Below are 118,514 nucleotides of genomic sequence, written 5' to 3' on the forward strand. Positions count from 1 at the left end.
AATTGTTTAAACCCAGGAGGTGGAGGTTGCTGTGAGCCGAGATCGCACCACTGCACTGCAGCCTGGGCAACAGAGTGAGACTCCATCTCAAAAAAAAAAAAAAAGTAACCTTGGCAGTGCAGTATGCACCGACTGTCATTGATTTGTTCACCATAGGAATAAGAGGTTACAGTAGCCAATGGTCAAAAGGATGCAAACCATAACCAAAGATCTCCGCAATCTCACGGTTGCTTGTGTGAGTCAGAGAGGGAGCCCTTGGAATTTTAATTGGGCAAATGACACCAGAGGATTTTCATCTATTGCATCATTCCGTTTTTAATCTGAGCACATTAGCGTCTACATTCCAGGCCTAAGGTGACTAAACCAGGAAGTTTAATGATTATAGAGATCACATGCATTTGGAGTCATCTAGCTCAGCCCCTTCACTTTCTAGAATCAAGACAAAATAATTAGGTTATTTTACCATTCCTCATCTGATTACTCCAATTCAAGTCTTGGGATTTTTCACCCTTACTAAAGCTCTATTGGTTATTCAAGGATATCTAGGTTTGAATCTTATAAGTAGTTGGATTTTGCTTAAGAACACCCATTTGAGGGCTGACACTGACAAGTGACATTTTAGTTGAAGTGCATCACCCATCTGGCCCAAATCTTCCATGTAAGAAGGGAAACTCTCCCATCTCTAGACACATCTCTATTTCATAGAGCTCCACTTTAATCTACACGGTCCGTTTTGGCAAGGCCCAAAGATAATACATTTTCCTTTAAGTAATGAGGATGGTGGGAGGACTAGAAGTCCAGTAAAATTTACCTATTTATTTAGCAAACACTTCCCAATGGGGTTTACTAGATGTCTTGAGATATTGATTCCACAGTAACTATCATTCTCCCTATTTTACACATGGAGAAACCGAGGCACAGAGCCCAGCTGGGACATGGTGAAATCGAGATTTGAACGCAGGCAGTCTAGCTCCAGAGTTCTTGCTTGCCCGCTGTGCTACACTGGCTAGGCTGGAAACAAGGCACGGGCAGACATGGGGTCTACGCTGGAAAACTGGCCCTAAGCTCTGGCTAACACAGTGGAAAGTGCACAGGACCTGGGGTCCCACTTTGGCTTTTTTTAAACTGCAGGTAAAGGTCTAAGTCTATATTCATATCTGTAAAAACTTCATAGCTACGTCAGTGGTCAAAATGAGAAAGAAAGCAAATTATCACCCAAGGAAAGGCATGTGGTCTACAGTGGGCACACTGAAAGTGTAGCAGGACGAGCCGCAGACAAAACTCCTCAGACACCGGATTAAAGAAGGAAGAGGTTTTTTATTCGGCCGGGAGCGTCGGCAGACTCACGTCTTAAGAGCCGAGCTCCCCGAGAAAGAAATATTTGACCTTTTTAAAGGCTTACAACTTTAAGGGGTCCACGTGAAAGGGTCGTGATAAATCAAGCAAGCGTGGGAAACGTGACTGGGGGCTACATGCATCAGTTAACAGAACACAAAGTTTTACAATGCTTTTTTCATACAGTGTCTGGAATTTACAGATAACACAAGTAGTTTAGGCCAGGGGTTGATATTATTATTACTTTGTTTAACTCCTAGGACTGGGTGGTGGTGCCAAGGTTGTCTGGCTATTTATCTTACTTTTGTTTCTCTCTCTCTTTCTCCTGTCTTTGAACTAGGCAAGGTGTGGGGAGGAGGGCAGCAGGAGTAGTAGTGGTCTCCTCCCTTAAAAGCATCTCCTGAAGCTCAGCCTTTCCCTGGCTAGGGACCCCTCTTCAGCTCATCCCACTTGGTCTCTTGGGATAAGAAAATATATGCAGACCTTCTAGTCCACTCAGTAAGGCATGATCGTAAACCATCAGAAGGTACCTGTTCTGTATACTGGAATTGAACAGTTGGGAATTTTATGGAAATTCTATTCCTGTTACTAAAGAAAACAGTTCTTAATTCTGCCCTGTATTCTTTTTAATAGTAAGGCCAAAGTTAAGTTGTCATAACATAAATCAATCTGACCTGCTGGTACTCCACTTGCTGCAAAAGAATCAGAAACTATGTGAGAGAGAGCGAACTTCCATAATAAGAAAACCAATGTAGAAACTTCCAAACGCTGCCAGTGGTTACAGTTACAATGGTGTCTCTTTGGGAGCAGCCACAAATGAAACAGAAATGCTAACCTCAGCAAGTTTCAAAAGAATGCTACTAATCATTTTACAGGTTTATTCCAAACCGAAGACAGGGAATGCTCAGGAAGAAATTCCGATACAATTTCTAAATCATAACTGTACATTAAGGGTCATATTTGCAAAACACGTATCAAGGAAAGAAAAGCCGAACAAGAAAATGCAGTTCATATGACTTTTAACATTTTTCAGCATATTTACAACCGCAATTGCACAAAATAACTAACTTTTCAAAGCAAACGAGACTTCTGGTTTAGCATGGCATTAACCTACAAGGACAAAGACAAAGGAAACAGTGACCGATAAGAGATCTTAACATAATTCTGGAAGACAGGAAGCTCACGGAAGTAATCGCTTAGTAGAAGAAACACTGAAACCTGAGTGCCCGCAGAGAGTGACTTGGCTGAGAAGGGAGCTGTGACATTTGTAAAACTCTAAAAATGCTCAGGAATCAGAGGCCCGGGGGCAAGACATAGAGTCCAAAACAGGAGACTGGTTAAAAAGCTATATAAAAAAGCTTGACCAGGCACGGTGGCTCATCCCTGTAATCCCAGCATTTTGGGAGGCCAAGGCGGGTGGATCATTTGGGGTCAGGAGTTCGAGACCAGCCTGGCAAACATGGTGAAACCCCCATCCCTACTAAAAATACAAAAAAAATTAGCCAGGCATGGTGGTGGACGCCTCTAATCCCAGCTACCCAGGAGACTGAAGCACAAGAATAGCTTGAACCTGGGGGGCGGATTTTGCAATGAGCTGAGACTGCACCACTGCACTCAGGCTTGGGCGATGGACCCAGACTCCAACTCAGGGGGGAAAGAAAATAAACCCAAACCCACAGGTGTGGAAAAGGGAAAGCTACAGAGACAGTAAACAGATCGGTAGTGGCCAGGGATTCGGAAAGGTGGGGGATGCTGAATAAGTGAAACACAAGGACATTCTTAGGGCAGTGAAACTATTCTGATGACACTGTAATGGCACATACATGACACACTTTCAAAATCCATAGAATGTGACAGCACAAAGAATGAACTTTAATGTACATACTTTCAAAAAAACATTTAGGAGGTCAGCGATGCAACACAGACTGTGACATGAGAGTCTAACTGTGTTGCAAATGTGTGAAATAGCCTCACTGAAGGGGAAGGGGAGGGAAAATATGCTGACCTAAGAAACTTTGGAAATTAATAGAGTAAGACTACAATTAAAAGGAAATGTATGTAGCACTGTATTCTGATTGATAAAGTTGCTTCCTGCAAGAGCACCCTTTACAATTCTGAAACCACTACACCAGAATGCTGGAATTGAACAATTAAGTACATGGATGGTGGATGGCGAGAGGGAGGTTTCTTGCTGTTGGAGTAAGAGGCTTCAAACAGGGGAGAAGGCTAGAATGATCCATGTCACTGGATTAGAATTGAGGACATCAGTATAAACTCATGTTTAGCTCGATATAGACATAGATGGCTATACATATATGCTTATATAAAGGTTTAAAGACATGTGCGTATAGTTTAGTATACACATGCATATGTCCTTGCTTTGTCAGCTGAGAAACCCTAGAAGCAATGACACCCAGTAGCAACAAGCACACCTAGTGCCCAGATCAAAGAACCAGGTCTATACAAGATGGTCCTGGTGCATCTTGTAGTGCCAGAAAGGAAGCAAGTAATCAACAAAACAAAAACTAAATGGTACGGATGCGTCAAAGGAACCCAGGAGCCAACTGAAAGTGAAAGTGTTCCAATAACCAAAGCTAGGAAACATTGATAGGAGTGTTAAAAAAAAGAAACAAGAAAAAATTGAGCAAGATAAAGTATGATTGGATTGTAACCCAAAGTCTACATTTCCATTAGCCTATACTGATACAAACAAATAATTGCATAAATATATAAGTAAGGGAGGAAGGACCAATCTCCCATGCAGAAGAATGTACACAGATACTCCACCCTCAAAGAGGTGGAGCACGGTGTACACAGTGACTCTTTCCAGAGAGTTCAGTATGGAAAATGAGAAAAGGGTAACATGACAGTGAAGAAAGCTGACACGTCTTCAGGCACGTGATGAAGGTCAACCTCAGCAGGGTGAAGTCATGTTAACAGTATAGATCCGTGGTATGAGGTGGTAAGACTGGCACCTTACCTCTGGGTTCTTTCTCCCAAAACCCAAACCCTACTCTGATCATAAGAAAAACATCAGACAAATCCCAACTGAGGAATAGTCTATAGAATACATGACTAGTACTCAAAGCTGTTGAGATGATCAACAGCAAGTCTGAGAAACTGTCACAGCCAAGAGGAGCCTAAGGAGACGACTGAATGTCATGTGGTGTCTTGGATGGGATCCAAAAGAGCAGGAGGCCACTGGGTAAAAACTAAGGGGATCTAAACAACCTGTGGCCTTTAGTTAATAATAATGTATCAGTCTTGGTTCATTAATGATAACAAATGTACCACACTAATGTAAGATGTTAATGGGGGAAATGTAAGATGTTAATGGGAGAAATGTGTTGGGTATATGGGAATTCTTTGTATTATCTTTGCATTTTTTCTGCAAATCTAAAACTATCCTTTTTTTTTTTAAGTTTATGTTTAAAACACCCTACAGGCCAGGTGTGGTGGCTCACGCCTGTAATCCCAGCACTTTGGGAGGCTGAGGTGGGTGGACCTCCTGAGGTCAGAAGTTCAAGACCAGCCTGGCTAACATGGCAAAACTCCGTCTCTACTAAAAATACAAAATTAGCCGGCTGTCGTGGTGGGCACCTGTAGTCCCAGCTATTCTGGAGGCTGAAGCAGGAGAATTGCTTGAACCCAGGAGGCAGAGGTTGCAGTGAGCTGAGATCGCACCATTGCACTCCAGCCTGGGCAACAAGAGCAAAACTCCATCTCAAAAACAAAAACAGACAAACAAAAACCTTACAGATACTGCCAGGCATGGTGGCTCACACTAGCACTTTGGGATCACCTGAGGTCAGCCTGGCCAACATGGTGAGACCCAGTCTCTACTAAAAATACAAAATTAGCTGGGTGTGGTGGTGCATGCTTGTAATCCCAGCTACTCAGGAGGCAGAGGCAGGAGAATTGCTTGAACTTGGGAAGCAGAGGTTGTTTTCTTTTTGTTTGTTTGTATATTTGTTTGTTTTTTGAGACAGAGTCCCACTCTGTCACCCAGGCTGGAGTGCAGTGGCGTGATCTTGGCTCACTGCAACCTCTGCCTCCCGGGTTCAGGGGATTCTCCTGCCTCAGCCTCCCGAGCAGATGGGACTACAGGCATGCACCACCACGCCCAGCTAATTTTTGTATTTTTAGTAGAGACTGGGTTTCACCATATTGGCCAGGCTGGTCTTGAACTCCTGACCTCATGATCCACTCCCCACTGCCCGCCTTGGCCTCCCAAAGTGCTGGGATTACAGGCGTGAGCCACCACACCTAGCCTTGGGAGGCAGAGGTTGTAGTGACCCGAATTCATGCCACAGCACTCCAGCCTGAGCGACAGAATGAGACTCTGATTCAAAAAAAAAAAAAAGTAAAATAAACCTTACAGATACTGACATTTGGGGAATCATTTAAAAAGCCAGCTTATCATCCAATCAACCTGCATAAAAACTGAAAAAGCATTAGGCCTATAAACAGAGCTCTGCATTAGCTTATTTCTTTTAAACATAGACACAGGCAAGGATCGCTAGACACATGAGACAAGTTTCCAACAATAAAGGTAGAAACCAAACCAAGCTAGGAAAAAGAAAAAGAATTAGAATAATGTAAGAAACAGAAAAAAATTTAAAAATTACTTTATCTAGAGATACTATAGGTGGAGGTTTATCTTTTTTTTTTTTTTTTTTTTTTTGAGACGGAGTCTCTCTGTCGCCCAGGCTGGAGTGCAGTGGCCGGATCTCAGCTCACTGCAAACCCCGCCTCCCGAGTTTACGCCATTCTCCTGCCTCAGCTTCCTGAATAGCTGGGACTACAGGTGCCCGCCACCTCGCCCGGCTAGTTTTTTGTATTTTTTAGTAGAGACGGAGTTTCACTGTGTTAGCCAGGATGGTCTCGATCTCCTGACCTCATGATCCGCCCGTCTTGGCCTCCCAAAGTGCTGGGATTACAGGCTTGAGCCACCGCACCCGGCCTATTTTTTTTTTTGAGACAGGGTCTGGTACTGTTGCCCGGGTTGGAGTATAGTGGTACCTTCTCAGCTCACTGCAACCTCTGCCTCCTGGGCTCAAGTGATCCTCCCACCTTAGCCTCTCGGGTAGCTGGGACTACAGGCACACACCAACATGCCTGGCTAATTTTTGCTTTTTTTGTAGAGACAGTGTTTTGCCATGTTGCCCAGGCTGGTCTTGAACTTCTGAGCTCAAACGATCTGTCTGCCTTGGCCTCCCAAAGTGTTGGGATTACAGGCGTGAGCCACTGCACCCAGCCAGGTTTATGTATTTTAAAGTTTTGAAACAGGGGAGGGAAATCTCAGCATGATTCCCTTATCCATTTGCCTGTCCCTTAGCAAACCTCTACTTTTCATTACATCCTAATAGGTTTGAGTTAGACACACACAGAATGGCTGCATCATAATTACAGACTCAGTTTTGAGTCATAAGAGACTCTGATTTGTGATAATAGTTTTATATATTTGTGATTTACAGTCACTTTTCAAGAGTTTCATTTTGCAGATTTATACTCTTCCACATATATAACATACAAAAGATTACAAGTCACTGGATATTATTCTCAGTCATTTTCTAACCACATTTTATTAGATTACCAGGTCTGTATAGTGATAGTCTCTAAGCCTTAGTCCACATCCCATGTTTAAGTTCAGTGGAATCCATAATAATCCAAGGAGGGCTCTCAGGCAAGTACTTCAAAATCACGTGAGAAGATTGCAAGGATAGGAAAGGGCTTTCAGAAAAAGCAACATGACCATCGTGAAATGGAAATGAACGCCGGAATTTAGCTGGCCCTGAAGCCCACAAAGAAAGATAAGTGACATGTCAAGCTTGTTGCAGAGAAGGAAGACGAGGCTGCTTTCTTGGCGACAGTTTTAGGTACACTGAAGAGAACTCTCCAGGGCCGCTCCAGTTGTGCTTTTCCTGTTTTGCTTCCCATGCTGCCATCTTTTCTTTAGTCTCTTCTAACCACAGTGCCCTCCTTTCCCTCCAAGGGAAGGAGGCCTGAAAGGGCGAACTATCACTATTTATAAATGCTCGTTAGCTAAATGTTCAAGCAACCCTTCCCTTATAGCACCTCCCACCTCCACCTCTCTTATTTGAGGCTTTAACTTATTTACTTACTTATTTAGAGACAGAGTCTCAGCTCTGTTGTCCAGGCTGGAATGCAGTGGCATGATCACTGCTCACTGCAGCTTCCACCCCAGCCTCCCAAGTAGCTGTACTACTGGTGAACGCCACCACACCTGGCTAATTTTTAAAAATTTTTGTAGAGATGGGGTCTCACTGTGTTGCCCAAACTGGTCTCAAACTCCTGGCCTCAAGCGATCTTCCTGCCTTGTTCTCCCAAAGTGCTGGATTACAGGCATGAGCCACTGCGCCCAGCCGCTTCCTTATTGAACATATTCAGGACTTTTCACTTGCTTTAGTTTTTAAGTGTCTTGTCTAAGTCTTTTCTCTGACTTACCAACTCTGGCCCCCAAACTAGAGAAAACAGGAGAGTTAACAGCACTGTAAGTGATGTACCCCATTACTTAAATACAATGGGACCAAATCCACTATTTGGTTCAGTTCATAGATATTTCTTGTAACCATCTAGACAAGGATTATGTCTGCTATGGTGTAAGTCACAGGGGTAAGCAAATTTTAGAAGCTGCAGTTGCCTCGTTGCAGAATATCAAGAGATAAGCCCTTCCAGGCATTTCACTAGTTTATACATAAGCAAGGCGGATATAGAGTGAGTGCCACCCACTTAGCCTTTATTTCCATGAAGGCAAAGGTCAGAATGAAGATTGTCATCTCAGTTAAATGTCACCGCTAAACTACCAAAGAAAAAAGCAGAGAGGAGGCCGGGCGCAGTGGCTCAAGCCTGTAATCCCAGCACTTTGGGAGGCCGAGACGGGCGGATCACAAGGTCAGGAGATCGAGACCATCCTGGCGAACACAGTGAAACCCCGTCTCTACTAAAAATACAAAAAACTAGCCGGGCGAGGTGGCGGGCGCCTGTAGTCCCAGCTATTCGGGAGGCTGAGGCAGGAGAATGGCGGGAACCCGGGAGGCGGAGCTTGCAGTGAGCTGAGATCCGGCCACTGCACTCCAGCCTGGGCAACAGAGCAAGACTCCGCCTCAAAAAAAAAAAAAGAAAAAGAAAAAAGCAGAGAGGTTGCAAATCTGGCTGCGTTCCCTCACCCAATTTGAATCAAATCATATTTAATCCCTACTGTAATGTCAGCCTCAATTCAATAGTTGCTCAAGAAATTAGTTCAGTTGTCAGAATAATCTGAGAGCTCAATTCACAGCCCAGACTGGACCCAAACCTTTATGTAATAAAATGCTTCCTGTGTGCCAGGCCCTGTGCTAAATGGCACATGATCACATTTAACCTCCAAAACAACTCTAAGTGAGCGTACTGACCATTTTCTTCAAATGTGAGATCAAGCCCAGAGATGGCAAGGCTACTAAGCTGTGAGTGATAAGAAAAGGAACCACATCTGTCTAATTCCAAAGCTTCCACCTTTAAACCCCTTTTAGCTAGGTTTCTGAACAGGGTTGAAAACTTCGTTGGACAAGCATAGGCCACTATGCATCAGACTGGCCTTTGGACAAGGGAAGACCACCCTACCTAAAACAGCCCATCCCTGCCACCCAGCATCACTCTTTACTTATTCTACTTCTTTCTAGCAGTCTTCTCTAAAATACACCCATTCATCTCACAAAGACTGATTTTGCTTCTGCTGTATTCCAGACACTGTGGATGTAGCAGTGAAATAGACTACAATCTCTGTCCTCACTGGCCTGACATGATTTGTTAACCTGTTCCTGTCTCTCCTACCAAAATATGAGATCCATGAGGGTAGAACATTGCCAGTCTTGCTTACTGCATATTTCCAGCACCTAAATAGCCTCTGGTATATGGGTACAATAGACAGCAATGTTTGTCAAAGAATTCCATCCACAACATCCTCAGCATGGCATAGGAAGCTGGTCAAACGATTCACCAAAACGATTTTATTCCCATGCAGAGTTCCCTTATGGTGCACTGTCTCAGTACTATTCTACAAATGGCCATTATATAAAGATTTAAATTAAACCTCTATGATATCCTAGTATTTTCTAAATGCTGAAAAAAAAAAACCAAAATAGTTTAGCCAAGAGTGATTTTTCTGTGCAAAAAAAAAACCACACACACACACATACACCCCCCCTCACACCAAAAAACTCCCAGTACCAGATAGCCACAATACTAGAGCAGGGAGTAAATGCATATGAGGAAAAAGGATTCAAAATAGATTTTTATTTGCAAAATTAAATTTAAAAAAAGAAAAAAACAAACAAACAAAAAAAACAGGAACAGAAAACTAGTCCGAATCAGGTTCCTTCTTCTTTCTTCTTGTCCCTTTTGGATGAGTCCCAGACTCTGTTCTTTCTTTGCTGCGTTCAGTCTGTTGTGTCATCCACTCTTTTTCTAGCTGTTTCAGCATGTCTGGAGTGAGGAGTCCTTGCTGCACCAATCTGGAAGCAAGGGACAGCTCTCCTGCATTAGGGCTGGGTGGCTCAGTCGCTTTACTCCCTAGAGCTTTGGTGCCGCGTGTCCTTCTAGCTTGGCTCTTTAAGGTTCCTGACAATCGTGACTGGCTCACTGATGGAAAGCCCTCCAAATTCAACAGCTTATGCGTCTCAGACACTTTAATCAATTTAGTGATATTGTGCACACCAGCTTGGATAATACCATCTAGTTCCTTCTGGAGATCTCGAATAAGGCTGCCATCTGGAAACATATCCATAAATCGGTAGCTGGGAAAAAGACACATTAGCATTATGGCAACAGCTCTTATCGCAGTCACTGGACTACTCTCAATGGCACACCTACATCTTGACATTGATTAATTCTAAATGTTCTTTTTGCAAACTCTCTTCAGTGCCTTTGCTCAACCTTTATTTCTGTCCCCACACATCCGAGGAATATGTCATCCTGAGGGAGGGTCAGCACTATACCTTGATAGACTCTGTCCCTAGAGAGGGACATGCCCCTCCTTTAAGAATCACTGGCCTAGAACAGGACTTCTCAAATGATAATGGACAAGTGAATCACCCACGGATCTTGTTAAAATGCAGAATCTGATCAAGTCAGGGATGGGCCTGACACTCTTTAGTTCTAACAAGCTCCCAGGTGATACCAGTGCTTTTGGTCCAAGGACCATCCTTTGACCAGAAAGAGTCCAGTGGACCTTCCTTCTCACCCAGCCATCTTAACTAGAATTGCAGTAACTCAAGTCATTTTTGGAACGGGTATAAACCATTCCATCAGTTGAACTGCCTTTATGGACAACAGACATAATATAGAGCATCTTGCAAATATGTCCATAATTTGAAATAGAAAAACAAATTCATAAAACCTTTAATTTGTCCTACTAGAAAAATGAGAGCACATAAAGGAAAAATGTTGGTACCTTAGCCACAGGTAAAGATCCAAGACATCGTGGACAGCTTCAAGATCCATGAGGTCTTTAATATTCTTAGGTGGAAGTAAAGGCCATTTGATGTATCGGCGTAACCATGCAAAGGTCAGGGGCTCATTCCTGCTATACTGCCTGGCAAACTGAGAAAGAAAGAGGAAAAGAGTTTCATAGAAGTGTCAGAATTCCCTTAAGTCTACAATTAGAAAGAGAAAAAATAAGGAAGCAAAACAAAAACATTAATTGTGGTTGTATTTCAATAGACAGGTGGTTTCTTTTCTCCTTTGTACTTTTCTCCTTTTTGAAGAACATTTAATACTTTATAAGGCCAGGTACAGTGGCTCAAGTCTATAATCCCAGCACTCTGGGAGGCTGAAGCAGGTAGATCACCTGAGCCCAGGAGTTCGAGACCAGCTGGGGCAACATGGAGAAACCCCATCTCTATAAAAAACACAAAGAATTAGCTGGGCATGGAGGCGTGTGCCTGTGATTCCATCTACTCCTCAGGAAGCTGAGGTGGAGGATTACTGAGCCCAGGGAGGTCAAGGCTGCAGTGAGCCATGATCATGCCACTGCCCTCCAGCAGAGTGAGACCATCTGGAGAAAGAAAAAAAAAAAAAAAAGATGATTTCCTTCTTTTTCTAAAACCAGGGTAATAATATGTGCAGCAGAAGTTCAAGGGCTACTCTGGGCACACAACCTATAGAGTATCCCTGCTCCACAAGGAGCAGTTTAAAAAAAAAAAAAAGAAGCTGTAGAAGGACTAACTTTCCAGGGCCTAAGTCTGTTAACTCTTATTTAGGAATATGTGATGTTCTAAGCTATGGACAGACAGTACCTGAAGACTCCTACTTCTATCTCATTATGACTTAATTTTTTTTTTTTTTTTTTTGAGATGGAGTCTCGCTCTGTCGCCCGGGCTGGAGTGCAGTGGCCGGATCTCAGCTCACTGCAAGCTCCGCCTCCCGGGTTTACGCCATTCTCCTGCCTCAGCCTCCCGAGTAGCTGGGACTACAGGCGCGCGCCACCTCGCCCAGCTAGTTTTTTGTATTTTTTAGTAGAGACGGGGTTTCACCGTGTTAGCCAGGATGGTCTCGATCTCCTGACCTCGTGATCTGCCCGTCTCGGCCTCCCAAAGTGCTGGGATTACAGGCTTGAGCCACTGCGCCCAGCCTCTATCTTATTATGTAATAGTCCTATAACCTCAAATACGAGCTTAAGTTTATCTTGTTAATGTTCTCCCTTATTATATAGAATCCCTCTGAGGTGGCCTGGTGCAAGGCTGGTCGGAAGTCAGTCTTGGCTCTGCCTCCTGCGAGCTGTGTAGCTTTGGCCAAGTCACCACTCTGTGCTTCAGCTTCCTCATTGGTAACATGAGACACCACAGCCCTGTCTTGAACCACAAGACACTGCTGGGGAATGTGCTTTGCAAACCATGTTGCATTCCAGACATTAGGCAATATTATACATCACCTGTACTACAGAAGATAGACATATAACCACACAGTAAGACCCCTCAAGCAAGAGTTTACATAAAATCTTCAGCTTCAAGATTCAAGCTGATTTCAAACGATTCATTTCCTAATTAGGGGAAATTATCTCTAAATGCTTAACCTAAACAAGGTCAATACTTCAGCGAGGAAGAGTAGTTTTAGATCAACTGTGGTTAAATAATGCCACAATTTTGTTAAATTCAGTCTGGTCCACTCTGCTAAGTTTAATAAATGCCAAGTAGGATAGCCATAAAAGACAGAAATGTGACCACACTACCTGCCAGGCAGGACAGGCCAAGCATGAGTTCTCAAGTTATCTTATAAAGGCAGTAGCTCTATTTCTTTTTGGCCACAGACAACTAATGGAAGACCAATACATAAAAGAGCTAAGTAAGGAGCTATGCAGAGAAGGCAGGGAGAGATGCCCGCCCATCCATCCATCCATCCATCCATCCATCCATCCATCCATCCAGCAGCTGGCCCTAAAGGAGCTCCATGGAGCACAGCTTCCAAATCACAGTCCTAAGGGGCATGGTAAATCATCAATGTGATTGAGCTCTTTCATAGTTCAGTAATGACAAAGATCAAGAAAAAAGGAAAAGCCTCTAGATTTCATATTCTAATTTTCAAACAGAAAACACATGGAGCGGCCAGGCAAGGAGGCTCACGCCTATAATCCTAGCACTTTGGGAGGCCAAGGTGGGTGGATCACTTGAGGTCAGGAGTTCGAGACCAGCCTGGCCAACATGGTGAAACCCCATCTCTACTAAAAATACAAAAAATAAGCCAGGCATGGTGGCGGGCGCCTGTAATCCCAACTACTTGGGAGGCTGAGACAGGAGAATCACTTGAACCTGGGAGGCGGAGGTTGCAGTGAGCCAAGTTCATGCCACTGCACTCCAGCTGGGGCAACAGAACGAGACTTCATCTCAAAAAGAAAACACACAGTGCATCATGGCGCACACCTGTAGTCCTAGCTATTCAGGAGGCTGAGGTGGAAGGATCGCCTGAGCCCAGGAGTTTGGGGTTACAGTGAGCCATGACTGTGCCACTGCACCGCAGCTTGGGCAACATAGCGAGACCTTAAGAAAACAAGCAACTGTTGACCTGCACGTTCCAGAGACTCCCTACACTTTAGTAAAGAGCTTCTATTCACTAGAATAGCTCTTTAAAGGATGGTGTGAATGGGGCCAAGGCCATGGGACTGAGTTCCACTCAGGTCAGTTTACAGTAGTTTAAGACTGTTCCATAAACTTCAACCTTATGCTAGCTAAGTTTTTCACAAATGCCAGCTCTAAGAAACATATTTTCTAGGTAAACATCTGGACATGGAAGGTCTCTAACACATATTGTTAAGAGAAAAAGAAAAGGCAAATTGTGAGTAATTCATTAAGGTAACGTTGATGGGGCTGGGCACAATGGCTCATGCCTGTAATCCTAGCACTTTGGGAGGCTGAGGCGGGTGGACTGCTTGAGCTCAGGAGTTTGTGACCAGCCTGGGGAACATGGCAAAACCCCGCCTCTACAAAATATACAAAAATTGGCCAGGCATGGCATGTGCCTGTAAGCCCAGGTACTCAGGAGGCTGAGGCACAAGAATCACTTGAATCCAGGAGGCAGAGGTTGCAGTGAGCTGAGATGGCACCACTGTACTCCAGCCTGAGCGACAGAGTGAGACTCTGTCTCAAAAAACAAAAGATAATTTTTTACGGGGAAATGTACCCTCACAAATCTAGTGTTTCCATATGAACATGCATGTAGGCAAACACAATGAAAAACAGTCTGCAAAGACACACACAAACTTACACAAGTAGTTATTTCAGAGGACTAAGATTGGGAGGGAGACACATTTAAGCTATCTGTAATGTTTTCATTTTGTATAAAGAGAATGTATGTATTATTTATGTAATTTTTTTTTTTAAAGGATGGAGTCTTGCTATGTTGCTGGAGATGTTCTCGAACTCTTAGGCTTAAGCAATCCTTCCTGCCTTGCCCTCCCAAAGTGCTGGGATTACAGGCATAAGCCACAGCACTGGACTATTTACGTTATTTAAAAAATAAGTTTAGAGGTAGAATTGATTAGAATATAGCTCGTATGCAGAATGCTCAGGCCTACAGAGGAAATGGCAATGAACCTCAGTGAGTCAGGACAAGATTCAGAGAAGGGGAGGCCTTTGGGTTTAGTGGGGTGGGGAAAGCATGCAAAGCAGAGGAAATAGGGCGGGCAAAGTCCCAGAGAGGTGAGAGAACAGCAAGTCGGGGCAGGAAGTTCAGTGTCCACTGTCCTTCCTGGCCCCCAGGAATCCTGTGATTCTCAGAAGTCAGAGATTTACATCCCTACCCAAATGAGTAAAAAGGGGCTAGAACCCTGGCATGGTGCTCACACAAGACAGTAACCCCTGGCTCAGTGCTTTACACTTAAGAAAACTCAACACTATTGCTACTATTGCTACTATTAATCCCTATTTAAGTTTTTACAAAGTCTCTCATATTACAGAGTACTCTTCTAATTGTTTTATTTTGAATAACAAAGTACTGTTTGGGGAAACTGTATGAACCTGAAGGAACTCAAAATATCTTAAAGATAAAGGCTTACCTGTAACAGTGAAGAGCACACAAAAGGCTGCTTCTTGTTGATAGGGGCCGTGCAGAAAATATACCTCACTCGCAGACTTAACGGAATATGCTGGATCAACTCTGCAGAAAATTTAAAATCATCCATATTGCAGACAAAATACTGCCCATCAACTTGTGAAAAGTCTACAAAAATATCCTGGGGAAAAAAGACATGAAATTACTAGACTGCCTAAGTCAATTAAAATGAACAATGAATAACACTCAAGCCTATAAAAGGCAATCTCGGCCGGGCGCGGTGGCTCAAGCTTGTAATCCCAGCACTTTGGGAGGCCGAGACGGGCGGATCATGAGGTCAGGAGATCGAGACCATCCTGGCTAATACGGTGAAACCCCGTCTCTACTAAAAAATACAAAAAACTAGCCGGGCGACGAGGCGGGCGCCTGTAGTCCCAGCTACTCGGGAGGCTGAGGCAGGAGAATGGCGTGAACCCGGGAGGCGGAGCTTGCAGTGAGCTGAGAGCCGGCCACTGCACTCCAGCCTGGGCGGCAGAGCAAGACTCCGTCTCAAAAAAAAAAAAAAAAAAAAAAAAAAAAAGGCAATCTCTTTAATCCAGAACAAACTTCCATAAAGGCTTGCTTTCATCACTGCCTCATATCCTTCCCCACCTGAAACACTGAGAGGAAATTCCTCAGGACTAAAGTCCCAAAAGATTTTGAGAAAAAGTTTTCGCTTGTAAAATAAATTTTATAAATAGCAACCTCTCAAAGGCAGACTATCCATTCATGCTCATGAGGTTAAACAGTAATCACTTGACATATCGACATTTTTAGAAGCGATTCGAAAGGGAGTTTCCACTTACAATGAGATTGGAAAGTGTTGTATCAGGGAGATGGTAGGCAAACATTTCAATCTGCTCAGCAGTTGGATGAAGACCAGCTGCCTTTTAGTAAAAGAAAAAACAATCATAAGCTGATTTTTTTTTAAAAAAAAACGACAAATTTTCTTAAGTTATTGCATGATAAAGTCCTATTCAGGCTAAGCTCTCACCAAATAAATACATTCAAGCTAAACTGTCACCAAATGAAGTAAATGCCAAGAGTTTGAGTAAAAGAAAATACATCATTTTACCATTTATTATTAGAAAAGCTGATGAGATGATTTAGTAAAAATGAAAGATTATGGCTACTGAGAAATTATCTTTTGCTTATATTTTACTCATATTTCTAAAACCTAAGATGATCTGACAGCATATAAAAAATGATTTTATGGGCCGGGCGCAGTGGCTCACGCCTGTAATCCCAGCACTTTGGGAGGCCGAGGTGGGCAGATCACGAGGTCAGGAGATCGAGACCATCCTGCCCAACATGGTGAAACCCCGTCTCTACTAAAAATGCAAAAATTAGCTGGGCGTGGTGGCGGGTGCCTGTAATCCCACCTACTCTAGAGGCTGAGGCACGAGAATCGCTTGAACCCAGCAGGTGGCGCTTGCAGTGAGCCGAGATCGCGCCACTGCACTCCAGCCTGGCGACAGAGCAAGACTCCGTCTCAAAAAGAAAAAAAAAAAAAAAAAAAAGATTTTATGGCCAGGTGCTGTGGCTCATGCCTGTAATCCCAACACTTTGGGAGGCCAAGGTGGGAGGATCACTTGAGGACAGTAGTTCAAGATCAGCCTGGGCAACATAAGGAGATCCCATCTCTACAAAATTTATTTTAAAAATTAACCAAGCATGGTGGTGAGCACCTAAAGTCCCAGCTGCTCAAGAGGCTGAGGTGTGAGGATCTCCTGAGCTCAGGAGATTGAGGTTACAGTGGGCTGTGATCATGCCACCACACTGAAGCCTGAGTAACAGAGTGAAACACTATCTCAAAAAACAAAAGGAAAGAAAAATCTGTTTTCCAGGGTAAAACCGTTTTCCATGTCTCAATTCTCCTCACTGAATTAAAATGAGTAAGAAAAACCCACTCACTTTAACCAAGGCCATAAAACTAACATACATACACACATCTAGAAAGACATGAGAGCATTTCTGAACTGGAAGTGAGTTCTCTTCACTGCACATTACAGTGCTTAGACACGGCCACAGGTAAGTATAAGGAATGGAGTATGAAACAGAGAGAGAGAAAGTGAATGAAAAAGACAAAGAGGAAAAGAGGCAAGAGAGATTAGTCATGAGGGAAGAAGAGTTCAAGACATGAGGTGCCCAGGAGGGAAGCAGGGAGGTCATGGGAGCCACCCACGAACCTAACTGTACTGCTAAGAAGTTACAGAAATGATTGTAGCACAGCCTTCCCCTGGAAGCTTCTCCCTGCATGATCTCATGTCTATATTCCCCTTCATCTAGTGTCACGGACAAATGAGATAAGCCATGTAAGTGAATTTTCCAGGCAACTTTAAATTTTAACTATTAATAGAAAGTTTGTTTCAAACAGGTACAATTCTAACTCATTAACTAATATTAACCAAAATTTAACCTTCTCCTCACTGGATGAAGTTGTATTGTTTAGGGCTGTTTTTGCCCCATACTCAAGGGTTTCGTCTATACTCAGGCTTTTGGTCATTTTTCAGTCCACTAATGTAGCTCTGTGTGCTCAGTTGAAGCAACTGCTTTCCTCCCTGTTCCTTCCCGCTGCTAGATTCCAGAAAGAACTAAAGGCAAATCAGGCTCGCTAAACTTTGTCAATCTGGACCTTTACTTGCATACCATTCTCTGATCAAAGGATCTCCATGGCTCTCCAAAGCAATAAAGTAGGGCTTTTTTAAATGCAGTTTTCATGGCACAAAACTTTCTTTCACTTATGTCTGTATCCAGAAATGTGTCTGAGGCGAGAGTCTGGATGGTGGGTGAGGGAAAGAATGACTGTCCTCCACAGAGAAGTAGTAATTAACATGTTACACCTTACCGTTATAGGATCCACAGGCCTCTTCAAAATTTCCTTTAATAAACTGAGATCTTCGTGATTCATTGTTGTAACCTCTCCTTCTTTAAACTGCGAGCTGAATCTGCCAGCTCTGCCAGCAATCTGCAGGGCTTGAGAAGTTGTGATTGGTTCTAGTTCCTTCTCTCCCTTTTCATTGATACTGGGCTTTATAAGGGAGTAAAAAATAATTCTCCTTATGCTCCTGAAACAGAAATAAAAGTGATCCTGCAGACTGTATGAAAAACTCTCCAATACTTGGGTCATTGCATAATGCTCACTTCAATACTAGCTTAGTCCTCTTGCAACCTTGACTGCCACTTAAAAAATTAAGGAACGTCTGGCACAGTGGCTCACACCCATAATCCCAGCACTTTGGGAGGCTGGAGCAGGAGGATTGTTTTGAGGCGAGGAGTTCAAAACCAGCCTAGGCAACAGAGCAAGACCCAAGTCTCTACAAAAAATTAAAAACATCAGCTGGGTACGTTGGCGTGTGCCTGTAGCTCTAGTACTTGGGTGGCTGAGGCAGGAGGACTGCTTGAGCCCAGGAGTTTGAAGCTGCAGTGAGCCATGATCATACCACTGTACTCCAGCATGGGGCACAGAGTGAGATTGTCTCAAAAATAAATAAATACATAAATAAATATTTAGGCTTAACATTGTTATCATTTAGAGATAATAACTAGCCCCACATGCATACTAGGCACTCGGACACCTGACTGAAAAACTGAAAATAAAGTGACATAGTACGATACGTTAGCAGTAGTGGAGGGCAGCACTCAAACATCCTGGTGTGGGCCGAGTGTAGTGGCTCATGCTTGCAATCCTAGCACTTTGGGAGGCTGAGGTGAGAAGATCACTGGAGGCCAGGAGTTAGAGACTAGCTTGGGCAACAGGGTAAGACCTTGTCACCACCCAAAAAAATAAAAAATTAACCAGGCTTTGTGGTGTGTGCCTGTGGTCCTGGCTACTCCGGAGGTTGAGGCAGGAGGATCACTAGGGCCCAGGAGTTCAAGACTGCACTGAGCTACAATTGGATCACTGCACTCCAGCGTGGGTAACAGAGCAAGACCCTGTCCCTAAAAAAAGTCCTGGTGCTATTTAACATTTTATTTTTATTCCCCTCAATAGGTGTAGGCAAGATAAATCTCAAATCTAGCCTATAATATTTATTCTCCCAAATCAAAGTGTTTGGTCATTAATGCCAATTAGAAAATTGAAAAACAAAAAACCACCATTCAACTCAATGAATATTCATGTTTATTAAAAACAAATTACTTACAAATTAAGTCCCATGCCAATTGCATCTGTAGCAACCAAGATTTTGCATGGGTCATTGGGATCATTAAACTTTTTTGCTTGAGCAAGTTTGGTCCCTAAAACAAGAACAATTTATGTTAAATCAGTGTTCTCAGTCTTTTATTACATCGAGCTAAGTACATCTTGGAAACCCTCACTCCTGTTCTTCCCATTTTTAATGATAAAACCTTTACTGTTTCAAACTTTATTTCTTTATATCCTCAAGGAGCCACTTATCCTTTACATCCATTCCTTCAAATACTCCGTCATATAGCAACACAATCCCCCACCACACTAGACTTACTCCTGAAGACACAGATTTCAGGACTACAACTTAAAAGGACATGGTCAAGTCCAGATTTCAATGACACTTCTGTAAGAAAATATTAATAAACTCAACATTTAAGATACGGTCTAATAATAGCAGCAACTAACAAGAACGATAATGAAAATACTTCTATTTCCACTAAATGAAACAGAAAACTATTTATTTTATATGATGTTTAACAAATTACCAATACATCAAGCAGCTTAATTCAATATTGTTTACTATGTTTTTTATACGTATCTCAACATAAATTGCAAAGATAGGAGATAGGAGATTTCATATCTTGTCATGATGAAAGTCAATAATTACCAGGTGGGAGACTGCCATATATAACAGCTGATTCCAATCCCCGAATTTCAATCTGCCGACTCACAGAATAAATATCATTCTTGCTAAAACAGACAATGCAGTCCCCAGGCCGAAGGTTATCTAAAGATTCTAGTGCATGGTCCAGCACGGAAATGGGGGTAAGCCTCTTATACTCTCGAACCTACAATAAAGACATGAAATGGCAAAGTGACACACCCAACTCAACTTCTTGTGACTAGTGATTAGGTAAAAAGCTTGCAATGCAGTTAAGCTAAATTGTGATAAGTACCAATTTTTTCAAAAGAAAACACAGAAAAACATTTATTTTGTTATAATTATAAGCGTTACCATCACTTCTCATTGGCATCTCTAAAGTAGTAAGATGAAACACAGTGTTTCATATATTTTCAAAGCTTTTTCTCATATGCTTCATTTTCATGGCAATGTGTTAAGTTCAGAAAGGTTATTAACTGCTATTTCCATTTTATAAAACAGTAAAACTGAGCCCAATAAAAATTAACATCTGAGGCACATTTTGAAAGTCTAACCTGTGACTTGTCTAAAGAATGCAAAGCTCGGGCCGGGCGCGGTGGCTCAAGCCTGTAATCCCAGCACTTTGGGAGGCCGAGACGGGCGGATCACGAGGTCAGGAGATCGAGACCATCCTGGCTAACACGGTGAAACCCCGTCTCTACTAAAAAATACAAAAAACTAGGCGGGCGAGGTGGCGGGCGCCTGTAGTCCCAGCTACTCGGGAGGCTGAGGCAGGAGAATGGCGTAAACCCGGGAGGCGGAGCTTGCAGTGAGCTGAGATCGGCCACTGCACTCCAGCCTGGGCGGCAGAGTGAGACTCCGTCTCAAAAAAAAAAAAAAAAAAAAAAGAATGCAAAACTCACTCTGGGAGGCCGAGACGCGCAGATCATAAGGTCAGGAGATCGAGATCATCCCGGCCAACACAGTGAAACCCCGGCTCTATTAAAAATACAGAAAAATTAGCCGGGCATAGTGGCAGGTACCTGTAGTGCCAGCTACTCAAGAGGCTGAGGGAGGAGGATGGCATGAACCCGGGAGGCAAAGCTTACAGTGAGCCGAGATGGCGCCACTGCACTCCAGCCTGGGCAACTGAGTGAAACTCCGTCTCAAAAAAAAAAAAAAAAAAAAAAAAGAAAGAATGCAAAGCTAAGAATGGCAAAACACAGAATGGACTCCAAAATTTCTTCTACTACATTCCACTATCTCTCCTTGAACACTGAGCGCAAAACTAAAATAACAGGCGAATTCAAAACTATTTCCTTGGTTTATGCTTATAATCCCAGCACTTTGGGAGGCCAAGGTAGGAGAACTGCTTGAGCACTGGAGTTCGAGACCAGCCTTGATAATATAGTGAGATGCCCTCCACACAAAAAAATAAAAAATTAGACGGGCATGGTGGCAAACAAACACCTGTAGTCCCAGCTATTTGGAAGGCTGAAGTGGGAGGATCACTTGAGTCCAGGAGGCTGAGGCTGCAGCGAGTTGTGACTGCACCACAGCACTCCACCCTGGGTAACAGAGTGAGACCTTGTTTCAAATAATAATAATAATAATAATAATAATAATAATACTTCATTTTGTCATAGAACTCTGGTAAAGAAAAAGAGAAGTAGAATTAAAAGGAAACCAGTTACTTCCAACTCTAAGAATCTGAAAAAGGAATATAAACTGTGTCTGGCAATTAGATGTGTATCAAAGGCCCCAATATCTGACATACAAGACTTTCAAAACGACAAACTTGCTGGGTCTCAAACTTCTAAGAGTACTGATTTATTTAATTTGAAGAGATCTACTCAAGCCCCACAAGGTTTTGTCAAGAAGTGAAGAATTTCCTGTATTCTTGGAAGACTTAGGGTATGATGATGTCAGAACTTCAGATAATGAGGTTCAATCAAATATATACGATCTAGTTGATCACAAGAAAATGAAGCTTTCTTTTTTAGTTAAGTTCTGATGTTGGCATTATCTACGGCCTCTGAAGCCACTGCCTAGGTACTCTGGACTATTTGATATGCCACCTGGAGACCAAAGCATCTAATCGAATACCTCCACTTCCTCCCCCGTTGTGTACATAAGCTCCGTCACCAGGTCAATAGCAGCAGGTTCTCCACACAAATGAACTTCTTCAGCACAGAGTCCTGTCAATGCAAAACTGGGTTTCTTAATTTTAAAGATGTATAATTAAATATGCAACATTTGACATAGCTAAAGTACTTTACATTGGCTTACATATTGCTTTACAATCTTACGAAGTATTTTCAAAAATATTATCTCTGATGCAAACCTCGAAATAACCACCCACTTCTAGTGGGCCAAGATTATCCAATTTTTATTAATCTCAGGCCTTTTAAATTGCTTTGGCCAAGGTTTCAACTCTAGCAGAGTGAAACCAGCCAAGATTACAAGCTGGCATTTGGATGCTTAGTACTGAACATGGGTCCTATACTTGTGTTTTTCAAATTAGGATCCATGGAATTGCTGAGGTACCTCAGAGGCTGGGGGTTGGAGGGCAGAAGAAACTCCAAGCTCCTTATCCCTGAGCAGATACACTTCCATCTACTTTACATAACAGGCTTCAATGTATACTTTTTTTTTTTTTTTTTTTTTTTTTGAGACGGAGTCTTGCTCTGCCACCCAGGCTGGAGTGCAGTGGCCGGATCTCAGCTCACTGCAAGCTCCGCCTCCCGGGTTTACGCCATTCTCCTGCCTCAGCCTCCCGAGTAGCTGGGACTACAGGCGCCCGCCTCGTCGCCCGGCTAGTTTTTTGTATTTTTAAGTAGAGACAGGGTTTCACCGTATTAGCCAGGATGGTCTCGATCTCCTGACCTCGTGATCCGCCTGTCTCGGCCTCCCAAAGTGCTGGGATTACAGGCTTGAGCCACCGCGCCCGGCCCCAATGTATACTCTTTGTTTAAAAAAAGAGTTCAGCTTTTTTTTTTTTTTTTTTTTTTCATGAGACAGAGTCTTGCTTTGTCACCTAGGCTGGAGTGCAGTGGTATGATCTCGGTTCACCGTGGTTCACTGCAACATCTCCTTTCCAGGCTCAAGTGATTCTTGTGTCTCAGCCTCTGCAGTAGCCGGGATTACAGGCATGCGCCACCATGGCTGGCTAATTTTTATATTTTTAGTATAGATGTGGTTTCGCCATGTTGGCCAAGCTGGTCTTGAATTCCTTGCCTCAAGCAATCCGCCCACCTCGGCCTCCCAAAGTGCTGGGATTACAGACCTGAGCCACTGCACCCAGCCAAGTTCAGCTATTTGTTTTTAAATTTGAAAACACCTGCCCTAAAACATGATCAAAAATTCACTCCAACATCAAGTAGTAGAAATGTTCATTTATGTCTATGGACCCCAAGAACTCCACTTACAGGAGCCTATTCTATTTTTTTTTTTTTTTTTTTTTTTTTTTTTTTTTTTTTTTTTTTTTGAGAAGGAGTCTCGCTCTGTCACCCAGGCTGGAGTGCAGTGGCCAGATCTCAGCTCACTGCAAACTCCGCCTCCCGGGTTTACGCCATTCTCCTGCCTCAGCCTCCCGAGTAGCTGGGACTATAGGCGCCCGCCACCTCGCCCGGCTAGTTTTTTGTATTTTTTTAGTAGAGACGGGGTTTCACCGTGTTAGCCAGGATGGTCTCGATCTCCTGACCTCGTGATCCGCCCGCCTCGGCCTCCCAAAGTGCTGGGATTACAGGCTTGAGCCACCGCGCCCGGCCGAGCCTATTCTAAAGAAATATTTTTTAAAAAAGAAAATAACCTGGGTGAAGTGGCTCATGCCTATAATCCCAGCATCTGGGGAGGCTGTGGGAAGAGTGCTTGAGCCCAGGAGTTCAAGACCAGCCTGGGAAACATAGGGAGACTCTGTCTTTACAAAAATTTTAAAAATTAACCAGGGGCACGCTGGCAAACAGCTGTCGTTGCAGCTATTCGGGAGACTGAGTTGGGAGGACTGCTGGAGCCCAGGAGGTCAAGGTTGCAGTAAGCCACAACTGTGCCACCACACTCCAACCTGGGCATCAGAGCAAGACCCTGTCTCAAAAAATAAAAAGCTTTGGCCACAAAGATTTTTACTGCAGCCTTATTAGTAATAGGGAAAAAAAGGTTCAACTCTATGGAGCAAATTATGGTATTGCCCTTCAACAGAGATATGTGATCATATTAATATGTAATATGAAAAATATCACATGAAAAACCAAACTGAAAAAAAGCAAGATACAAAATTAGATGTTCTCAAAACACCATATGCACATACAAAAAAAAAAAAAAAAAAAAAAAAGACTAGCATAAAACACACCAAAACATAAATTGTAGTTGTGTAAATATGAGATTTTAACATTTTAACTTTAATTACATGGTTATGCTAGTTTTAGCACAGGAAAAAATGGATTTCCCATTATTAAAATAATATTTAGAAAATAAAAACTCATACTTAGTTGACTTTTTTGTGTCAAAAGAAAGGTTCTAAGTGACTCTATTTGGTAATGGCAAGCAGATAAAAATGCATCTCAGTGCAGATGTCATGAAGTTCAGGTTTTATAGCATTACCACCACCAACCTAGGAGTGCTCTGGTCCAAGCCCATCCTCTGGCTGGATCTCTAATCATTTGAATTTCATCAATTACAGCCACTTCGTCTGAAAATTAAAAAGTTAATGTGAGCAATAACATCCACTAAAATAGCATTATAAACAAATTCCAATACCAAAATTCAAGCATCACCATCACCACCACCACCATCACCACCACTTACTGGGTTCTTTGTTCTAAGTGTTTTGGCAGGTTTGTTCTAAGTGTTTTACCTCCTCTTAAGTACCCCCTGCTTAATCCTCACAACAAATCTATGAGGTTAAGTATTAGCACTATCTCCATTTGACAGAAAAGTCAGAGGCCCAGAGAAATTAAGTTACTTGCCTTAAGTTATACAGTACGTAAGTACAGAGATGAAATTCAAACCCAGGCCATCTAGCTCCAACGTCTATACTCTTTTTTTTTTCTTTTTAATTTAGATACAGGGTCTCACTGTTGCTCAGGATGGCCTTGAACTCCTGGGTTGAAAGTGATCTTCCTAACAGTGCCTCACTCTGTCACACAGGCTGAGTCCAGTGGCACAATCATGGCTCACTGTAACTTCGAACTCCTAGGTTCAAGCAATCCTCCTGCCTCAGCTTCCAAGAAGCTGGGACTAGAGGCACGCAGCACCATGACCAGCTAATTTTAAAAACATTTTCTTGGGAGGCCGAGGCAGGCGAATCACAAGGTCAGGAGATTGAGACCATCCTGGCCAACATGGTGAAACCCTGTCTCTACTAAAGATACAAAAATTAGCCGGGCGTGGTAGTGTGCGCCTGTAGTCCCAGCTACTCTGGAGGCTGAAGCAGGAGAATCACTTGAACCCGGGAGGCGGAGGCTGCAGTGAGCCACGACTGCACTATTGCATTCCAGCCTGGGCAACAGAGCAAGACTCTGGCTCAAAAAAAAAATTTTTTTTTTCTTTAGAGATGGGGGTCTTGCTATGTTGTTCAGGCTGGCCTTGAGCTCCTGGCCTCAAGCGATCCTCCCATCTCAATCTCTTAAGTAGCCAGAATTCACAGGCACAAGTCACCACACCCAGCTCCAAGTCTATATTCTTATATACTCTACCACACTGCCTCCCAAACTGAGCAGTTCCACTTGTCCTACTTTTTGCAATCTAAGAGACAGCCTGAGGAATTTGCCTGATGAGAGCTATCACATCTAGACAGAAGTAAAAGAAGAAGGCAAGCTGCAGAACAAGGAGGTGACAGCCCTTCATTTACTAATGAAGCATCTCTACAACAGGAAACCAGGCAGCTCTCAGGAGCAGAAAGTAAAGCAGAAGGAATAATTCCTTGGGCCTCAGCTATGCTTATTCTTAGGGGTTTTAAATCTATCACTATGGCAAAGAGTAGTGTCTCATCTTATTTTCTAAAGCTAAAATGCTTCCAAATATATGATTCCAATCTCTGTAATTCATATATTATATTTTTACTTTCTTCTCCAAATACCACAGAATTGAAAAGAGAACATTTAAAAATACAATTAATATACTTACAATGACACTTAGAAATGTAAAGAAAGCTAATTCTATATTGAAAAATCGTCAGATTAAAAATTACTTATTGAGGCTGGACATGATGGCTCATGTCTGTAATCCCAGCACTTTGGGAGGCTGAGGCGAGGTGGATTGCTTGAGCCTGGGAGTTCAAGGCCAGCCTGGGCAACGAAGTGAGACCTCTTCTCTACAAAAAAAAAATGTTTTAATGAGGCGGGAGAATTGTTTGAGCCCAGGAGATGGCGACTGCAATGAGCCGTGATCGTGCCACTGCACTCACACCTGGATGACAGGAGTGAGACCCTGTCTCAAAAAAAAAAAAAAAAGTACTCAGTGATCTGGATATGTACAAACAAGACTAGAAGAGAGGACATAGAGAAGAAATTCTGATTTATAAACTTCTGTGCTATTGTACAATATATTACTTTATAATGTATTGGTTTTTTAAAAACTATTCATCTCACAAAGTTGATTATTAAAATGAAAAAAGCAAGCAACAAAATAGTAAAGCACCTTCCTATTTGTTTAATATATACACCCACCATGCACACATAACTATATGCATACACAACATGAACACAAATATTGACAAAGTCTGGAAAATATATACCAGAGGGTTATTTAACACTTGTTGATTCCAGACAGATGGGATTGGGAAATTATGTATGTTTGTTTTCTTCTCTTTGCTTGCTTACATTTTTATATTTTCAGTAACGAAGACATGATTGCTTACATAATAAGGAAAAAGTTAATTTTCACTTAAATGTTAAGGCCAGGCGCGATGGGTTATACCTGTAATCCCACTGCTCTGGGAGGCCTAGGTGGGAGGAACACACGAGGCCAGGAGTTACAGACCAGTCTGGGCAACACAGCAACAACCCATCTCCACAAAAAATTTATTAATAAAAAATTAGCTGGGTGTAGTGGCTCACACCTGTAGTTGTAGCTACTCAGGAGGCTAAGGCAAAAGGATTGCTTGAGCCCAGGAGGTCCAGGCTGCAGTAAGCCATGACTGCGCCATTGCACTTCAGCCTGGGTGACACAGTGAGACCCTGACTCAAAAACAAAACAAAACAACTTTAAATAGAAGCTCACTGTGGCGGTGCACATTAACAGGAAAACATTTTAAACAACCTAAATATCCTTTAACAAATGGGTAACAAATAATTTCAGTCCTAAGATGGAATTCTATAAGACAGTTTAAATGAAGTAACTACAAATATGTAGCTATAGATACTTCAACAAGACTAGATAGATCTAAACACATTTGTGGAGTAAACAAGCAAGTGGTAGAACAATAACATAATAATCACATAAATGTTTTAAAAACACAACAATCTAGAATACTGATAAGTAATACATATCAGTGACATAATATACATCCTGAAAAGAGACAGGAAAACTATACACACCAAATATCTGTTAACAGTTAGAACAAAAGAGGAGAGAGGAATTAAACTGGAGAGTGGTATAAAGGAAATTTCAACTACACTTATTAACATTTTAGCTCTTTTCAGAGAAAAAGGGCAAGAACGTCAGGTGCAAGCATTTGTCAGTGGTGGTAGGATCGCACGTTTGTCATACTTATTCTCTTCTTTTTCTAGATTTTTAAATTTTTTCTTCACACAAAAAAATCGTATTCCACATGTTCAAGTATATTTTAAAATTAAAAACACCACGGCCAGGCGCAGTGGCTCACGCCTATAATCCCAGTACTTTGGGAGGCCAAGGTGGGCAGATCACCTGAGGTCGGGAGTTTGAGACCAGCCTGACCAACACGCAGAAACCCTGTCTCTAGCAAAAATACGAAAATTAGCCGGGCGTGGTGGTAGGTGCCTATAATCCCAACTACTTGGGAGGCTGAGGCAGGAGAATTGTTTGAACTGGGGAGGCAGAGGTTGCAGTGAGCTGAGATAGTACCATTGCACTCCAGCCCGGGTGACAGAGCAAGACTCTGTCTCAAAAAAAAAAAAAAAATTAAAAATACCAAACCAGTTTCTTAAACGGCATATACATACAAGGAGTTGTAACACTGCACATCTCAACTGTACAAGAAACATGTGAAGACTGTTTCCCATCTGGCTGAACTGTCACACGCTCTTCACCTGTCACCAAGTCACATGGCACACCCTAGAAAGACAGAAAAAAACCTAGAATTATTGAAAATAATGGCAAAAATACGTTTTGGATATTTAACAGTGTGTTCTCTCTACTACCACCAAATTAATTTGTTTCACAGTTAAAACAAAATGTTCCCATGGCCGGACACGGTGGCTCATGACTGTAATCCCAGCACTTTGGGAGGCTGAGGTAGGCGGATCACAAGGTCAAGAGATCGAGACCATCGTGGCCAACATGATGAAATCCCGTGTCTACTAAAAATACAAAAATTAGCTGGGAGTGGTGGTGTGCATCTGTAGTCCCAGCTACTCAGGAGGCTCAGGCAGGAGAATCACTTGAACCAGCAGATGGCGGTTGCAGTGAGCTGAGATCATGCCACTGCACTCCAGCCTGGAGACAGAGCAAGACTGTCTCAAAAAAAAAAAAAATCCCAATGCTTTTTTCCCTTTTATAAAAAACAAAGTAAAATAAGAGCCACTCTCTTACACAACCTGGGGAAACTTGGAAACATCTCAAATCAGCTAAATCCTCAGGTAACAAAAGCATGAGACGCTGCAGCAGTTTCACATTTTAACTTTGTACATCTCTGAACTATCTGACTTCATTAAAATGAACTGTTTCTATATTCGAGAAAAACATTATAAATACAATTTAAGAATGTAAAGAAAGGCTGGAAGCGGTGGGTCACACCTGTAATCCCAGCACTTTGGGAGGCCGAGGCAGGCAGATCACGAGGTTGGGAGATCAAGACCATCCTGGCTAACACAGTGAAACCTCGTCTCCACTAAAAATACAAAAAATTAGCTGGGCATGGTGGCAGGCACCCGTAGTCCCAGCTACTCAGGAGGCTGAGGCAGGAGAATGGCCTAAACCGGGGAGGTGGAGTTTGCAGTGAGCCGAGATCACACCACTGCACTCCAGACTCCGCCTTAAAAAAAAAAAAAAAAAAAAGAATGTAAAGACCTCCTATTATAATTCCCTGAGAGGGACCAATATTAATGCTATATCAGGGTGATCAATCATTCTGGTTTGTCTAGGACTATTGGGTCCCCCAGAATGGAGGACTCTTGGTGCTAAATCTGGAGAAGTCTAGGCAAACTGGGATGGCTGGTCATCATAATGGCCTGAATCTAATCATGGGGAAACATCAGACACATCCAAACTGAGGGACAGTTCACAACACAACTGACCTGTAGTCTTCCAAAATGTACAAGTTATGAAAGACAAAGGAAGACTGAGGAACTGTCCAAGATTAACGGAAACTAGAGATGTGACAACTAAATACAGTGTGAGACCCTGAAAAGAACCCCGGAAGGGTGGAGGATGGGGTATAATGGTCAACTGATAAAATTTGAATATGGACTGTGTATTAAGGAAGAGTAATCTATCAATATTAAATGCCCTGCCTCAGACAAATATCCTGTGTAAAAGTCTGTTCTCAGGAAACATATACTCAAGTATTTACAGATAAAGAGGCATTATGTATGTAAATTATCCAAACTGTTCAGAAAAAAAAAAGAGGATGCAAATTACCTACCAAAACTGGTTAAACTCACATTATAAAGTCATAATAAAACAATGAACCAAAATGTAGCCCATTTAGTGAAAATGATGCCTCAGACCATAGGGCTTCAGTCCTTTCAGTTTTGAAAAGGTGGCTTCAGTCTTTATCATTAGTTTTAGCTGATAGCACCAGAGGTCTAATCTATAAAAGATAAATTAAATATCATAGAGTAGTGCTTAACTCTGAGCGGGCAAAGGACTACAGAGTTTTGACTATAGCAACAATATTTTATTTCTTAGAAAAGTGAGTGAAGCAAGTATGACAAAATGTTAAGATATGATGAGGTGGTGTAATAGGTTCAAGCTTATTTGTATGTTACTTTCTGCATTTCTCTACATATGTAAAATGTTCTTTAATATTGTATTTCATTCATTGTACTGGGCACATGTTTTCACATTTTTGTATCTCTGAAATCAAGGTGCATCTTTAGAATTGATAGCATGTCAGAGTCAGTTGGTAGCGTCTTTTTCTTTCTTAACTGTATATAAAATAATGGTACATCTTACAATTGACAGCCTCTTAGATACAATGAAATATGGTAATTTCTTGTTAACAGTAAATTACTACGAACATCTTTTCTCACTCCCACCAAAAAAGAAAATTAAGAAAAAAATGAGCAAATATTTGGTAATATACTGACAGCAGCATTACTCTTTTCGAAGATCTCATGTGCCAGTAATTTTAGAGGGCCACAATACACTCCAGACTTTGCTGAGAAGTATTTCTGGATTGCGTGATAAGTCTTTCCACTGTTTGTGGGGCCTGAATGAAATATTATCTTCCGCTGCACGGCTCTAGCATCTGGGTACCTAAAACATGAGTAAGTAAACAGCTTAATCCATTAACCTCAAAATCCATCCTGGCAAAGATATCAAATGAAACAAATGCCAAATGAAATATACTCTTAATATTCACAAGATCAAGTCTTTGAAAAACTAAACAATGGGTTTCATATGCACATTAAAATAATGACTTGTTTCCAAGAATGGTATTTACTAACTAGAGGACAGAAAAACCCAAATGCAAATTAATGTCTTGGATATTTTTCCCATTGAAAAATTGAAAAAGAGAAAAAAAAATCTCTTTTTCTCGGCGGTTACTAAAAATAAATTTAAACTGCTATCAGTTCCATACTATGTTCACATCATTCCTACAGCTCTAAACACATGACTCTAAAAGCAAACATTCCTAGGCCCCTGAATTCCAGCATACACAAATATAATAATGGAGTCTTCTACTTCTGGCCATAGTGGAATAACTGGCACTAGACTTGCCCTCCCACTAAAAACAAGTACAGGCGGAGCATGGTGGCTCATGTCTGTAATCCTAGCACTTTGGGAGGCCAAAGTGGGAGGATCACCTGAGGTCAGGAGATCAAGACGAGCACGGCCAACATGGTGAGACCCCATATCTACTAAAAACACAAAAATTAGCCAGGTGTGGTAGCACACGTCTGTAATCCCAGCTACTCAGGAGGCTGAGGCAGCAGAATCACTTGAACCCGGGAGGTGGACGTTGCAGTGAGCCGAGAACACACCACTGCACTCCAGCCTGGGTGACAGAGTAAGACTCTGTCTCAAATACAAAAAACAAAAAACAAAAAAACCCAAAACAACAAGTACATATATGTATGTTGTGCCTCATATGTTGCAAAGAACTAAGGTAAGTATAGCCTACTAGATGTGGGCAATATCCAGCCTAGATGATTGGAAAGATACCAATTTAAGTAAACTTGGTAAAATCCAAGTCTTTTTTTTTTTTTTTCCAGAAACAACTACATTTTCTCATCTATAGGTAACCAGGGGCAACACAGTTCCATTCTAGAGGGAAACAAAAGGGAGAGCCCCACAAAACTTTGGGGGCAAGGGAGAGACTCATCTCACACTTCTTTTGGAGGTCAGGGTTTGTATATCGTAATTCAAGTTAGAATAAGTGAATTAAACAGAATTTGATGGAATGTGAGTAAACCTAGAACAGCATTGAAGCATTGAAGCATTACACAACCTGAAGACTGAGAAGGATATATTATCTGAAGGATCTTTTTATTTCCCCAAGGTCTTTCGCACTGGAGACAGCATAAAAGAGTGAACAAGTGTTGGGATGAGAGAAGATGACATCAATGTGTGAGTTCAGTATAACTGGGGATAAACTGGAAGTACCTGTGATTTTATACTCATCTTTTTTTTTTTTTTTTTTTTTTTGAGACGGAGTCTCGCTCTGTCTCCCCGGCTGAGTGCAGTGGCCGGATCTCAGCTCACTGCAAGCTCCGCCTCCCGGGTTTACGCCATTCTCCTGCCTCAGCCTCCCGAGTAGCTGGGACTACAGGCGCCCGCCACCTCGCCCGGCTAGTTTTTTGTATTTTTTAGTAGAGACGGGGTTTCACCGGGTTAGCCAGGATGGTCTTGATCTCCTGACCTCGTGATCCGCCCGTCTCGGCCTCCCAAAGTGCTGGGATTACAGGCTTGAGCCACCGCGCCCGGCCTTTATACTCATCTTATTACCTGCCAGGGCTCATCTAGTCATGACAATGTTTGCCTTGAATGGAGGTGAAAGCCTTTCTTTGTTGAATCAAATACTACTACACTATTACACTTCCACACTATTTATTTGGGAATGGGCTGGGAGTGACAGTAGCCTAGTAGTTCAGCTACCTGATTACGGCCCCATTCTTTTAGAAGCACACTTCTGCCAAGGAGTGGTTTGTACTGCTGTGTTTGGTACATTTAGTCTTTTTTCTGCTACAAGTTTTCCTTACCTGTCCTTTAGTGTAGATTTTATTCATCACAGGACAGAATAATCAAGGACAACCAAAATCCTTTTGTTAATTTCAGTACCTCACCTATCAACATTTCTGAGCTATCATTCAATGTTCCTCCGCGTCATGGAGTGAAATTCTTGTTTTATGGGAATTGGGAGTGTGGGAATGTGATAACCTAAACAACCTTTGCTCTGAAATTCCATTTTTCCCTCTTTCCTTGAATTGTGTTGACCTACAGAGATAAATTTCCTTTGTATTTTTTTAAAGAAAATATTAAAAATCAATGGTCTCAAAAAAAAAAGTACAAAGCAGGGCAAAATACATGCAGTAAATGTGTGGGGACACAGGACATAGGCAGTGCAGGACTGCAATTCTTGAAAGAAAAGAACACTTGGGATGAGCTGTACCCCACCCCAGTAAGGCATAGGGAGGTGGAACCCAAGCAGAATATGACAGGCTCACTGAAGCAAGCAGCAGAGATCAAGTTCGGAGCAGCCAAAATGTGAAGAACAGAGTGTGGAAGAGAAGGGTGCATAGAAGGAGAGCCCAGAAGTCTGTGTGGGGGTTCCCTGTGAGTTACTGGCCAAGGGCTGGGCTAACCATGTACAAGGTAAGAATCGGCAGGGTCTAGGAATGAGCAGCCTACCAAGGGTTTGAGTGGAAAGTTTCAAAGATGTCTCAAGTGCTAGGTGATGTTGCAGTTCCAACCATGGTGGAAATAACTCATTAACACCCAGGCACTCAGCTAAAACATCAGGAAGGCCACAGCTTAGACTTAAGGACAACATCGTTAAGTCATGGCTATTCTAGATCTGCCCTAAAAAAACCTAAAACCACACTCCATGTGCATCAAGGTGAGATACCAGTTAATTGCCTAACAGAGTTAATTGCCTCTTTTTATTTTAGGAAAACAACCTAATCCAGACTCCTTATAATTTATTATCTAGAATACAATAAAAAAAATAATGACCAATAATCCAAGATTAGAAACTGAAAATTTCAAATCCACAAAAGGAGAAACTAACCAGTTAGGTGGTATTCTTAAGTCACTGATTTTACGTAGATCATCCTTACAGTCCAACACAGGAAATATTTGTTTGGCATGTCTCAAGAAAAATGGAAATAAATCATCCACATGAGCTGGAAAATAAAACACTGTATTAGCATGTGCAATCTACATAAAATTCGTAACTAAATTTAGTGAAATCTTTTTTCTTAGTAAGCTAAGGTGCGGGGGCATTGCCAGGATAAAAAGAAAAGTCCTCTCAGGGCGCAGTAGCTCACGTCAACAATCCCAGCACTTTGGAAAGCCAACCTGGAAGGATGGCTTGAGCCTAGGAGGTTGAGGCTACACAGTGAGCTGAGACTGAGCCACTGCACTCCAGCCTGGGTGACAGAGCGAGACCCCGTCTCAAAAAAAAAGGAAAAAAAAAGAAAACAAAAGTAGAAAAGTCCTGAAGTTACGGGCTTTATCCTTTTCTGGGATCCTGTTTTGTCTTACTTTTTCCTTTTAATTTCATTTATATTTTCAGGAAAACAGGAAATTGGCTAGCAACCACCATGTTCTACTCCTTTAGTACAAACAGGCAAAGATTAGCATTGGCAAAAGTTAAATTAAAAATAAAGAACCTAGACATGTACATTACAGAGATGAAGGTGCAAACATTTTTTAAACTTCGAAAACCACAGACAGGCAAAACGTGTTTGTTCCTCAGCAAGAATTCTCCACGTCTTAGTGTCTCTGAGAGGAGGCTGGGGCATGTCCCATTCTGTGTTGTATCCTCAGTGCTGGGCACATGATACAGGTCTAAGAGTCAAATACATAACCAAAGCCAAACTGCCTGTGGGAATAAAACGATGATATTCTGATTTTTTTTTTCTTTTATAGTAAGAACTTTGTCCTGATATGAGGAATAAGGAAGCCAGCGGCAGAAACAGACGGAATCTGCTATGCATTAATTCTAACTTGTGTAAGAGCTTTATTTCACTGGGCCCCAGTTCTCCTCCAATCTAAGACATATGGGTGATGTAATAACTAGCTCAGGGACCCAATATAAAAGCAAACAATCTAGAAGTCATCCTGTCAAAGCACTGAATTATTTACAGAGGATGTTACCAGACCCATTCTAAACCAAATAAGCCCTTCTAGAGAAATGAACATGAAGTATGAGAAGAAATAGAAGGTATGTTCAATAGGATTTTAAAAAGTCTCTAAACACTTGCCTGCACCGAAGCAAATATCATTCAAAACAATGTGAATGTCCACATCCAGGGAATGAGACTGCATAATATAATTTCTAAAGCTTATGAAAGCTTGGTGGAAGAGACGAGCTGTAGAAACACAAAATGAAAAGATCTAAGGCTTAGTTCTCATTTTAAAAAGCACACAGAAACACCACACCAAACTCATCAAAGAGTCTTTTTTTTTCTTTTTTTGTTTGGTAGTACAGATGGTTTATTACGATCTGGGCTAAAACTGAAGTCCTAGCACAGCATGAAGGAAGGCCACACCTGCAGCTCCTCTGCTGTGCAGTATGGCTCATCAGGTGAGCCTTGCTAGTCTCCCACCCAGCCAGAAGCAAAGGGCAGGGACGTGTCTCTAGACGACAACTATGTACTTATTTCCAGGTCACACAAGGGGTCGCACAATCCTGACCAAGCTGTACTGTAAGAGGTAATAAAATATCTCTGTGAAGATGTTTTGGGCCTTACCATCAAGTCCATAATCAGCACCCAGTTTCTGAACTTCTTTCCTCTTGTAAAACTTGTCTAAGACCTTCTTTACTTCATCTAGAAGAGAGATGTCAAAATTTAACATGTTTCCTTATCTTAGATAAATGCTGAAAAAAAGGCAAAAGAAACTTGAAGCAGTAACACTAAAGGCAGCAGTTTAATGAGTGTGGCAAGAACCAGAAGGTTTCAGTTGATCCTTCTTTATGAATTGATATGCGATGGGAGTGTTAAGAAAGATGATCCAGTCAAACAATGCAACACCCTGTTATACCTCAGAGGAATGAGCAATGCACTCTGGGATCAGAGGCAGGTCATTTATACGTAGAGAGCCACAGCATTATTCACTTATAACTATTCTGCACATCCAAACAGCGAGCAGCTAAAACATCCAGAAAGACGACCAATACAGCAAGGACCAGATCCTCATGCTTAAGGAAGCCAGGTTGATCTTAAGTTTGAGGATGATGATTTCAGGAACAAAAGATTACACTTGTTTTGTGCTACATGGCAAAACTAAAGTCAGTGGGAGCAGATTTCAGTGGAATTTATACAAGAACTTCGTAACAATTAGAACAGTGAAACGTGAGAGCTTCTTGACAATTGAATTACTCAAGCAAGGGTTAGATGACTGTCAGGGTGACAGCAGAGAAATGTCTATGCTATTGGAAGATAACATGCCACTATGAATCAATAATCTTACAGGTAAAAATATTTTAAACTAATCAAGCTGAGATTGTATTATGGTTGTATATGTTAAAATACTACAGCATTATTCAATAAACATTTTACTGACTCAGCCACACACTATGTATTTCTAGGAGGAGAAGCCACAATGAGGACATAGCTTTTACCCATGAAATTCAGAAAGGCCAAGTGGCCTGTATTTTTACCTTCCACAAATGTGCCAACCACATTTTCACACAGTCCAATACACACAACACTCATTGAAGAAATCAAGCCTGAACAAAGCTTCCCACTAACAAAACTTTGACAGAATGAGGAAATTTCAGAATCACTGGTTTAGCCACTAGATCTGCCCACAATTAACTATGAGATACACATACACACACAGAGCATGTGTGTGTGTGTGTGTGTGTGTGTGTGTGTGTGTGTGTGTGTATTTATATTTCAGACCACAGGCAGATTTCTGGGTCTCTGTTACTTTGTGCTGAGTAGAACAACAGTTTCTTTTTCTTTTTCGAAGATGGAGTTTCACTCTTGTTGCCCAGGCTGGAGTGCAATGGCACGATCTCGGCTCACCGCACCCTCCACCCCCTGGGCTCAAGAGATTCTCCTGCCTCAGCCTCCCAAGTAGCTGGGATTACAGGCATGCATCACCATGCACCATGCCCAAATAATTTTGTATTTTTAGTAGGGACAGGGTTTCTCCATGTTGGTCAGGCTGGTCTCAAACTCCTGACCTCAGGTGATCTACCAGCCTCAGTCTCCCAAAGTGCTGGGATTACAGGCTTGAGGTACTGCGCCTGGCCAACAATTTCTTAGTATCAAGGGTAGAAAAATCAATGACAAATAAAAGATTGGAAAAAAGCAAGTGCAATTGCTTGGGAAAATTCTGCTGACCTATAAACTTGATACAAACTAAAGACAGATCACATTTATTTAGAATTAATCTATTTTCTGTGACTAATACTACCATGTTATATAAGATTCATGCTGTTTTACTCAAATTAAAATGCTTCCAAAATGTGAAATTTCTCATTATGTAAAGTAAAAGAAACCAGTTACAAAAGACCATATACTATATGATGCTATTAATACGAAATATACACAACAGGCAAATCAACAGACAGAATGTAGATTAGTGGTTATCTGGGGCTAAAAAAAAAAGATACTGGGTACTGGGGGACTAGAGTGACCTGCTAATAGATATCAGGCTTCTTTTCAGGGTGATAAAAACGTTCTAAAATGAAATTATGGTGATGACTGCACAATCCTGCAAATATACTACCAATGAATTATACACTTTTTTTTTTTTTTTTTGAGACGGAGTCTCGCTCTGTCGCCTGGGCTGGAGTGCAGTGGCCGGATCTCGGCTCACTGCAAGCTCCACCTCCCGGGTTCACGCCATTCTCCTGCCTCAGCCTCCCGAGTAGCTGGGACTACAGGCGCCTGCCACCTCGCCCAGCTAGTTTTTTGTATTTTTTTTTTAGTAGAGATGGGGTTTCACCGGGTTAGCCAGGATGGTCTCGATCTCCTGACCTTGTGATCCTCCCGTCTCAGCCTCCCAAAGTGCTGGGATTACAGGCTTGAGCCACCGCGCCCGGCCGAATTATACACTTTTAAAGGGTGAGCTTTCTGGTATGTAAATTAAAATTGTATCTTTCTTTTTTTATTTGAGACAGGGTCTCACTCTTGTCACCCAGGCTGGTGTGTGGTGGTGCAATCTCAGCTCACTGCAACCTCTACTACTACCCAGGCTCAAGCCACCTTCCCACCTCAGCCTCCCAAGTAGCTGGAACTACAGGCGCACACCATCATGCCTGGCTAACTTCTGTATTTTTGTAGAGATGGAGTTTCGCCATGTTTAACTCCTGGGCTCAAGCAATCCACCCTCCTGGGCCTCCCAAAGTGCTGGGATTGCAGGCATGAGACACTGCGCCCAGCCTAGTCTTTTTAAAAGAACATTCTGACTGCAGGTAGAGAATAGAATGGAGGGATCAAAGGCATATGAGGAGACACATAAGGGGCTATATGTGCAGTCCAGTCAAAAGATGGAAGTTGGCAATTTAGACTAAGCTGGTTGCAGTGGAGAATGAGGGAAATGAATGAATTCAATATTTATGAGGTAGAATCAACAAGACTCATCAACTGGGCTTTATCTGATTGTTAGATGTAGGGGTGAGGGATGGAAGAACAAAGACTACCAGGTTTGACCTCAGCACCTGGAGAAGCAGGCTGGAAGGAGGAGCAGGTCTACCAGGAGGAAGGTAAGTTGTCTTGACATGCTAAGGTGAGGTGTGTGTAAGAAAGACAAGTGGAGACACCTGGTAGGCAGCGAGATCTATACGTCCAGGGTGAAGGAGAGAGGTCCAGGGTAGAGACAAAGATCTGAAAGGAATACTGCATTAGTGAGGGAGAGAGCGAGAATGAGACACCCCATAGAGAACACGGAATAAAACAGCAACGTGACGCAGGACAAAGCCTTTAAGTACCTCAACTTTTTGGGCTATGAGTAGGCAAAAGAGATTGAGAAGTGACAGCTTCTTGTCCCGATTGCTAAGCTAAAATGGAAATCTGACACCTTAATCACATGGCTATATCAGAGTGTAGTAATTCATCATCTTCTGTAGCCCCTCCTGCCATGCTGAAAAATCATTCTAGTAAATTCAACATCTGGACCAATCCCAGTCAAAGGAGATGAAAAATCACCTGGCACACAGACCCAATGAAGTAGCTAAGGATTCTCCACCAGAAGAAAATCTAGTGCTGACAAACTTATGTCTTTATTCCATCTTCTTACAGGAAGCAGCAAAGACATTTACATTTTCAGGTAAATTAGAATAGCTGCAGAAAATAAGAATTTATCAATATTTGAATACAATAAGGCAAATTATCTCATCCAAATTACCTTATGCCTTCAAATAATATAAAACAAATGGAAAATTGTTCTTTAATGGGTAAACTATTGTTTGAGTTTCAACTCTGCAAGATGAAAAAGTTCTCATCTATTTCTCAACAGTGTCAATATACTTAACACACTAGTGACCTGTGTGCTTAAAAATATTTAAGACTGGCTGGGTGCAGTAGCTCAGGTCTGTAATCTCAGTGCTTTGGGAGGCCATGGCAGGAGGATCCCTGGAGCTCAGGAGTCTGAGACCAGCCTGGGCAACATAGCAAGACCCCATCTCTACAAAAAATTTAAAAATTGTCCAGGCATGATGGTGCATGCCTGTAATCCTAGCTACTTAGAAGGCTGAGCCAGAAGGATTGCTTGAGCCTGGGAGTTGGAGGTTACAGTGAGCCATGATCATACCACTACACTCCAGCTTGGGTACAGGGCAAGACCCTGTCTCTAAAAAAACAAAGTAAAGAAAAAAAACTAAAAAAAAGTTTAAAAGAGTAAATTTTATGTATTTTTACAATTTAAAAATAAAGAAATAATAGTATAATTACATTATTAAAATAATACACTCTCTGCTATGGTTTGAATGTCTTCTCCAAGACTTATACTGAAATTTAATTGCTATTTTAACAGTTGAGAGGTGGAACCTTTAAGAGGTGATTAAGACAATAAGAGTATGCCCTTGTGAGTGGATTAATGCCATTATCACAGAAGTCAGTCAGTTGTTGCAGGAGTGGGCTCCTGGAAAAGAAGGGTAAGTTCAGCCCGCTTTCTCTGTCTCACAGGCTCACTTGCCCTTCCACCTTCCACCATGCGATGATGCAGCCAAAGGCCCTCATCAGATCCTGGCCTCCAGAACCATGAGTTAAATACACCTCTATTGCTTATAAATTACTCAGTCTCAGGTATTCTGTTTTAACAGCAGGAAACAAAGACAGTCTCCCAACTCCAAGTAAAGTGAAAGGCCTTGCTTAACAATGACTTGGAAGAACAGGTCAAAGAACAACATATACTGTGAGTTCCATCACATGTTTAGTGAAAGTACTGTACTTCTGCTCTGAAAAACATGTTGTAGTCTATATTTTAGATTTACAATAGGAGACACCAATGTCGCCTGTTGAAGTGAGACATTTCTCCTCCTATTCCTGGAGGCAATTCCTGGATAGCATTTCCTCAACCTCCCAGTTTCATTTGGTCAGAGGAAACTCCCTTACCTCCCTAATCATCCCGAAACTCACCTTGAAAACATTCACATGCCTCTCTGTCAACGAATCCATCCAAACTTAAGTTTTGCTGAGCAAAGCCCGCTGCCACTCACTGATGCTACCCTCTTCTTTTCTCTCTGGAGCCGGGGATACCCTACCTTGTTCTATCTTGTCATGTTCTACCTTGTATTACAGTTCACTTTCCATACACGTGTCATTCCCCACGAAACCGTTACGTTTCTTAAGAGGGGATTGGGATCTGAGTCTGGTTCCTCTTGGCAACCACCACACAGCCTAACAGCGCGGTATGAGTCGGCGCCTCCTCAATGGCAAAGAATCCTAAAAGAAGTCTCCGCTGGCTTTTCATTGCCACATCCCATTCCCCTTCTGGGGGCGGGAGAGAAACAAAGACGAATGCAAGAAAGAGCGGGCGTCCAAATAACAACTCAAAAAAAGTCAAATCGTCCCAACACATGAGTGTTTAAACCATTCAGAGAGCAGGTCAGTAAAAGGGAAAAGGCCACTTCTGGGACGAGGCGTTAAGAATTAATTAGACACAGTCCTAAGCTGTTTAAGTGGCTCACACACCAGCGAAGGAGGCAGACATTGAGAAGCACGATGACAACACTCGATGGGACCTCGGATCCCCAGGGGAAGGGGGTGCACCTTCCTCCCAACCAGTCTCGGCCCGACACACACCACTCCCTGCCGCCCTCAGTAGTTCCCGCACTCACTCTTGTCCAGAGGCCGGGTTAGCTCGGCCCCGACGTCGCCATCGGCGCTGGGGCCCTGAGGTTTCACAGTCAGGGGCACGAACAAGGACGTGTTCGGGATTTTGGAGCCACCTGAAGCAGAGGAGGACGCGGTGGCAAGGACAGAAACTTGCCCCAGAAGGCCGGGAAAGGGCCCAAAGTGGGGGCGAAGGGCAGAGCAGATGGCTGCCCGGTGGCCAGCCTGGCGCCCTGCTGGGAGCCGAGCCCACAATAGGGCACACCGGGAGAAGGACATCGAGGCCGCAAGTTCTACAGGGGCCGGCAGCAGCCGCGGACTCGGCTGCGGACAGTGACGCACACCTCCAGCGCCTGCTGTCCAGAAAGACCCACACCGAGCAGGTAAGCTGCCCGGGAAAACGCCTGACCGTTAAGGAAAAAGCCGTGCTGTAACGGTGTTCTTTCAGGGAAGAAGAAGCTTCGCAGAGAAAACCGCTAGACATAATTCTCGTTCTGTTTCTCTGTTTTGTTGGTGATTGGGACCAGCTTTCCCTAAAGAAGGGAAAATAATCAGGCATCTTTGGGATATCATAGATGAGCGGAGAGGGCCTGCTAGTCGTGTCGCGTGATGCAAACTAGTCCTTTGGTAAGCCAGTGTCTAGAAGCACGTGGGTGAGCAGTGAGAGAATGGATGGTGGAGCGGCAACTGCGAATGATCAGGCTACGAGTGTGTCTTGCGGACTCAAACACTAAATAGCATTTCCCAAAAGTTTCTTGCATTGTTAACCGTCCTTTCCTGATATGATAACGTTAGCGATAATAACTTGATATGCCCCTCAGAAGCGTTGCTAAGAAATAGTGTTGCACTATTAAACCCCTTGTATTACGTAAGTACTTTTGCTTTAATGTGAGCAGTTTGTGTACATCATCCTAGCAGCTGTGTCACAACCACATGGCAAAAATACGTGCTGTGTACCCCAGCCATAGTTTAGTTCCATTGCATTTGTTGAATACCGTGTCCTCACGTGAGGCTGCAACATGTTAGATTCAACAAGTTTAAGCTGGGCGTGGTGGCTTACGCCTGTAATCCCAGCATTTAGGGAGGGCGAGGCCGGTGGATCATCTGAGGTCAGGAGTTCGAGACCAGCCTGGCAAACGTGATGAAATCCCGTCTCTACTAAAAATACAAAAATCAGCCGGGCGTGGTGGTGCACGCCTGTAATCCCAGCTACTAGGGAGACTGAGGCAGGAGAATCGTCTGAACCTGGGTGCTACAGGTTGCAGTGAGCCGAGATTGGACCACTGCTCTCCAGCCTGGGCAACAAAGTGAGACTCCGTCTAAAAAAAAAAAAATTCCGAAGTTTGGCATCTTCACATCTCTTTATACTTAAATCATTAAGATCTTACAACTTGAAGGAACGTGTTATGTAATATACAATACTGTATGTCTAATAGGATTCCAGTGACAATTTGCCACCTGTCTTTGATTCACAAAATAATTTTTAAACATCAGGGATACAAGGAGACAAGCACTATGTTATTCCTTTTAATCTTTTCATATGCTTGACAACCATTTAGAGGTATTATTGTCACCAGGTTAAGTAACTTTCCCCACTAAGTGGTAGATTCAGATACTAATCTAAATCTTTTTTTTTCTTCTTTTTAAGACAGAGTCTCACTCTGTTGCCCAGGCTGAAGTGCAGTGGCGCAATCATAGCTCACTGCAACCTCCACTTCCCAGGCTCAAGCAATTCTCATGCCTCAGCCTCCCGAGTAGCTGGGACTACAGGTAGGCCTGTACCACAATACCTGGCTAATTTTTATATTCTCTTTAGTTTCACCGTGTTGGCCAGGCTGGTCTCAGAACTTCTGGCCTCAAGTGATCCACCGGCCTTGGCCTCCCAAAGTGCTGGGACTACAGGTGTGAGCCACCATGCCCAGCCAGTCTTTCTGGTTTCAAAGCAAATAGGTGGGCTTTTTGGACAGGAGCAGCATATTGGGTCAGAATCAACAATTGTACTAGTCTTTTTTTTTTTTTTGAAAGGGTGATCCTGAACTCCTGGGCTCAAGCAATCCTGCGTCAGCCTCCTGAGTAGCTGAACTACAGGTGCATGCCATAGCACCTGGCAGTTACTAGTCTTACAGATCTAGCCCAACCCTAGTATAGTTTTACAGAAAAAAAAAAAAAAAAAATTCTGAAAACTATTTTAACTGTAATTTTGTTTGCACTTCCTTGCAGGTAGAAAGTGCAATCTGAATTTTATGATAGCACATACAGGCTTTCCTTTTCAGCCATTCATTAAGTTCTACTATAAACATTGTAATGGGAAAATTCAATATAAAATTTTGCTTTTACAAAAAAAGAGATGTCATATCTAGACTGGTCATGTCATATTTATAGCAGTAAGTGTAATTGGCACCTAACACATATTAGAGCCTCTATAAATATTTTATTTTGCTTGTTGAATGGATTAATGCAACAACTGTGTAACTGATATCCTCCTATACTTTGCCATAGCACCATAATGATCTTTTGAAAACACAAATCTTATAAGTTACTCCTGCTTAGAGTCCTTTAGTGATTCTGCATAAATGTTCAGATAAAGCCCATATTCCATCGTATGGCATCCAGGTTCTGTCCTAAATTGGTTCGCCCTATATGCCTCTTCCAGCTTTATTTCTACTCCCCACACCTACCATTCTATTCATGGTAGAACTGTACACCAGTTATATCATCGTTTCTCACCTCTGTATCTGTGAACACACTGGGTGCTTCTCTTACACATCATAGGTTCCAGTAGAGGCACTATCATACAATGAAAACTATCGTAATTGCGTCTCTGGGTCAGTGGTTCTTAAACATTAGAGTGCATCGGAATCATCAGAAAAGAATCATTAAAAACAAGATTGTTGGGCCCCATCCCTGAAGTTTCTGATTCAGTAGATCTGGAGTGGGATCTGAGAGTTTACATTTCTAAAACATTTCAGATGATGCAACTCTGCTGGTCTGAGACCACACTTTTGAGAACCACTGCTCTGATTAAAGTTCCTGCAGGATAGGGCCAAGATAACACTTAGTCCATTTTGCATTGCTATAGCAGAACACCACAGACTGACTAATTTGTAAATAAAATGAATTTATTTCTTACAGTTCTGGAGGCTAGGAAGTCCAGGATCAAGAGGCTGGCATCAGGTGATGGCCCTCTTGACATAACATGGTAGAAGGCATCACATGACCAGAGAGCAAGACGTTGTGTGTCAACTCAGGTTTCTCTTATGAAGCCACCAGTCGTTTCATGGGGGACCCACACTAAGAACTTTTATCTAATCCTAATTACCTCCCAAAGGCCTCACCTCTAATCAACCTATGAATTTGAGGATTAAGTTCCCAACACAAAAAACTTAGGGGACACATTCAAACCATAGCAAGCACTAACTGGTAGTCTGTAAATATGCTAAATCCATGCATAAATATAGAAATAAATAGAAGGGGAAAGGAAGTGGGAGAAGATCACCTACGTGGTAGAAATAAAACAAGTTAATTTCTTCTTCACCTTTGCTTTTGCTATTAAGAAAACCTGGTGTAGGTTTCACAAAAGCACATCCTGTAGATTACTGTCTCATACCTTGTCTACCAAATTCTGTAATTTGAAGTTTCTAGTATTTTTCTGACATTAAGTTTATCATGATTTAGACACTGAACTACTGCTTATCCTAAGTGAACTTTTAAGATTTACTCTTGGCCAGGCACGGCTGCTCATGCCTGTAATCCCAGCACTTTGGGAGGCCAAGGCAGGCGGATCACGATGTGTCCGGAGTTTGTTCCTTCCGGTGGGTTCGTGGTCTCGCTGACTTCAAGAATGAAGCTGCAGACCTTCGCAGTGAGTGTTGCAGCTCTCAAAGGTGGCATGGATCCAAAGAGTGAACAGCAGCAAGATTTATTGTGAAGAGTGAAAGAACAAAGCTTCCACAGCATGGAAGGGGACCCAAGCGGGTCACTGCTGCTGGTTGGGGGCTGGCGGCCGACTTTTATTCCCTTATTTGTCCCCACCCATGTCCTGCTGATTGGTCTATTTTACAGAGCACTGACTGGTCCATTTTACAAATCTCTAGCTAGCCACAGAGAGCTGATTGGTGCATTTTTACAGAGTGCTGATTGGTGCATTTTACAAACCTCTAGCTAGCTAGAGCGCTGATTGGTGTGTTTCACAATCCTATCTACAGAGTATTGGTGTATTTTACAATCCTCTTGTAAGATAGAGAAGTTCTTCAAGTCCCCACCGGACCCAGAAGTACAGCTGGCTTCACCTCTCCACTTGGTCAGGAGATTGAGACCATTCTGGCTAACGTGGTGAAACCACATCTCTACTAAAAATACAAAAAATTAGCCAGGCCTGGTGGCATGTGCCTGTAGTCCCAGCTACTTGTGAGGCTGAGGCAGGAGAATCGTTTGAACCCGGGAGGTAGAGGTTGCAGTAAGCCGAGATTGCACCACTGCATTCCAGCCTGGGCGACAGAGCACGACTGCATCTCAATTAAAAAAAAAAAGAAAAGAAAAGAAAGAAAGATTTACTCTTAGAATCATGAAATGTTAGAGCTGGAAGGGATGGGGCACCTGTTGGATGCACATGTCTTGCTTTCTCTCTGGGGCATAACAACAGACCTGGAAAACCTTTGCTTTATTCTAATACAGAGCTGCATAACAGTTCTAATCCATAATTGTGTTATATTTTAGACCTATTTTTTTTATTTTTTCTTTTTTTTTTTTTTTTGAGACGGAGTCTTGCTTTGTCGCCCAGGCTGGAGTGCAGTGGCCAGATCTCAGCTCACTGCAAGCTCCGCCTCCCGGATTTACGCCATTCTCCTGTCTCAGCCTCCCGAGTAGCTGGGACTACAGGCGCCCGCCATCTCACCCGGCTAGTTTTTTGTGTTTTTTAGTAGAGACTGGGTTTCACCTTGTAGGCCAGGATGGTCTCAATCTGCTGACCTCGTGATCCACCCGTCTCGGCCTCCCAAAGACCTATTTTTTTTCTAAATGAGAGCACCTTTAATTTTATAATCACTTATTTTTGAAATCCCTTAGCTGTCTAAAAGCCTGGGCTCTCAAAAGAGCTAAAAAAATCCCCTTCCTGGGAGCAACCAGGAAAGACTGACTTATATCCTGAGACAATAAATGGCTACCACCCGTGAACAGACATTGTAACAAAATTTTATCTTCCATCTGTTTGCATAAGAGCTCATTTTATCTTTTCTAAGTCATTTGTTTTCCCATAAGTACTCTTACTCCCCACCACTTCCCCTATGTTTTGGGTTTTTTTTTTTTTCATAGATACAGGGTCTGTTTATGTTGCCCAGGCTGGTCTCAAACTCTTGGGCTCAAGCAATCTTCTGGCCCTGGCCTCTCAAAGAGTTAGGCTTCTGGCCATGTCTCTTGTCTATTTAATTTGCAGGCCCCCAAGAACTCATCCTAAGAAGGTAAAAGTTCTTCTTCCTCAGCAATATCAAAACAATGAGAAAATTCTTCGTTAAAGAAATAAAATTTTTAAGGGTTTAGATCAGTGGTTCTCAACTCTGGGTAGATTTCTCTTTTGAGACATGGTGTCTGCCACCCAGGCTAGAGTGCAGTGGCATGATCACCTCAGTGTAATTTCAAATTCCTGTGCTCAAGGTGTGTACGGAGTTGGTTCCTTCCAGTGGGTTTGCGGTCTCACTGACTTAAAAGAACAAAGCCGCGGATCTTTGCGGTGAGTGTTACAGCTCTTAAAGGTGGCACGGGGCCGGGAGCAATGGCTCAAGCCTGTAATCCCGGCACTTTGGGAGGCCGAGACGGGCGGATCACGAGGTCGGGAGATCGAGACCATCCTGGCTAACATGGTGAAACCCCGTCTCTACTAAAAAACACAAAAAACTAGCCGGGCGCGGTGGCGGGCGCCTGTAGTTCCAGCTACTCGGGAGGCTGAGGTAGGAGAATGGCGTAAACCCGGGAGGCGGAGCTTGCAGTGAGCTGAGATCCGGCCACTGCACTCCAGCCTGGGCGACAGAGCGAGACTCTGTCTCAAAAAAAAATAATAATAAAATAAAATTAAATTAAATTAAAAGTGGCACGGACCCAAAGAGTGAGCAGCAGCAAGATACATCGTGAATGCGAAAGAACAGAGCTCCAAAGTATGGAAAGGGACCTGGACCGGTTGCCGCTGCTGGCTGGGGGGTGGCCAGCTTTTATTCCCTTATTTGTCCCCGCCCACATTCTGCTGTCCATTTTGCAGAGCACTGCTTGGTTCACTTTACAAACCTCTAGCTAGCCAGAGTGCTGTTTGGTGGGTTTTTGTTTTTTTTTTTTTGAGACGGAGTTTCGCTGGTTGCTCAGGCTGGAGTGCATTGGTGCGATCTGGGCTCACTGCAGCCTCCGCCTCGGGTTCAAGCGATTCTCCTGCCTCAGAGTAGCTGGGATTACAGGCATGTGCCACCACGCCGACCTAATTTTGTATTTTTAGTAGAGATAGGGGTTTCTCCATGTTGGTCAGGCGGGTCTCAAACTCCCGATCTCAGATGATCCGCCCACCTCAGCCTCCCAAAGTGCTGGGATTACAGGCGTGAGCCACTGCACCCAGCCTGATTGGTGCGTTTTCACAAGCACTCATTGGCGCATTTTACAAACCTCCAGCTAGCCACAGAGCACTGATTTGTGCGTTTTATAATCCTAGCTACAGTGTTGATTGGTGCATTCTACAATCCTCTTGTAAGACAGAAAAGTTCTCCCAGTCCCCACACGACCCAGAAGTTCAGCTGGCTTCACCTCTCAAAGGGATCTTCCTGTCTCAGCTTCCTGGGTAGCTAGCTGGGAATACAGGTGCATACCACCATGCCCAGCTCATTTTTAATTTTTTTGTAGAGATAGGGTCTCACTGCTTTGGCCAGGCTGGTCTCGAATTCCTGGCTTCAGGTGATCCTTTTGCCTCAGACTCCTGAAGTGGCTGGGATTACAGGTATTTTTTTGAGGTTGTTTTGTTTTGAATGCTTATGGCCCAGTCTCTGAGATTCTTGTTTCATTGGTCAGAGTAGGACCCGGGCCTGGTTATTTTTAAAAGCTTCTAAGGTGATTCTAATATGCAGCCAGGGTTGTGAACCAGTGGATTAGACATTGTAACTCTTCACTAAAGACACAAATTTCTTTTTCAGTTTATCATCTAATTAACTGGCTGACTTTTGACTGAAATCACCAAATACTAAATTTGAATTTTTATTTTTCAAATTGGTTATGCTACAAAAAGTCTTGAGCAAAATGGATAGGCATCCTGTATATGACAGTTTTAAACCGGCCTATTAAAATCATTACATAGCTATTTAAAATTGAAACCAGTAACATTTATAAAAATTCATTATCACAATTACAGCTTCCTAAACTATTGAACAATCCTATCCTTAACAATAAATCTAACAATGAGACTTGAGAATAGAGCTATATTAATGATTCAAACAGCAAACTCAGTTTCTGTTTCAAATTCTTTATTATACATCATGGTTGCACAATTTGAGGCTGGTTAAATATAATTGGTTTTCAAAATCTTTTTGAATATTTTCTACATTACTACATGCAAATGACCATGAAAATATTTGGCATTTTAAAATTTTGAAACTCTGAATAGGCACTTACATGAAGGAAAACATTACCATTCATAGATATCCACATGTAGAACAGATGCTCCAGCACATGGTACATGGACCCTTTTGCCAGTAAAGCTGGTTACTGACCATTTAATCAAAGTGCCATAGCAGTAAAACAGGTTTAAAGAAATGTAATTTGGGTTATTTAGCTTACTCATAAAGTAAGGTTAACTGACAAGACTTGCACTGAAGTGCATTAAAAAATAGTGGTACAAAAACCAATGAACCGTAAGTGAAAGTAGTTGCCATACAGCAGGTTTCATTTTGGTTCCTACACTCCACATTTAGTGTATTTGCGATCAGACCCCATGCACATGAATGGATGACTGCAATCTTCTTTTTTAGAGACTTTAAACAAATGACTTGAATTTAGTGTTAAAAAATTAAGAGACGGGATGAAGTTTCAATGTGAGTTTAGCCAAAGTTCGAGTTTAATAAACATGAAATTACCCAGATCTAGATAACTACATGCTTCACAGGTCCTCCTCAGTCCCCCATCCCAAAATTTTCCCCTGAAGAGAGAATGAATTTATGAAGAAAATGATATTTGCATACACATGGCAAAAAGATTCCTTAAATTGAAATATATAAATATGTTTCAAAGTATTTATGGAAAAAAGTTTTAACAAATCTAAAATGCCAACCTAAGACAACTCCACATTGCAGAAAACACACAGCGGTACTACTGGAAAATAGCAAAACTGTTACTTAATATGGCCAAAAAAAAGGCCATAATGACCTGCCACATAATCCCTTGGGGAAAGAAATCTAATATTCATAGCACAGAAGACCTCAAAGAGGATAAAATTCTGGAAGCCATGGAATGGTACTCAGAAGTGCCTGCGGTGAAGCACTCCATATGCTTTTCTCAAACACATATGTAAAAACAAATGTAGTTCTCAAAAATATTGAGATGCCATGTTTTAAACCTTTGCAGGACACAAGGGGCCACTCAGGTTTTCTAATTTTATTTGAACACAAAATATTTAATTCTTTGCATGTAGAGAATAAGAGGTAATCATTAGCCTGAAAAGAGAGAAGGATTTAAAATCAACATTATGCAGAAAGAAAGCAAAATTACAAGTAACAGCCTACTCACATGAAAAATTTTCATGTTTACGCTGATGCATATCTGAATGCTTATCATCAAAGTAGGAGGTTTAAAAAAAAAAAAGGCAGCTTAAGAAAGTTCCAGTGTTTCGAAGAAAGCACTTTTAAAAATGTATATACATGAAAAGAACATTTCATTATATCATAAATGCAGCACTGTAAGATAAAGGAAGACTAATATATATGGAGTTTTGGCTTTTTTCCGCCCCCTCTGGCTGCAACCATCTTTAACCTGCTGAACTTAATCTCAAGGGTTACAGGAGTTTTTTGCTTTTTTTCTCCTGTTCAGTTCACATTTCAGGCTGTTCAGCAGATGCCTGTGATTCTGGAGATTCAAATCGCTGGTGAAAGTTTGTTCTCTGTTTCCTCAGTTTTTCAGGAGCTTTTCTCCATAAAATTATCTCCTAGTAAACAAATGCAATATATTAACAAATAATGTGTGATATGATGCCTTATCTCTATGATGCCTTAAATTTTCACCATGGAAATCATAATTGCCACTTCAATTTTAACCATAATAAAATTAAATTCTTCCCTACAAAAGCCCTCCTCTTTTCTAACTGATCCACTTTCTTCCAGCTCTAATTTGACTGCCCCTTCTACCTCCAGTGCCCCTATCACCAGCACCCATGCATTCCACCACCACCAATTCAATCTGGCAAGAAGTCCTATTGTTACTTTAAATAATTCCCCAAATCCATCCTTTGGTTTCTGTTCCACTGCCCTCATCAAAGTTCAAGTTCTTGTCACTAGATATTAAAACAGCTTCCTCAGAGGCAAGAGAGGCAGAGCCCTTTCTATCTAATCCTTTATTATCACTACCAGGTTAATCCTGTAGCACACTGCTTGGATTGCCCTTTAGTAGTTCTCAGTGCCTCCAGGATAAATCTCCAAACAGGTATTCATGCCCCTCTATAACCTTTATCCAATTTACCAACATTGCTCTCTTCCCTCCCTAGACCCTCTTCCCCCATCGGCCAAACTGAGTTACTCTCAGCCTTCAATGCAATCCAAATAAACTCGCCCTACATCTTCCCCAGTCTTGAAATCCCTAACCAATCCATCCTGAGAACTTCCCTCTTCTAAATTCCTAAAATTATCTGCTTCATGAAGTCATTATAGGCTGGGTTGGTTTGTTTGTTTTCTCCCCCAACATCAGAATTTAAACATCCAAATGAGTGCACATGGGAAATAACACACTACCTCCAATAGTGCCATGATACGAAATTGATTTTGAAATTGTAAAAATCATGTAATTTATTTTGAAGTTATAAATTACCTATGTTTAATTATACAGCATTAGGATGGCAATACTGGAATAGGTTTTCACTCTTCTAAATTACTGTCAAACTATAATTTAAGTATTCTGTTTATATTATTTTTCTTTTTCCCAGACATCTACAATGTGAGAACATGGAGGACAGATCACGTTTATAAAAGGTAGTTTTTGTATTTTTCACAGTACTTAGCAGAGAATAATTTCTAACTTAGCTTTGAACTCTCAACTGACATTCAACTACGTATTTATTAATCTGATTCAGAATACAAAAGACCATTCTAATTACTACCTTCATTCAAAATTCACCAAAAACTTTTAAGTGATTTTCAAATGAGAACAAGTTTGTAATGAACACTTTATATTAAAAAAAGTATCAGAGGTGGCCAGGCACAGTGGCTTATGCCTGTAATCCCAGCATTCTGGGAGGCTGAGGCGGGCGGATCACCTGAGGTCAGGAATTCAAGACCAGCCTGGTCAACATGGTGATACCCTGTCTCTACTAAAAATAGAAAAATTAGCCGGGCATGGTGGTGCATGTCTGTAATCCCAGCTACTCGGGAGGCTGAGGCAGGAGAATTGCTTGAACCTGGGAAGTGAAGGTTGCAGTGAGCCAAGATCGCACCACTGCACTCCAGCCTGGGCAACAGAGTAAGACTCCATCTCCAAAAAAAAAAAAGAAAGAAAAAAAGTAATAGAGGCTGGGCATAGTGGCTCATGCCTGTAATCCCGCACTTTGGGAGGCCAAGGCAGGTGGATCACTTTAAGCCAGGAGTTTGAGACCAGTCTGGCCAACATGGCAAAACCCTGTCTCTACGAAAAAGAAAATATAAAAATTAGACTGGTGTAGTGGCACACACCTGTAATCCCAGCTACTTGGGAGGCTGAAGTACGAGAATCGCTTGAACCTGGAAGGCGGAGGTTGCAGTGAGCTGAGATCACACCACTGCACTCCAGCCTGGGCAGCAGAGCAAGGCTCTGTCGCAAAAAAAAAAAAAAAAGAAAAAAGAAAAAAAAAGTATTAGAATTCAGTCATCTCATGGACATTTATAACAGAATTGTTTAAAAAGGAATAAATCAGCAGGGCACAGTGGTACATGCCTGTGCCTCCTGAGTAGCTGGAATTGGAGGATTGCTTGGAAGATCCCCATCTCAAAAAATAAAAATAGTAATAATAATAATGATGTATATTTGTTGATAAGAGAAAGATATTCAAGACACTACTAAGTAAAAATGCAAATTAAAGAATACAGTTGGGTGCGGAGGCTCATGCCTATAATCCCAGCACTTTGGAAGGCCAAGGCAGGAGGATTGCTTAAGCCCAAGAGTTCAAGACCAGCTTGGGCAACATAGTGAGACTCCATCTCTACAAAAAAATTAAAAACAGTAAGAAAAAAAGCAGTATCCATAATATGATCTAAACACACATACATTAGTCTCAATGGTGGTGGAAATTCTGCTGACCTTTACTTCATTCTTTGTTCTTTATTGCCTTATTTTTTTTTTTTTTTTTTGAGACGGAGTCTCGCTCTGTCGCCCAGGCTGGAGTGCCATGGCCAGATCTCAGCTCACTGCTAGCTCCGCCTCCTGGGTTTACGCCATTCTCCTGCCTCAGCCTCCCGAGTAGCTGGGACTACAGGTGCCCGCCACCACGCCCAGCTAGTTTTTTTGTATTTTTTTTCAGTAGAGACGGGATTTCACCATGTTAGCCAGGATGGTCTCGATCTCCTGACCTCGTGATCCACCCGTCTCGGCCTCCCAAAGTGCTGGGATTACAGGCTTGAGCCACCACGCCTGGCCGCCTTATTTTTTTTCTAAATAAGCAGCAGGTATTGTTTTTATTAAAAAACAAAAGCAAAAGAACTTGTAAGAGAAAACTAAAAGCCCTGAAAAATTATAGCTCATTCTGGAGTACTGAAGAATGATTGGGGAGGGATCTATCATAGGATTCTATTCTCCTCTACTTCTTTATCTGTCATACCCACCGTGTTTTCATTTACTTAGAAACTCCCACTCACTCAGTACAATTAAGCTTAGAAGAGCGCTTTTGAGGTATTTTTAGATCTGCCGCAGAACATAATACCAGCCTAAGTGACACCATACCTGCTGTTTGAAGTACCTCCGGTCTTCCTCATCAACAAGCACTAAATTCAAAAAGTACCTTACTGAAAATTTTTTGTTCACATCTCTCATTGTTGGAGTTGGATCATATCCTGCTAAAAATAGTCTTATTGGAATGGATTCACCTGAAAGAAAAGGAATTTCCACTTAATTCTAAAGATGATTAAATATAGTCACATAACAGGTAGAACTAAGCACTATAGAGTTGACAGTAATGCTTCACATCCTCACAAGATGCAAAAATAACAAAGACCAGGGTTTCTCTCCTCAGCAGTACTGATATTTTGGGCTGAATAATTCTTTGTTGTGGGGAGGGTCCTATCCTTTGTAGGATGTTTAGCAGCAACCCTGGCCTCTACCCACTAGATACCAGTAGTACTCTCCAAATGTAACAGCCAAAAAATATCTCTAGACAACACCAAACATTCATTCTGGAGTGAAGTTGCCCCTAGACGAGAACTACTGTTCCAGAGTCAGAATACCTGGCTTCAAATCTCAACCACTCATTGGTTGTGTGACTTTGGACAAATCACTTACTCATTGTTTAAGTTCTTCATCTGTGAAATGGGGAATAACAATAGTATTCACAAGGAATGTGTAAGGACTATATGGGTTAATATACCTAAAGAACTCAAATAGTGCCAACAGATAAGTGCTCTATAAGTTGTTTTGTTATCTTCTTTCATGAAGTTTACCATAATTTCTAATCATGTGTATAAATTCTTGAATACTTGTTACTCATACATTCAAAGCTAAAAACGGACAGAATGACATCCTTTTATTACCAAAAAGACTGTTACTCAGATTCTCATTGCTTCTGTTTTCCTAAGGGTAATTATTTGCATATTCCTTTTTTTTTTATTTTTTTGAGATGGGAGTCTTGCTCTGTCGCCCAGGCTGGAGTGCAATGGCGCAATCTCGGCTCAGTGCAACCTCCACCTCCTGGGTTCATCCAATTCTCCTGCCTCAGCCTCCCGAGTAGCTGGAATTACAGGCGCCTGCCACCATGCCTAATTTTTTTTGTATTTTTAGTAGAGATGGGGTTTCACCATGTTGGCCAGGCTCACTGGTCTCGAACTCCTGACCTCAGGTGATCCACCCACCTTGCCCTCCCAAAGTGCTGGGATTACAGGAGTGAACCACCACGCCCAGCTTTCTTTTTTTCTTTTTTTTTTTTGAGGCAGGATCTCCCTCTGTCAAGATGGCAGCGGTGCCATATTGGCTCACTGCAACCTTGCCTCCTGAGCTCAAGTGAACTTCCCACCTCAGCCTCCCAAGTAGCTGGGACCACAGGTGCGTGCCACCATGCCTGGCTAAGTTTTGTATTTTTTTATAGAAATGGGGTTTTGCCATGTTGCCCAGACTGGTCTCCAACTCCTGGGCTCAAGCAATACACCCACTTTGGCCTCCCAAAGTGGTGGGATTACAGGCGTGAGCCACCGTGCCCGGCCCTTGAATTTTTTTTTTTGAAATGGCGTGTCACTCTGTCTCCCAGGCTTGAGCGCAGTGGCATGATCTCAGCTCACTGCAACCTCCACCTCCTGGTTCAAGCGATTCTTCTGCCTCAGCCTCCCAAGTGGCTGCGATGACAGGCATGCACCATCACACCCAGCTAATTTATATATTTTTTGGTAGAGACAGGATTTTGCCATGTTGGCCAGGCTGGTCTTGAACTCCTGACCTCAAGCGATCCGCCCACCTCAGCCTCCCAAAGTGTTGGGATTACAGGCGTGAGCCACTGCACCTGGCCTGAATATTTTTTACGTAATAATTTTCTCAGGCATACCAATTTGCTGAAAGATATAAAACTCGCCATTTTACATAAAAACTGTTGGCTGCTGGAATTTTACAAAGTAATGTTGCATAATACAAGAGTACACATATAAGGGACCCAACCACCTAGCTCAAAGAGTTTTAGAGCACCTGACACTACATTGCCTCATCTACACTTGGCACTTAATAAATGGTACTGACCTTGTGATGTAAGTACAAACAGTGAAGAAAACCCAGACATAAATTTAAAATAATAAATACTGGCTTCATTGTCTCAGATACTGAAGATTATCTAGTAATGGAACTGCTTATTTTCTTGAGGGCTATAATGACTCCAAAAACCCACAGGAATTAAAGGTCAGCCATATTCCATTTTGTGGTCAGCAGGAGAAAAAAAGATTTATAAAGATGAACTATTGTATAATAAAAGACAATGAAAATATTACAAATTCAAAACTAGAGAATAGATACATATAACTATCTCTACTAAATCCTAAATTGAAACTGAAAAATCAAACCTTATTTCAGACTAGGAAGTATAATTACAGTCTTCTTTGAAGCTATACAAAGATGACCTTAAAAGCTATCATTATAAGAATGGTTTTAAGAATTCAAAGATACTTTCACACTAAATAAACACAAACAAAACTGCCATGAACACTGCTGTTTGCACTACATAAAAGAAGTAACTGAAAAGTGTGTTACCTTTTACTGGTGCACCATCCATTATTTCATATTTGGCGATTGTTTCTGTTTCTGTTGTGGTACTGGGTCCTAGTGCAATAATGTAAATAATATTAATTTAAATATTCCAGAATATAATTACTAGCCTTATGCCTTCTTATTTTTCCACTACATTATTCTTTTTAGAGATGGTGTCTCACTGTGTCACCCAAGCTAGAGTGCAGTGGTGCAATCATGGCTCGCCGCAGCCTCAACTTCCTGGGCTTAAGCAATCCTTCTGCCTCAGCCTCCCAAGTAGCTGAGATTACAGGTGTGTACCATCATGCCTGGTTTTTTTTTTTTCAATTTTTGTAGAGATGGGTTCTCAATATATTGCCCAGGCTGCTCTCAAACTCCTGAACTCAAGCAATCCTCCCACCTAACCCTCCCAAGTAGCTGGGACTACAATCGTGCACTATCATGCCCGGCTAATTTTTGCATTTTTTGGGATAGAGATAGGGTTTCACCATGATGCCCAGGCTGGTCTCGAATTCTTTGGGTTCAAGTGATCTGCCCGCCTCAGCCTCCCAAAGTAGTGGGATTACAGGTGAGCGACTGCACCTGGCCAACAATTTCTTTTTAAACAACAAAGGAGAATTTGAAGTGATTTTAAAATCACTTAAATTTACTAGCAAGTAGAAACATGGAGATTAAGAAATCACATATGGGGGTACATGTTCTCAGGACCTCTTCAGATCATGCCTTGGGTAAGAATTGTATTTAAAAATAAAATAATATTAATAAATCCACAGATGTTTTAAATTATGAATACTGACTATAAATTCTTATAAAGTGTTGCCTAGAATTATTTTCAGCAAAAAAACCAACAATGTTAAAGGACAAAGTAAGTTTATATATTAAAATTAAAAAGCAGGGATGAACCAATAAATGCTATCGGGACAACTGGTCAGCCATCTGGAAAAACGTAAAGGTGATACATACCTCACCTCTTATATCACAACACATTTCAAATGAATTAAAATTTTAAAAATGAAACAAAATCCCTAAACCACAATGTATTACTTCAGTAGAATCAAGCACAGAAAATTATTTTTAGAACTTCAATGTGAAAAAGACCTTTCTAACCATGGCATAAAACCCAGAGGCCATAAAATGAAAAATTGATAAATCTGACTACATAAACATCAATAACTTCTACATGGCATAAACCACCACAAACAAGACAAGCAAGGGAAATTTTTGCTACCCTTAATATTAGAAAAAGGAATTCAGGGCACAATGGCTCACACCTGTAAACCCAGCAATTTGGGATGCCGAGGCAGGAGGATCGCTGAGTCCAGGAGTCTGAAACCAGCCTGGGCAACAGAGTGACACCTTGTCTCTACAAAAAATAAAAAATTAGCTGGGTGTGGTGGCATATGCCTGTGGTCCCAGCTACCCACAATGCTGAGGTTGGAGGACTGCTCAAGTCTAGGAGTTCAAGGCTGCAGTGAGCTGTAACTGTACCACTGCACTCCAGCCTGGGCGCCAGTGTGAGACCCTGTCTCAAAAAGAAGGGTGGAGGGGGATTGATTTCTCTAATATATAGTTTCTACAAATAAGTAAGAAAAAGAATATAATAATCCAATAGATAATGGGGCAAAGAATATGAACGGCTTACAGAAAATAAAAATTGTTTTTATTCATATGAAGAGATGTTCATCCTCAATAAGAAAACTGAAAATTAAAACTACAATGGAATATATTAATTAGCTTGACTGTAATAATCATTTCATAATGTAAACATTCCATCATACACCTTGAATATATAAAATTTTTATTTGCCAAGTATACCCCAATAAAGCAGTGAGGGAAAAAGAATCCATAAGAAAAATCCCAAAACTACAATGGAGTATCTCCCCCCTTACCCATCAAACTGGCTAAAAGTTTTTACAGCATTGTGCTCATGAGAATATGGGGGAAAAAGAGGCACTCTCCTACATTCACTGCTGATAGCAATGCAAACTAGTATAATCCCTAAAGAAGACTTACTGATAACATGCATCAAAATTATAAATGGCCAGGTGCTATGGCTTATGCCTGTAATCATTTAACACTTTGGGAGGCAGAGGTGGGAGGACAGTTTGAGCCTAGGAGTTCGAGACCAGCCTTGGCAACATAGTGAGACCCTGTTTGCCACAAAAAGGGTGGAAGAATTATAAATAAATATACTGTTTAACCCGTGAATTCCACTTCTAAGATTTTATCTTGCACACATGTCTGCACACGTGCAAAATGACATTATTTGTAATAGCAAAAGACTGGAAACAACCTGTATGTCCACAAACAGCAGACTGGTTCAATTCTAGTGTATCAATAAAACGGAAAACTATTAAAGAAATAAAGTATTCTACACATTGGTATGGAAAGTTCTCTAAGATGCACTACTAAGTGGCAGAGCAAAGTATGCATTATATACCACCATTTAAGTAAAAAAGGGTTTGTGTTATATATAGGTACTTGCCTGTATACATAATAACTAATTGGAAAGTTTTGGTTTTTGTTCTTTTTTGGAATGGTCTCACTCTATTGCCTAGGCTGAAGTGCAGTGGTTATTCACAGGCACAATCCCACTACTGATCAGCACAGGAGTTTTGACCTGCTCCACTGAGGATTTTTAAACTTATAATAAACATATTACCTATGAGTAGCTAGAGTACAGAAATAAGATACTTTTTACTGTATACTCTTTTACATTTTATTTTTGAACCATGTGAATTTATTACCTATTCAAAAATTAACTTTTTATAAAAAATAAATTCCGGACATCAAAAATTAATTTAAAAAAAGCATTAAATAATTTACTGCCAGTAATATTAACTAGCAAAATTAGTACTCAATGTGGATATCAAATTAATTATGTTTAAACAATATTTTAAGATTTTAAAAATGTCAACTAAAATAATTTTAATTTATATACTCTTTTCAACTTACCAATTCCTGTGATCTCTTTTTTGATCAGCTGTAACTCCATATGTTGTATTTTTATTCTTACTAATAAGAAGTAAATTTTTCCAACAATCACATCCTTTAAATGATACCTATTGGGGAAGAACATCTCACTAAATATCAGTTTAAAAACAAGCAAAAAGAGTGAACTATGTCCTAAAAGACTTTGATAGACATTTTTAGTATAATTATTTAAGAATACCATTTTGAGGCCGGGCGCGGTGGCTCAAGCCTGTAATCCCAGCACTTTGGGAGGCCGAGACAGGCCGATCACGAGGTCAGGAGTTCGAGACTATCCTGGCTAACACGGTGAAACCCCGTCTCTACTAAAAAATACAAAAAAAGCTAACCGGGCGAGGTGGCTGGTGCCTGTAGTCCCAGCTACTCGGGAGGCTGAGGCAGGAGAATGGCGTAAACCCGGGAGGCGGAGCTTGCCGTGAGCTGAGATCCGGCCACTGCACTCCAGCCTGGGCGACAGAGCGCGACTCCGTCTCAAAAAAAAAAAAAAAAAAAAGAATACCATTTTGAGGCTGGGCACAGTGGCTTTACAAGAGGTGCTGAAGACCACCCTCATCCATGATGGCCTAGCATGTGGAGTTTGCAAAGCTGCCAAAGCCTTAGACAGGCACAAAGCTCATTTTTGCGTGCTTGCATCTAATTGTGATGAGCCCATGTATGTTAAGTTGGTGGAGGCCCTTTGTGCTGAACCCCAGTTGATGACAAGAAACTGGGGAATGTGTAAGCCTCTATAAAACTGACAGACAGGGGAAACCCCGTAAAGTGGTCGGCTGCAATTGTGCAGTAGTTAAGAACTACGGCAAGGAATCTCAGGCCTGTATGTCATCAAAGAATACTTCAAATGAATAAATAAAACTTTGGCTCACCAGAAAAAAAAAAAAAAAAAACCTTTCTGATTATTCATATTGTTTAGTGTTCTTTTTTTGAAAAAAGTATTCATCGTTTCACTATGCAAATAAGGAATCAAACTTCTACTACCTCAGAGAGAATAATTACCCTGGGTAACTGTTCCGGCTGGGCTCAGTGGCTCATACCTGTAATCCCAGCACTTTGGGCCTCTTGAACCCAGTCTAGGCAACACAGTGAGATGTAATCTCTTCTAAAAATTAGCTGGGTGGTGCAAAATTAGTGGCACATGCCTGTGATCCAAGGTACCCAGGAGGCTGAGGTGAGATGATAATTTGAGCCTGGGAGATTGTGGCTGCAGTGACCCATGATTATGCCACTAAACTCCAGCCTGGGTGACAGAGCCAGACTCTTTCTCAAAACAAACACACACAAAAAAATGCTTGAAATATTTGGCATATGAAGATATTTTCAAAATTAAAAGACACAGAGTTTGGTGTCATTATTACTCAAGTTCTACAAGAGTGCAGCTAACATAAATCATCTGCCCACAAAGACAAAGTAAAAGAGACTACCTACATGGGTTGAGTCTGCTGTTATTATATCTAATAACCAAAGGTCGCTCCCACATACCTTGTAATGATGTGGTAATAAACTCAGGAATCCCTATAATATCCAGAGGACTTTTTAGCCTCCTCCCAGGTTTGGCTCTCAAAATTGTATCTGAAGAGTTGATTAATATAATTATGTCAGGCCGGGCACGCCTGTAATCCCAGCACTTTGGGAGGCCAAGGTGGGCAGATCACCTGAGGTCAGGAGTTCAAAACCAGCCTGGCCAACATGGTGAAACCCCATCTCTACTAAAACTACAAAAATTAGCCGGGTGTGGTGGCACATGCCTGTCACCCCAGCTACTCGGGAGGCTGAGACAGGAGAATCGCTTGAACTCAGGAGGTAGAGGTTGCAGTGAGCTGAGATCGTGCCACTGCACTCTAGACTGGATGACAGAGATTCCGACTATAAAAAAATAAAATAAAATATGCTGGATGCAGTGGCTCACGCCTATAATCCCAGCACTTTGGGAGGCCAAGGCGGGTGGATCACGAGGCCAGGAATTTGAGACCAGCCTGACCAACATGGTGAAACCCCGTCTCTACTAAAAATACAAAAATTAGCCAGGCATGGTGGCGGGCACCTGTAATCCCAGCTACTCAGGAGGCTGAGGCAGGAGAATCCCTTGGAACCAGGAGGCAGAGGATGCAGTGAATCGAGATCACGCCATTGCACTACAGCCTGGGCAACAGAGCAAAACTCAAACAAACAACTCTGTGTGTGTGTGTGTGTGTGTGTGTGTGTGTGTGTAAAATTATGTCAGTCTGAAGGCAAGCTTCAGTGGTAAGTTTCAGGTCCTAAACTATTTGATAATTTCATCAACAATATAATTTTAAGATTCTGAAGGCCATATGTATTACATTTTCAATGATATAAACCTGGGAGTGACAACCAATAAAAATAAAGTAACAAAAGACTGGGGTAGGAAGGGGATAATACAGGGTACATCCATTTCTTCAACAAACAAACTTTAATTAAAAAAAACAGAAGGGAAACCTATAAATTAAAAAATTTAAGGCTCAAACAACCAAACGCAATGTGTGGCCCTTGTTTAGATATTGATTTGAACAAAGCATGTGAAAAAAGAAAGATATCTGTGAGCCAATTAGGGAAATGTGAAAACTGCCTGGGTGTATGAAGATATTAAGGAATTACTAATATTTTTAGACATAAGAGTACTGTAGTTATATTTAGAATGATATATAACTTTTTAAAACTTTTTCTGAATAGACACAGAAAACAAGCTTGTCATATAACATTTAAATAAGAGATATGTAAAGTCAATACATAATTTCATCCTTTACAGATAACCACTGTTAACAACAGAATATCATTGCAGACTCTTTCCTATTTATATCAAAATACATGAGTATTTTACAGAAATGAAATAGTACTACACATGCTATTTTTATGGCTAACTTTTTCACTTAATAATATATCATGGACGCGCTTCTGGATAACTAAATACGTATGTCTCAACCTTTTTTTTTTGAGAGGGAGTCTCGCTCTGTCACGCAGGCTGGAGCGTGGTCACGCGATCTCAGCACACTGCAACCTCTGCCTCACAGGTTCAAGCAATTCTCCTCCCTCAGCCTCCCGAGTAGCTGGGATTATAGGCGTGCGCCATGACGCCCATCTACTTTTTGTATTTTCAGTAGAAATGGGGTTTCTCCATGTTGGCCAGGCTGGTCTCAAACTCTTGACCTCAGATGATACGCCCACCTTGGCCTCCCAAAGTGCTGGGATTACAGGCATGAGCCACTGCACCCGGCCTCAATCTTTTTAAGCCTTCTTTAGCATTCCACAGTATGGCCGGACCATAATTTATTTAACTGTTATAATACCAGTGGGCATTTAAATGGCAATCTTTTGTTCATATAAGTAATGTTTCTGAGACTATCTTAGTCCATGTATAAAATAATACAACTTCCCATTTATAGTGAAGCAAATTCCAGATATATAATTTAATTGATAAAATGATATAAAATTTTATGGGTTAAATGTCTGGAATTTGCTTCACTATAACCCATGATGAGTATGAGAGCTGAATACAGATAAACCGGATTGTGTGTTGATAACTGTTGGAGCTGGGCAATGGGTACATGAGGATTCATTATATTATTCAGTGTACTGTTCAAATATTTTAGTATATGCTTGAAATTTCCCATAATAAAGTTTAAAAAGGCATTAAACACAAAGTATGAGCCAGTTTTGCAAAAATACAACATATATAAACATATATACCTTCCCCCTCCCCCCATGGAATGATATACAAGGGGACATTAACAGTGATTAAGTGGTAAAGGTGCCAATATGTGAAAAGAGATGGCCAGGATGGGGTAATGTCAAGCCAGTAAGATAAACTCTATCCTCAGAAGGATTGGCTGCCTTCTGAGATGGTGACATCCTCTACACAAAGTGGCCAAGCAGATATTCATCAGCAATAGAACATAAAAGACACCTTTACTGGGTGGAAGCCAGACCAAACTCCTAAAATTTATTTTAGCTCAGAGATCCTGTTGATCTGTTAACACCAGTCAATTCTATCCTTACTTTGACCAATTGACAAAGACCTGAAAAGCTAATTTTTGAATTTTCCCTGAACAACTTATCTGAGAAAGGTTCTTACTTTGATTTATTATATTCAAATTCTATATGTAGACAATCTTCAATGCCCACTTCCATCTTAATAGAGTTGTTAACATCAGGATAGGTGGCAAGCTGGTGAACAATAAGATCATATTCTTTTACCAAATCTGTCAGTCTTCTCACTATTGTCACTTTAAGAAAATACCTACAAAGTTAAAAGAGAGGATGAGTTAAATCACCTGTAATAAATTTTCATGTTTTAAATCAGCAAACATTAACCGCAACTAAGCCTTCTCCTTGCTGGACCTCCTTTGGGATCAACTTACTTCACTACTTCAAAAAAGGAGTTCCAATTTTCTTTAATGCCCCTAACATGAAAAAAAAATACAAAGTTCAATTTTAAGAATAGTGTAAATACTTTACAGATGAGTTTGGAGGGCTGTCATCAAGCCTACTTGAGGAAACCTCTCCAGATCACTTCTTTAAGGAACTGCTATTTGAAATTTGGGTTGTCAAACCCAGTTCCAGATAGATAATGCCAAGTTAAACAGAGAAAGCAGGATCTCGGACCTGATGCATTCAGATTAATATCCTCAAATGCCCTGGACTCTGAGGCATCCCTGGCTTCCTGCATACAGACTCAGTGAAGGGAAAGGACACTGAATTGAGAGGTTAGAAAACTAGGTTCCTACTCCTGTTCTGCCATCCACTACTTGTGTCATTTTAGATGTATCAGAGCCTCTCTGGTACTCCAGATTACTTCTGAACCATATACTAAATGAGATTTTCTGGGAAACTAGTGGTTTTAGAAGGCAATTCAGTTTACATGACAAATGAAGTACATAAGGGACAATTCATACCAGGGAAGTGTATAACTGAAATGTCTCATAGCAATGTTGTCTAACTCTATAATGTTAGAACGCTCTATTACCTCAAATCAGCATTAGCCAAAGTATGTGACAGAATTTTAAAAAATCTTAAATCTTCCAATCTAGAATTATAATTAGAGGTTCAAATAAGGTATCAACAGTAGTTACTACTTTCTGGTTTTGATTCTGTTTACAGTTTATAATACACATTCATACCTCAAGCGGACATTGGCACCGATGTAAGATTCATATGGCTTTTCAACTTGCATAAATTCAAAATCATAACTTCTGCTCTGAGTCAGTTCTCCAGGTAAGGCTAGCTCTTTCACTAGGTTTACAAATTCATGAGTATTACTCTTGTCATTGAAAAGCTCTAAAAATTTTAAAAGGCAGAAAGACCAATTATTTAATATCCATTTCAATAAAACCCAAATGTCTACTTCAAACGCAATTTTTACCAAAAGAATTATTGAGTTTATCTCCAATAAACTAGACCTATGCTCTGAATTCCATTATCCTTTTTATAATTATACTTCATGTAGGCATAAAAGATTTTGTCAAGTGGCATAGCACAATGAAAATTTCTATTAAAAATGAGTTCATTCCTTTGATGTAGTTGGGTCTCTCCCAATATGAAGCCATTTGACACATTACCAGCAATTATTTGAACTTCCCCCAGACAAGGCAAAAATTCTGTTTTGCTTTAGTTAGGCAAATATATTGCTTTCATAAAATTACAAAACACAAAAAGACTAAAACTAACTATCAATTACTACAACTTGCCTCTCAGTCAGAATAGACATATAAGTACACTCTCAGTCAGAATAGATATATAAACAAATATCTACCCATTCCAATTCTGATACTTTAAAAATGTACAGTGAAACTTAGCTAAATTTTAAGCCTAGTTATGTAGACAGTATTATAAAGACATATTTTCTTTTCTCTTGTGAATCTGCAGTATAGAAAGATGTATATACAGTTGAACTCCCTAGTAAATAAAGCATGTATCTGAAATAATGTATGGAAATGTACATAAGTTGATCTAAGTCAAGAAGAAACTACACCTTTCCTTCTGACATGGAATTTTGTGTTGACACAGGTGAGTCTGGCTATAGGCACACACTAGATCAGGAAGACAAATGGCATGGGTAATTAGAAGATGAAGAATGAAGGTGAGGCTGCTAATTATAAGGATGGTGAAAAATGTAGGCAGACAAAAATTTCAGTAGGTCAACTAATTTACTTGAATTATTTTTCAAGGCCGGTAGTTTCATATATATCATGAAATGATAAATATTATTTCATACAAGTCAAAGAAACACAATTTAATATAGTTATAAAGTCAGTCCTCTCTTTTATTATGCAAAATCAATTCCTTCCTTCTACAAAGCTAAGCTCTAATTCAATTATTTCAGTGCAAAATCCAACCTTCTTCAAATTCAGTTATCAAAGAAAAAGAAGTAATACTATTTTAAAACTCACCAATTTGACCTACAAATTCAATTCTAATTCCTTGGTGCTCTAGCCTCTTTCCAGGTTGCTTAAAGGCTAGGTTTACCTGCCAAAACATGAAATTATAAGAGATGTTAACAATCCTTTGAGTGGGCCTACTAGTAGCTTCCTTTCAGATGAATGCAATATATAAATATTTCAGGTATTCATTTTTGAAGTTTGAGACCCCACCACATACCTAAATCAGGATGATGTTATACCACCAGAAAAGGTGTAATTTATTTATAGACAATCATGGGTGAACCTCTTACTTACATCAACACAAAGTCTGCTTTGTTAAGAAGGAATCCTTAATAGCTGGAGAACTATAAAAAGACTCAAAGAAAGGAACAGCCTTCAACTATTCATACTTGTTTTCTGATCAAACAGTTAAATAATTCTATGACTAATAAAAGCATATTAATGTGAGATAATTACTAATTTCAAGAACTGACCTAAAAACAGATGCAATTCCAGGACATTTAAATCAAGCAAGACTAACATCCACACAACTAGGACTATATTATGGACAATGCTCAGAAATTTGTGGGTCAAATCATAGCTTCATACTTATTGTAATTGATGTATCACTTCCAGTTTTCTGTAACCAATATATTATTATAATTCCTGACCTTAAAAGCGGTGCCTTTTGTCCTGAGTCTCCTACCCACCATAAAAACAGAATGCCTAAAGATTTAAATCCAAGTATGATTCATCTTACATACTTTCCCGCCCCCCACCCCAGAAAGGACTCTGTTGCTTAAGCTGGAGTGCAGTGGCACAATCTTAGCTTACTGCAGCCTCAACCTCTTGGGCTCAAATGATCCTCCTTCCTCAGCCTCCCAAAGTGCTAGAAGTACAGGCATGAGCTACTGCACCTGGCCATTATCTTACATATTTTTGGAGTAAAGTATATAATCTCAAAATCCCTAAACTCATATATCTGCCAAGTGGAAATCTTAAATACACACACACACATATTTTAAGAGATAGAGACTCACTCTGTCACCCAGGCTGGAGGACAGTGGCATGATTATTGCTCACTACAGCTTTGAATCCCTGGGGTTAAGTGATCTTCCTGCCTCAGCCTCCAAACAGCTGGGACTATAGGGATGCATAACTATGCAGGCTAATTAAAAAATTTTTTTTTGTAAAGATGAGGTCTCACTATATTGCCCATGCTGGTCTCAAACTCCTGGCCTCAAGCAGTTCTGCCACGTTGGACTCCCAAAGTGCTGGGCTTACAGCCGTGTGCCACTGTGCTGGCCGCAAACTCATCTTTAAGATCTACACAGAATTCTTTTATTTTTGTTTGTTTGTTTTAGACAGTTTTGCTCTTGTTGCCCAGGCTAGAGTGCAGTGGCACGATCTTGGCTCACTGCAACCTCCATATCCCAAGTTCAAGCGATTCTCCTGCCTCAGCCTCCCAAGTAGCTGGGATTACAGGCATGTGCCACCATGCCCAGCTAATTTTGTATTTTTAGTAGAGATGGGGTTTCATTATGTTGGTTAGGCTGGTGTCAAACTCCTGACCTCAGGTGACCCACCCACCTCGGCCTCCCGAAGTGCTGGGATTACAGGCATGAACCACCACACCCGGCCAGATCTACAAAGAATTCTCCTGTTTGGCTATACCCCATTTACCTGCTGAATCCCCTGTATGGTCATACAGGTTGTTTCTCAATTGTCTTTCTTGATAACACTCTTCTTCTCTAAATATTACCTGAGACAGTCAAGGATACAATTTCACATTGCTTGGCGTGGGAGTCAGGGCTCCGTTTAAGTACCATTAGTTCACTGTGAGATGACCAGGGTCTAGACTTGAAGCCAGCCTGCCCCTATGATGGGTGTTTCTCTGCATATGTTTACAGTCCTACCCGGTTCTCATTTTCTAAGGTTCTGGTTGTGTTTTGTATATTCATGTATTCACTTGCTCATTGAATGTACCTAGCCCTGTGCTGGCTACTACTGAAAAGTGTATGTAGTCTGGTAACATAATCTTACCCTCAAAGAACAGAGAAATCAGAAAAAGGAAAGAAAAAGTAGAGAATCAGGTGGAGTCTCAAGATATTGCCCAGGCTGGTCTCGAACACCTGGCCTCAAGCAAGCCTGCTTCAAGCTACCATACCCAGCCAAATTTATAACTTTTCAATTTGAGAAAGATATCTGTAAACTATGTATGTTAGCAATAAAATTCCAAGCTAGGTGTGGTGGCTCATGCCTATAATTTCAGCACTTTGGGAGGCAGAGGCAGGAAGACTGCTTAAGGTCAGGAGTTCGAGATGAGCTTGGCCAATATAGTGAGACTCCGTCTCTACTAAAAATTAAAAAAAAAAAAAAAAATTAGCTGGGCATTGGGGCACATGTGGCTGTAGTCCCAGCTACTAGGGAGGCTGTGGCAGGAGGAGTGCTTGACCCTAGGAGATCAAAGGTGCAATGAGCTAAGATTGCACCACTGCACTCCAGCCTGGACAACAGGGCGAGACCTTGTCTCAAACAAAAAAAGTAAAAAAAAGGCCAGGCACTGTGGCTCATGCCTGTAATCTTAGCACTTTGGGAGGCCAAGGACAGTGGATCACTTGAGGTCAGGAGTTCCAGACCAGCCTGGCCAATAGGGTGAAACCCCATCTCTACTAAAAATACAAAAATTAGCTGGGCGTGGTGGCACATGCCTATAATCCCAGCTACTTGTGAGGCTGAGGCAGGAGAATCACTTGAACCCAGAAGGCGGAGGTTGCAGTGAGCCACTGCACTCCAGCCTGGGCAACAGAGCAAGACTCTATCTCCCAAAAAAAAAAAAAACTTAACATTTAAGAATCAGGTAGGATCCTTTTTCATATGAAAAAGCATACTTCCAGGCTTATTATTATTATCATTATTATTATTATTATTTTGAGACAGAGTATCACTCTTCGCCCAGGCTGGAGTGCAGTGGCACAATCTCGGCTCACTGCAAGCTCCACCTTCTGGGTTCACACCATTCTCCTGCCTCAGCCTCCTGAGTAGCTGGGACTACAGGCGCCCACCACCACGCATGGGTAATTTTTTGTATTTTTAGTAGAGACGGGGTTTCAGCGTGTTAGCCAGGATGGTCTCGAACTCCTGACCTTGTGATCCGCCCGCCTCGGCCTCCCAAAGTGCTGGGATCACAGGCATGAGCCACCGCGCCCAGCCGTTTATTCTTTACTATAATGAATGCTGATAATGTAACTTTTAAAAGCTTTTCTTAAAATAATGTTTCTCAAAAGATAATAGAAATTAAGGACCAAGAAAAAGAGGTCCAATTACTTCTGTTTGTAAACTGCATAGATTAAAATATTCATCTTCTGTATCTTCCCTATCTTACAACCAATATAAGTTAGTTACTTGCCTTCAAAATAACTCAGAAAAAAGCAAATTGTTATACACCATATGATGGAATATTATTAAAAGTTTAAAAACAATGATAAAGAATTTTTAATGATGTGGGAAGATGTGCATGACGTGTTATGTGAACAAAGCATGGTTAAATTGTATATAAGTGTATGCCGATCATATTTTTGAAACTACAGAAAGAAAATAGTTTTTTTTTTTTTTTGATACAGAGTCTCGCTCTGTCGCACAGGCTGGAGTGCAGTGGTCCAATCTCGGCTCACTGCAAGCTCCGCCTCTCCGCTTCCCGGGTTCACGCCATTCTCCTGCCTCAGCCTCCCGAGCAGCTGGGACTACAGGCGCCCAACCACAATGCCCGGCTAATTTTTTGTATTTTTAATAGAGATGGGGTTTCACCATGTTAGCCAGGATGGTCTCGATCTCCTGACCTCGTGATCCGCCAGCCTCAGCCTCCCAAAGTGCTGGCATTACAGGCGTGAGCCACCGCGTCCGGCCCAAGAAAATTAATAGCAGTTACTTCTGGAATGAATATTGATTACGGGTAACTGTTTTCTTCTCTGGTTTTTAAGTTTTTGTTTTGTTTTATTTTTTGTAGGCAGGTCTTGTACAGTGGCACCATCATGACTCACTGCAGCCTCAATCTCCCAGACAAGTGATTCTCCCATCTCAGCCTCCCAAACAGCTGAAACTACAGGCACATGCCACCATGCCTGGCTAATTTTTTTTATACTTACTATGTTGCCCAGGCTTCTTTAACACAAAAAAAGGCAAAAAATACTATTAAAGTCAGAAAAATATTTAAGAAAGAAAAGTAGTAAACAGGCTTAACATTAAAAATTTTATATTTGAACCACAAATAATAAAACAAGTGTAATCTCAGCTATTTCAAAAGCCAAGCAGTAATTTGAACTATCCTCTAATCTGTACCAATAAAGCATATAGGAAAAAATTGTATTTTTGAAAATAATCTATATGGCAGCAGTTTTTAAGAATGACTTTCTTTGAACATGGTTTTATCTGATATTTTTTAAATTTACAGTTCTTCAAAAACCATCATGAAACCACACTATTAAAGTAGAAATGCAAAGTTGTTCAGTCTTCCCACTGAACTGCAAATTCTGAAATTTTCCTTGATCTCCCATTGATGTTAAAACACAGTTGTTTTCAAGCCTACTGTAGGCTCTTCTGCAATCTGAAGAATCCCAGAATTTGAAGGAACAATTAAGCATTTTGGTTTAAAAGCTATTGTGCAAGGATACACAGAAAAGTTAACCAACTATGCTGGTGAGCTGGGTCAATAATCATTTTTTTTTTTTTTTTTGAGACGGAGTCTCGTCCTGTCGCCCAGGCTGGAGTGCATTGGTGCGATCTTGGCTCACTGCAATCTTTGCCTCCTCGGTTCAAGTGATTGACCTGCCGCAGCCTCCGGAGTAGCTGGGATTACAGGCACCAGCCACCACGCCCAGCTAATTTTTTGTTTTTTTGTTTTGTTTTGTTCTGTTTTTTTGAGACGGAGTCTCACTCTGTCACCCAGGCTGGAGTGCAGTGGTGTGATCTCAGCTCACTGCAAGCTCTGCCTCCTGGGTTCACGCCATTCTCCTGCCTCAGCCTCCGGAGTAGCTGGGACTACAGGCGCCCGCCCCCATGCCCGGCTAATTTTTCGTATTTTTAGCAGAGACGGGGTTTCACCATGTAGCCAGAATGGTCTCGATCTCCTGACCTCGTGATCCACCCACCTCGGCCTCCCAAAGTGCTGGGATTACAGGTTTGAGCCACCGCACCCAGCCTATGTCACGAGTCTTAACACCAATTCAGTTATACTTTTCTAACTTATTATAATTCAAAAACTTGCAGAAAACTTGCAAGAATAGCACAAGGAAATCCCACATAACCTTTACCCAGATTCAACACAAGTTTTATATTCTGCCCCATCTGCTTTATCATCTTCCCTCTATATATACATGGGCAAGCATATAATACTTTTTTCCACAACAAAGAGTAAGTTGGAGATATGATGCTCCATTACCCCTAAACATTTCATATGTATTTCCTAAGAAAACAGTCTCTGCCGGGCACAGTGGCTCACGCCTGTAATCCCAGCACTTTGGGAGGCCGAGGTGGGCGGATCACGAGGTCAGGAGATCTAGACCATCCTAGGTAACATGGTGAAACCCCCGTCTCTCCTGAAAATACAAAAAATTAGCCGGGTGTGATGGTAGGCGCCTGTAGTCCCAGCTACTTAGGAGGCTGAGGCAAGAGAATGGCGTGAAACCCAGGAGGTACAGCTTGCAGTGAGCTGAGATTGCGCCACTGCACTCCAGCCTGGGGGACAGAGCTGGACTCCATCTCAAAAAAAAAAAAAAAAAAAAAAGAAAGAAAGAAAAAGAAAATAAGACATTCTCTTACATAATCACAGTGCAATTATCAAAATCAGGAAAGTTGGGCCAGGTGCGGTGGCCCATGCCTGTAATCCCAGCACTTTGGGAGGCCAAGGTGAGCGGACCATTTCAGGTCAGGAGTTTGAGACCAATCTGACCAACATGAAACCCTATTTCTACAAAAATTAGCCAGCTATGATGGTGCATGCCTCTAGTCCCAGTTAATTGGGAGGCTGAGGTGGGAGGATCACTAGAACCCGGGAGGCACAGTTTGCAGAGAGCAAAGATCGTGCCACTGCACTCCAGCCGGGGTGACAGAGTAAGACTCAGTCTCAAATAAAAACTAAACAAAATAAATAAAATGAGGGCTGGGTGCAGTAGCTCATGCCTGTAATCCCAGCACTTTGGGAGTTCAAGGCGGGTGGATCACTTGAGGTCAGGAGTTAGAGACCAGCCTGGCCACATACAAAAATTAGCAGGGCGTGGTGGCACGCGCCTGTTCCAGCTACTCAGGAAGCTGAGGCTAGAGAATCGCTTCAACTCGGGAGGCAGAGGTTGCAATAAGCTGAGATCATGCCACTGCACTCCAGCCTGGGTGACATAGGGAGACTCCATCTCAAACAAACAAACAAACAACAACAACAACAACAAAAAAACAGGAACGTTAACATTCCATGGTCTATATTCAAATTCTATCAATTGTTACAATAGGGTCAGGCACAGTGGCTCATGCCTGTAATCCTAGCACTTTGGGAAGCTGAGGTGTGAGGATCAATTGAGCTCAGTAGTTTGTGACTGCAGCGAGCCATTATTACACCACTATACTCCATGCTGGGTGACAGGAGACACCATCTTAAAAAAGAATTTTTTTTTTTTTTTTTTTTTTTTTTGAGACGGAGTCTCGCTCTGTCACCCAGGCTGGAGCGCAGTGGCATGATCTCGGCTCACTGCAAGCTCCGCCTCCCGGGTTCACGCCATTCTCCTGCCTCAGCCTCCCGAGTCGCTGGGACTACAGGCGCCTGCCACCACACCCGGCTAATTTTTTGTATTTTTAGTAGAGATGGGGTTTCACCGTGTTAGCCAAGATGGTCTCGATCTCCTGACCTCGTGATCCACCCGCCTCGGCCTCCCAAAGTGCTGGGATTACAGGCGTAAGCCACCGCGCCCGGCCAAAAAAGAATTTTTTAAAAAATGTGTTCCAATAATGTACTTTATAGTCTTTTCCTCTCCTGTCCAGGATTACATATCTCTTTAAAAGGTATCCTTTTTAATCCAGAACATTCCTCAATCATCACCCTTCTTGACCCTGATTTAAAAATACAGGACAGTTTATAGACTGTACCTCAATTTGGTGTGTCTGATGTTTAATCATAGTTAGACTCAGTTTACACACTTTTGGAAAGAAGACCACAAAAGTGTAGTTGTATCTATTTCAATGCATCATATTAGGAAGCACACGATACCAGTTTGTCCCAACACTGATGATGTTAATTTTGGTCACTTGGTTAAGGTAATCTACCAAGTTTCTCTAATTTAAAGTTGTTATTCTTCCCTTTGCTATTAATAATGAGTAATTTGTGTGCAGATACTTGAGACTATATATATGTTTAAACTGAACGTAAAAAAAAAACAAATCTACATACAAAACATACTCTCTGCTCCAACAAACGAGTCTCAAAGCTCATGCGTCAGTATACAGAGATGTCTCAAATAATGCTATCTTCAACATTTATTTAAGGAATTATATTATTCTACACTGTTTAAGACAAACATATACTATCAATGTACTACACACCATTTATACATTCATTTTAAATCAGACACCAAATTATGTGTATATTATTGTTGCTGGATATTGTAATTATCCAAAATTAGTTTCCAACTGCTGCCAGTGGAAATCCAAGATTAGTTTGCAACTGCTGTCATAGTTCATATGCATACTGATGAAAGATGCCACAAAAATATTCCTTGCTTAAAGAACTAAACTATGAACTACTATAATTTTGGACTAAACATACACCTGTGTTCACTTTTGCAACAGGGAATAGATGCAGAGTTCACTGTAAGTGGCTTGTCAATAGTAGTAGCACCTCAAGCCAGTTTATGTACCACAGATTCAATTTCTAAAAAACAAATAAAAATATCTTACAAATGAAAGCAGAGAACAGTAAAAATTGACTTCTAAAATAATATCTCACTTTAGGATAATTAACAACTATCTTAATTACTAAATATCTCTTTACCTTAAATAGATACAGTAAGAGGTTCTCTGCCTGTTGTGACAGTACCTGTTTCATATTTATAGAAAAATATTCTCAGCAATACCTAAACAGTTTGACAAATTTTTCATACAAAAACACAATACAGAGGCTGGGCACAGTGGCTCATGCCTGTAATCCCAGCACTTTGGGAGGCCCAGGCATGTGAACCTCTTGAGTCCAGTAGTTCGAGACCAGCCAGGGCACAATGGCAAAACCCTGTCTCTACAAAAAAATATAAAAATTAGCTGGGCATGGTGGCACGTGCCTGTGGTCCAGGCTACTCAGGAAGCTGAGGTGGGAAGATCACTTGAGCCCAGAAGGTAGAGGTTGCAGTGAGCCGAGATTGTGCACTACAGCCTGGGTAACAGAGCAAGACCCTCTCTCAAAAAAGGGTTAAAAAAAGAACAAAACCATTCCTTCTTAAAGCTGCCGTCTGGAAGCTGTATAAATTGTTTTTGTTTTTGTTTTTTGAGACGAAGTCTCACTCTGTTGCCCAGGCTGGAATGCATGCAGTGGCGCGATCTCGGCTCACTACAAACTCTGCCTCCCAGATTCAAGCGATTCCCCTGCCTCAACCTCTCCAGTAGCTGGGACTACTGGTGTCCACCACCACACCTGGCTAATTTTTGTATTTTTAGTAGAGATGGGGGGTCTCACCATGTTGGCCAGGCTGGTCTTGACCTCAAGTGATCCGCCCGCCTTGGCCTCCCAAACTGCTGGGATTACAGGAGTGAGGCACTGTGCCCAGCCAAAACTGCATAAATTAAAGGAGAAAAGTCCTCTCTTCAAAGTGAGTTTTACTTTTTGTACTTCATTTTAAATTTGGATTGCAAGTCAAGATCAAAACCTGAAAACAAAACTGTAAACAAACAAGAATTTTAATATTTTGAGGGGTTTTTTGCCTTTTAAAAAAATTTCCTGGTTAAGGAATCGTAACTTATGAACCCCTCTCAAAAAAATCCCCAGATAAATCGCCAGTCAGAATGCTCACAATTCCAAAAAAACAACTATACCTCAATACTTAATTAAACATAGTCAAAAAGACTCTCAAAATTACTCAGAAGGTACAGAGATAAGGTAAGCTCTCTCTCTCTCTCTATATATATATATATATTTTTTTTTTTTTGAAATGGAGTCTAGCTCTGTTGCCCAGGCTGGAGCGCAGTGGCGCGATCTCGGCTCACTGCAAGCTCCGCCTCCTGGGTTCACGCCATTCTCCTGCCTCAGCCTCCCGAGTAGCTGAGACTACAGGCACCTGCCACCACGCCCGGCTAATTTTTTGTATTTTTAGTAGAGACGAGGTTTCACCGTGTTAGCCAGGATGGTCTTGATCTCCTGACCTTGTGATCCACCCGCCTCGGCCTCCCAAAGTGCTGGGATTACAGGCGTGAGTCACTGCGCCCAGCCAGGTAAGCTATATTTTTAAAAAGGGGGAACCTAGGTCAGATATATTCTTAAAGCATAAAAAATTTAGGGCACTGTCTGGTAGAGCTAGACTTAACCCATTTATGCTGGAGGTTGCAAATTTTTATGTGTGAAAAATCAGACCTTGGTGATGACCTTGAGCAGTAAGATATAAATAACTCCCACAAGCTTAGCATTCCAATAATGGAACACTAGGCATAAATAGGTTAAGGATGATTTGTTACTTGACATGAACCAAAGCAGTAAATATTCTAAGTAAAGACAAAAAGGACTTGAGTAAATCATGTTTAAGAAGTTCCCAGCTGGGTGTGGTGGCTCACATCAGTAATCCCAACACTTTGGGAGGCCAAGGCAGGAGGATTACTTGAGCCCAAGAATTTGAAACCAGCCTGGGCACCGTAGTGAGGCTTCATCTCTACCAGGAAAAAAAAAGTGTTTTTAATTAACCGAATGTGGTGGCATGTATGTGCCTGTGGTCCTAGCTACTCAGGAGGCTGAGGTGGGAGGATTACTTGAGCCCAAAAGACTGAGGCTGCAGCACACCATGATCATACCACTTATTCTAGCCTGGGCAACAGGGCAAGACACTGTCTTAAAAACAAAAACAAAATTTTTCCCTATTTATTTTGTGATAATTTAAATATTTCCAGTTGTCTTAAGGAATGCTTCAAGAGATCGAGACCATCCTGGCCAACATGTTGAAACCTCATCTCTACTAAAAATACAAAAATTAGCTGGGCATGGTGGCATGCACCGTAGTCCCAGCTACTTGGGAGGGCTGAGGCAGAAGAATCACTTGAACCCAGGAGGTGGAGGTTTCAGTGAGCAGACATCGTGCCACTGCACTCCAGCCTGGCAACAGAGCAAGACTCTGTCAAAACAAAACAAAACAAAAAAAGTCACAGAGATGCCAAGACAATTCAATGGGGAAGGAATATTCTTTTTAGCAAATACTGCTGCAACAACTGGATAATGACATGCAAAAGAATAAAGTTGGGGCCGGGTGTGGTGGCTCAAGCCTGTAATCCCAGCACTTTGGGAGGCCGAGACGGGCGGATCACAAGGTCAGGAGATCAAGACCATCCTGGCTAACACGGTGAAACCCTGTCTCTATTAAAAAATACAAAAAACTAGCCGGGTGAGGTGGCGGGCGCCTGTAGTCCCAGCTACTCGGGAGGCTGAGGTAGGAGAATGGCTTAAACCTGGGAGGCGGAGCTTGCAGTGAGCTGAGATCCGGCCCCTGCACTCCAGCCTGGGCGACAAAGCGAGACCCCGTCTCAAAAAAAAAAAAAAAAGAATAAAGTTGGACTGCTGCCTCATGCCATACACAAGTATTAACTCATTTGGATAAAATAATGACATGTAAAAGCTACAATTAAAAAATTCTTAGAAGAAAACATGGGTGCAAACCTTCATGACCTTTGGATTAGGCAATGATTTCTCAGAAATAATGCCAAAAGCACAAGCAACAAAAGAAAAAAAATAGATAAATTGGACTTTATCAAAATTTAAAAAACTTTTGTACTGCAAAAGACACCAAGAAAGTGAAAAGACAACTCAGAATGGCAGAAAATATTTGCAAAACACATATCTGGACTTGTACCCAGAATATATAAAGAACTCTTACAACTCAACCATAAAAAGACAAACAACCCAATTTAAAAAACAGTCAAACTCTGAACAGACTTTTCTCCAAAAAACACAGACATATGGCAATAAGCACACAAAAAGATGTTCAATATGATTACTCCTTGGGGAACTGCAAATCAAAATGAGATACCACTTTATATCCACTAAAATGACTATAATAAAAAATAGACACATTAGTTAAGTGTTGCCAAGAACATGGAAAAACCAAAACCCTCATATATTGCTGGAAGTGATGTGAAAGGGTACAACTGCTTTGGAAAAATTTGGCGGTTCTTCTAAAAATTAAACAGCAAGTTACCATACGACCCAGCAATTCTACTTGTAAGATCAAACAGAAGTTAAAACATATGTTCACATAAAAACCTGTACATGAATGTTCATAGCAGTATTATTCATAATGGTCAAACTGTAGCAACCCAAATGTCCTCAACTGATGAGTAGATAAACAAAATGTGGTATATCCTTATACCACACGTATATATTAGAATATTATCTGACACCAAAAACAAACAAAAAAAATGATGTTCTCATATATCCCATAACATGGATGAACCCTGAAAACATGCTAAATGAAATAAGTCAGGCACAAAAGGACAAATGTTATATGATCACTTATACAAAATATCTAAAATAGGCAAATTCATAGAAACGGACAGTAGATTAGAGGTTACCAGGGGCTGGAAGATGGGGAGATACTGCTAATGGGTACAAAGTTTCTATTTTGAGGTGATGAAAAAATTTTGGAAATATAGTAGCTTTGGTTGCAAAACATTATTAATGGAATTAATTCCACTGAATTATATACTTTAAAACTGTTACAAGGAAAATTTTATGTAATATATATTTGACCACAATTTTTTAAAAAAAGAATGAAGTGTTAACCAGGCACAGTGGCTCACGCCTGTAATCCCAGCACTTTGGGAAGCCAAGGCGGGCACATCACAAGGTCAGGAGTTTGAGACCAGCCTGGTCAACATGGTGAAACCCCGTCTCCACTAAAAATACAAAAATTAGCTGGACACGGTGGCAGGTGCCTATAATCCCAGCTACGCCGAAGGCTGAGGCAAGAGAATTGATTGAACCCAGGAGGCAGAGGCTGCAGTGAGCCCATATCGCATCACTGCACTCCAGCCTGGGAGACAGAGCGAGACTCCATCTTGAATGAATGAATAAAAATAAAAAAGAATGAAAATGAATGAATAAAAATAGAAAAGAATGAAGTATGGGTACATACTACGACATGATGAACCTTGAACACATTATGCTAGGTAAAAGGAGCCAGACACAAAAGGCCACACAGTACATACCATTTATATGAAATGTCCAGAATCAACAAATTCAGAAAGAAAGAAAGGAGATTTGTAAATTAGTGGTTCTCAGGTAGTGACTGCTAATAGTATGGGATTTCTTTTTGGGGTAGTGAAAATGTTCTGGAATTACGTTTTGATAATGGTTGCTCAACTCTGCAAATATAGTAAAAATCACTAACTATACACTCTAATAGGTGAATTTTATGGCATGTGAATTATAATGCAATTAGGCTATTAAAAAAAAATAGAGAAGAAAAAAGTACATGCCACAAATAGGCCAACAGAACAGAACAAAGTTCTGAACAGGTTCACATAATCTCTGATTTATGACAAAGGTGGTATATTACAGTGCAGCAGGAGAAAGGATGGCTTCTTCAATATACGTCCTGGGTTCATTAGCTATCCATACAGAAGAAAAATAAATTTGACCTATCTCACACCACAGACTGATTTATGACAAAGGTGGTATGACAGTGCAGTGGGAAAGGATGGCTTTTTTAGTATACATCCTGGGTTCATTAGTATCCATACAGAAGAAGAAAAATAAACTTGACTCCTCTGTCACCACCACAGACAAACTGAAAACCAATTCCAAGCAAAACAAGGATCTAAATGTGAAGTATAAAAATAAAATTTAGAAGGCCCAAGATGGCTGCCTTCACGTTAGTACTCGTGTGAAGTCAGCGGGGACGGTTCCTGTCGTCATCTTGAGGGCTACTTCTGGCCCTCACTCCTGGACTTATTTGGTGTGTTGTTGAAGCGGGGAGACTAGAGAAATGGCAGGGAGGCTCTTATCCGGGGCAGGCAGGCGCCTGTGGAACTGGGTGCCTCTGGCGTGCAGAACCTTCTCTCTTGGTGTGCCTAGATTGATCGGTATAAGGCTCACTCTCCCGCCCCTCAAAGTGGTTGATCGTTGGAACGAGAAGAGGGCCATGTTCGGAGTGTATGACAACATCGGGATCCTGGGAAACTTTGAAAAGCACCCCAAAGAACTGATCAGGGGGCCCATATGGCTTCGAGGTTGGAAAGGGAATGAATTGCAACGTTGTATCCGAAAGAAGAAAATGGTTGGAAGTAGAATGTTCGCTGATGACCTGCACAACCTTAATAAACGCATCCGCTATCTCTACAAACACCTTAACCGACGTGGGAGGTTTCGGTAGAAGAGAAAGCTGAGAACTTCGGAAAAGGCTCATCTGTCACCCTGGAGAAGGGAAACTGTACTCTTCCCTGTGAGGAAACGGCTTTGTATTTTCTCTGGAATAAAATGGGGCTTCTTTGGAAAAATAAAAAATAAAATAAAATAATAAAATAATAAAATAAAATAAAATAAATAAATAAAAAATAAAATAAAATAAAATAAAATAAAATAAAATAAAATTTAGGCCGGGTGTGGTGGCTTATGCCTGTAATCCCCAAACTTTGGGAAGCCGAGGTGGGTGGATCAGCTGAGGTAATGAGTTCGTGAGCAGCCTAGCCAATACGGTGAAACCCTGTTTCTACTAAAAACATAAAAATTAGCCAGGTGTGGTGGTAGGTGCTTGTAATCTCAGCTACTCAGGAGGCTGAGGCAGGAGAAAAGCTTGAACCCGGCAGGTGGAAGTTGCAGTGAGCCGAGACTGTGCCACTGCCCTCCAGCCTGGGCAATAAGAGCAAAACTCCGTCTCAAAAATAAACTAATTAATTAATTAATTAAATTAACATTTATAGGAGAAAAAAAAAACAGGAGAATATCTTTGTGTCCAAGGGGTAGGCAAAGTTTTTTAAACTAGATATGAAAAGCATAAACAAAAATGAAACATTAAATACCTACTGTTATTAAAATTAAGAACTGTTTATCATAAAATACCATTAAGAGACTACAAAGTCAAACCAGAAAGTAGAAGATATTTACAATACATATATAGACAAATGACTCCATACTAGATATATAAAAGACCTTTATCAAGAACATATAAAAAATCCTACACATCAATAAGAGAAAAAGAGTCAGGCCGGGTGCGGTGGCTCAAGCCTGTAATCCCAGCACTTTGGGAGGCCGAGACGGGCGGATCACGAGGTCAGGAGATCGAGACCTAGCGAACATGGTGAAACCCCGTCTCTACTAAAAAATACAAAAACTAGCCGGGCGAGGTGGCAGGCGCCTGTAGTCCCAGCTACTCGGGAGGCTGAGGCAGGAGAATGGCGTAAACCCGGGAGGCAGAGCTTGCAGTGAGCTGAGATCCGGCCACTGCACTCCAGCCTGGGCGACAGAGTGAGACTCCGTCTCAAAAAAAAAAAAAAAAAAAAGAGTCAACTAGATAGAAAAATGAGCAAAACTTGGAACCAACCAAGATAGTAGGTAAATGGATAAACAAACTTTGGTACATCCATACAATGGAATATGATTTAGCACTAAAAATAAATGAGCAATCAAGTCACAAAGATACATGGAGAAACCTTAAAAGAATATTGCTAAATGAAATAAACCAAACTAAAAAGGCTACATTCTATATGATTCCAACATGACATTCTAGAAAAGACAAAATTATCAAGACAGTGAAAAGATCAGTAGTTGCCAGAGACTGTGGATGGTGGTGGTAGTGCAGGTGCCAGAGCGGCATGACTAGGTGAATGAAACACAGGGAATTTTTAGGGTGGTTAGACTATTCTATATGATATCACAATGATGGATACATGACATTACGCATTTATCAAAACCCAGAGAATGTACAACAGAGTAAACCCTAATGTAAACTATGGGCTTTAGTTAATAATAATGTAATAATGGTTCAACAATTTTAACAAATGTATCACGCTAATGCAAGATTAGTAACAGTGAATCCATGTGGGGCTGGGGTGAGGAAGAAGGAAGTACACAGAACTCTACTTTCTGCTCAATTTTTCTGAAAATCTAGAATTGCTCTTAAAAGTATTCTTTTTTTTTTTTTTTAATGACTTGGCTTTCTTCCCTTTTCTTGTTCTTCCTCCCTTTACTAACTTTCTCACTCTCTACTTTGCAGATCTTTTCCTAAATCATAGCTTCTGTTTACTAAAAGCTTAAGTTACTTTGGCTTCATATTCTCTGTCTTAACTCATTCCTAGGTTTCTTTCTATTGCCACCTGGCTTTTGTTTCCCCAAATTCAAATCTCTGAGAGAAACATTTGCCCTATATACTTCCTGTTTGCTGGAGCTTTTTGTACCTGACCATCCATCTTGTAGTTTCTGATTAGCTTTTCAATCTTTTTATCTCCTATTAGTCTCCTTTTTTTTGAGATGGAGTCTAGCTCTGTTGCCCAGGCTGGAGTGCAGTGGCGCAATCTCGGCTCACTGCAAGCTCCGCCTCCTAGGTTCACACCATTCTCCTGCCTCAACCTCCCGATTAGCTGGGCCTACAGGCACCCGTCACCACGCCCGGCTAATTTTTTGTATTTTTAGTAGAGATGGAGTTTCACCATGTTAGCCAGGATGGTCTCAATCTCCTGACCTCGTGATCTGCCCACCTCAGCCTCCCAAAGTTAGGATTACAGTGTGAGCCACCGTGCCTGGCCTCCTATTATTCTTCTTTAAGTGGTGATTTAATCATCTTTTTGGAACTGGTATTCTGATATTTTTATTTTATAACCCACTAATTCTTTTTTGTTTTTGTGTGTGTGTACTTTTTTTTGGTTTTGGTTTTTTGGGGTTTTTTTTGAGACAGGGTCTCCCTTTGTATGTTTGTTTGTTTGAGATGGAGTCTCACTCTGACGTCCAGGCTGGAGTACAATGGCATGCCATCTCGGCTCACTGCAACCTCTGCCTCCCGGGTTCAAGTGATTCTCCTGTTTCAGCCTCCCAAATAGCTGGGACTATAGGCGCACGCCACCACGCCTAGCTAATTTTTGTATTTTTAGTAGAGACGGGGTGTCATCATGTTGGCTAGGCTGGTCTCGAACTCCTGACCTCAAGTGATCTGCCCATCTCCACTTCCGAAAGTGCTGGGATTACAAGTATGATACGCTGCATCCGGCCTAACAGGGTCTCACTTTGTTGCCCAGGTTGGTCTCCTAGGCTCAAGCAATCCTCCCACCTCACCTACCAAAGTGCTGGGATTACAGGCATGAGCCACTGTGCCAGCTTCAACCCACTAATTCTTTGTTTGAGAAGGAGTCTCACTCTGACGCCCAGGTTGGAGTGTGGTGGTGTGATCTCGGCTCACTGCATCTTCCGCCTCCCAGGTTCAAGCAATTCTCCTGCCTCAGCCTCCCGAGTAGCTGGGACTACAGGCCTACGCCACCGTGCCCAACTACTTTTTGTATTTTTAGTAGAGATGGGGTTTCATCATGTTGGCCAGACTAGTCTCGAACTTCTGACCTCGTGACCCGCCCACTTTGGCCTCCCAAAGTGCTGAGATTACAGGCGTGAGCCACTGTACCCAGACAACCCACTAATTCTTAAAAGTGCTATGTGATGTATCCTTTTATCGTGTGAATAAACCTTTTATTGAAATATAAAAAAAGAGTACATGAGTTGTAAGTATATAGTTCAATGAATTTTACAAAATGAAGTCACCCATGTGCCTACAACTCAGATCAAGAAACAGAACAGCACCAGCACTACCGGAGCCTTCCTTGTGACCCTTCCAAAGCATTAGTCCTCCCTCCCCCAAAGGTAAGCTCTACCCTGGCTGCTATCATGACTGATTTGTTTTGTCTGTTTTTGAACTTACTTCATATAAATGGAGTAATTCAGTATGTCATGCATTTCTAATATCTGGGTCCTTTCACTCAGATTGTAAGATTCATCCAGGTTGTGTGAAATGATAGTTTTGCTCCTTCTCACTGGTGAATAGATTTCATTGTATAAATATACTGCAATCTATCTATTCCACTTCTGTGGGATGTTTAGATTATTTTCAGTTTGGGCTACTATGAGCAGTGCTGCTACAAACTTCTTATATGTGTCTTTTGATGCTCAGATGTTTGCATTTCTCTTGAATATGTATCTAAGAGTGGAACTGCTAGATACAGATAATGCAAACCAGTTTTCTATTTGGTTATGTAAGAATCTGAGGCTGGACACAGTGACTCACGCCTGTCATTCCAGCACTTTGGAAGGCAGAGGCAGGAGGATCACTTGAGCCCAGAAGTTTGGGATTAACCTGGGAAACATGGGGAGACCCCAACTCTATAAAAATAAAATATTAGCTGAGCATAGTGGTGTTTGCCTGTTGTCTGAGCTGCTTGGAAGGCTGAGGTGAGAGGATTGCCTGAGCTCAAGACGTCAAGGCTACAACGAGCCATGATCACGTCACTACACTCCAGTCTGGGTGACACAGCAAGACCCTGTCTCAAAAAAATTAAATTGAAATTGAAAAATAAAAGAAAGCAATCTGGGTGATAAAGACTCAAAACCAAGGTTTCTTGAACAGTAACTAAAGGAAATAGCATATTTAGCTTAGAGAAGACTTAGGATAAACAAGACAGTGATGTGGAAAATGTTTAAAGAGAACTCTTATTTAGAAAGGGATTCGATTTATTTTACTATCGCTAAAAAGCAGAGTGGATGGTGTTAACAGAACAGCAGAATCCCCACATTCTGAAAAGCAGGCATACAGAAGCTCACCTTAGGAATATTACAAAAGGAATTTATTCTTGCTGTGGGAGAGATGTCAGACCCCCAAGATCCAACATAATATCTAATATATGAAGGATTTTCATGCAGAGCATCCTACAGTGCAAAGCCAAGTTTGGAAACCAATGATCCAGTCCAACCTCCTAAATTTACAGGTGAAATCCAGGAAATTAAATGACTGTCCAGAGCTACCTACCAAGACAGCAGTAAAATTAAGGCTGGATCTTCCAATGCTAGCCCAGTGATCTTTTTATACACTAGGACATTTCAAAAATCCTCGATTGCTGTGGCAAGATTTGTTCTCAGTGACACATGCTCGGTTGTATACAACCCGTTGTTTCTTCTTCTCTTTCCTTCAAGCTTTCTTTTCAGCATGTTCATTGATCATCTATTTAATAATCTAGAGATATGTCAGGAGTCAATATTAAGTTTACCTGAAACAAACTTTCTGCCCCATTTTATAAATAAGGGCTTTTCTTATATTCTAGAACCTCTCCCATTTTCCACAATTACTAAAGGACTCCTAGCAGAGATTTGGTGACCAGTTCTGCAAAATTCTTTCAGTATTATCGCACAGCATTTGTCTGGTATGTCACCAGGATGTCTGAAAACTAGTTAGTTTATTTTTAATCTCCTTAACCATAACAAGGCTTTCATTCTGTTTTAATTTTTAATGATCCTACATTTCCTGATTTAAATCTTTTTTTTTTTTTTTGGATGGGGGGAAGCTTTTGCACTTGTTATATTAAAATAAGTGTGCCAAATGAACATATTATTTTCTTATTCATCTTATTCTAAATATGAGGTTTAAAATGTCTTTCTTAGCTTTAAAAGCCTCAAGCTCATTCTCAAGATAGTCTTCTTGAGGTTATTACTACAAATCCATACCACTTTTTTCATTTTCTTTTTTTTGAGACGGTGTCTCGCTCTGTCGCCCAGGATGGAGTGCAGTGACGCGATCTCGACTCACTGCAAGCTCCGCCTCCCGGGTTCACACCATTCTCCTGCCTTAGCCTCCCGAGTAGCTGGGACTACAGGCGCCCACCACCACGCCCGGCTAATTTTTTGTATTTTCGGTAGAGACGGGGTTTCACCGTGTTAGCCAGGATGGTCTCGATGTCCTGACCTCGTGATCCACCCACCTCGGCCTCCCAAAGTGCTGGAATTACAGGCATGAGCCACCGCGCCCGGCCTCATTTTCTTTAGTTATCCTAATTTTACTGAACACAAGATAATCTTTAAAATAATCCTTGGCCAGGCACAGTGGCTCACGCCTATAATCCCAGCACTTTGGGAGGTCAAGGTTGGGGAATCACTTGAGTCCAGGAGTTTGAGACCAGACTGGGCAACACAGCAAGACCCTATCTCTAAAATAAATAAATAAATAAAAATTAGTCAGGCAGGGTGGTTCACACGTCTGTGGTCCCAACTACTTGGGAGGCTGAGGTGGGAGAATTACTTGGGCCCCCAGGGGGATGAGGCTGTGGTGAGCCATAATCATGACACTGCACTCAGCCTGGGCAACACAGTGAGACCCTATCTCAAAAAAAAAAAAAAAAAAAAGGCCTGGCACGATGGCTCATGCCTGTAATCCTAGCATTTGAGGAGGCCAAGGCAGGCAGATCATGAGGTCAAGAGATCGAGACCACCCTGGCCAACACAGTGAAACCCCGTCTCCACTAAAAATAGAAAAAATTAGCCGGGTGTGGTGGCATGTGCCTGTAGTCCCAGCTACTCAGGAGGCTGAGGCAGGAGAATCACTTGAACCCGAGAGGCAGAGGCTGCAGTGAGCCACTGCACTCCAGGCTGGCAATAGAGCAAGACTCCATCTCAAAAAAAAAAAAAAAGGGAATCATTGTGAAGAACTTAAGAAGGAATACCTGGGTCATGGTGAGTACTCAATAAATATTGTTATTATAGCAAACCTCTTTTCATGTGAATGAATACAGGTCTATATCATCACATTAATAATGGACCTAGGCACTTAATGGTTATTACCATAATTAGGTTTTTTAATGTCTGGACATTTAAGTGGCTTTCAATTTCTGAATATTATAAACACTGCAATGAACAAAGTTGGTTATTTTAGGATAAAATCTGATCAGAAGAATTTGCGGATCAAAATAATATTAATATAGGCACTGCTCAAATATTCCCAGCTGTATACATTCTGAGTTCATGGTATGATGCACCCTACCTTCTTGTGGTTGGGTGATGTACAAATGAGACTGTTTCTAGAGACAATAAATTTGATCAAAAATGTTCTTTGTTAGTTCTAGGATAGGGCATTTTAATGGCTTGTGAGAGACTCTGCAGAGATTTCTCTCCCTCAGCCATGATGAGTGTGATGTTCCAGAGTGGCTGCTCCATCACTGAGCATGACACAGAACAAGGCCCTCAGCTAACTCACAAGGAACATGTTGCCTGGGCAAGAAAGTAGCCACTGCCACTGTTGTTTTTAAGTCACTGAGTTTTGGGGTTATCTATTACATAGTAATAATCCAGCCTATTCTGGCTACTATAAATGATATCCACTTTTGAAGATTTTGATACATATTGCTAAACTGCCAGAATGGTTACACATGGCCTTTTAAAATCTCAGATCAATTTCTGGGAAGATGGCAACATAGTCTTTGAATCTCTCCAGATCCTCACATAAAAACAGATGGACCAACTAGACAGCAAAACCAAAAAAAATCTAAGGATCTAATTTACCACAGAAAAAGATAAAGTATTCCCACAATCCCAAAACATAATGCGCAGGGACAAACCAGATTAATACCCACAAAACCTGCATGATACTAATGTTGTGTGGGAGGAATCCAAGAAAGCAACGGAGTGTCTGATGGACCTAAGAACCCCCAAACCATTCATATATATTCACTGGAAAGCATGGTGTCAATCTGAGAATAAGAGCTAAAGCTGGAAGGGGTTTTGCACAATCCAATAATGTAAGAACACTCAAAACTGACCAGCCAGGCCTCCTGTCTAGGATAGCTGGTTAGAAAAACTATCCTAAACCAAACCATCAAAAGTTCAGGAAGGGCCAGGCACGGTGGTTCACACCTGTAATCCCAGCACTTTGGGAGGCTGAGACAGGTGGATCGCCTGAGCTCGGGAGCTTGAAACTAGGCTAGGCAACATGGTGAAACCCCATATATACCCCAAAATACCAAAATAAATAAATAAATAGTTGGGTGTGGCAGTGTGCCCCTGTGGCCCCAGCTGCTCAGGAGGCAGAGGTGGGAAGATCGCTTTAGCCTGGGAGACAGAGGTTGCAGTGAGCTGAAATCGCGCCACTGCACTCCAACATGGGTGACAGAGTGAGACCCCCCTCATGAAAAAGAAAAAGTTCAGGAGAAGGTTGGGTGCAGTTGCTCACATCTCAGCACTTTGGGTGGCCAGGATGGGAGGATCACTTGAGCTCAGGAGTTTGAGACCAGCCTGGGCAACATAGCAAGACCCTGTCTCTACAAAAATATATATTTTTTAATTAACTAGGCATGGTAGCACATGTCTGTGGTCCCAGCTACTTACTTGGAAGGCTGAGGTGGGAGGATCGCTTGGCCTTGGAGGTCAAGACTGCAGTGAGCGTGGTCATGCCACTGCATTCCAGCCTGGGCAACAGAGCAAGATCTTATCTCAAAAAAAAAAAAATTTTTGGGAAAACTAATTTCACATAAAAATTAGCAACATAAATATATCAAGGTCAAATCCCATACAAAGTTATTTTAAGGAAAAAAGAGAAGGAACAGAATGGCATTTCTATAGACAAGACAGATCAAAACTGTAATTTATTTCAAAACAGGCTATACAATATTAAGAAAATGTTACAATACATGAAAGAAAATCTTAGGCTAGGGTGAGAAAAATCAGAAAAGAATTAGAAGAAAAAATCATTTTAGAAATAAAGGCTAAGCAGAAGGAATACAAGGGCAAAAAACCACACTCAAACAAGAGTCAACAATACTGATATTAAGAGAAGAAGAAAACCAAAGCAAAGGAATGGAATAAATACTAATTAATAATGGCTGTAATTCAAGAAAACTTTCCTCAAATGAAAAAACTCTCAACAATACCCTATGCCAGAAGACAATGGAGTAATAATAGATTTAAAACACTCAAGAAGGCCAGGCACGGGGGATCACACCTGTAATCCCAGCACTTTGGCAGGCCAAGGCAGGCGGATCACAAGGTCAGGAGTTTCAGACCAGCCTAGTCAATATGGTGAAACCCCATCTCTACTAACAATAAAAAAATGAGCCAGGCATGGTGGTGGGCACCTGTAGTCCCAGCTACTTGGGAGGCTGAAGCAGGAGAATTGCTTGAACCCAGGAGGCAGAGGTTGCAGTGAGCCGAGATCATGCCACTGCACTCCAGCCTGGGCGACAGAGCAAGACTGTCTCAAAAACAATAAATAAATACAAAATAAATAAAGTAAGAAAATGTAAGCCAAGATTATTCAGAAAAACTAACTTTCAAGTACAAAGGACACAAAAAAGCCATTACCAATATGCAAAAACTTAGGCCTTATTGTTCACATGAGCATTTCCTGAGGAATCTATTACACTCTAGTAACTAGACAATAAGCTTCAGACAGTGAAACAAATAAAGATAAGGACTGGTGGTGCACATTATATGAACAGTTATTTATAAAACCAAGACTAAGTGAGGGCTGAAAGGAAGCACATAAAGTATATAATTACTATACACTCTGACAATGTACTTAGTATGGTACATTTAAGAAATGTGAGTAAAATAGAAATAGCAAATGCTAAATTTTTTTTAACTAACTTCATAATCATATTGGTAGTGGTAATATTAGTATCGTTATTCTGAGACTATTATGTATATAATGTGGCGTAAAGACAATGAGTAAATTATGGGATATGTTAATTACATCTTCCCCTTTGACTCTGAAAATCAGTGCTTTTGATGCAGAAGAAAGGAGATACACATGTAACATAAGAGGTTAAGTAAAAACTTCTAATTCTCAAATTGAATTAGAAATGACAGTATGATTCCTGAAGTATTTTATCTTTAATAATCTACACAAATAAAAATACATGTATTTATTAAATCTATATTTTAAAAACCCTCCCCATTTATCCACTGAGCAGCCTAGAAATAATGTCCAACACAGTAGCAATGAGCCATCTTTGCATGCAACTATGGCCTTGAAACATATGGCTGAGTGCAGGTATGAAGCAGAAACATAAAAGACCCTTAAACATCTTGTCATACCAGTTAGCAAGAAAGCCACCAAAAACTCCCAGGGTTTTTGGCAGTTTATTAAAAACTTAAACATATTTAACATAAGACAGCAATTCCACTCGTAGGTACATGCTCAAGAGAAAAACATAGGTCCACACAAAACTGCTACACAAATGTTCACATCAGCATTAGTCACAACAGCAAAAAAATACAAACATCCCAAATACCCACCAACTGGTGAATGCATAAACAAGAATGTGGTATAGCCATAAAATGGAATACTATTCATCAATGATATACTAACAACAAATGCTACGGTATTGATGAATCTCAAATACATTATACTAACTGAAAGAAACAAAACAGAAAAAGACCACATACTATATAATTCCATTTATATGCAATGTTCAGAATAGGCAAATTCATAGAAACAGAGATCAGTGGTTGTCAGAGACTGCAAGGAGGGGAAATGGAGAATGACTGCTAATGGTTCAGCATTTAAAAAAATTTCTGGAGTAATGAAAATGTTCTGGAATTAGTGGTGATAGCTGTACAACTCTAAATTTACTAAAAATTTTAAGCACACTTAAAATAGGTGAATTTTTATGTGTGTGTGTGTGTGTGTGTATCAATACGGCTTAAAAAAAAGAAAAATCATAGGGCCCCCAAGTCCAAAAGACATAAGAGTGAATACAAATGTGGTACGCAGAATTCTAAGATAGCCCTCAATATTACTATCCCATGGTGTGCACATCTCTATAATCCTCTTGAGTGTGGGTGAGTCCAGTGAATATGACAGGATACCACTCCTATGATGAGGTTACTAATCAGTTGATTTTTTTAGTTCATCAAAAGGGAGATTATCCTAGCTGGAACTGATCAAACCAGGTAAGCTCTTTAAAAGATGATGAATGTCAGAGCAATGTTCTCCTCCTGGCCTTGAAGATAACGCAAACTGAGAGAAAGGGGCTACTCAGTAAAGATCTAAGGGCAACCTCTAGGAGCAGACAGCCAACTGCACAAGAAACAAGGGTATCAGTAATAGCACTACAAGGAAATTTCTGCCAAAAACCAGTAAGCCTGGAAGAGAATCCTGAACTTCAGATGAGACTGCAACCTTGGACTGATTTTAACCTGGTAAGTCCCTGAGCATAGGACCCATCTAACCCATACCTGGACTTTTAACTCACAAAAATCCTAAGACATAAATTTGTTATTTTAGGCTGTTAAGTTTGTGGTGATTTGTTACACAGGATTGTACAACTGGAGCTTCAATGGGGCAATATTTATAAACATCAAGTATGTTTAAATCATGAGTTTATAAATGTTATTGAGAAATAAAACTAATAGTTTACACCTTTGCAGGATAAGGAATCAATTTATTATTTTTTAAAACAGGTCAAAGGCCGGGTGCAGTGGCTCACACCTGTAATCCCAGCACTTTGGAGGGCTGAGGCAGGAGAATCACTTGAATCCGGGAGATGGAGGCTGCAGTGAACTGAGATCACACCACTGCACTCCAGCCTGGGCAACAGAGTGAGGCTCCGTCTCTAAATAAATAAGTAGCCAAAAAAGGAAAACGGTCAAGCATTCTTTTTTCTATATGAGCTGTACCACTAGGTCACAAGAGATAGATAACGTCTCTTTATAAATGTATTCCATCTAATAAGTAAAAACAAAATGACAGAATTTAAAGTATCACCATTCTGCAACTCCCAGTGAGTTAAATCAATCTGGGTACTGAGTATCAACAGTTGCAAAAAAGAAAAAAGACAAGCTGGGTGCGGTGGCTCACACCTGTAATCCCAGCACTTTGGGAGGCCGAGGCAGGTGGATCACGAGGTCAGGAGTTCGAGACCAGCCTGACCCAACATGGTAAAACCCCCTCTCTACTAAAAATAAAAATACAAAAATCAGCTGGGTGTGGTGGTGCATGCCTGTAATCCCAGCTACTCAGAAGGCTGAGGCAGGTAACAGAGCAAGACGAAGAATCGAAGATCTTCGAAGATCTTGATCAAAGAAGAATCAAACTTGAGTCTGATTCAAGCCTCTGGACCTACCTGCCAACTTAAAGGCAATAACTGTACCAGGAATACACAAACATAGAGAACTCTACAATTCAAATGACCAAAGTGTTCTTCAACGGATACTATAAGTTAAAGAAAGATATAAAGAGGGAACCTGGGATTAAGAGAGATTTTTAAACCATATCAAATTTTTCTTAAATGAGCAAGACTAAACAAGAAACACAAGAAAGTGCTACTATAAAAGTCAGTACAGTGGTTACTTTTGAGGGGATGGGAGTGTGATGGAGACAGGACACATGGGGTAGCTGGCAAAGTACTACTTCTTGACTTGGATGATGATTATAAGAAAATATGCCTTATAATAATTTATTTTTGTTGTGATGGTTTTCTACATGTTTTGTTTTTCAATGAAAACATTTAAAACGAAAAAAATCTCAGACCAATAAACAATCAGATTCAAGATACAGTAACTTTTGAACTGAAAATACTTACCTATAAGAGATCATATCATTTTAAAAAATGCTATATATAGTTGATCAGGTCTACGTATGATTTCTAGCCATTCCAAAATGTAATTTTTATTTTTATTTATTTATTTATTTTTTTGGAGACAGGGTCTTGCTCTGTCAACCAGGGTGGAGTGCAGTGGCACGATCTTAGCTCACTGCGGCCTCTGCCTCCCAAGTTCAAGCAATTCTCCTGCCTCAGACTCCAGAGTGGATGGGATTATAGGCATGTGCCACCACACTGGACTAATTTTTGTATTTTTAGTAGAGACAGGGTTTCATCATGTTGGCCAGGCTGGTCTCGAACTCCTGACCTCAAGTGATCCGCCCACCCTGGCCTCCCAAAGTGCTGGGATTACAGGTGTGAGCCACCTCACCCGGTCTCCAAAATGTAATTTAAAAAAAAATAATTTACTTAGTGTTAGAGACGGGATCTTGCTACATTGCCCAAACTGGTCTTGAACTCTTAGGCTCAAACGATCCTCCCTCCTCAGCCTCCCCCTCCTCAGCCTCCCAAAGAGCTGGGATTACAGGCATTAGCCACCACACCCAGGATCAAAATGTAATTTGAACACCAACTATTCTTTTTAAAAAACACACTGGAGGGCCGGGCGCGGTGGCTCAAGCCTGTAATCCCAGCACTTTGGGAGGCCGAGATGGGCGGATCACGGGGTCAGGAGATAGAGACCATCCTGGCTAACACAGTGAAACCCCGTCTCTACTAAAAAAATACAAAAAAACTAGCCGGGCGAGGTGGCGGGCGCCTGTAGTCCCAGCTACTGGGGAGGCTGAGGCAGGAGAATGGCATAAACCCAGGAGGTGGAGCTTGCAGTGAGCCAAGATCCGGCCACTGCACTCCAGCCTGGGCGACAGAGCAAGACTCTGTCTCAAAAAAAAAAAAAAAAAAAAAGAAAACACACTGGAGTAGCTTTATTTTTACCTTAAACATCCCCCTTTTCCTTTATCCCATAAACATCAGCCATGAACTTCAACTGGTCCAGGTGACATAAGATTACTTTAAACTAGACTGAGGCTATTCTCTACAAGATTTAAAAACAGTAAATAAACCAAATAAATATTTAGTGAAAGCCTATTATGTAATCAACACTATGATGTATACTATGGAGACTACAGAAGCACACTCTGATCCCCTGATCTTAAGGAGCTTACAAATTAGCAGGAGAGATAGTTACATGTCATATCTATAAAGGAAATATCTCTCTCCCTAGAAAGAAATCTAGATTGGTATTACGATACCCCCAGCCCATTACAAGTCATTTCAATAGGCCAAACACTACTACTTTTACTCTTCTTTCATTTGACATGCTCCATCCTTTTGATGATTGTCTGCTCTTTTTTAGGCCTCTCTTTTTCTCCGTTTTTTGTTTTGTTTTGTTTTGTTTTGTTTTAATAGATACAGAGTCTCCCCATGTTGGCCAGGCTGGCTCAAATTCCTGGGCTCAAGCGATCCTCCCTCCTCGGCCTCCCAAACTGCTGGGATTAAAAGTGTGAGCCACTGCACTTGGCCTTTTTCTTTTCCCATCTTTTTTTTTTTTTTTTTTTTTTTTTTTTGAGACGGAGTCTCGCTCTGTCGCCCAGGCTGGAGTGCAGTGGCCGGATCTCAGCTCACTGCAAGCTCCACCTCCCGGGTTTACGCCATTCTCCTGCCTCAGCCTCCCGAGTAGCTGGGACTACAGGCACCTGCCACCTCGCCCGGCTAGTTTTTTATATTTTTTAGTAGAGACGGGGTTTCACTGTGTTAGCCAGGATGGTCTCGATCTCCTGACCTTGTGATCCGCCCGTCTCGGCCTCCCAAAGTGCTGGGATTACAGGCTTGAGCCACCACGCCCAGCCTCTTTTCCCATCTTTTAAAAGGAAGAATACAAGTGAAGTAAAGTTGAAAACCAAAAAATTCACTTCAGATTCAACACTAAGACCCCAATAGGTAATCTGGCAAAGGACCAGAAGAGACAATGCAGTCCAAAAAAAAAAAAAAACCTCAAATGGCTGGTAAATCTAAGTTGAATTTCTCTAGTAACCAAAGAAATGCAAATTAAAATAATAAGATTGTTTCTGCCTATCAAAATAGCAAAGATTACAAAGTGATCATATTCGGTGCTGCCTTGGGTGAAAAAGACCCATAGGTGGACATGTAATTTAATGCAAATTCATTTTCCAGATTAATGTGTATTAAGATCCTTCAGATATTTCATGAATTGTGGCCTAGCAGCTCACTTTCAAGAATCTATTCTAAGGAAATAATCTTGTCCTACGGAAATTTAGAGAAAAATTTATATATACAGATGTCCACATTACCAAAGATATGAAGAAAGCCATCTGAAAAACAGAAACTGCTTAAATATCAAACAATAGAGGAAAAGGTATGCTTAATATATTACATATACATAAATGTTAGAGGAAACATACCCAAATTTTAACAGTGAATTATTTCTATATGAGGAGACTATATATATTTTATTTCCAAAACTATCTACCACATGAATATATTAACTGAACAAGCAGGGGAGAAAAATCCTAGTATTTTCTATTTTAAAAATTATTTCAAATGTTTTGTGGCTTGCTTTTGTCTATAATATTACCATTCTCCACTATCACTGACCACTAATAAGTATTGATCATATTCCCTAAAATATAAGAATAATCAGCCAGCTGTGGTGGCTCAAACCTGTAATCCCAGCACTTTTGTAGGCCTAGGTGGGTGGGTTGCTTGAGCCCAGAAGCTCAAGACCAACCTGGGCAACATGGAGAAACCCCATATCTACAAAAAAATACAAAAATTAGCTGAGGTGGTGGTGTGTGCCTATAGTCCCAGTTACCACAGAGGATGAGGTGGGCGAATCACCTGAGTCCAAGGAGTACAAGGCTGCAGTAAGCCATGATCACACCACCGCACTCCAGCTTGAGCAACAGAGTGAGACTCTATTTCAAAAAAAACAACAACAAAAAAACCCCAAAACAAAAAACCGTATACATTACTGGATAAAGAAAAGGAGAAAAAAGTGAAACCTTATAGAAGGCGTCATAAACATATCTGACCATGCATAGACACATCTCAAAAGTACTGAAGTGCTCTACAGAGTAGCTAGAAATAAGATCAACAGACACAACAGTAGCAGTACAGAGAGTTACAAAGAATGTGAAAAAACCTTTAGAAAGTTATACCAGAGAATTACTCTCAATCTCTAACTTAATGTTAAAGGAAAAACAAACTTTGGGCAAATTACAGCTCTGATCTGGAGAAACTGTCTGAAACTAGACAGAAGCACATAATCACAAACAGAAAAAAAAATTTTGTTTTCATGAACCACACAGGAGACTTAAACAGAAAATTCTACATGAAATTTAGAGGCTCTTCCCTTGAAAGCCTTCCAGGGTAAGAATTGTTCCTTTGCAGGAAAGATTATATTCTAATCAATCAAATATTTTAGCTGACCTTTCGGGAAAAAAAAAAAATCTCTCTCCCTCACAAAAGTATTCAAATTTAAGAAACAGCACAAACCACTTTGATAACTAATTCTGATATCTTACAATTAGATAGTTTTGTCAAACAAAAGATTTACCTTTCCTGAAACAGATTCTCCATCATAGAAGAGATAGTGTTTTTCCACTTTGCCATCTTCAGTTTTCATTTCTGCCATTTTCCTGGTTTCCCCATCATTAAGAACAATATCGATCTCACAAATTGGACCAAAAAAGCCTCCAAGAAAACTCTGAAATAAAATGAAAATGGTCATAATTATCATGTTTAGTCAGACACTACATTTTATAATTTGAATTTAATTACCTATGACCTATGGCAGATCACTTGAGGTCAGGAGTTTGGGACAAGCCTGCCCAACGTGGTGAAACCCCGTCTGTAATACAAAAATTAGTCGGGCATGGTGGTGCATGCCTGCAGTACCAGCTACTCGGGAGGCTGAGGCAGGACAATCACTTGGATCCGGGAGGCAGAGGTTGCAGTGAGCCAAGATCGCACCACTGCACTCTAGCCTGGGCAACAGAGCAAGAATTTGTCTTAAAAAAAAAAGAACATTCATAAGTGTTATTCATAATACCCCCAAATAGAAACATCCAAATATCAATCAACAGAAGAATGGATACATACATTTTAGTATATATTCATATAAATGGGAACACCAAACAGCAACAGAATTAGAGAAGATACAACTACACATAAGAATGAATCACATACACATAATGTTGACTGAAAGAGGCCAGACACAAAAGGAATACACAAAATGTATGTATAACTCCACTCACATAGTAAGTAAAAAACATGTAAGGTACATTACGGTATTACAAGTTAGGCAGTGACTGAAAGCACAAAGGGAGCTTCTGGCTGCTAGTAATGTTCTGGCTGTTTTTTTTATCTGAGCATTTGATACAGAGGCATTTCACTTGGTGAAAATTAATCAAGCTACACACCTATTCGTGTACTTTTCTATAGTTACTTTACTTCAATTGTTATTTTAAACACAAACACACACACAATGTATTCTCTAATGTGGTCTACATATATCCAACACTATTCTTCTCTCCAGCCACTCAGCCTCCAACATTCAGAGTTCTTTCTTCAAAAGTTCCAATTTGCTAGTGTTCTTCTTGTCTTAGAGCCAAGCAAAGTATTCTTAACCTAATTCATCCTTTGAGTTTCAGTTTGACTCCCTATCCATGAGACCTTCCTTGACTTTCTAATCAAAACTGGATTCTCCAAATTTCGGTTTCACAAGGCTTATTTATTTAGTACCTGACTCTCCTACTGAACTGTAAACTCCATGAGGCTCATGTAAGGCAGCATATGGCATTTAGCAGAAGGCATTAAAATACCTGTTGAATGTTAATTTTGAACAAACACATACCATTCTAATAACAGAAAATAAACAAATATACAAGAGAAATTAACTGAAATCTGGAACAGTTGATAACATTAGCCTTTCCGAGAAAACTAGCATTGGTACAGTAGCAAACTATGTCGATGGAATTTATATTAAACCTCGGTTCTGTCCCCACTTAGGAGAGTCATTAGTTTGCTTTAAGTTAGCTTACTTCGTGACTATGTAGGGCACAAGGTGATACTATACTCAAATGAGATGATGTTTTCCTAAATCCTATATTAACAAAAGGGATAATTTTAAGAAACCAACTAAAAGAATTACCAGATTAGTACTTTTGACATATGTAGCAAATTTTCTTTTTAGGCCGGGCACAGTGGCTCACACCTGTAATCCCAGCACTTTGGGAGGCCAAAGTGGGCAAATCACGAGGTCAGGAGTTCGAGACCAGCCTGGCCAACATGGTGAAACCCCGTCTCTACTAAAAATACAAAAAATTAACTGGGCGTAGTGGTGCGCTCTTGAGGCAGGAGAATCGCTTGCACCCAGGAGGCGGAGGTTGCAGTGAGCTGAGATCACGCCACTGCACTCCAGCCCTGGCAACAGTGAGACTCCGTTTCAAAAAACTTTCTTTTCTGGCAAAATTACAAATAACAAAGTCAAACTTTAACCAGAAAACTAATTTTAATCAGAAAACTATTCTGAACTAATTTAGAAAAAAAGAGAATGGAAAGCATCAGTGATAGGTCACACACACTGTCCATTCCTAGGTAGCTTCCATACTCCAAAAACTTGCTCAAAATGGTAAATTTTGAAATACTGTAGTACATTTTCTCCTAAGGGCTACAGAAATGAGAATGTATAGCAGCTCAAAATCAAGTAGCTCACATTTAGTAATCAAATATGTGCTAAGCTAGCAGGGTAGAGGGGTTGTGCGGGAGGAGCAATCACGAAAGGGTAGAAGACAACATCTTCAAGTAGCAGTCTATTTTAGATGGAAAACAAAATTGGTTATATTGAAGGATAATGCTAATTGGCAGAGAGAGCAATAAGAATGAACTCTCCTTCCTTATGACATCCACATTAACTCATTTCAGTTATAAAACAGAGACAGAAAAATTAAAAATAATTTTTTTTTTTTTTTTTTGAGATAGTCGCACTCTGTAACCCAGGTTGGAGTGCAGCAGTATGATCTCAGGTGACTGCAACCTCCGCCTCCTGGGCTCAAGCAAGCCTCCCACCTCAGCCTCCCAAGTAGCTGGGACTACAGGTGCTCGCCACCAAACCTGGCTCCTTTTCATATTTTTTGTAGAGACAGGGTTTCTGCCACATGGCCCAGGCCAGGCGCAAACTCCTGGGCTCAAGTGATCCGCCCACCTCAGCCTCCCAAAGGGATTACAGGCATGAGCCACCTTGCTTGGCCTTAAAATTAATTTTCTCATTCCTTCTGACACTTCCCAGAACTACTTAAAAGAAAAATACGATTTGAAAACTATAAAAATTGTTTCACAGAGAAAAGGAAATATTATAACTTTTTTCCACATGCATATACTTAACACACATAGAGTTCCACTTGGGATTTGAAAGCTGACATTAAAAGATCAAATCGCCAGGCACGGTGACTCACGCCCGTAATCCCAGCACTTTGGGAGGCCGAGGCACGCAGATCACAAGGTCAGGAGATCGAGACCATCCTGACTAACATGGTGAAACCCCATCTCTAATAAAAATAGAAAAAATTTGCTGAACATGTTGGCATGCGCTTGTAGTCCCAGCTACTTGGGAGGCTGAGGCAGGAGAATCGCTTGAACCCAGGAGGCAGAAGTTGCAGTGAGCCGAGATCGTGCCACTGCACTCCAGCCTGGGCAACAGAGTGAGACTCCGTCTGAAAAAAATAAAATAAAATCACCAAAGTTAAATAAAATTTTAATAGAACTAAAATTGCCACTAATTAAAATAGTATAAACCAAGTTCATTTTATAAAATTTCACAATTAACTAACAATGTAATGATAAACAATGTTTTGACGCCATTCTTTAAATTTTTAAATTCCTAACCATTAAAAATATGTGAAAAACTATGTGTTATCCTCTATTATTTTCTGGATGCAAGAAACATTTCACAATTAAAAACAAAAAAAGTAGCCAGTGGCCGGGCGCGGTGGCTCAAGCCTGTAATCCCAGCACTTTGAGAGGCCGAGACGGGCGGATCGCGAGGTCAGGAGATCGAGACCATCCTGGCTAACATGGTGAAACCCCGTCTCTACTAAAAATACAAAAAACTAGCCGGGCGAGTTGGCGGGCGCCTGTAGTCCCAGCTACTCGGGAGGCTGAGGCAGGAGAATGGCGGAAACCCAGGAGGCGGAGCTTGCAGTGAGCTGAGATCCGGCCACTGCACTCCAGCCTGGGCGACAGGGCGAGACTCCGTCTCAAAAAAAAAAAAAAAGGAGCCGGACACAGTGGCTCATACCTGTAATCCTAGCACTTTGGGAGACTGAAGCAGGAGGATTACTCGGGCCCAGAAGTTCGAGACCAGCCTGGTCAATAGAGCTAGACCCCCGTATCTACAAAAATTTTTTAAATTAGCCCAGCGTAGTGGTGTGTGCCTGCATCCCATCTCCTTGGGAGGCTAAACCCAGGAAGTCGAGGCTGCAGTAAGCCACTCCTGACTGGGCGGCAGAGCAAGAGCTTGTCTCAAAAAAAAAAAAAAAAAAAAAAAAAGATATTTTTCAATACAATCAAAACACTAAAATTGGAAGCAATCAAAAGGCATTTTTTAAAAGCCTAGTATAGCATATGCAAAAAAGTAATAGGCTGAATAATAAATTACTGCACTTTAACAAGTTATTCCATGAGAATACAGCATTGGGTTAACATTCAGTTTTTTTTATATTAGGGCACATCAAAAATGAACTAGTTGGCCAAGCACAGTGGCTCACGCCTGTAATCCCAACACTTTGGGAGGCCAAGGCGGACGGATCACTTGAGGTCAGGAGTTTGAGACCAGCCTTGCCAACATGGCAAAACCCCATCTCCACTAAAAATATAAAAAAAAATTGGCCGAGTGTGGTGGCCCATTCCTGTAGTTCCAGCTACTCGGGAGGTGGAAGTTTGCAGTGAGCCAAGATCACGCCACTGCACTCCAGCCTGGGCGACAGAGTGAGACTCCATCTCAAAAATAATAATAATAAAAGAACTAGACTTACTAAAAAACACCTTCAGAAAATTGTGGATATCTTACATTTTACAGGTAGAGAACAAAAAGCAAAAATAACTGAGGAAAAAAGCTTGTCTCTTAGAAAGAGTTGAAAGAGAAAGATCTCTACCCAAAGTCTTGCTTTCAAAGTTTTTTCCAAGACGGGCAACTTCTGTCATTTGAAATAAAGGGTAATGAAATTAAATTATTTTTCTAATTATTCTAAATCAAATTCTAATACTTCTGATATGTTAAAGAGGAAGTAAAATACAGAACTGTCAAACTGGTAAAGACTAGAAGGAAAGAGAATGAAATTTGTTGAGGGTTAGGATATGATGTAGATGGCAATTCAATTTTGAGATTTTTTTTTTTTTTTTTTGAGACGGAATCTCACTCTGTCGCCAGGCTGGAGTACAGTGGCGCGATCTCGGATCACTGCAACCTCCGCCTCCCGGGTTCAAGTGATTCTCCTGCCTCAGCCTCCTGAGTAGCTGGGATTACAGGTGCGCGCCACCACGCCTACTTTTTTTATTTTTAGTTGAGACGCGGTTTCACCATGTTGGTCAGGCAGCTTCCGCTTCCCGAGTAGCTGGGACTACAGGAATGCACCACCACACCTAGCCAATTTTTTTTTTTTTTTTTTTTTTTTTTTTTTTGTATTTTTACCCAAGACAGGGTTTTGCCATGTTGGTTAGGCTGGTCTCAAAACTCCCGACTTCAAGTGATCCGCCCACCTCGGCCTCCCAAAGTGCTGGGATTACAGGCGTGAGCCACCGCACTCGGTTAGATAAGTGCAGAAATACTACTGAGTTCTTTTGGTAAAGATATCTTCAAGGGCGCGTTTGGAATATTGCAATTTTCAGGATTAACTATTAATATGCAAGTTAAAACTCTTAAGGAGCTTTTAAATAACTGGACTGCAATTATATGACTATAAAAACATGCTAGCAATTGTTTTTACAGTTTTCTCATCTTGGTCTAAACCTCCTATCACTTACTTTAAGATTTTTCATATAATTTGTAAACCCAATATTGAGCATTACCAATTAGCAAAAATACATGTAGATACATAAAAAGGCAACTTTTTAGTCCTCACTGAAGGAATTTCATCAAGTCCACTGGATGTAAAGAAATACAACTCATTGCATTTCTGAAGTGGAAGGCTGACTCTCAATTCATTCACTTAGCCCATACACAAGCAATGAAACAGCAAATTTTCATACATATATTCATCTGTGCCCATTTCAATGTTTTAAAGTTTTACAATTTAGTTTGAGTAACTTGAAAATAAAAATAAACTGCTCATGAACATAATTCAAAAAAGCGTATTAAAAGTAATAATTACAAATGTAAGCAAAAAATAGGAAGACTTTTTAAGTTTTATTTTCAAATGATATTCAATTAAAGAGGCCTGCCCTAACTCCCTGACTAGGCAAGGTCCCCCAATACTTCCTTCTTAGTAACTGTCACAATTCTAATTTCCACGTTAAACAAATAATTTACACAAATAAATGTTTATCTCTCCCTACATTGTAAGTTACGAGAGCAGGTAGGCGCTGTTTCCACTTTACTCGAGTCCCCTGGGCACACCTGAGCAATTATTTGTTGAATGAAAGAAAAAAAGCTCTAAGAATGAACATGAATGTCTGTTTTTTTTTTTTTTTAATGAAAGCAACACCATTACTGATTTTAAAAGTTATTTATTCAAAGTAGCTTTTAAAATATATACCTGGCTTGGCCTTAATCAGTGAGCTTTGGGAAGAGCAGGTAGTATTAGGAGAGCATAGAGTAGACGCTAAATGAAGCGAATTGACTACTACCAGAAAACGGGTAAAATGAGATCTAACCTAGACGAGACTGCCGACACCCAGCTAAATATCATTATGCCCAGGATAGTGCTTCCAAGGACTGTGGTGAGAGCACTGATTGCTCTCCCTCCTCTGCTTCCCAGGCCGTTTCAACAACCCAGAGCGTTAAGTTCAGAGAAACAGCTTGGGGATGGAAATGAGAGCCAATGCTTAAAACGGAGGGCACCAAACGGGCGTCTCTGGAGTTAAAGATGTCCCCCATTCCAACGTCCTTTTATTTTTCTCCATTTTCCAAGTGTCAACTGCAAGTCTTCAACTGGGGTCATGAAATCAAAGAATGCCACCATAGCGAGGTTTTAAAATATCAGTTTATCAAGTTCTTGACACACTGAGTGCCCAAGTCCCCCGCAGAGTCCGGAGCTGGGGGGCTCCCGGGTCATCCCATCTGGATGGAAGAGAGGCTGCCCGGGAGGAGAACAGGCACTGGCTACCTAAGAAGGGGAGGTGGCGACTAGCCCCCGCAGAGGCGGGGTCCGAGTCGCCAGCCAGAGCCACCCACAGGCGGTCGAAGAACGCGGGCAGAGGCTCCGACACGGCCAGGAGGGCACGCCGCCGCCGCCGCCCGTAAGTGCTCGGGCCTCGCCGAGACCGGGAAGAGGTGGCGCCGCCCGCTTTTCCCAGACCCAGGGGTGGCCCGACAGGCCTAATCCCGCTCCCCGCCCTGCTCGCCCGTCCCCTCCTCCAGCTACGCCCGACCCGCGGTTGGCCAGCTCGCCGCGCGCTCCGGGGCGAGGGCGGGAGGCGAGCGCGGGCCCCCGCGCACTCACCATTGTCAGCGCCGCCGCCGCGTCCCCTCCACTCCACTCCTCTTCCCTCAGGAGAACTCCCAGCCCCGGCTCCCTCCGCTCCGGCGCCCCGTCACGTGACCTCGGGCCGCCCGCCACACGTGACCACTCCCTTCCTCTCCCCCTCCCCCCGCACCCGTCCCTCTCTCGGCCTCATGCCCCGCCCTACTGGCCGCCCGACACTGCGGGGAGAGGCCGCTTAGAGGCGGGGCCTTAGGCTCCACCCCTCGGAGGGCGGGGAGGGTCGGGCAAATGACGTCGAGTGGGCGGGGCCCGGGCAAACGCGGGTTCGCGGGCTCCTCCTTGCCCCCTCTCTGGTCACCGGACTAGCTGTTCTGTGTCTTTCCTCTTTGCCACACCCACTTTCTGTGAAAGTTTGAGCGGCTGGGAAGGAAGGAGGAGAGGAAGGAAGGGTTCTTCTGGAGGCGCTCTTCTTGGCTGGGTCCCTGGGTTGCCGAGGCAAATGGGAGCCCTGCTTCCTTAGGCCTCGTAAGAGATGTGCTCTCTTCGTCCAGGGGGAGGCGTTCTGCCCCCTTGCCTGAGCGCAGCCCCGCTCAGCCTCCGTCTGAGTCTGGGTTTTCTTAACTTGGCTTTCTCACCTCTGAAGAGAAGACCACTAGAAAAAATCCTAGGATACAACTTTCATTGCTTCCCAAAGTCCCCAGATGGCCCCTGAGGGACCCACTCTGAGCCTGGAGGGCTCACAAACCCACTGTTCCGCCCAGCCGTTCTGAGGGGGCAAAGCCGTTCCCCCAAAAGTCCCACGGTGCAACTGAAGACTACGCTGGCCTGAACTGGATCCTCCTCCCTAGCGTAAACCTGTAGGACCTCCAGATGAGGAAAATATCGTGTGGGATTTCAAAGTACCGTGTGGGATTTGAAGGGCCACAGTGCACTCTACGCATTACCAAAGCAGAAGAAAAATCTATCACTGAACGCACTATAATTACCCCACCTTAACAAAACAAAATCAAGTTTGTGAGGCAAGGCCGTAAAACAGTTCTCAAAAAACATTTTTTTATACTTAATCCTCAGTGTGAGTCTCAAATTTAAGAGGATTGAAATCAGAGTATCATCTGTAACCGCAATAGAACTAAAACTAGAAATCAACCTAAGAAAGCCAGAAAATTCCGGAAATATTGGAGATCCAGCAACATAATTCCAAATCTCTAGGTCAAAGAAGAGGTCAATGGAAATTTAAAAATAAGTTGAGGCCGAGCACGGAGGCTCACACTTGTAATCCCAACACTTTTGGGAGGTCAAGGCAGGCGGATCACCTGAGGTCAGGCACGAGTATCTCTTGAACCCGGTAAGCGGAGGCTGCAGTGACCCGAGATAGAGCCACTGCACTCCAGCCTGAGCGACAGAGCAAGACTCTGTCTCAAAAATAAAAAATAATAAAAATAAAAATAATTTGAAATAAAAATAATACAACATATCAAATTTGTGGAATGCAGCTGACACTGTGTAAAAGGAAAATTTGTAGCTTTAAATGCACATGTTTGGGCCAGGCGTGGTGGCTCACGGCCTGTAATTCCAGCACTTTGGGAGGCATAGGGGGGAGGATCACTTGAGGTCAGGAGTTTGAGACCAGCCTGGCCAACATGGTGAAACCCCGTCTCTACTAAAAATACAAAAATCAGCCGGGCATGGTGGTGCACATCTGTAATCCCAGCTACTCGGTAGGCTGAGGCAGGAGGATCACTTAAACCTGGGAGGCGGAGTTTGCAGTGAGCAGAGATCGCGCTACTGCACTCCAGCCTGGTGACAGAGCGAGACTCCATCTCAAAAAATAAATAACTATAGTAACACTGATATTGCTGTCTATTTGAACTGCGAAAAGAAAACAGCAAAAACAATGCAAATCTTTAATTAATAAAAGTGAAAAAAAACTTTTTTTCACTTTGAAGATTTGCCTGTCACCTTGAGAGCTACTCTGGTTCCTACCTACCCTTTTCTGGGACTTAAATATCAACATAGCAAAAGAATAGATGAAATTGTCACACAGGCAAAGAAATACTAGTCAAGCCAAGTATAAATAAGATGTGGCAAAGAAAGTCACACTAGAGACCAATTTGTACTAATTATTTATTCTACTGATCAAAACCCAATCAATAATTGTGCTATTATAATAAACACAAGGAGCAACAGAATTGTTGAACTGGTTATTTATCTGTCTGCCTACCTATCAATCTATTCAGCAAGCCAGAATGTTAGAGTTAGATTGTGAGCAGTACAGTGTTTCACCAGCTGGGAACTGTGGCATCTCTATATTTGCCCTCTGCCAAAAAAAAAAAAAAAAAAAAAAGGTGGGGAGGGGTGTGAAGAAAATGTGACTAACTTATAGGGATTGACTTTCATCAACAAAAGTACCGAATTTAGGTCAAAATGTATTAGATGGTAAGATAATCTGAGCTTTTATCTATCAGAAACCAGTTAAGAGAAAAAGTCATTTATTCAAATTCACAAAGACTAAAAATTCACATTAATAACTGTGAGAGTGTCAGGGAGCAACTGTTTGCAGAGTTCACTGGCAAAGTTAAGGGAAGAGAATAAAATACAAATACACAAAAGGGATAAAGAAAGAAAATACAATTTAGGCTGGGCGCAGTGGCTCACACCTGTAATCCCAACATATTGAGAGGCTGAGGTGGGTGGATCACTTGAGCCCAGGAGTTTGAGACCAGCCTGGGCAATATGGTGAGACCTCGTCTCTTACAAAAGCACAAAAATTAGCTAGGTGTGGTGGCATGTGCCTATTGTACCAGCTACTCAGGAGGCTGAGGTGGGAGGATAACTTGAGCCAGGGAGGCAGAGTTTGCAGTGAGCCGAGATTGCACCAGTGCACTCCAGCCTGAGCAACAGAGCGAGACCCTGTCTCAAAAAATAAATAATAAATTAATTTAACTTAAAAAGAAAATACAATTTAAAGCATGCCAGTGAAGTATAGAACAACTTTTTTCCTTTAACGTCCCAGAGCAGATAGAATAGATTTTGCTTAAAAACTTCAGTGAGTGCAGCTGTAATCATGGTAAATATTCTTTTTTAAAAAAATTACAATTATAAAAGCCATACTTTTTTTTCACAATATACAGGTTTTTTTCTTAAATGTACCAACACTTAATATTTTATCTCACTATTCCTCTTTTCTTTTTAAATTGAGATATAATGGATATAATGTACATACAGTGACATATGTTAGTCTTAAGTGTGCAGTTTGATCAGTTTTGACAAATGCATACATTTAGATTGTGCATGATGTCGCAGGGCACAGTGGCTCGTGTCTATAATCTCAGCACTTTGGGAAGCCAATGCAGGAGGATTGCATGAGGCCAGGAGTTCGAGGCTGCAATGGTCGTGTCATTGCACTCCAGCCTGGATGATGGAGCAAGACCCTTGTATCTATAAAAAATTTAAGAATTAGCCAGGTGGTGGGTCATGCCTGTAGTCACAGCCGCTCAGGAGGCTGAAGCAGGAGAATTGCTTGAGTCCAGGAGTTCCAGGCTATAGTGAGCCACAATGGTGCCACTACACTCCAGTTTAGGCTGCAGAGTCAGGCCCTGACTCTTAAAAAAAAAAAAAAAAAAAAAGCATATGTTTATTTAACCCACACCTTCATCAAGATGTAGATGACTGCCATCAACCTCAGAAAACTTTCTCACATCCTCTCTCAATCAATCCCATCTCCTAGATGCAACCACTGTTCTGATTTTTTTGATATTGGTTAGCTGGTGTTCTGTAGCGAAATAATAATGGAATCCTACCACAAGTGTTCTTTTGTGTCTTGTTTCATTCAAGCAAAATGATTTTGATACTTGTTTATGTTGTTGTATGCATCAGCAGTTTGTTCCATTTCATTGCTTATTGTAGTATTCCATTGTGTGAAGAGACCACAAAATACCTTTTTTCCTGTCAGTGGACATCTTTTTTCCCTTTTTTTCTATTGTGAATAAAGTGCTGCTATGTACACACCTTTTTTGTGAACCTAACCAAAGTAGAATTGCTGGGTTAGGTAGGTGTATATTTAATTTTACAAGAAAATGCCACATCACTTTTTAAACTGGTTGTGCCATTTTATCCTCCCATCACGAGTATGTGAAATATTAATGTTTCTACATCCTTGCTAACATTTAGTGTTGTCAGTGTTTTTAACATTAGTCATTCTTATGAGTATGTGGTTTTCTCAATGTGGTTTTAATTTGCTTTTCCCTGATGATTAATGATTCTGAATACTTTTTCATGTGCATATGGATCATTCACATATACCTCCCTTTGGGAAGTGACTGTCAAGGCTGCCAATTTTTAGTTAAGATGTTTATTTTCTCATTATTGAGTTATAGTTTATTAAATACTTTGAATATAAGTCCTGTATCAAATATAGTAATTGAAAATATTTTCTCCCACTCTGTGTGCTTATTTGCTTTCCTAACAATGTCTGTTGATGACTTGAGAATTTGGACTTTTACATTTAGGTGTAAAATGAGATCCATCTCAAACTAAAATTTGCAAATAGTATGGGGTAAGATTTGAGAGCTTATTTGTGTCTACATGGTTCCAGCACCATTTGTTGCAAACACTTTCCTTTCCGCCTTAAATAATCGTTGGTGTTGGCGCGGTGGCTCATGTCTGTAATCCCAGCACTTTGGGAGGCTGAGGTAGGTGGGTCACCTGAGGTGAGGAGTTCGAGACCAGCCTGGCCAGTATGGTGCAACCCTGTCTCTACTAAAAAATATAAAAATTAACTGGGCGTGGTAGCGCATGACTGCAATCCCAGCTACTTGGGAGGCTGAGGCAGAAGAATCATTTGAGCCCAGGAGGCAGAGGTTACGATGAGCCAAGATCGCGCCATGGTACTCCAGCTTGGGCCACAGAGTGAGACTCTGTCTCAAAAAAAAAAAAAAAAAAAAAAAAAATATATATATATATATATATACACACACACACACACACACACATCTTTGGTGTTTTTGTCAAAAATCTATTGACTGTATAATTGTGAGCCTATTTGTGAAATTACTAGTCTTTTCCATTGATCTGTCTATCTTTATGCAATACTACGCTGTCTTCCATACAATAGCTTTATAGTAAATCTTGAAGTAAAGTGCTGTAATTATTCCAATTTATTATTTATCAAGAATGCATTGGCTATTCTAAATTCTTGTATTCCAACATACATTTATAAGTTGTTAATCCAATTCTCCAAAACACAAAATCTGCTGATTGGAAATGAGTTGAACCTACACCTCAATTTGGGGAAAATTGGCACCTTAACAATATTGGGCCTTGCAATCCATGAATATGGTGTATTTCTCTAGTTTTCTAAATAAGTAGAGAAAATAGCTTTAATTTCTTTTGGCAATGTTTTGCAGTTTTCAGTACCTTTTACATCTTTTGATAAATTTTTTTCTAAGCATTTATTTTTTGACACTATTGTAAATGTTATTAAACTTTTTTTTATTTTCTGGCCAGGTGTAGTGGCTCACACCTGTAATCCCAGCACTTTGGGAGGCCAAGGCAGGAGGATTGCCTGACCCCAGGAGTTCAAGACCAGCCTGGGCAACATGGCAAGACCCCATCTCTATACCGAATTTAAAATTTTATTTTTAAAAATTATTTTCTAATTGTTCATTGCTTGTGCATGTGTTTGTGTGTGACTTTTCTACAATAACTTGGTATCTTGAAACCTTGCTAAATTTCTCTGGTAATTTCTTCCCACCTTTTCCTCTCCTCTTTCATCCTGGGTCTTCTATTAGTCACATACTGGACTTCCTGAACTGATTATGTCATTTTCTTATCTCTTCTTTTCTATTTTCCATCTAGTTGTCTCTTTGTTGTCCTTTCTAAATAATTTCTCCAATATGTTTTTTTTTAATGACTGTATTATAGTAGCCAACTTCTAAGATATTCCCCAATGATCCTTGCCTTCCAGTATCTACACTCCTTTATAGTCCCTTCTCAAATGCTGTCAACGCTGGTCTGTGTGACCAACAGAATAAGATGGAAGTGATGTGTGTGACTTTCATGGCTGCTTCTGACTTGCTCTCTCTTGGGTCACTCACTTTGAGAGAAGTCCAATGGAGAGGTCCACATAGTGAGAAATTGAGGTCGCCTGGAAATAGCCAGAACTAATTTGCCAGCCATGTGAGCGAGCCATCTTGGAAGCTGATCCTCTTGTACTCATTAACTCTTCAGATGACTGCAGCCTCAGCTGACAAATTGACTGCAATTTCATGAAAATCTCCTTGACAGAATCACCAAGGTAATCCTCTCTCAAATTTCTGATCCAAAGAAACTATAAAATTTTGAAACGTTCATTATTTATTAATATTTATTGCCACTAAGGGGTGTGTGTGTGTGTGTGTGTGTGTGTGTGTGTTTGAGACGAACTCTTATCCCCCAAGCTGAAGTGCAATGGCACAATCTTGGCTCACTGCAACATCTGCCTCCTGGGTTCAAGTGATTCTCCTGCCTCAGCCTCCTGAGTAGCTGGGACTACAAGCACCCAGCACCACGCCCGGCTAATTTTTGCATTTTTAGTAGAGATGGGGTTTCACCGTGTTGGCCAGACCCATCTTGAACTCCTGACCTCAAGTGATCTTTCCACCTCAGCCTCCCAGAGTACTGGGATTACAGGCAAGAGCCACTGCGCCCAGCCTGGAGACCTTTTTGATTGTCGAGTTCTAGGGGGGAAAGTGCTACTAGGCAAGTAATGAGTAGAGATCAGAAAGGCTGTAAACTTCCTATAATCCACAGAATAGCCTTCCTAGAACAAAGACATACCCTGTCAGAAATGTCAATAGCCAGGTGCAGTGGTGTGCACTTGCAGTGCCAGATACTCAGCAGGCTGAGGCAGGAGAACCACTTGAGTCTAGGAGCTTGGGGCCAGCCTGGGCAACATAGTGAGTCTCTAGCTCTAACAACAACAACAAAAAAAAGTCAATAATGCCAAAGCTGAAAAACCCTGGTTTGGTACATATAAACCTAGGAAGACATATAGGGTTCTGAAAGATCAATTGTATTAATATTTTCAACAGTGACCCAACTGGTAAGGCAGACAACATGCTGAGGGAATGGAGACAAAAAGCTTCTGCAAAATCAGCCACTCCCATCCCTTCGCTATCTTAGCATTTTATCATTATTATAGATTTGAAAAAACATCCATAATGTAAAATGTATTATAGTTATTTGCGTTTTATCCACTAAATTTTGAGTAGTCTTAACTGTTAATCCCTGGTAGCTTGGTCCTCAGCAGGTTTTTGTCGATTGTATATCAGACAGGAAAATTGGCTACGAATTAGACTATTGCTCAAAAGTACAAATTGGAAGAAGTTTTTAACCCTTTGCCCTCAAACCCCCAAAAAACTCTGTAATTATGGTAAATAGTTGATTGAAAAATAGAACCAAAAGGTAAAAGAGTAAGAATTTGAAAACCTGCCAGGCATGGTGGCTCAATCCTGTAATCCCAGCACTTTGGGAGGCCGAGACGGGCGGATCACGAGGTCAGGAGATCGAGACCATCCTGGCTAACACGGTGAAACCCCGTCTCTACTAAAAACTACAAAAAACTAGCCAGGCGAGGTGGCGGCGCCTGTAGTCCCAGCTACCCGGGAGGCTGAGGCAGGAGAATGGCGTGAACTCGGGAGGCGGAGCTTGCAGTGAGCTGAGATCCAGCCACAGCACTCCAGCCTGGGTGACAGAGCAACACTCCGTCTCAAAAAAAAAAAAAAAAAAAGAAAACGTACACAAGGCCAGGAATGATGGCCACACCTGTAATACTAGCACTTTGGGAGGCCAAAGTGGGAGGATCACTTGAGGCCAGGAGTTTGAGGCCAGCCTGGGCAACATGATGTCTCAAAAAAAAAAAAATGTATATATATATATGCGTGTGTGTGTGTGTGTGTGTGTGTGTATCTGTATTAGCCAGGCGTGGTGGCACATGCCTGTAGTCCTAGCTACTTGGGAGACTCAGGCAGGAGGATCACTTGAGGCCAGGAGCTCAAGGCTGCTTAAGCCTGGGAGGTGGAGGTTGCAGTGAGCCATGATCGCACCACTGCACTCCAGACTGGGTGACAGAGCAAGACTTTGTTCCTCACACACAAACAAACAAACAAACAAAAAATCTAGCCTGGGCAATACAACAAGACCCTGTCTTTACCAAAAATACAAAAGAAAAAACAGCTGGGCATGGTGGCATGCATCTGTGGTCCCAGCTACTTGGGAGGCTGAGGTGAGAGGATCGCTCGAGCCCAGAAGTTGGAAGCTACTGTGAGCTGAGATCATACCACTGTACTCCAGCCTGGGTAACAGAGCTAGACCATATCTCGAAAGAAAAAAAAAAAAACTATACAGTTTATATACTGTTTCTTCTATGTGGCTGATAATATTTATCCATCTATCTAGGTTGGTGCAAAAGTAATTGCAGTTTTGGACTGTGAATTTTATTTTGTTTTATTTTATTTTATTTTATTTTTTTAGATGGAGCCTCCCTCCGTTACCCAGGCTGGAGTGCAGTGGCATGATCTTGGCTCACTGCAACCTCCACCTCCCGGATTCAAATGATTCTCCTGCCTCTGCCTCCCAAGTAGCTGGGATTACAGGTGCCCACCACCGACCCCAGCTTATTTTTTGTATTTTCAGTAGAGACGGGGTTTCACTATGTTGGCTACACTGGTCTCAAACTCCTGACCTCAAGTGATCCTCCTCCCTTGGCCTCCCAAAGTGCTGGGATTACAGGCGTGAGCCACTGCACTGGGCCTGGACCATGAATTTTAAATCATTATAACTTTATTAATTATCTAATTAGTATAATTTATTATCATCTTTATTAATCAAAATAGGAACCATTACAATCAATACATTTTTGCCATTGGGAAATAAGTTTGTATTCCTATAGCATAAAAATTCATGCTTTTGGATTCGACGACCTCTTGGAAAGCATTTTCTGCATTCTACTGGTTGTGGAAGCATTTTCCCTGCAAAACGTTGCCGAGATGCTTGAAGGAGTGGTAGTCAGTTGGCAAGAGGTCAGGTGAATATGGAGAATGAGGCAAAACTTCGTAGTCCAATTCATTTGAAGTATTAGTTCTACAACCTGCAGTCGGGCATTCTCATCGAGCAGAATTTGGCCTTTCTGTTGACCAATGCTGGCTGCAGGAGTTGCAGTTTTTGGTGCATCTCATCGATTTGCTGAGCATGCTTCTCAAATGTAATGGTTTCGCCAGGATTCAGAAAGCTATAGTGGATCAGACTGGCAGCAATGACCATCACCTTTTTTTGGTGCAAGTTTGGCTTTGGGAAGTAATTTGGAGCTTCTTCTCCGTCCAACCACTGAGTTGGTAATTGCCAGTTGTCCCATAAAATCCACTTTTTGTCGCATGTCACAATCAGATCAAGAAATAATTAGTTGTTGTTGTGTAGAGTAGGGAAGATGACACTTCAAAACGGCGATGTTTTTTATTCTCGCTCAGCTCATGAGGGACCCACTTATCAGGCTTTTTCACCTTTCCAATTTGCTTCAAATGCTGAATGACCTGTAGAATGGTCAATGTTGAGTTCTTCGGCAACTTCTTGTGTAGTTGTAAGAGGATCAGCTTCAATGATTGCTCTCAGTTGGTCTTTGTCAAATTCCCATGGCCGGCCACTACACTCCTTATCTTCAAGGCTCTCATCTTTTTGCAAAACGTCTTAACCACGGCTGCACTGCACGTTTGTTAGCAGTTCCTGCACCAAACATGTTGTTGATATTGCGAGTGGTCTCCGCTGCTTTAAGATCTGTTTTGAACTCAAATAAGAAAATAGCTTGAATTTGCTTTTTGTCTTAATATCATTTCCATAGTCTAAAATAAACATAAAATAAACAGCAAGTAATAAGTCATCAACACAAAAACATAAAGCGAGAAATGCCCATTAAAATGATGTATAACGTAAGCACATTTATTTAAGAATGCATTCCAATATCAAACGGCAAATTCCAACAATGCAAAAACCACAATTACTATTGCACTCACGTAATACCTTCCTTAGTGCCAGGCAAGACTAACATATTACATCCACTCTCATTCAAACCCTGTTAGACTAAGCTCAAGGACAAATACCATCTGGTGTGCCCTTGTTTCCCTCTGTATTCCCATCACCTAACACATAGATGTAATCTTTAAAATAATATTATGAAATAGCTTATGTAGTTTTGTGTAGTTTTTAAAATTCTTACTCTTAAATTTTTTAAAGTTGTGTAGGTTTTTAAATTCTTTTTTTTTTTTTTTTTTTGAGACGGAGTCTCGCTGTGTCGCCCAGGCTGGAGTGCAGTGGCCCTATCTTGGCTCACTGCATGCTCCGCCTCCCGGGTTTACGCCATTCTCCTGCCTCAGCCTCCCAAGTAGCTGGGACTACAGATGCCTGCCACCTCGCCCGGCTAGTTTTTTGTATTTTTTAATAGAGACAGGGTTTCACCGTGTTAGCCAGGATGGTCTCGATCTCCTGACCTCATGATCCGCCCGTCTCGGCCTCCCAAAGTGCTGGGATTACAGGCTTGAGCCACCGCACCCGGCCAGGTTTTTAAATTCTTACTCTTTTACCTTTTGGGCTCTATCTGTCAATCAACATACATTTTCATGATTACAATTTTTTAGGGGCTTACTATGTGCCAAACACTTAGCTAACTATATCATATACATTGCCTCATTTAATCTTCACCACAACCCCTTGGGCGAGTATTGTTAACCTCTAGTACAGTTAGTGATAATTGCTCATGTTTATTGATCACTTGCTCAGTGGTATTTTCTCTAGCACTTTACGTGTATTAATTCATTTAATCTTCTTAACAAACCTACAAAGTAGGCACTATCATTATCCTCACCTGAAAGAGGAGGAAACTGAGGTATAGAGAGGTTAGATAACTCATCTAAGCTTATCTAGTTGGTAAGTGACAGAATTTTCAATCCAGGTGATCTGGCTCTGGAGTCCACACAATTAACCCCTTCCTATACTGCTCTCCCTAGACAAACTTAGCTAAATTAGGCTAGTTATTCTAAAGTTATACAGCTAATAAAGAGTAAAACTGGTATTTAAGTCAGGACTTTGCAAAGCTAAAACTCAAAGTGTTTCTACAAAAGAGAAATACTCTACAGTTCCTTTGTGGCAAGTTTAAGATCTTTTTTAACAAAAATGTCATGTTTTAAACAAAACCTTGACTACTTACCTCTCCTTTAGAAGTGTAAAACCTAGCACTTAACTAGTGATACAAAGCAACAGGTATGTTTTCTAAAACGTGCCTTGTTTTCTCTGCTATATCATATGGAAGCCAAAAATAGGCCTCTTGACGGTAATACCCCATTGGGTATAAAACTAACTAAGTTCCTATTAAACAATCTCAGATTTATTAACAGAAAGATCAGGGTATAATTTACAACTGTCACCAAAAGTAAAATGCTATAAACATATTCCTATGAGTTGTGTTCTATGAGAAGCAAACTCTGAGATGATGAATAGCATGGAGGAAGTTAATGATGGAGTTGCCTTAGGATCAACACCTGTGCAGAACGAGAAGGAAACAGAATTAGAGAGGAATAAGTTGAGCTGCAGTACAATCACAAGGCATCAGCTGACCACAGAGAGAGTTCTGAAGTTGGGATGTTTCTTCCGAGTTGTTCCAAGTGGATCATGAGCTCTGAGACTCTATACCCACACATAGATGAGTCTTTGTGAGCTGTCCATGAGAAGGGAGCATGACCTTGGATGAGCTGGCTGTCTGCATCTAAGAACTTGCAGCCGTCAGCCAACCTTTCCTGTGGCTGAGGGAATAGATCTTCCAGTCCCAAAGGGAGAAATCTCAGTAACACAGCACAGCATTCGTAACAGTTTGCCCCTTGTGCCACTTAGATCTTTTTGCTTCATATAAATCCTAGGAACAGCTCCTTCAGGATACTGCAGGGCTCTATTCCTGGAGAAAGGTCAGTGGAATGAGCTACAGCCACTGCCACTGCAGCTGGTATCAAGACTACAATGGATACTCATGAAATGCCTCCTCTACTATCAATTCTAGATTTCTCTCACCCTTGGCTAACACCTCTGCTAGTCTAGATGGCATAGTTGGAGGATTGACCCAGACCCTTCAGCCATGAGGATCTGAGCCCCTAGTTGGCAGGTTCTTCTCAGGCCCGGCTGCTGTATTTATCCATTTACCATCAAACCATTAGTACTTCTCCTAAGTACCAAGAGAAGCCTCAGTGGATCACTTGGGTGTCAAGCGTAGTCCTCCCTGTTCCCACTGTGTAGCAGCAGCCCTGCCTCTTGATAATCAGGTTCATAGCCCCTGCCAAGATGGTGACTTCTTGACCATTCATCCCTTGCCACAAAGAGCTTAAAATGCCATAGCTTAAAGTTCAGTACAACTCTTACCATGTCCCCTGGTGGAGACATTTCCCACAGGGAACCATAACATCTACATATGCAAAACTCAGGGTTGCGGTAATAGGAAGAATAAATTCCACAAGTAGTGCTTTGTTTTGTTTTGTTAGATAAGGGGACAGGGTCTTTTATGTTGCCCAGGCTGCTCTTGAACTCCTGGCCTCAAGCAATCCTCCCACCTCAGCCTCCCAAGTAACTGGGATTGCAGACATGAGCTATTGTGTCCAGCTAAACACCCCACGTAGTTTTGATGTTGAGTCCTTTTGTACTTCCACTCCTTGGTTCCTGGACCTATGTGTTCTACCTATTAAGGACACAGCACCATATAAAGGTTACTTATCTAGCATGTAAACTGCATCCTGAAGGTTGTGACGCCAACCTCAGTGTATCATAGCCAAGCGTTGCCTCAGCTGTGCCCTCAACAGGCCCTTCCATCATTCTGTCATGTTGAGGGCACTGAAGTGATGTGGTAGGTGATAAAACCAGTGGAGCCTGTGGTTGTGTGCCCACTGCTGCATCTCCTGCTGTTATGCTGTGATGTGATGTTATATGCAAAACCCTGTTGATAAATCAATCATACTCTGTAAGCCCTTAGATTTTCGTGTTAGAGATCCCCTGAGCAGGAAAGGCAAACACATACCTGAAATACATGTCTATCACTGTTCAAACAAATCTCTGGCCCTTCCAGGATGGAAGGGACCTTATGTAGTCAACTAGCCACCAAGGTCTCCTTCAGGGATAGTGCCATATCAGTGGCTCAGCAGTGAGCTCTGTTGCTAGCATACTGGACATTTGGCAACATCAGTAGCTGGATCAGTCTTGGTTGGTGGGAGCCCCTGTGTGGCCTCCATCACTGCCACTGTGGCCACTCCTTCCTAAGCTTATTGTACTAGTTTTAGGGTGGCCCATGAAAGAGGCTGACTGACGTCTCTGACATCTGTCCAAGTCATTTTGTCCACCTGGTTGTTTAGTGCTTCTTCTGTGATGGATGTTTTCTGGTGGGCATTCACATTTGATACGTACATCTTCACACTTTGTCTTCTCTCATTGGTCCATCCACGTGCCTTTACCCTAAGCTTCTTAGTGCCCAATCTTCCAATCTTTCTGTTTTAGGCCCCAGATCAACTGGGCAAAACAGTCACCGCAGTCCATGAAAATGAGTATCTTCCAACCTCAGGCTACTTCTCTCTCCACACAGAGTGGATGGCCAGGAGCACCACCCAACGCTCATGCCCACTGGGAGGACTTCCCCTCAAAGCTGCTTTTCAAGTCCACTCCTGAGTGGTACTATAGTGTAGCTGACATCCACTTTTGGCTTGCTCCCATATACCAGACCAATCCATGTGTGAACCAAGCTGGAGTTTATTCCTACCCTGGCAGTTGGTCATTAGGAAGCCCTCATACAACCATAGATGTGAGTCCAGGAATAAATGTTGGTACATCAGTGGCAATGACATGGGGGTCTGGTCAGTGACCACTGTGATTTTCTGTGAGAAGTCCAGCCAGTTCAGGTCTCTTTAGATGGTACTATGACAGAGAGTGGGAGAGTTAAAATAATCCTGGGAATAGGCTGTAAATGTATACTGTTGTCTGTTCCAAGAGAATGTAAACTCTTTCTGATCCTCTTTTTTTTTTTTTCCCTTTGGACAGGGTCTGGCTCTGTTGCCCAGGCTGGAGTGCAGTGGCACAATCTCAGGTCACTGCAACCTCTACCTCCCAGGCTCAAGCCAACCTCCCACCTCAGCTGCCTGAGTAGCTGGGACTACAGGCGCATGCCACTACAACTGGCTAATTTTTGTATTTTTTGTAGAGACAGAGTTTCACCATGTTGCCTAAGTTGGTCTTGAACTCTTGAGCTCAAGCCATCCATCCACCTCGGCCTCCCAATGCTAGGATTACAGGCACGAATCAGTGTGCCTGGCCTCTGATCCTCTTTTAAAAAATGGAGAGATGAGGGCTCACTATATTTCCCAGGCTGGTCTCAAACTCCTAGGCTCAAGTGATTCTCCCACCTCAGCCTTCTAAAGTGCTAGGAGTATGGGTATGAACCACTGTGCCTAGCCTTGTCCTCTTTTTTTGGTAGTGATGTAAAAGAAAGCGTTTGTCAAATAAATGACTATTAGGTATCTAAAGCTATGTAACTCTGCTCTAGGAAAAGTGTTCCGCCTGGAGACACTGCTGCAATAGAGCTACTACAGATGTACCTCAACTTACAGTGGGGTTACATCCCAATAAACCCATCATAAATTGAGCATATTTATTTATTTATTTGTTTGTTTGTTTGTTTATTTATTTATTTTTGAGACTGAGTCTCACTCTGTCGCCAAGGCTGGAGTGCAGTGGCACAATCTCAGCTCACTGCAACCTCCGCCTCCTGGGTTCAAGCGATTCTCCCGTCTCAGCCTCCAGAGTAGCTGGGATTACAGGTGTGCACCACCACGCCCAGCTAGTTTTTCTATTTTTAGTAGAGACAAAGTTTCATGTTGGCCAGGCTGGTCTCGAACTCCTGACCTCAGGTGATTCACCTGCCTTGGCCTCCCAAAGTGCCGGGATTACAGGTGTGAGCCACCACACCCGGCTGAAAATATCTTAAGTGAAAAACACATTAAATATACCTAACGTATCAAATATCATAGTTTAGCCTAGCCTACTTTAAGTATGCTCAGAACTCTTACATTAACCTACACTTGTTGAAAATAATCTAATACAAAGCCTATTTTATAATAAAGAGTTTTAATGTCTCATGTAATGTATTTAATACTGAAAGCGAAAAACCATACTCGCTACTGCTGCCCAGCACCACCAGAGAGCATCACACTACATATCACCAACCTGGAAAATGTCAAAATTCAAAAATTGAAATTTAGTTTCTACTGAATATGTATTACTTTCACACTATCATAAAGTCAAAGAATCATGAAATCAAATCATTGTAAGTTGGGGACCCTCTGTACTCAGTTGAATTTGTAGTAGTCCACTGGCACTCTCCATTTGCTTTTTGTGAGGCCCAGACTGGTGAATTAAACGGAGGTGCATTGGGGACTAGCATTTCTGCATTCTCTGTTTTTGGTTTTGTTTTGTTTTTGTTTTTTTGAGACAGAGTCTCACTCTGTCGCCCAGGCTGGAGTGCAGTGGTTCAATCTCGGGTCACTGCAACCTCCATCCCTCAGGTTCAAGCGATTCTCCTGCCTCAGCGTCCTGGCTGGGGTTACAGGAACCTGCCACAGCACCCGGCTAATTTTTGTATTTTTAGTAGAGATGGGGTTTCACCATCTTGACCAGGCTGGTCTTGAACTACTGACCTCATAATCCACCTGCCTCGGCCTCCCAAAGTGCTGGGATTACAGGCGTGAACCACCATGCCTGGCCGCGTTCTTTGTTTTTAAAGGTGCTACTAATCACTGACATTCCCCTTAGGATGAAATACGGTTTTTGATTTATTGGTAGATGGTGGGAGGGGTGGCTTCAGAAGTTTTCACTTGGTCTTTTCCATCACAATAGCTTCTATCACACAGATCGAGAAACCAGTGTGGAGGTTGTACTAACTACCAAGTAAGTCCATTCTAATGATACATTCAGATACTGGAGAAATGGCCACTGTGAGCCAGACCTGGGTGATGATTCTACTTTGTGCCCCCACTAAAAAGGAGGCCTGGTGATGTTTTGGGTGATGCTTTGGGTCTCTGTTTCAAAATCAGCTCAGATCCTGTGACTGACTGTTCCTGAAATGTTTGAATATCCCACTTTTCCCCAATATATGGTACCTGAGAAAATGCCCATAGATCCCTTTGACTCAGCATTAGGGGAATCACCACTACATACACTTGCTGCAGTCTCACAGGGTTCATTTTCCAGAGGAACTAGTTTCTGTCTTAGCCAGTGGGCTCCAGGTCTGAAATCTGACTCAGGTAAGAAAACTGGTTAAAGCTATCGTGGTTTTTTTTTTGTTTTTCTGTTTTTTGTTTTTTGTTTTTTTTTGAGACAGAGTCTCACTCTGTTGCCCAGGCTGGAGTGCAATGGCATGATCTCGGCTCACTGCACCTCCACCTCCTGGGTTCAAGCGATTCTCCTGCCTCAGCCTCCTGAGTAGCTGTGATTACAGGCACGCACCACCACACCTGGCTAATTTTTGTATTGTTAGTAGACACAGGGTTTCACCATGTTGGTCAGGCTAGTCTCGAACTCCTAATCTTGTGATCCGCCCACCTCGGCCTCCCAAAGTGCTGGGACTACAGGCACGAGCCACCATGCCCAGCCACCATAGTGCTTTTTTATTGAGGCAATTGCCATATGCCTCCTGACCATCTTGATCTTTCTGGTTGAATAATGTGGTGGTTAATTTTAGGTGTCAACTTCACTGGATTAAGGGATACCTAGATACCAGGTAAAGCATTATTTCTGAGTGTATTTGTGAAGTTATTTCCTCAGGAGATTAGCGTGTGAGTTGGTAGACCAAGTGGGGAAGATCTGCCACATCCCTGCATCCCTGGTCCAAGGCCTTTAGACTTGGACTGAGCTATGCTACCAGCTTCCTTGGTTCTCCAGCTTGCAGATGGCCTCCACCATCACATGAGCCAATTGCCCTAATAAATCTTTTCTCATATATCTACATATATGTCCTAGTGGTTCTGTCTCTCTGGCAAACCCTGCTTAATACAATAGAATGAGCAATACTTTTGCTGGCTGTGCAACTACATTGCCTCTAGAGATGCCATCTCCTATCTCAGTGCCCATCAGGCTCCCCTGGATACATCTCCGATCTTGTTGCTCATTAAGATAACTGCACCTCTTGGCTTCTTGGCTGGGCACGGTGCTCACGCCTGTAATCCTAGCACTTTGGGAGTCCAAGGCGGGCAAATTGCCTGAGCTCAGGAGTTCGAGACCAGCCTGGGCAACACTGTGAAACCCTGTCTCTACTACAATACAAAAAAAAAAAAAATTAGCCAGGTGTGGCAGCGTGCGCCTGTAGTCCCAGCTACTCAGGAGGTTGAGGCAGGAGAATTGCTTGAACCCGGGAGGTGGAGGTTGCAGTGAGCTGAGATCGTGCCACTGCACTCCAGCCTGGGCAACAGAGTGAGACTCCATTTCCAAAAAAAAAAAAAAAAAAAAAGTAACTGTACCTCTTGGCTTCTGATGATTGAG

General features: G+C 41.6%; 3 protein-coding genes across 3 annotated transcripts; 1 reads left to right on the forward strand and 2 right to left on the reverse strand.

Annotated features, from left to right (window-relative positions):
• Positions 1-9,610: 9,610 nt before the first annotated feature.
• On the reverse strand, positions 9,611-40,866 carry SUPV3L1 (Suv3 like RNA helicase). The gene is made up of 15 exons (XM_010362817.2): positions 40,510-40,866; positions 34,967-35,044; positions 34,478-34,585; positions 33,280-33,394; positions 30,137-30,305; positions 27,830-27,941; positions 24,298-24,375; positions 21,795-21,886; positions 19,716-19,896; positions 19,062-19,155; positions 17,765-17,984; positions 15,723-15,803; positions 14,882-15,058; positions 10,787-10,935; positions 9,611-10,130 (listed from the first exon to the last, which is right to left on the reverse strand). Exons 1-15 carry the CDS (start codon positions 40,781-40,783, stop codon positions 9,695-9,697), a joined length of 2,364 nt encoding a protein of 787 aa, XP_010361119.1. The 5' UTR covers positions 40,784-40,866; the 3' UTR covers positions 9,611-9,694.
• Positions 40,867-47,974: 7,108 nt separating this feature from the next.
• VPS26A (VPS26, retromer complex component A) lies at positions 47,975-101,071 on the reverse strand. The gene is made up of 9 exons (XM_010362816.2): positions 100,950-101,071; positions 93,848-93,997; positions 64,522-64,597; positions 63,253-63,409; positions 62,208-62,372; positions 58,088-58,194; positions 55,136-55,204; positions 52,640-52,782; positions 47,975-49,664 (listed from the first exon to the last, which is right to left on the reverse strand). The coding sequence occupies exons 1-9, from the start codon at positions 100,950-100,952 to the stop codon at positions 49,551-49,553; spliced, it is 984 nt and encodes a 327-aa protein (XP_010361118.1). The 5' UTR covers positions 100,953-101,071; the 3' UTR covers positions 47,975-49,550.
• On the forward strand, positions 77,570-78,213 carry LOC104661958 (39S ribosomal protein L51, mitochondrial). Its single transcript, XM_010362814.2, has one exon. The coding sequence runs from the start codon at positions 77,703-77,705 to the stop codon at positions 78,087-78,089; it is 387 nt and encodes a 128-aa protein (XP_010361116.2). The 5' UTR covers positions 77,570-77,702; the 3' UTR covers positions 78,090-78,213.
• Positions 101,072-118,514: the final 17,443 nt, after the last annotated feature.

Source organism: Rhinopithecus roxellana, chromosome 11 (assembly GCF_007565055.1).
Source record: "Rhinopithecus roxellana isolate Shanxi Qingling chromosome 11, ASM756505v1, whole genome shotgun sequence".
Lineage (NCBI taxonomy): Eukaryota > Metazoa > Chordata > Mammalia > Primates > Cercopithecidae > Rhinopithecus > Rhinopithecus roxellana.

Coding starts and splice junctions, on each gene's coding strand:
- LOC104661958 (XM_010362814.2), top strand. CDS start 77,703: ATGGCAGGGAGGCTCTTATCCGGGGCAGGCAGGCGCCTGTGGAACTGG.
- VPS26A (XM_010362816.2), bottom strand. Junction 63,410..64,521: donor TGAATTTGTAGGTCAAATTG/GTGAGTTTTAAA, acceptor TAAAATTTTTAG/AGCTTTTCAATGACAAGAGT. Junction 58,195..62,207: donor TTTGAATATAATAAATCAAA/GTAAGAACCTTT, acceptor CTTCCCCAATAG/GTATCATTTAAAGGATGTGA.
- SUPV3L1 (XM_010362817.2), bottom strand. CDS start 40,783: ATGTCCTTCTCCCGGTGTGCCCTATTGTGGGCTCGGCTCCCAGCAGGG. Junction 24,376..27,829: donor GTGCAGTGTTACAACTCCTT/GTATGTATATGC, acceptor TTTAATTTTCAG/ACGAAGTGGCTGTAATTGAT. Junction 19,156..19,715: donor ATATGGCAGTCTCCCACCTG/GTAATTATTGAC, acceptor TTCTTGTTTTAG/GGACCAAACTTGCTCAAGCA.